General features: G+C 38.3%; 1 protein-coding gene across 9 annotated transcripts; it reads left to right on the forward strand.

The window, feature by feature from the left end:
- Window positions 1-22847: 22847 nt before the first annotated feature.
- On the forward strand, window positions 22848-85717 carry LOC136856043 (actin nucleation-promoting factor WASL-like). 9 transcript variants are annotated; one of them, XR_010858202.1, is made up of 13 exons: window positions 22861-22966; window positions 32612-32750; window positions 35639-35764; window positions 48744-48845; window positions 59553-59649; window positions 61442-61619; window positions 62112-62229; window positions 62345-62693; window positions 68581-68951; window positions 69544-69567; window positions 70550-70636; window positions 80466-81266; window positions 83463-85717. XR_010858202.1 is itself a non-coding variant. In XM_067133605.1 (12 exons), exons 2-12 carry the CDS (start codon window positions 32652-32654, stop codon window positions 80649-80651), a joined length of 1734 nt encoding a protein of 577 aa, XP_066989706.1. In that variant the 5' UTR covers window positions 22848-22966; window positions 32612-32651; the 3' UTR covers window positions 80652-85717. The 9 variants fall into 9 exon arrangements, 7 of the variants coding, with proteins under 7 accessions (XP_066989706.1, XP_066989705.1, XP_066989707.1 ...); XR_010858203.1 differs by having other exon boundaries at window positions 69547-69567; XM_067133605.1 differs by having other exon boundaries at window positions 22848-22966; window positions 69547-69567; window positions 80466-85717.
- Window positions 85718-120801: the final 35084 nt, after the last annotated feature.

Here is a 120801-nt window from a genome sequence, read left to right on the forward strand (position 1 = left end):
GATAGAACTACTTTTCCTCTGCTGTTCGATTGAATTACACAAATTTGACGGAATTTTCAGCGTAGAATAGATGATGTTCAAAAGAAAATAGCTGGCTGTAATCAGCCAGTCAGAAGCAACCTTACGTCCAGTCATTCACATGACGTTCTATGTAAATATTTGAACTCTAATGTAGCTAATTGTGTTCAGAAACATTTGAACGGGACTGGTCAAGGCTATGGTATTCGATAACTGAACTTATCCTAATGCAAACCACTGTTAAGAAATTGAATAAGGAAACTATACTTTTATTATAAAGTTTGACAGAATTAACACAATATTTTCAGTCGTTGTAGCTACATTATTCATCGTTTCAATGAGAAATCAGAACTACCTTCAAAAGGTTTAGGAGTTAGGGGAAAAATCGTTACCGAAGCTATACTGTACATGCTTCGACAGTTCATCGTCTCTACCTTACAAACAACTCCTCCCTCTTCCCGCCCACCCCACCCCACCTCCGTCCCTCCACCTCTATTTCCTACGTCAGTCTCAAGAGCCAAACGCAAGTGTATGATGATATTATGTTATGTAATTTCCCTCTGATACGTCGTCTTATATAATCATAAAAAATCATGAAACCATGAATCACGTTGTAGTTTGTTCGTAAACTTTTTTCTTTGTCAGGTCATTTTGTTTCTTTTGAAATAATCAATTGAATATATACTAACAGGTAAGGAAACGTCTCCTTTTTTCAACAGTTTCTACTACATAAACAAAAGAGGCGTTGCCATTTAGCGTGTCTAGTGAACGCAGGGGGTAAAAGGAATCATTTCCCCGACTGTACTAAAAACTCTGTTAGACTCTATAATAGTATTTTGTTTTTGATAGTACGCTCTGTAATCCTTCTGTGCTAGGGTACAGCTCAACTTACAACTCTATGGTAGCATCTGTAATCCATCTAGGCTAGGCTACAGTTCAACTGAAAACTCTAGGATAGTGTCATGTTTGTAGTTGAATGTTCTGTAATCCTTCTATGCTAGGGTACAGGCCAGCTAAAAAATCTATGGTAGTATCTTGTTTGTGATGGTACAGTTTGTAATCCTTCTATGCTAGGGTACAGCTCAGGTAAAAACTCTATGATGGTATCTTGCTTGTGATGGTACAGTTTGTAATCCTTCTATGCTAGGGTACAGCTCAGGTAAAAACTCTATGATGGTATCTTGCTTGTGATGGTACAGTTTGTAATCCTTCTATGCTAGGGTACAGCTCAGGTAAAAACTCTGATGGTATCTTGCTTGTGATGGTACAGTTTGTAATCCTTCTATGCTAGGGTACAGCTCAGGTAAAAACTCTATGATGGTATCTTGCTTGTGATGGTACAGTTTGTAATCCTTCTATGCTAGGGTACAGTTCAGCTAAATACTATGATAGTATCTTGTTTGTGATGGTACAATTTGCAGTCCTTTTATGCTAGGGTACAGTCCAGCTAAAATCTCTATGATAGTATTATTTTTGAGATGGTACGTTCTGTAATCCTTTTATGCTAGGGTACAGTCCAGCTAAAAACTACAATAGTAATCATGTTTGTGAAGGTACAGTTTGTAATTCTCCCTTGCTAGGGTACAGTTCCACTGCTCTGTGTGAGACATTCTGAGCAAGGGCTTAGGGATCTTTCCCAGAAAGGTAAGACACTGTTGAGTCTACTGGATAGCCAGTTTCAACTTCCTGCTTCCACAGTCCTTTCCTAGGCCTGCTGGACAAAGTCCTCAGTGTTATACTGGCTAATCTTGGGCAGCAACAACTATTCGATCTTTCTGAAGCACCCAGATTTATGCACACCATTAATAGTACATTCAGTGGAGCCTTTAACATATTTGTCTTTCTATGGTTGTGCTGAGTCCTACGTTCCAGAATTGTTTAATATAAATTTTTATGTCCAGAGGAAATTGTAAGTATTTCTCTCTCTCTCTCTCTCTCTCTCTCTCTCTCTCTCTCTACACACACACACACACACACACACACACACACACACATATATATATATATATATAGGCCTATATAAACTATATATATATATATATATATATATATATATAGGCCTATATAACTATATATATATATATATATATATATATATATATATATATAGGCCTATATAACTATATATAGGCCTATATAACTATATATATATATATATATATATATATATATATATATATATATATATAAACTTTATCACATACACAATTGTTCTGTGCATTTGTAGAATTACTAAAGGACCTCATTCAAACTGGATGGTATCTAATTGAGTTTTTATTCAAAAGTTACAAGCTTTCTTGGAAAACAGTCCACATTATCAAGTATCCGTACGGATATACTTGATAATGTGGACTGTTTGTCCAAGAAAGCTTGTAACTTTTTGAATAAAAACTCAATTAGATACCATCCAGTTTGAATGAGGTCCTTTAGTAATATATATATATATATATATATATATATATATATATATATATATATATATATATATATATATATATATATATATATATATATATATATATAGGCCTATATAACTATATATACTGTATATGTAATATATATATATATGTGTGTGTGTATGTATAACATAACACATATAAATATTTATATATATATATATATATATATATATATATATATATATATATATATATATATATATATATATAGCCTATATAACTATATATACTGTATATGTAATATATATATATATATGTGTGTGTGTATGTATAACATAACATAAAGCAAAAACACTCATAACAGCATAGCAAGGTCAAAGACCTGTCTTGCCTTCCTCAAACAAAACAGGAGAAAAAAAAAAAAAACTTTTGCTCAGAAATTCTGCTGACGAAGTTATGCATGAGACCCGGGTCACATTATAGCTAATGAAAGGTAAATGAAGAGAGCTGGAGTGCCCTTTTATCTCCCGGAGTGTTCCTTCGGAGTTGGGAAGGAGGCAGGGAGACAGGGATTTACTCCGGAGTGGAAGTTAGACGTTTGATAGAAGAAGAAGAAGTGATCTCTGTCAGTTCTATGGAGTTTCAGATCAGGTCAAAATGGCTCTATGCTTATGATTGTTTTCAGTCGTGTTTTCAGTACAGTTGCATTTGTACCTCTCTCTCTCTCTCTCTCTCTCTCTCTCTCTCTCTCTCTCTCTCTCTCTCTCTCTCTCTCTCTTCAATTTGTAAATCTGAATGGAAAAGTATAACGTATTCAAATCGCCTTAATATTATCCTTTTGGTTTTTTTTTTTTTTCAGTGAATAATCTCTATTGCCATTCGTTTGCCATTTTTGTAGTTTGTATTTATTTATATATATACGTTTATTTATTTATTTATTTTGTATATGAGTAGTTAGATTTTTGTTAGTTTGCTCTAAAAGCTATTGGGGTATTAGGCTTCTACTACTACTACTACTACTACTACTACTATTTCCTGTCTTTTCATCAACACACACAAACAATGTGTGTGTTTGCTTGTTTGTGTGAATTGATATGTATATATATATATATATATATATATATATATATATATATATATATATATATATATATATATATATATATATATATATATATATATATATATATATATATATATATATATATATATATATATATATATATATATATATATATATATATACATATATATATATATATATATATTATACTTGATCACTTGTTGATATCTTGTTGATCACTTATTGATCACTTGTTTATCTTCTTGATCACTTGTTGATCACTTACTGGTCACTTGTTGATCACTTATTGATCACTTGTTGATATCTTATTGATCACTTACTGATCACTTGTTGATCACTTACTGATCAGTTGTTGATCATGTATTGATCACTTGTTGATCTGTTGTTGATATCTTGTTGATTATTTATTGATCACTTGTTTGTATGTTGTTGATCACTTACTGATCACTTGTAGATCACTTGATCACTTGTTGATATCTTGTTGATCACTTATTGATCAATTACTGATCTCTTGTTGATATATTGTTAATCACTAATTGATCACTTGTTGTTCAGTTTTTTATATATTGTTGATCACTTGTTGATCACTTTTTTATATATTGTTGATAACTTGTTGATCACTTACTGATAACGTGTTGATTGCTTAATGATCATTTGTTGATCACTTACTGATCACTTGTTGATCACTTACTGATCACTTGTTGATCACTTACTGATCACTTGTTGATCACTTATTGATATCTTGTTGATTAGTTGTGGATATCTTGTTGATCCCTTTGTTGATCACTTACTGATCACTTGTTGATCACTTATTGACCACTTGTTGATAATTTGTTGATATCTTGTTGATCAGTTGTGGATATCTTGTTGATCACTTACTGATCCCTTGTTGATCACTTACTGATCCCTTGTTGATCACTTACTGATCATTTGTTGATCACTTGTTTAACACTTACTGATCACTTGTTGATCAAATATTGATCACTTGTTGTTCATTTGTTGATATCTTGTTGATCACTTATTGATCACTTGTTGATCACTTATTGATCTCTTGTTGCTCACTTGTTGATATGAGTCAAGTACGGATGCAACATAATACGACATAGTCTTCATTTTCTCTTTACATATCACACGCATCTAAAATCTGAAAGCACCAGCGTATTCAGGGTAAATTTATTATATGACAACATTAGTTTTATTTTATCTTGATCACACGAATGATGCAGACTCCGACAATATGTAAAAACAGTATAAAGAATGAAATGCTTCTCTCTTCACTTTTACTCGTTGTAATTCCTTTGTGTTTTCTCTTATTGGTTTCAGGAAATCACGATTTAGTTGTACAATTAATACCGAATCCTATGGTATGATCAGAACTTTCCTATCTTGTGTAAAACGTGAGATAAATGAAGAAATATAAACATATTGCAAGTTTTCTGAGCTACAGACATTAAAATGAAACTGTGAGCGAGCTGCATACCTTCCCGGTACCAGCCAATCAGAGGCCGCCAAACAAACGTCTCGTAGGCCCAAGCATCTGCCTTAAGTGAATCGGCTATAGCATATGGCATCCTGTACTTGTTCAAATCTTGTCTTTAGTTGATCATCCCAATAGACATGTTTCCCCTGAGGGTTTCTTCTGGAGTTCTCTAAAAGGGGTCATGATGGGCTGCTGCAGCAAGAAATGGTGCCAACTGGTTCACAAAACTGTGCCATGACCTGATGTCAGTGATAGTTGTCTTTAGTGGCATGGAGTTCTTGATGGCTGCTAAGCTATCTTCTGCAGATTTATAGTAGCCCCATCACAAATAAAACCCCACGAAATCTACTTCTTGTCTACAAAATTAAAATTTTTCAGGCTTGAGTGTGATACCTTTTCTTGCACACGTTGCCAGGAAGTATTTGGCGTAACAAAAAGTTGCCTCTACACTTGCTTCATAGAGAAGGGTGTTGTTAACACACATGCATTTCCAAGTTACCTCGTGAATGGTGTCATCGAACTGAAATGTGTAGGCGTTTGAGGCGGAGCAGTAGCCCATGGGTGTCCTGTGGAACTGGTACCACCCCAAGGCATGATGAAGGTAGTGAGCTTGCGACTTTCCTCATTCATATCTACGTGATGAAATCCCTAATAAGTGTCAGCAATGGTCTTGAAAGAATTCGAGGGGACTCCAAATATCATGTCGAAGAGTGCAGGCATATGGTCTCTCTCTCATGCAGCATGCGATACGTTGCTGGTAATCGATGGTGCACTGGGGCTGGCTGGATATCTTGGCCACTACCACCATACGAGCACACCATTGTGTTGCCTCTCTAGGGGGAATGGTTTGCAGGACCCCCCTTTTTACATCTTTGTCAAGTTTGGCTTTAACTTCATCCTCCCAATTATAAGGGATCAACGCAGGAGTGTGGCAGGCATATGACACTGCTCCAGGATTAAGATGGGTGTGATGAGGCCTACCTGTCACCACAGGTAGAGGTTCCCTTGAGGTGTTGAACATTGAGGATGAAAATTTCTTCAATAACCATTTCTCGAGTCTTGGCACATTCTCCTCTAGTGGTGGAAGAGGCACTGTCGTCGGTTTTGTAGGCTTGGTGGCCGTTGCAGTTGGAGTTGTGTCGTTGAAGGCACCAGGCTTATTTATGTCCAGTGAGGTCACGGAAGGAGTGTGATGAGGGAATTTCTCTGGTACTAGGCCAGTTCCTTACAAGCTGTTAATGAAAGGTAGAAGTGTTTAGCTGTCTTCATGAAATAAACATCCTGCAAAGTGGAGCGTCCTTCATACTTAATTCAGCCGGTGGCCAATCCCATGCACTTCAGGGGTACGTCAGCAACATCCCTCAAACCAGCCTGGTGTCGCAGCAGTGCAGGTCACACATTAAAGCAGGGAGGGTCCCGCTACACACCCTTGGGAACCCATGTCCACCACAGAAGGGTCAGACTTACTGCCCGTCCCATGATCATGTTCGACCTCCCCCTTGAATGTGGGTTGAGGGGTATGGCAGGCTTCAGCCACTACAACAGCTCCTGAAATGTCTGCAGAGGCTGCAGGCCCCTCAGTATTCTTCTTACTGCTTCTACAATATTTCTTCAGATGACCTTGTGAGGTTCAGAGCTGTCGCTGGGACCCTCAGGCCATCCTTGCTTCAAAACAAAAATCTACATGACACACCAAGACTCAGAAAACACAGATCCAGCGTTCCTGATTCAAGCAACCTTTTATGCGTTTTTCAGAAGATACTTTATGCCCTTGTCAGAACTGTAATTACTGATGTATGTAAGGCATTGCAAGCTTTCTAACCATTTATATTTGAAACATCTTCCTAACTTGTATATAGAATTCTCAACCATTCTTCAGGTGTGAGAAAACACATCTGACTGTATATAGACGTCCCTTTGTTTTCCTCTGTCAAATTATAGTCTTCCGCTTGCAAGAGTTCTGGACCTGTCAGAGATTGTGTCAATAAATTAGAATACCTTGAACTTGTCTCTTACTCACTCCTCGTTATAACCTACCTTCTGACAACCTTGGCATGTGAGGGATTTGGCTGGGCAAGAGGCCCTGCCCTGACCGTGTGTGAGGTTCACATTACCCCCAGCATTTTGGGTCCCTGCAACTTCCAGTGCAGTAGCCAAGTCAATGTTGGTGCCAGTTGTATTTGGAAAATCACTCCAAGATTGCCCGCCTTCAGCATCTTGCTGGCCATGTCAAAAGTACAGTGCAAAGCCTGTAAAGTATCAATATTATTAAAGATATTACAGGTCTGGAACACTTGCCTTTTCAGCTCTTGGTTACTAAGGCCTACCATAAGTTTGCATAACATGTATTCTGACAGGTCAAAATCACAATTAGGGAATTTGAAACCACAATTGGCAGCTTTCTGTGTGCACTTAATGAAATAATCACTCACTGACTGATCTGGCCCTTGCACTATACTAAAAAAAATCAGACCAATGCACTGCCTGATTTGACGATTGAAGCGCTATTTTTCCCACAGCATCGAGAGCTTCTTCTGTTGTAAGATTACACCACTGGGCATCAGTAAACCTGGCGTCAAGGGCGGGGATGCAGTGTAGCTGGACATGATGAACAGCTTCTGTAGGTGGCCACCTGCAAAGTTGCAACCAAGAGGGCATTGAGCGCCTCAGGACAGGAATTCTGCCGAAGACATCTTGATCTCACATTTCTCTGGGACTGATGACAATGGAATCCTCGAAAAGGAGGCCGCTCCTGTAATTCAAGGAGGCACGAGCAAGGGCAGCCTGAATTGCCTGTTGCTATGCTGATAGGACTGCCTGGGCCTGTAGTATGGACTGAATGATATTCCTGGGGATCATTGGGGTTCTGCAGGTGACAGATTGCCTTCGAGCAAGCCCTTGGAGTCCCGGACATATTCCGGGTCATTGTTGATGTGTGGCTCTTGTGGAACTCACTGTGCCCTGTTGGGTTGAGTACCTTTATTCTACAAGCTCATACAAAGAATAAGACATGCTGTCTGGGTGAGGGCAAAGTACAGACAGAGGCAGTGTCGAGGTGATAACATTGTAGCTGCTGAAATACACCCCACAGCTCTTACACTAAAAACCCCTGCAGTATGTATAAATACGTACATGTGGCCATTGATGAGGAAGCTAGGAACATCACAGGGGAGCACTTCGAAAAGTAGAAGGTTCATGTTTGAATGTAAGGTATGAACAGAGAAGTTAAAAAGCTTGTGCAGTTTGCACACTTTACTCCCTTCGAATTATGGCTGCCCAGCAGTGAAACGAATAGATCACAATAGTATCAGGTATAACTATTGGGTGTCAAACTAAAGACTACTCAGTTCTGATAGGAGTTTTATTTTGGGTACTACTAAATTGTGGAATAGTTTTGGCTGTGAAGTCTTATGATCTCCATATATTTAAGCGAGGACAAATATGTTCCAGCTCTGCTGACATCATGAATTCAGTTGCGTATCGTTTGATTGTCTGTTTCATATTCAATTATTTGTCACCTTTTACTTTAAGTTGCTCTCTCTCTCTCTCTCTCTCTGTACAGGCACAGAATTTTTAAGAGGCGGACAAATCAAGCACTGGGATATCGGCAATCAGCGCTCAAGAACTCTAAACCGGACGACTTGACTTCATTTTCCGGTCATTGATGTCGACAGTTTACGTGCTGCTAAAGAGCAAGAGCCCGTGCCACCAAAAAACTGGCTGATTCTAAGTAGTATGACGATAGCCATCGCGTTTCAGATAGCATGGAAAGCATATGGTAATTGCATGAATCTCTCTCTCTCAAAAAAAAAAAAAAAAAAAAAACCGTCTTCCATTTTCCTGCAGCATAACGAAGCAAGACGAATGAAAAACAGAAATTCCATTTGATGCAGATGGTATTTCGCCTCAAAATAGTTAGCATTTACTTTTCAGACCTTCCTAGCATAGTAGACAGTCGTCATTCCTGATTTGCAAGGGGCGGCATTTACTCAAGTCCCTCTTTCCCCAGTCCCCGAAGGACGAATATGCCGATTGAGATTTGAAACTGCGGGGGAGGGACAGTTATATCTAAAACAGCTTCTTATAATAACAGTCTTTCTCATAACAGGATGATCTATTGTAGCAGACAAACTACTCTGCCCATAATGAAAAATAAATTTAAATCAAATTTCAGTCCTCATTATTCTCTCTCTCTCTCTCTCTCTCTCTCTCTCTCTCTCTCTCTCTCTCTCCTTCAGATGACAATTACAGATGAACCAACTCACCCTCTAACACTGGAAGATGAGATGTGTCGACCAGTCTTTGAGGGAGGACCTTTGAAGTTTAACAATTGACTATTAATTTAACACTAATGCTACAAGGAACGTTGAAGGCGGTATAATGAGACATGCCACAGGAGATATGAAGTCATTGAGACTAAGATGATTTCCCAGAGATGTGACAAACCCAGTGATGTTTTGTGGTGTAATGTAATAAATACATTTTAATGCTAATCATCAGATCAGGCCAATAGCAGACAGAATGTTGGACTCACGAGGACCATCAAAAGACCGGACTGACCAACGAAAAGGGACAAGGCACCCTGTGGTCACATGACTCATCATGTTCTTTTCAACTTTTCATTTTTATGACGACAATTCATGAGCTAAGATTTATGCTAAGTTGCTTGTTATACTAATGAGATTTTACATAAAATTCGTTCATTTCTTCAAATGCAAAAGTTGTCTTAGATTGAGTTATGAAATTCGCCCCTTGCATGTTGATTTAAAAAATTTCACAAACAAATTGATCTGTACTATTTTTGATTGAATGCCAGCTAATGCCTGGCCAAGAAGGGCTTACGATTCCCCAGTAACATACAACACATTATATATATATATATATATATATATATATATATATATATATATATATATATATATATATATATATATATATAATCCTTCTCGTTGTTGGGTTGGCAACGTGACCTATTATAGTTGTGGTTTTGGAACCCGAGTTCGTTTCCCGCCACCGGACATCATAATTTCTTCATATTTCTTGCACTTGGATCTTAAGGCTTTGTAGTGACAAGTGTATCCAAAAAAAGCGCAAGGAATTCTACAAGTTAAGAGGCATTGTGGCTATATATATATATATATATATATATATATATATATATATATATATATATATATATATATATATAAAAAATAAGGTAAAACACTATTAACGTTTAAATAGTGTTTTATGGGCCTTCTTATTTTCATATTACACTGTAGTATTACAGGAAAAGACATTCTATATATATATATATATATATATATATATATATATATATATATGGGTGGGATGCATAATTCCCTCTCTCTCTCTATCTCAGCTTGATATTCGAACGTTAAATTAGTAGCTGGCTTTCTTAAACGAATGTCGATGCTTTTCCAGGTCTGTTGAATAAAATCCCAACTTTAGATGGCGATTGACTCAATATTTTGAGTTGGGGAAAGGTTGCTGCATGATGGAGGTTAGAGAAAAGAGAGAGGGAGAAAGAAAAATAAAACACAACGTCTCCCTTCGACGACTACGAGTAATGAGATTAGGAAAAGCTTGTCACACCCTTGTACTGGTGTTATTTACATAACCAGAGAATCGCTATATCATTTCTGTAATTTTTAGAGAATTTCCAAATATACAAAAAATATTTTTGCTTATTTATAAGGTTTTATTTCAATTTTTTTCACCTTGTGATACAATGCTTTGAATAAAATTCGTGGGTGAGAAGTTTGAGTCCCCGCCTGCCAAACGGTTTTGGTCGCCACGCTGACGGAGATTTCGCCGTCCGTGATGGCAAGTAGATTTGATCCTTTTTGGCGTTAATTGCCATAATATCCAAAGTAGGGTGCGTATTGCCCAACAGGAAATTTCATTTCACTTCATGAATCATTGCCTTCATCCCAGCTCCATATTTGGAAGGCAAAGAAGGGCTTGTATTGGATAATCTTTGTAATATGTCGACGGTTTCTTATATTTGGTTGTGGCTATATATAAATTCATGGTGGATATATATATATATATATATATATATATATATATATATATATATGTGTGTGTGTGTGTGTTCAAACGAAGAAGACACCTGTCAATACAGTTATCGCTCGTTTCTTTGCTTTTCGTTCATAGTTTTTCGTTTGTGATGAGCTACATGTTGAAAGCTTCACCTGCAACGCAGTGGCGTAGCTGGCATTCCATCTGTGGGGGGGCGGGGCCCGCCTAGGTGGGGCCAAGACATTTGTTTGGGGCCCCAAAGAAAATGACATAAAACTAATGTACCAATTCTGTAATTAGTAAAATATACTGTTCTCGAATATATATATCCATGTGAATGAAGGAAAATAATATTAAAGTCAATTTTCTATTAATTTTCAACTCTTACTATATGCTAATGTATCAGATACTGTAATGTGAATTTTTCCAACCTTATATTCAACACTAGCCTATTTTCTGTTATAAAGTTTTAATTTTCAACTATAGTATAGTAATATCCTTGTCATGTAAATAGTATATCAAAATAGTGCTTATCATCAATATCACAAAAGACTTATGAGACTTATGACCCTCCAAAATCTCAACCTATCCCATTCCTCCTTCTTCATCTCCTCGCCCTGGAAATTAACTCTTAAGTTGATAACATAAGTTGATAACATTAAGTTGGATCAAAATATCTTGAACGAATTATCATTTGTGTTAAAAACCTATAATTATAATTTTGCTTTCGACCACCAAAGGGTTAAAGTTTAGTTACAAAGGGAATTTTAACTGGGGGGCCTGGGCCAAGTATCCGACTTGGTTGGGGGGGTCCCCGTCAGGCATTCGTCTTCCATTGTTTTGGATGTTACGGCCTAAAGTGACTTACGGCCGAAACGACCAGGACCGCCCGTCAGTGGTGAACTATTCAAGAAAAAGAAACTGCTGTTTGCACGACTGACTTCTCCGAGAACTGCTTCACAATTTTTATATTGATTATTAGACCGGACGAGGTTGAAGGAAGTATCAATTCAATCTCATTTCTTTTTTTTTTCGATAAATAGGAGGATCACTCTTAAATGTGCCAGTTCAGTTAAAGTTGTAGGATTGTCTAACGAGCAAAATGAATGGAAAAGGTTGTTAGTAGATAGGAACTATATTTAAAACATAGGAAGGATGGCCTTTGTCACATAATAATTGTTGTTTAAAACATGTGTGGGTTGTTATGTAAATGATTGAGGTCAATTTGTAGAATATACATAATACAGAAACCCATAATGACATGCTATATTTATAATTTCGAAGACAAAACACGTTTCTTCTGTAACTTGTATGCATTCAGTTTCCAGGCACAAAAACGTTTGTACATTTTGTGATGTTTGTTTAGGTACTGCATTCAAGTGTCATGGATAAAGTTTCTCTGTTTCCTCTGAATGTAGTGGACTCTGCTTACAGAGAAACACAGAAATATTGAATACCAATTCAATCCCTCTAGCATAATAATTTTACTCTATAAATTGACTCTTCTTGTGTGATTTTTTAAAAGTTATTTCTGTACCAATACTGAACTCTTTGGCCCCTCAAAATTATGTAGGCTTCCGACTGGCGTTTAGGACTTCCACATCCTCTGAAGGTCTGAAATATTTCAGTGGTAGAGCAGAGATAGAGTGAGAGAGAGGAGGTATCACTGTCAGCATTTTTCTTTCAATATCAACAAGCAGTAAGTTTAATTGCATCCTCTTTTAAGAGTGATTTCATATCGAACGGTTATTTTCTGAAGCATTTAAAGTGTCTAGTTAAAAAAAATCTTTTCCAGTTTTAGAGTTTATTTTTTCTGGATTATGTTTTGTTTTCCACTCATATGTACTGGATCCTCTTAAGTAATATTATTCTATGCTTTCATGGTGGCTGTTTATTCATTTTAAATAGAGAAACAAAAAACTGAACAACAGGAGTCTGGCAGACTTCACCTCATGGGAGATGACCCAACATTAAAAGAAAGAAGTCGTCTTTCACTCAGTGACGACTGAATCCAGAATAACAACGACTGTGTTAAATTTAATGTAAGTGAATTTCTTGATGAAGAACTTAAGATTAAAGATGGACTAACTTCTCTTTGTCCCACTTGAAACAAACTCTTGGTGAAAGTAGCGAAGGAAATTCATTCATACACTATTCTGTTGACAGAAATTACGCATGTTCTTTAGAAACGACGTAAATAAAATCGAAGTGCAAATTCGTCAAACATCTTTGATGGAATTTTGTCAAAAAGTTGACAAATTAAATATTGTCCCTTGGCTAAAAGTCCTTGAATACGGATGGGATACGTAGTTCCCTCTCTCTTGAATAAAATCCCAACTGTAGATGGCGACTGGCTCAATATTTTGAGTTTGGGGAAAGAAATTATGCTGTAAGCATAACTTGCGATAAAACGTGCAACGTCTCCCTTCGTCGAGTAAGGAGATTAGGGCACGTACGTCACACCCTTTTACTGTTTTTGCTGTTTACATAAATCGCTGTATCGTTCCCGTAATTTTTAAAGAATTTCAAAATATGCAGAGAATATTTTTACTTATTCATAAGGTTTTATTTCAGTTTTTTTTAGCTTTAGATGCAAAGATTTGCATGAAATTCGTGCATTATTCAAGCTCTATTCCCTTTTGGAATCGGAAGTTGAGTTTGGACCGCTGTCAGGTCAGAATTATGTTTTGGAAAAAGAGACTTTGTTATCATTTTTGGCTATTGCCATAATATTCAACATAGTGTGTGTGTGTTGCCTAAGGCTCCCACTTTAGGGTATTTGTTACCCTAATCTAGAGTATATTTTAAATCGTGTACCTCACTTTCGAGTGTGTAAGATGTGGGCCGTGGCATAGTTGCAAGACGCACTTAGCAGCGTCCAGGCTGAGAAGTGGGACGGGGTTTGGGTTGTGGTTGCTGGTGTGGTACTCTAGTCATAGACGGTAGACAACGGGTATACGAGATTAGGAGGAATTGTGTAATGCACCGTTAATCCATTACATACACAGACGGACGGTTCACAGTTATTTACTATTAGTGAGCGCTCTGTTCAAGGTTAATGTTCGTTTCCGGTCCGAACATCCCTACTCGATTTTTATTATTTCTTTCGAATCTTCATAAAAAATTTAGAAAAAACTCTATATACATAGTTCTCGCAAACTAATATTTATCACAATAAAAAATAAAAATTTTATTATGTAAATAATTGAGGATTTTTCTAAGTTTCAATTCCATCTTACCCATGACTTCTCGAGCTCCCGTGAGTGCGTTTGTACATAAGCAGCAGCCAGCCATGCGCATGCCCGTGCATTTCACCCACTTATCCATCATTACGTCACACTGTTTTGATGTGATCGGCGAAAGTCATTTGCATGGGCGTTCTGTCGACTCGGAGTTTGAAATTATTGGCGCGGCTCATCAGATCAACCTAGTCGAAACGTTTATTCTTTGTAACTAGGTCTCTTTTTGAATGCGATTGAAATCACCCAATAATAAATCTTACTTCAGAACCAATGAAAACAAGTCATTTATTTCATTAGCGTGCTAATTTTCCTTTGATTATTTCAGATTTTACCCACGACTGATATGCGGCAAATTGTTTGTAATCTGATTCCCACAATGGACGCCGCGTGTAAGGGGTGTGAATTTACACAGTATTAGTGCATCAGGATATTTTTCGAACAATATAACGAAGGCTTTTCTTTTTTGAGAAGTCACGGAGTTCTTCCAAGTTCTGTTACTTGCCCGAAGTGTTCCAAGCCCTGTACCCCCTTTACTAAGATCAGATAAGAATTTGTGGCTATACTGTTAGTGACTTTAAGAGAACTTTTCTTGAAAGAATTAATTTTCCTCCATGGAAGTTAGTTTTTATTTATATGTGAGTGGCTCTCAAAAACATAATGTACACGATATGAAATTGTAACCTACATTTTTTAAAAGAGCTCATCAAATGACGACTGAACGGCGAAATTGTAACCAGTCCACACCCCTAGGTTCGTGGCATTATTTTTTATTGGCAAATTGTAAAATTTTACAGGCTTTTCGATGTTCTGCAAGTGACGTAAGCCTACGTGGTAGCCTACTTTGATCCGTGCATGGCAAACATATTTTTTCGATGTTTTCTTGGCATTTTCAATTATTCCATTCCAGATTTCATCCAGGATTAGTTCGTTTTCTGTACTTTTCTTACACCGTTAAGTACTCTGTACTTGAGATGTGAGAGGTTTGGAAACTTGACAACGATTGATTTCCGGTTTAAATCTTGAATGGGACGATTGAAAACAGCAAGAAAACAGTCGAAAAATATGTTTGTCATGTGGAATTGGGGTTCGGACCGGAAATGAACTTTTACCCTGTTCAGGACTAAACGGCGGGTATATACTTTATTTTTCTAGTATATTATCCCAAACACCTTTAAATAATAATTTAGGTAATAAGCAACTTGCGACAATCACATTCATTGTGTGGCTCACAATTGTAAACATTGGTTTAGGTCAGTATTTCGATTTTTTCTTGGGGAAAGAGGTTCTAATGGCATAATGCATGATAGGGAATAAAAATGTGTTAGGTGCAACTATTAGTAGTAGGCCTACTGCTAATTTAGTCTTTTGTTGTTAGTCCCAGAATGGATGATAGTAGCTCTTGTGACGAACCAGACTCCCCATCCCCAAGACCCACAACTTCCAAAGCTCGCGATGACCCTACCACACTTCTGAAGAAGAAAATTAAAACAACTAAAGTCTGCAAAGCACTGTATAGTCAGAAATGGCGAGAGAGTTGGGTATCAGAAACAAAGTTTGCTGGGTGGTTAGCAAAATCTTCACGAACAACAAAAATAAAGGATTATGCATTTTGTAAAATACGTAACATTGATATCACCTGTGGAAAATCTGAAATAACTAGACATTCACTTACTCAGTGACATAAGAATCTCAGTCAACAAACGGCAAAAACAAGCTTTTTTATTGCAAACGATATCATTGAAAGGTCGACACGCAAAATTGAATTTCAGATGTGTGCCTTCCTAGACAAGCACCACTTACCAATGTCTCTTTGTGAACCCCTACTAGACATAATGAAAGCTTGGTTTCCAGATGTATTGTGCCCAAAGAAAGTAAAACTAGGGAAACAAAGAGTTTCTAACATAATTGGGCAAATGTTTGGGAAACATTTTGGGAGAGAATTGTTTGGAATGTTGAGAGAGGCTCTTTTCCGTAATAATAGATGAGACAACAGACCGAGCACTACAAAACTATATATATATATATATATATATTGGTGCAATATTTTGATAAAGTTAGAAAACTCATTTGTAGATTTGGTTGAACCTCATGATGGTTCTGCTACCGGTCTGTTTAATGCAATGAAAGAAAGTTTCACATCGAAAGGTGTTCCACTGGAGAATGTAGTTGGATTTTGTTCTGATACCACTAATGTAATGATGGGGTCCAACCACTCAGTAGCAACATTACTGAAAGAAGCTTTACCTCATGTCATAATAAAAAATGCTCATGCCACATGATTCATCTTTGTGCATCCAATGCATGCTTAAAGCTCCCGAAATATATTGAAGATTTATGCCTTAGCATATGTACACACTTCAGCCTTAGTCCTAAAAGGCAACAGTCATTTAAAGAATTTCAAAATTTTGTTGAAATTGAACCCCATAAGATCCTAGCTCCAGGCCAAACCAGATGGCTATCTCTTCAGGCATGTGTGAGGAGGCTGATAGAACAGTGGAATGCCTTAGATTTGTATTTTACAGAATTGGCTTTTAGCGATCCTACACAAGTTAATGATATGATAGTTTCTGCTTTGGAAAACAGATCCACTCTCGCTGTCTTGAATTTCTGTATTATAACTTAGGTAAATTTAATGGATTTAACATATTTCCAAACTGAAGCTCCAAATTTGTTCACACTGAAAAATGAGACTTGTAAGCTTATTAGAATTTTTTGTTCTGACTTTATGGATGTTAGTTTAATCCTGATCATCCACTTTTTTGAGCTACCTTTGTTCCTATTGAGAATGAAGTCAAAGAAGCAGGTGTTATAGGCCCAGAAGAGTATGTTCATTTTTACAAATCCTGTCAATCTTCTTTGATTGAAGCTGTAAGACAAATTCAAAATAGATTTTCTTTAGACGACAAAATTCATGAGATAGTAGGCTGCATAAATCCACGTTCTGCTTCTGTTCTTAAGCCTCCATCCTTAGCATATCTATTTGATGTTTTGCCCCACTTAGAAAAGTATGCCGATAAGAATCTTTTGGACCTGGAATGGAGAGCACACTACTTAGATGAAGAAATTTCAAACCAACTCCACTACATAGATTACTGGAATATTGTGCTAAACAGGAAGAATAATTAAGGATTGCCTTGTTATCCAGATTTAGAAGTACCCTCCTCTCACTGCCTCTTTCTAATGCAGCAGTTAGGCGCTTTGTTTAGCCAACTACATTTAACTAAATCACTGTTAAGAACTTCCCTTAAAAATGAGACTTTAAGTGGATTAATGCAAGCTGTGTATCACATAAAGCGGATGAAAGTATCATCTCTTAGTTTGGTCTTTGACGAAAATACACTCTTGAGTAATGAACAATGTTAAAAACAATGCAACATGTGCAGAGGTAGCAAATATGCGATATCAGTATTCTGTGAATAGAGACTTGGTAGATTAAAATTGATAGTAAAATTAATTTTCAGAGGTGGGGACCCACAATTTTTTTTTTTTTTTTTTTTTTTTTTTTTAGTCCACAATTCCCAATTCCATGGACTTTTTTTGGGCAGTCACTAAATCACTATAATCTTCAAATTTTCTGGCTTCGCCAGTCCACTGTTTTTTAGTTCACTAATGAATAATTAGAGTTGGTAATGCAATATATATCTTTTTATCCTAAAACCATAATTCATTGCTCATGTAGTATTTTGTAGGTCATGAATGTCGGTCATCTCTTTTAGGGTAAATTTTGCAATCTAGGGTAAAATTAGCGTAGCTTTAGGGTCATTGGAACAGAGCTCGTGGAAGCCCTGGTGTTGCCCAATAGGAATTTGCATTTCTTATTATGAATCATTGCTTTTATCCCAGCTCCATGTTTGGAAGGCCAAGAAGGGCTTGTATTAGATAATCCGTAACATGTCGCTGGTTTCTCATATTTGGTTACGTTTGAGCTATCTATAAACTTATCATGATACATGATATATATATATATATGTATATATATATATATGATCATGAGGCTACAAATGTTTAATATCCAATTCACGCTACTTTGGGAGTATCCCCATTGGAGAATTATCACCGAAGGGGAATTTTTTAAGTAATAGATGGATCGGTAGCACCGGGTCTCGATCCCTCGACACAGTACCTTCCAACGACTCCATTCGACAATCAAACCATTGAGCCACCAAGAGAGGTATAAGTTAATACCGAATCTGCCGTACTTATTTACCCGTTGAGAGTGGGGAAATTGTACTTGGCTTCGGCATTAACCCACCTCCACCATGATAGCTCATTGGTACGTTTGGAACACGCAGCTCTTATGAAATTTTTATCACGCCATGATTTATATAGCGATCCATTTATCACTTAAAAAATTATCCTTCGGTTATAATTCCCCATTGGGGATATTCCCAAAGTATCGTGAACTGGATATTAAACGACATTTTTAGCTTCATGATTGTATATAAATCACAGTGTGATAAAAATTTCATAATAAGAGGTGCGTGTCCCAAACGTACCAATGAGCTAACATGGTGGAGTTGGGTTAATGCTGAAGCCAAGTACAATTTCCCCACTCTCGACGGGTAAATAAGTATAGCAGATTCAGCATTATCTTATACCTCTCTTGATGGCTCAGTGGTTTTGACCAGCAAATGGGGTCATTGGAAGGTACTGTGTCGAGGGATCGAGACCCGGCAGTACTGATCCATTTATCGCTTAAAAATTCCTCTTCAGTGATAAATCCCCATCGGCGATATTCCCAAAGTAGTGTGAATTGGAAATTAAACAACATTTGTAGCTTCATGATTGTAAGAGCTGCGTGTTTCAGACGTACCAATGAACTGTCATGGTGGAGGTGGATTAATGCCAAAGCTAAGTACAATTTCCCTGCTCTAGATGGGTAAAGTAAGTATGGCAGATTCGGCATTAACTTATACCTCTCTTGATGACTCAGTGGTTTTGACCGTCAAATGGAGTTGTTGGGAAATATTGTGTCGAGGGATCGAGACCCGGTGGTACCGATCCATTTGTCACCTAAAAATTCCTCTTTGGTGATAATTCACCATCGGGGGTATTCCCAAAGTAGCGAAACAACATTTGTAGCTTCATGATTGTATATAAATCACAGTATGATAAAAATTTTACAATAAGAGCTGCGTGTTCCAAACATACTAGTGAGCTGTCGTGGTGGAGGTGGGTTACTGCCTAAGCTAAGAACAATTTACCCGCTTGACGAGTAAATAAGTACGGTAGTTTCGGCATTAACTTATGCCTCTCTTGATGGCTCAGTGGTTTTGACTGTTGACTGGAGCCGTTGGGAGGTACTGTGTCGAGGGATTGAGACCCGGCGGTACCAATCCATTTATCACCTGAAAAAATTTACCTTCGGTGATAATTCCCCATCGGGGATATTCCTGAAGTAGGGTGAATTGGATATTAAACGACATTTGTAGCTTTATGATTGTATATAAATCACGGTGTGATAAAAATTTCATTTATTATACTCACATCAGGATCAAACCCAGGTCTTTCAAATGAAAGACCAGAGTGCTGCCAACCAGGCCACACAAGTCATAAAAGAAGTTGGAACCTGAGTACAACTGTACCAAAGGAATTACCTGGGCAGGCAAACTGGATACCAGCATGTTTTCCCCAACTTCCTGACTCAGCAGCATTCTGGTCTTTCATTTGAAAGATCTGGGTTTGATCCTGATGTGAAGTCAGAAATTTATTTCTGTTCCACATGTAACTGTGATATTTCTATCATATTCACTCAGAAAGGATAATTCGAATGAAATGCTGTCAAATGGGTCACTGCTGAGTCGGTAAGTTGGGGAAACACACTGGTATGCAAGCAGTTAGCCTGCCCAGGTAATTTCTTGGGTACAGTTGTACTCAGGTTCCAACTTCTTTTATGACTTGTGTGGCCTGGTTGGCAGTGCTCTGGTCTTTCATTTGAAAGACCTGGGTTCTATCCTGATGTGAGTCAGAAATTTATTTCTGTTCCACACGTAATTGTGTGTTGATATTATATATATATATATATATATATATATATATATATATATATATATATATATATATATATATATGTGTGTGTGTGTGTGTGTGTGTGTGTGTGTGTGTGTGTGTAATACAAGAATTGTTTTAGGATAGTATTGCATTGCATCTTTGCTTGAATTTTTGAGATTCCGTCCAACGGTGTTAGGAATAAAGGACCTCTGGAACTGATTTCGACAGTGGTGCACATTTATCGCATATTGGTGCTGCTCTTCAGTAAATCCGGTTGCGCTTGACAGGAAAAGAGAATCCGATCGGGGATCAGTTGTGAATGTGACAGATCTCTGTTAAAATACTCTCATGAAAAACTGATAAGCAAAGACCATCCGTCGATGGGCCGAGTCATAACCTATCACCACGAATCACTCTATCTAAAATAGATCAGTCTCTGGCAGAAACAGGCATCCACACCAGAGAACAGTTTTCCAGTAAATGAAAGACAAATGACCGGGAACAGGTTGCTTTGATTTTATCACAATTATAAATATGAGGCCTTGCGTACAATACCTGCCCAATTAATCAAAATCAGGGTGGTATTAAAAATTTAATACTTTATAAAACACTCAAAAAGAGCAAATACTGACATGACCCAACCTTGACTCACTTAATCGACTCCCTCTTTGGGAGTGGAAATTGGTCAAGGTTCCTGACCTTAGAAACAGACAAGAAAATATCGGCATTAAAATTAGAACAATCAACTGAAATTGTCATTCAGACAGATAAAACATCAGATGTGGTTGATAGAAACCAAAAAAAAAAAAAAAACAATCAGAAGATTACGTGACTGTAAAAAAACTGATAACATAAAGGTACAAATAAAAAAAAAACATGATAGTATGAATATTGCACAGGATACCTGTGTACCATAATACTTCCTGATAATAATGAAGAACCAATAGAAAAGAATATAGTGGTGGATTCCCTTAAAAAAAAAATGGTACAACAACGTGCAAGACTGCCAAATATACAACATAGCAGTAGACAAAATAATAGAAAAACATTGAGAATAGCAGAAATAAAATTTGAAGGCCAAGAATTACTCTTGAAAATTAAAATTATGGGCCAAAACAGAGAACAGAGATCATATGTTACAAAACTGTACTAAGTATGGACATACAAAGAAGAATTGCTGGAATTGCTGGAATACATCTGCAGGCAGAATCAACATGCAAGGTCTAAGGAATGTATCGTGGATCTGATGAACATACTGGCTGGTGTTAACTGGTTTATTGGTTGTTCCTTACTGAGATAAATGATGGAAGATGTTACTGACGGAGAAGCCAAACTAAAACGGACATGAACTGCAGGCAGAATCAACATGATTAACATACGGTGATCATACATCAGTGAATGTATGTATTATATACACAATACAGGAATTAAAATAAATACTGCAGGGCAGCAGAAACATAACAGTTTGAATGCAGAAGATTCTTGGAACATTAGAGGCTTGCAAATTGGAATTGAAAGTTAGATGAAGAAACAGCAAATATTGATCCCGTCTAGAAATAAAACCTTTTTTGTCTGTTATAATAAGTTCAAGTAATGAAACAAAAATGGAAATAGATAAGGGTAACAAAACCCAGAAAGATAAATCTCAAGGAATGATAACTACATTGCAGGAAGAAACAAAAATGGAAATAAATAAGCAAAAAGATAAATCTCGAGGAATGATAACTAAAACACATTGCAGGAAGAAACAAATGCTTATATGCATATTTGTTCAAGTTCATTGGAGATATTAAGGCAAACGGAAGCACAGGAAGATAATGCGTTTACTACAGAAATCTTAGAAGAAAGTTGTAAAGATAAAAAGAGGCCTTTAGAGAGAACCCCACCCAAGACCAACTATTATTAGAGAGACGCCTGTTAAAGTAAAGACAAAAGACCCGAAGAAAGAACATAAACCAAAAAATTACTAGAATAAACCTTTGTCTCCTAGATAATAATAAAACCAATGGAAGCAGATCATGGCGTCCAACGAATGAGGACAGGAAACGTCTTCCGGTAATCAAGAACAAAGATGAAACATGCCAAAATATTAAGATACAGCAAATAAAAAAATAAGGCTTATGACTAATTGTATTGAGTATTATAGTCATGAACTTGTTGCGTATTTTCTTATTTCTGTTTTTAATTAAAATCAAACTTCTGAAAAAAAAAAAAACGAAATTGACAGCAATGAGTTCTCGGAGGTTTGGCCAAGACGCTACCAATGAATAATATTAAAAGATCAGGACGTAAACTTATATAGATTCTAAAATCTAAAATTTGAAGAATAATCACATACAGATATTTAAGCATTTTTTATTATAGTAAAAAAGTTTTTAATGTATTGGTCATATCCGATCTTAGAGAACAGTGCCGACTTCAACCTGTTAAACGGTTTATCTAAAGGTAAAGGCGCGAAACAAGAGAAATTTCTCGCTCTAACACATTTATAATAATATTCTGCAACATTTGAATTTAAACTTATCATGACCTTAGGTCAATAATATATATATAAAAGTTGAATGTATCAAAGTGAACGGTGCCAAGAGTGATGTCAGCTGAGGCTGTTTATCGTCCAAATGTAAACAAACGAAGCGCGTCAACTTCGATAAGAAAGGAGGAAAACTTTTCCCCAGGGTTTATGAAAACTCCGTTTTATTACTTGATATATCAACTGTTCGTCGTTCAGGTAATTGTGGAAATATTGTGCATGGTCCCCTAACCTGCCATAAGCCTTAATATGCGTATCCTTATCCTGTATCCACAAACAAGATATCGGAAAACGAATGCCGTCTTCGAAGGATGATTCCAAGTGTCATTTCATAGGCTGGTTTAGGGTAGCTGTTCGTTATCTTATTTATTTTACGTTGTTTGTCGTATTTTTTTTATTTTTAGGAAAGTAGGGATTTTGGTGGGTTTGGGGACACAAAACGAGTTAAATACAAGTACCTTAATCCCACTGATAGTTCACGTTGAGATTAGGGTAAGTTCATGGAATGTTTTCAAACTAGCCTAATATTATGCACAAGTGGTAAGGACAGGGTACCCCAAGTTAATTCGGTCAGATGAGGTTGGTTAGGTCATTTGTGAATAAAACGAAATGAGAAACGTTAATGAAATGAGCATCATAGGAAAATTATATTTGCAAAATGGATAATGGTTTAAAGTAAAAGGTTGAACTATGGGGTTGCTCCACATCGGGTATAACCTTGAAAATTGACTTTTCCTATAGTATTTTGGCTGCTTATTAACAATTTAGCGTTATTTTTGGGGTAATTTTTCCGAAGACTCCAGCTAGCCATTTTGGTAATTCTGTATATTAGCTCCGCACCTGTTATTACCTTTTCAACTGGTTTGTTCTACATTTTTAGGGGTTCTGATACTGGCGGTGCATCTGTTTGTTGTCGGCCAAATGGAATGTCCCTTTGCTGTGTTTAGTACTGGCCCGGGGGGTGGTTGGGAACCCATACGTTAACAAGTTATTGCAGTTGCCAGACGGGATATGAACCATTCGAAACACATACCCGTGCTCTGTCTTGTGAAGATCGCGTATGGAAACCCCTTGTTGGGTGGACTTCGGGGGTAAATTACAGGTTAATTAGACTCGAGTGCCAAAAATGAAAGGTAAATTCATAATTACCAACCAAAAAACTGTAGAAAAAGTCAAGTTATAGTGCTGTCGGCGACGCGGAGCTACCCTATAGTTCTACCGCCATTTTTGCATGAAAAACCAGTTTTGGGTTTTACTTGCAGAAATGGCAAGGAAATGATAGGGCACTAAAAGAACCTAAAAATACCAACCTAACATAACCTAGGGGTATTTACTAGTTACAATTTTGCTGTATTAGCTATGGAGGGGATGGGGGCCTGGTATTGTCGCACCTTATAAGTCATAATTTGATTGATTATTTTTCTCTATTATTAGGCATTTGCGAAGGTCATGTATTGAGATGAAATTTTTTTTTGTTGTGTTTTACCTAAGAAAAATATAAATTATAATGTGAAAGGTAGCTGGAGTCTTCCGAAAAAAACCATTTTTTGTTGGTTGGCTGTAATTAACATCAGAGCTGATATGTTTTGTATGCTGGCCATCCTGGACTGCTATTGCGCTTGCGCAGTGCTATAGGAGAGTTTTTGGTAAAAAGTGGAGTTTCCTTCACCGGGGGTCTGGTGGGCTCCACCCCATGGCTAAGTAACACGGCCTGCTAATTTAGGTTAGGTTAGTATAGTTCCTTTTATAATAGGTTTCCATAGCCAATCCCTTCATGAACATATGGCTCTCTGATGACTTGCGCATGCACGGAACCATTCCATAACAACAACATGGCAGTCCTGTCTTTCTCCCAATGATTTCCCACAGCCAAAACCCCGCATTCGCAAAGGGTCCCCAACCATGGTGGGTATGTGTGAAGTTAGTAATAATTGATTGACAATAAACAACACTACCTCCCTCATCAGCAGTACTATAAGTATAGGAAAAATCAATTTCCAAGGTAATAGTCTTGCTGTTACATTGTAGTTCTACCAAGTAAAATTACATTGCATTATCATTGATAGGCACTGGGTTATGTGGTATTGGTGAGCAGCCGGCCATTACAGTTGCTGGAGATGATGGAAGTTTACTCAGAAGTGAAGTTTTGTTCAAATTTGCTGAGATTGTTATTGTGTGTAATGGTTTCAATGCTAATCACAGTGTATGAGTGTCTGCGGCCTAGGCTAGTTTGTTGTAGGATTCTGAGTGCCAAGTATCTTGGCGTAAAGTAGGCAGGCTTGGCATTGCAAATGAGAACTGTAACCACTAACCTGCAGTGATTCTTAAGTTATGAATTAGCAGATAGAAAGTCAGACTAGCCTAAGTTATTTTGGGACATGTGACAAATCGTGATGCAGTAACAAGTTCAATAGTTTTGTAAATGAAAATTCTAAGGCTAGCATAATTTTTACTTGCTCCTACATAAATATAAACCTTTGTTCTAGAATGGCCACTTAACCTTCAGACAAGGTCGTTAACTACCAATGGTAGGGTTGACGCCCAGCCCACTCATTGGTATGCTCTCCACTTTGCTTTCAGCCACCATCTTGTTAAGACATTTTTGTGTTTCTCTGCTTAACTGCCATTTGTTTTGCATTTTATTTTGTTGTTTTTTTACTTGAAATTTGTGTGATTGTTGTTTGTTTTTATATATGCAAACCCCTCAGTCACGTAAACTTTTTTTAGAGAGGAAACTGCAGGGTTTAGATGCTGTCCAGAGAAGGACAGGCCATGTAATTGGTTTCTCTCTTCTATTGAGACTGACCCTCACTCATTATGTGATGTTGTAAATGGGGCATTCTCTGTCAGATCAACCAGTGCTTAACACCCTCATCTCTCAGATTTTGCTGAAATTTGGTTTATAGGGAAATCATAGGCCCCGAATCCATTTTTGAAATTTTTAGACCAATCCGACAAACGGTTCAAAAGATAAGACTTCAGGAAATTTGAGGTCATGTGTGAGGTCACACATTTTCACCGACCCATAACTTGTATATGTATTTAGAATCAGAAAGAGCCAAGGAATTCAAATATACAAGTTTTAAACTCTAGGTTGAAAAATAAAAAAGTTATACAAAAAACAAAATTTGAGGTCACAATTTGACCTCCGGGGTATGAAATGAATTTTTTTTATAGATGTAAAAAATGAAGGAAAGGGCATTAGCTATTAGAATCAGCTAAAAAAAAGTTTGTGTATGTAAGTATTTTTCATGAAACTAACCTATAAGTGAACACCATATTCATAAGTCGGGCATCAGTTGTACCTATTTTTCCACACTTAAGCTCATATTTTAACATATAGATTTTTTTATAGATATTAAAACAAAGACAGGGTTCTTAGCTATGAGGAGCAATCATAAAAATGTTTGGTAATGTTGGTACTTTTTATGTAACTAACTTACAAGTGAACAAAACCATAAAAAAATCATTGTTGGTACTTTTCGTGTCACTTAAGTAAACACCAAATTTATAAATTGCTTATATATTCTAGGAATTGTAATATCTTAGTCCTTAGATATAATTTTGAGCTGGGCAAACACCAAGAATATAAGAAATAAAACTTATATTACTGCTAATCTGCACTGGAAATAATAGTTATAACAAAGAACAACACTTACTTTATGGATTCATGTGCTAGCCAACACAAGTTTTGCATTTGCAATGCTTTCATCAATTTCTTTTTTTAGAAAAATGTGTTATACCCCCTACAACAGATTCAGCATTTCGTGTAGAAATGTTTACGTAACGTGCCTTTGCGATCTATTTTCAGGTACGCATGGTAATTCGACCCTGATACCTCTCCCTGACAATCAGCCCACACAGACTCTCTCTCTCTCTCTCTCTCTCTCTCTCTCTCTCTCTCTCTCTCTCTCTCTCTCTCTCTCTCTCTCTCTCTCTCTCTCTCTCTCTCTCTCTCTCACACACACGGATTTTTCTCTTCTCAAATATCATCCTCAAAAGGAATGGATCATCTAAGGAAACGCAATCTTTCCTACAAAAATAGATTTATTATTCAAACCAACCCAACCAGTAATGAATGAGCAAAGAAAAGATTAAAATGCATAATAAATGAGTTATCAAGTCAAAATAATCTCTGACTAAAGTCTTATTATGGCTAAGCCTTGTAAACACAAAAACTCGCACATACTCCATCTTAGACATTAAACGTCTAGTCTTAAGTCAACCACATAAGAAATACCGACATTGCAAAGGCTTGCATAGTCGTCTCTATAACCACACCAATTCCACAGATATCATCATAGTGTCACCACAGTGTCACCACCGACATCTGTCGAAAGAATTAAGCACAATAGTAATCTCCCAAAAATATACAAGTGCAAAACATAATAACAAAAGTCTAAAATGCATGATTAATAATGGTTAAGCAGTACACAATAAAATAGAATATTAAAGTGGCATGAATGGTTATGTTCAACTTTCCACACAAGTTCATAAGTGTCTTGAAACACGGTAAAAATCACAAGTCCACAGTTCACATAGAAAAAAGAAGAAGAGTCTGAACTTTACCTTATTCTGCCAGTTCTAAGAGATTGGAACACTCAAAACTACGTCTTGACGATCTCGCTCTAGCTTCGCTAATGAACGATCAGACTTATTTTTGGGCAGAATTAGACACAAAATCTATATTTTCTCATGTACGAACTTATGTACTCGCATACCAACTCGGTCATCTGTTTCACATACCAGAGCCAATATTGTGTTCATCAGGCAAAACAGCTGAAGTAACCAAACTATTTGCTGAATGCAATGATTTTGCGACTGAACGCTTGACCTAGTACCATCTTGCAGCTATCTCTCTTTCATCACATCTTATAGTACAGCAGTTATGAATTGAATATATGTCCCTTAAATAAATGTATTGAATTCTGCTGCCTCCTCTTAGGCTAGGACAACTCATTACAGTTAATATATGATGTCCTGGCACAGCACATGAATCCTTGTTTGATGGATAATAATATGCACTTGCTCCTGATGAACCCAGAAGGGTGTAGAGTGTTCACTGTGAAGTCATCAAACTCTTCACAGTATTCCTCCACAATTCCATACCAAACTTCCTTGTTGTAAATGCATCCAACATACTCTCCTGGTTTAATACACAATACAAGTATTGTAGGTTCATTAGAAATGTGACCTTTCCTTATTCTTTTCTCCGATGCCACTTGAGATGGGATACACCATCGGCTCTTCATTGTCGAGGGGAATAAATCTGTGATATTTCTGAGTTCCAGGAATGGCCCTACTTTCCTGAAATTGATGGTCCAACTTCTTTTCTGCCTCTTTCAATTCTGCTGTAGTACCATAAACACATTTGATCTTCTTCCTTAAGCTTTCTTCACAAAACTGAAACATGTATTCTGGCGTAAGAATTTGCCTCTCAGTAGTTCTCTGCAAACTGGCACGGGCAGTAGCTCTTTTTATTTTCCCTCCAATCCCATCACAGGCATTTTTTCCATGGGATGTAGCAAAGAAATGCCACTCACAAGCCAGCCCAAAATCATCTTCATAGTAACAAAGGTTTGTGAAATTATATCTGTTCTTATATTGGCCATCTGAGAAATAGTGCACCTTCTTTAATTGTGGGCATCTGAATTTAACATAAGTCATAAGCTTCATTATGAATGTGTAAACCATTATAGTGTCGTGTTTTAGTGATGCAGATAAGAAACACACACTAAAATGGGTAAGTTCCTGGTCTACAGATGATCTGTAATAGATGACAAAAGGGTGAATTGTCCCGGTTAAAACCTTGGGCAGCATCCTGTACATTAGAAGAATAATTCTCATAGAAATCCCCTACTACAACTACATTGCTCTCAGGTGGTAACGATTCCTTCAACTGCTTATAGTACTGGGATTGTTGCTGAGCAACAAAGTGATGACGAACCAACCGACAGATTTTCATGCTTAGAGGGGTGATAAGTATTCATGAAGTGGTTCCACCTTATCAACCATTGTACAACGGTCAACAGTCACCCATTGCTTGTAAGTTACATCATTTGGAGCTGATTTCACACTGTCAAGCAACTTGAGAAAATTCAGGACACCCTCTTCCCCTGGGCAATCATTGCAAAGTTGCATCATGCAGGTCTGTCTCTCTCTCTCTGTGTTGCAGAGCAGACACTGTAATCCACCACTACCAGCAAGCACACAATATGATGGCTGTAATTTTGCAAATGTGGAAAATCCAACTTTGAGATTCTTGCTGGCTTCATTAAGTACCCAATGAACTTATGACTTCTCCGAGGAGGGCATCTTCACCGTACTCATACAAGAACCCACAGAGTCCTCGGCCTTTTCAGGGGAACCTTTCAGTGTTTAGTGTAGGCAGATATCCCTTTCTTCATTCTACTGGTGGAACGTTGCATGCCTGTCCCTGAATACCTTCGTGGGTCCTGAGGTTACTTAACAAGTTGTGTAAGCATCCAGCTCCATTTGGATAGAGCTGTATCTTGCCTAAATACTTTTGCTTAATGTAAGTCTGGGGTTATGAGTGCATAAGGACTGCACAGTCGACCCCCGGTAATCGCAAGGGATGCATACCACTACCCCTTAAAACCCGTGAATACTTGACACCCCTCTAAAAATGCTTATACCTGAGTATTTTAATAGTTTTATCACAAAAAATGCATAAATGCTTTTAGTAAAAAATTACATGAAAATACAGTAATTGGTTAATATTTCTCTGTGAAAAATACTTCAAGCAGGTGTGGGTCCACTGTACACTTTTTATTCCCTTCCTCCATTCTGGAGCAACATCCAGGCCAAAGTATCAGTTAGGTTGGGCTAGATATATGTTCCTACACTTTGAACACCCAGTCTTAGTATAGTTCTTTTTGTTTCCATATATGCTTACATCTTCAGCTGAAAACCCTTATGGACAGTCAACAGACTATAAACCCACAAGGGGACCAAAGGGAAATCAGCCTGCAGAGAGAGAGAGAGAGAGACAAGTTATATGAAAATGTGATAAATAAATACTGTAAATATGAGAGATTAGAAAATTAAACCAATACAACTGAAGATTCAGGAAACATCAGCAGAGAGCAGGAATGAATTTGCTCCTTGCTTAAATATTTGGAGATCAGAAGATTCCACACTAGCACTACCCAAGGTAAAATGCCTTGCAAACTGAGAAGTATTAAACCTAATGCTAGAAAATGATACACTGTTTGCAGCAGCAACCTGCCTAGTGATGTGAGCAAAGACAGCTACACCAGGTGAAGAAGAGTGCAGAGGATGTTTGTTGTTTCACTACATTCTGTGCAACAAACATAAAGAACACACTACTATAGATGCCTATGCCACGAGTCAACATTTCAAGTTGGCAAAATAAACTTGACTGATGACATAACCCTATCCACGAGTTTGAGATGGGGGTCAGCACCGGAAGACCACGCTGGAGAACAATACTTCAAACAAGGAAGAAGAAAAGACTTCAAATGCTTGAGTATAATAGCTACATCCCGAGACATTCCAAAACATTTCTGCAAGATACCAACTTTTTGAGAAACGGGGAAGCAATATTACATATACAGTATGCTTCTAAAAAGTACATTTGTTATCAAAAGTACTGATAAAATCTTTAAAGTCACTAACATTTAAAACCATACCATTTAAATAAAAATCAGGTTGCATCAAAAGCATTTTTTAGCATTTTTATCGACTAACTATTATTACTTTTAGTTTTAGAAGGGTTAAGCTTCATACCCCAAAGCCTACTCCACTCATGAATACAAGCCAGATCTCTGTTCAAGGATTCTGCAACCACAGATTTAAGGCACAGAGAAAGAACAGCAGTTAGAAGAGTAGCATCATTGGCATATGCAACCAGTTTTGTTCTTCATGGCACTAGTATAGATAATGAATATCAAAGGTCCAAGAACATTACCGTTAGGAACACCTGAAATGACATTACCAAAGCTGCTATATTGGCCATGACACAAACCCTGTGGATTCTGCCTATTAGAAATTCATTTAAAATATTAATAAAAGATCCACCAATGCCCAATAATCATAGCTCGTAGATAAGTGCTTCATGATTTGCAGTCAAAGGTTACACTAAAATCTAGACAGACCTTGAGTGCGTCTGCACCCTTATCGACAGCACTCTACAAGTCAGTGGATATTGCCAAGTACCAAGGCCTTAATGAAATCCAAACTGTATTGCTGGTAGCAGTTTATTCTTTTCAACTAACTTACAAAGACACTTCGAGAGCAGCATCTCGAAAACCTTGGATAAAAGTGGGTATACAGTAATTGAAATTGGCCTGTATTTTGAGGGACATGAGGACAGACTTAGTCCTGTAGGTAATATGTACTGCAGTGTTTCCCTTCCTCTAAATGGAAGGAAAACCTGCAAGACTAACTAATATTTTGATAACAGTAGTAATCTTAGGAGCAATGAAATCAGCAGTTCTTTTAAAAGAGACAGGAAAGAGCCTGTTAGGGTCTGTGCCGCCATAGCTATCAAGGCCCAAAAGCAAAGTTTTTGCCTTCCCTAGACCTGAGGCTATTGAACACAATTTGGGTTCTGGAAAGCATGACAGGCAAAACCAAGGACTCACCACACTGTTTGCTTATAAAGATTTGACCCAAAAGTACTGCCCTCTGCATGGGGCAGTACACAGCAGTTCCATCAGCTCCTACAAGGGGAGACCTTACTTGAATCAACTCTCCAAAGAGTGATGACACGAGGGTAGATCACCATCACCACAGGAGAACAAGATCTCCATTATAAGTTCTCCTAGCTCTCCCATAGACAACCAGAGCTTGACTACTAAACTCAATAAAATTACACTACAAACAGTCCAGTTGACTGTTCCTTAACATAAGACAAGTCTCTTGGTAGGAAAACTTACATGCAGCATTATCTGATGACGATTGTAATCACCAATGTAAATGAAACTAGCCTTGGAGTCAGCTTCCTGAAGTGCGGCCATTTCGGTAAGTAAGCAGCCACAAACAGACATCCAAATCTGGATTCCTATAGTTGGCAAAAACATAAAGATTTATGTCTTCCTAAGATGTGTCACACTGCTCTCTCTTTTAACAAGGGGGGACATGGGTAGAGCTTCTCTGGACCCATTATTTGGTACTAGCTAGAATTTGCTGCCTTCTGACTTCAATTCCCTCATGAGGGATTTCCTGGTTGTCTGATGTTCAGTGTTCTACAACTCTTGTCTTCCCACATGCCAGACCTTAAAGGAGGTTACAGGAGTTATTGCATCCCCTGCTTGCGCATTACTGTAGGAACAAACAACAGATTTTTAAAGTAATTTGTATTTTTCCCAGGTATACAGACCAGAGCCTTTTACAACATAATCCCACCTCAACCACCTCGCTTTGTCCCTGTAGCCTAAGAAAAAGAAACTAGTAACATAAACTGAGTGAGGGGTATTCCCCACTCAGCCTCCTGTACTTCCCAGTCAATGACCTTGGTACAAAGTTCAATGACTGTTCAGGCTTGGGCTGAGAAGTGCTCCTGTTTAAAGGCTCTGGTTTGTATACCTGGAAAAAAATAAAGATTTGTGTAAAAATTTTTTATATTTAAGCACAGTGCGAGAGAAATGGATCTACCTCCCTTCCCTCCCAAAAATGAAATTGTCACTCACATGTTAACCAAAGGGACAGTACAGTTAATATTTGAAATACAGATCCTGCTCTCTTTTGCTAGGCTTGGGACAAGGCTTTTGCAGAGATAACATTTTTTATCTGTGAAATAAGTTTTTCATTTGCTACTTTTCTCATTACATAATTGATAATACACGTCACGTTTTACAGGTGCTCATTTTAACCAAATTCAGTTGAGAGGACTGCCAAGATGAGTTGGGGAAAACAGCTGCCTTTTAATGAGCTCTCTTCTCTCCTGCTACCAGAGGAAAATGAAGTTGTTTTCAGATTGCTTGGAGCTCGATGTCAGGTACTGTACACGTTTCTGTTCTGTTATAATTACTTTTTTTTGGAATGTTATTACAGTAAAATCTCGTTACTTCAGTGATAAGTCCAACTGGAGTCTTAAAACAGTGCTGTACGACGAAGTTAAGAGAGTAGCTCTGTGCTTACATAATGGTAGGCTACCCCAAAGCTCTTTGTGTAACCTTGTAATTCACGTAGCCTACCTTAAGCACACACACTCAGGCACATGTTGAGCTGCTCTCTCAATGAAAATGAAAAATACAAGCAGTCAGTATGTTTAATTCATCCTCAATAAGTTGGTGTGTGTGTGTGTTTGTGCGTGCTTGGAAAGTACATATCCTAGGTGAGTCTACACTATGGTAAGTGGTTCCATGGCCTTGGCTGTCTTAGACTCAACTGATTTACTTAGAGAAGTGTTGCTTGTAAATGTTATGATACAAATTACACTAGTAGGCTATTATCATAGGAAAAGCAATAAAAATAAACAATAAGAAGTAAGTTGTACTGTTTTTCATGTACCTTAAATTTGTAGTTGCCTGTGCAAAGAGTAGACCAGCCAGTGGAACTCTACAAGTAACAGAAAATCAGGTTATAAAATTAATAAATATAGACAAGAAAATATGTATATGATTCAGAACTTAAATGATGAAACAATTTGTCTTCTAACATCCAGTCTTCATGTGCAATGCAAGTGATGTTTTAAACAATTTTGACTGGAACTGTTGCATGTTGGCAACCCTGTATCAGCAACTGACATTTGTTTGCAGGAGACCAAGAATGACACTCAGGGCAAGGGTTAGTCATATTACAATCATTCGATCTGCACCTACTACAAGTTGAATGGAGGTCAGTCTCAAAGGAAGCCAGAAAACGCAGGCAAGGATAGATGCCTACACCAGGACATTTCCTCTGAGGCTTACAGGAACTCTAGCTGGGGTTTGGATAAAAACCAAAACACACGAACACTAAACAAACACTGAACACAAATACAACAAAGAAACACGGGCAAACGTAAAAACAGTCGTCTACGGAGAGGAAGGAGGGAAATAAGCGACCTCCCTCAATGGTGGTAAGAAGAAAACTAAGACATCACGGGGTTGAAATAAGGTCGCTGCCCGCTTCCCATCTCACCTCCATGATGGATGCCAGATACCGCCAATTCTTTGCATAAACAATTCTTGTTGTTTTTTACAAGTTTCCAGCTGGCATCAGAAGATTTATTCTAATGTTAAGACTGCAGGTTTGTTAGCTATGAAAAATACAAATTAATTTAAATTTGTCATATTACAGAAAAAGTCTTGGTGTACGAGATGTGCTCTCTCTCTCTCTCTCTCTCTCTCTCTCTCTCTCTCTCTCTCTCTCTCTCTCTCTCTCTCTCTCTCTCTCTCTCTCTCAGTGAGCTCATTGAACTTGATCAGAAGATGAACAAACTCTAATGAATATGGATCATCTGCGATATTTGTGTGGTTTTATGCCAAATGATTTCAAGGCATAAGTTAATAAACCTGATTTACTTTTGCTGTAATGTGGTTCTTTGAATAACTGTTTGCCCAGACAATTTGCTAATTCTTCCAATTCACTAATGTTACAAACCCATGGCTTGCGTTTGAGATGCAGTTAATCAACTGGTTAAAATTTTTATGACAACTAAATATATTTACATATTAGTGTTAATTGTTTTAATGTACTTTACTAAACATGTTTACATCAAGTACTCCCTTCATGAGGTCAGACGTGAACTAACTCCTTACTGCTCTCATATTACCTATGCTCTTGCTGCCTGAACTCCTATAAGGTTTAGATTTTCAGCATTTGAAAGAGCAGATAGCTAAAATAATTGTCCCAATTTATTAATCCCAATTCAGGATCTGGCTGCAATAGGCTAGCTTAATCTGCCCACAAATTCACTTTAAGTTTGATAAAATATATTGACTTGTTTTATTTTGTTTTTTATTGTTCTGTATATGGCAATAGCTTATCAAAGGCATTTCATGTCAAAATATTTGCATGCAATACTTCCCCAGCTGTCTTGTCTAGCAAGAATAGCCTGAGCTATGGAACTTGTAGTGTAACCTAGACTAGCTGTCTACATACAATGTACTCTTGAACTTCTTGATTATTATTTACTGAAGCCAATGCATAAATATAAATAATTACCTTGAGTTGTAAGATAAATACCATAGAAACCTATGCCTTTATGTGTTAGAGCTAAGGAAATGCAAGTCGCTTGTGGCCTATGCATACACTGTAAAACCATTGCTCATGGAAAATATTTATGCTATATATAGCATAGGCAGTCCCCGGTTATCGGCAGTCCGGTTTTACGGCGCTTGTCTAGCGACAACGATAGCTGGATTTTTGCCACTGATATGTGCTAATTATTGGCACCGATAACTGGATATCGGCGCTATTATCGCCGATTTTCGGTTATCGGCAAATTTCGGATATCATCACGCTGTCGGGAATGGAACCCCGCCGATAACTGGAGACTGCCTGTATCTGCAACATTAAATGAAACTCAAGTACCTGGATACAGTTCATTGGACAAAACCTTACTCTAAGCCAGTGCATCTATAGAATAGTATGAGAAACTTTTTTACTGAAAATATTTTAAGGGAATTTGGAAAGCTTTCACTTTGAGGTGAACCCTATTACCATACATGTGATTTGCAACAAAGAATTTTAAAGGTTAGGCATGAAATGGTCAGATGTATTGCACCTTTATCATAATATTTTGGAGGCTTTGTATTTTTAAATTCAGAATTTGTGTTCTGAACTGAACTCATTCTGATATATCTGATTCTAAGGTAATGAATTGAGATAACAAGGTCTTCATGCATGTCTTTTATGTTAAACATATAATAATTTAGTTTTGTATTTTTTTTTTCACAGGCTAAAAGCACAGCAGTAGTCCAAGTCTTTGGAACAGATGGCCCTTTTCATAACATGTGGCAGAAACGGCACTGTGGAGTTGCCACTTTCACCAAGGATAGTGCACGCAAGTCTTACTTTATCCAGGTAATGTCAGCTCCTCTTTTAAGACAAGATATTGATAATAGAAAAGAAACCTCTTTTGATTAGACTTCTAGTGACCTGCTTAGCTTGCGGATTTTGTGCTGCATGTGGTCTGTGACAGAAATCTCTCTCGACAGCACTTGTTGGTCCAGTGGTTCTATGCTTGACTTATACAGGGCTACCTTAGAACCTTTAGCTAACCCTTACAGTTTACTTAGCCTGCCGAATGCATACCTTAATTAGCTTGTAAAACAGTAAAAATGAGGAATAAAAACAGTTTAGTACAGTACTTTTCATATACCTGAAATTAATGAATGTCAGTGTGAAAACTTCACACCCTAGGATAGCCATTTCTTTGTCAAGAAATTTCCACATTAAAAACAAGTAGCCTTGACAGTCCAGACCTATAGTATGTGTTGTGCAAATTTCCCAGGCACTGAGTGAGGCCAGACTTTCTTCATCGTTCAGAGAGGGGGTTTGTCTGTTGGAACTTCTTGAAAAGTAAAACCTTTGTGTGATATAGGATTTTAGTAAGAAATAAGGTACTGTGATTCTGAGAAAAAAAATTGTTTACTTTTTTCCAAACCTTTTACTGTTTAGTTAATACTGTCTACTGTTTCTTCATTCATCCAGTGTGTTGATGTATCATTAAACAAAACTGTCTCAATCAGTGATAGTCTAACATCTCTAAGACCCATCATCTTCAAAATATGGCAGACATTATGAAATAGTGAATCTTATAACAACAAAATAAAAAAATCAATCCCATTGTTAGGGTAAGCCATTCTTCATACCAAAGTGAACACAAATTGGAAGTATGTTGTTCTTATGGAAATACAAAACCAGAGCCTGACCAGAAGCTAACTGATCACCCAAACTGTTCAAGTGCTCCCACTCCCCCAAGAGATTGGTAAGAGTATTTGCTTGAAGTTTTACATAACTTCTTGTGAGAGGCATTCTGAATATCCTCTTCTTCCTCCAGTGGGAGGAGGGTGAAGAAGACAAGAAGGAAGAGGAGGATAACTTCAATGTTGAGAAGGCAAACGGTGGGAGGAAAGCACTTGCACTTCTTCCCCTCCTCACTCAGGTCTTGCTGTACCCCTCTGAGGAGGTTGTAGTAGTTGATACTGTACACTGGGGCATCTTATATGGAAAGGAAGTCTGCTACTGGAAACTCAACAGCACTGAGCTTTTTGCAGTTGTAGCAGCTGACATTATATGGGTAAGTGTATGATCATCTGCTTCCTGATACCCAAATCTGGTCCAGGAGGGAGTGTAATGAATGTGTCACTCTTTCTCAAAAACAAAAATCCCAAACAAAACATTATGACAGCTAAAGAAAAAGTGCTCAGTGGTGGTCAGCATTATTTTGTCCAATCATTCATGTCCACTGTGCAAAGAATATTCCACTTGCTTTAAGAATTAGTTTATCCTGGAAGCTTGGCCCTCTTCAGAAGCCCTTCAGCAGTGTTGGTTTAGAGCAGGGATGGGGAACCTGCGGCCTCCTGGACCATCAAATGCAGCCTTCTGCGCCTTTCAGAGATCAATCTTAAGTACTACTAAACCCAAACCAGTCAGTTACAGTAATATACGTATAGCAAAATCAAACTACAGAACTCTTATGAAATATGTGCAAGCTAATGCTAAATTTGTGCAGTGTGTAAAATAAATGAATGAAGTAACCTCTTAGCTTTATAATTCGCTGTTAGATAAAAAAAAAAAAAGGCATAAGAATAAGAAAAATGAACCTAACTTTCAAGCAAATGCCATGAGGCATCATCAGTTTCAGAACATGCTGCTGATGGATGACTAGATAGTAAGTGTAGATTTGCCCTATCGTTCGAAAGTATGCTGGTTGTCACAAGGACAAGTGGTGTATTGGTAGAAATTTTGTCTTTACGAGAGAAAATAATTGACTTTTCAAAGAAAACAATAGGTATTATGAAATATCAGACGCAAATTTTCGCAGAGAAGTTGCATTTGTATGTGATGTAATGTTAAAACAAAATTAGAAGAATATTTCATTGCAAGGCAAAAATAAATTATATATATATGTGGCAAAAATTTCTGGTATTTATTAAGAGGTTGTTATTTTCAAGTCCCTTCTTGCTCAGTCAAAAAATGAAGAGTATATCTGTGAAAATTTTGAAGACTATGAGTCAGTTTAAGACTTATTAATAGAAGAATACAGTATAGTGAAAGCTTTAGTGATTTTGAAAAGCATGACATCACCTTGAAACTAGCTTTTCTGCCTCACTTAGGTGATGTATCAGAGGCACCCAAATAGTTACAAATGGAACTCACTGAGTTGTCTGAAGATAGTATCCTGAAATCTCTGACAGCAGGGAAGATCCCACTGAAATATGGAGAAAGGCAGTAGAATGTCCTCATCTTAGCATGCTGACTGATTTCGTGCTTTTGTACAACATAGTGTTGTGAATCCACATTCACGTACTTGACACAAATCAAGAACTCTTAGAATGTAGGTGACAGATGAATATCTGCAAGATCAGTTAAAATTGAAAACCACTATTTTAGAGCCCGATATCAAAATGCTGTCTCAAAGTAAGCAATCTCAAAGACATCAATAATTTGTGTAAAGGGTAGATACTGTAAACTATTTGTCACATTAAGTTTTGTACCCCAGTCTTTCTATTACTGTATATTATGCTATGTTTACAAAAGGTTTAAAATAACTGTAAAAAACAGTCGCCTATTGAATGCGGCCTCTGTGAGGGACAGTGAATTTCAATGTGGTCTTCATGCACGAAAAGGTTCCCCACCCCTGGTTTAGAGTTTGCATGGTGCCTTTGTGAGCCTACTGATTATGGTTAAGTAACCACAGCCTCCTTGTTTGACACTATTGTCAGTGGAGCTTTCTTTAGGGTCCACTCAGAAAGCAAAGCAGTTGTTCCAATTGCGTGATTGCAGGTCCTTTTGTGCTTTGAATCAGGTTAACAGTCTGATCTGTAGATTAGAGGGTTCCTTGCAATCCAGCAGTCAAGCAAACCACTTCCCCACTACTATAGGAGATGCCTTAGTAGTATTAATTGAGGCTTCTATGACCATAGCAATGACAAACATAGCATAGATCAATTCTCAGGCTAAGGGGACAGGAATTACAGGCTTTTCCTTACTCTTCCTCTTTATTGTTGTCAATTGCTTGCCCATCCTCCTCTTTTTCTCCTCCTTTATCATTCTCCTTGAGGAGGAGGAAGAGGAAATCCCAGGAATTGCTTGGTATTGGGCTTTCCTTTGCTTTTTTCCAAGGGTAACATGAAAGCAGCAGTGTAGAAGGGAAAATTGGACTCCCGAGAGACAACCTCCACGCAGTGTCTTTTGAACCCTCAGCAGAGGCGAGGACACCTGTAGCTGAACCTTTGGGTGTGGCTAGGCCTTTAGATTACCATGCTGTAGAGGCTTAAAAATAAGTTTTTCAGCAACTTTGGAGAGCACAAGTAGACTAGAGATTGGGCTGTGATTACTGCAGTCTGCAAATATGCTACTCTTTGGAACACACACTTTATTACTAAGCTTGTGCTCACCCAAAAAGCAACTATGTCGACGTAAAAATCTATAGAATCCACTGATCTCGGGAGACAACTCAGAAAATTTTTTCAAAAACAGAAGGAAGAAACCATCAGGATCTTCTCCACCCCAGCTATCAAGATGATCCAGAATTTTCTTAACATCCCAGATTTTGTAAGAATAGGTTCAGGATGTCAAGTATCAGGGAGAGGGACATCCTCAGATGATTGCTTAGCTTCAAAAGCTTGATGAAGCAGTTCAGCCTTTCCCTTAGGGCCAGTAACCAATCTACCATCATCTGTTAGTACTTTGTGGTGGAATGAAAGACGAGCCTGACCCAAAGACAGGTGATGCCAATTTGGTATACCACAGATGAGGCTGAGTAATTCCTTCAAGTTTCCTTTTCAAGGAATTATTGTAATTTCTCTCGGCTGTATGATAAGTTCTATACACAGCAGAGCAAGAATCAACAAAAAGGGTGTAATTTTCATTTGAACGATTTTATCTCCATGTTTTGAATTTGGTCTGTTTGTCTTGGATTCTGTAAGTAAAATAACACTTTCATTACCATTACTTTTATCTTAAATACAGCTGTAATAGCCCATTTGACTTAGCAAATGGATACAGTGAGTGCAACACCTGGGTTAGCCTAGGTCAGTAGTTCACACACACATTTTGTATCGTGTAAGATAATACAATATGGTAACAACTGATAGGGAAGCTGCTGTATGAAAATACATTAATGGTCATAAAATCACGGTAGGCTGTGGGTAGACACATGTAGGCTACCTACCTGCTGAACTGTGTCATTTATGAGAGAGAGAGAGAGAAAAGGAAGGGGATGCATGTTTTTCAGTAAATTTATGTAGTATATTTTGTTACAAATATGGGGAAAAAAAGTAGATAATTGCTTTTTGCACCAAGTTTTCGGTTTAAAGTGTGATGTGCATATTGAGTGTTTACAGTTAAGTGGTATTGACAGGGTTAGGTGAGGAAGGGTGCGGAGTTGCCCTTGAACATCCCAAGATTTTTTTTACTCGCCGTTATCCGGATTTCACCGTTATCCAATGGGCCCTTGGCTCTATTAATCTGGATAGCCAAATTGAAGGATTGCTTGTACTTTAAAATGTGTTATTTTTCATAGTTTGACAAAGTGTATGTAGCCATGTCAGTAGACATGGAACTTAATAAATTGTTATTAACCCTTAAACGCCGACTGGACGTATTTTACTTCGACAAAAATTGTCTGTCGGGTGCCAAGTGGACGTAAAATACGTCGACTGCAAAAAGTTTTTTTAAATATTTGCGGAAAAATACTTACAGGCCTCGTTTGCGAAAAATTTTAAATCGCGCCTTGAGGGATGCTGGGAGTTCACGGATCACGCTGTTGTTTTGTTTACAAGCGTGACCCAGCTGCGCATGCGCGAATTTCTTTCTTATCCCAAAAGAAAGCATCAGCTGACTGGTGAAAATCTGAGAAATTCTTTAGTCATTTTGTCATAATTTTTGCACCGTTTTCTATTAGCATTTACATAAAGTTTTATATATGAAAATGTGTGCAATTTCATGTAGAATACAACAAAAAATAACTCATGGTTGTAGCTTTTATCAATTTTGACATATTTTCATATAAGTCACGATAAGTGCCAAAATTTCAACCTTTGGTCGACTTTGACTCAACCAAAATGGTCGAAAAATGCAATTGTAAGCTAAACCTCTTACTTTCTAATAACTTTCAATCGTTTACCTTCATTTTGCAATAAACGGGAAGTCTCTAGCACAATATTTCGATTTATGGTGAATTTTTGAAAAAAACTTTCCTTACGTCCGAGCTAACTCTGCTGAAAATCTTGTAAGAGCCTGACGCCGTCTCTTCCAAACACGTGTGTGTTCATGTGTTCGTCGTCCATCGGAGTGGACAAGACAACAAGAGCATCTCGTTTTCTTTCCCTAAAGGAACACGATTTCAACCATACAATATTTCCGTCTGTTTCTCCCTAACCATTGTTGTCTTGATGTACGTACAATCACCACTACTTGCATTGCCATGCAAGCATTCTAATCATGTACTCATAATGTTCCAACGAATCTTCTGTATCAAACTGTGTGTATGTTTCTGTTTGTGAAGACGCCAAACGTCTCGCCACTCCAATGGACGACGAACGCACAAACACACATGTTTGGAAGAGACGGCGTCAGGCTCTTACAATCTCAGAAATTCTTTAGTCACTGTCGTAATTTTTGCACAGTTTTGTATTAGGCGTTACATAAAGTTTTATATATGAAAATGTGCGCAATTTCATGTAGAATACAACAAAAAATAACTCATGGTTGTAGCTTTTATCAGTTTTGAAATATTTTCATATAAATCACGATAAGTGCCAAAATTTAAACCTACGATCAACTTTGGCTCGACCGAAATGGTCGAAAAATGCAATTGTAAGCTAAAACTCGTACATTGTAGTAACATTCAATCATTTACCTTCATTTTGCAACAAATGGGAAGTCTCTAGCGCAATATTTCAATTTATGGTGAATTTTTGAAAAAACTTTTTCTTTACCTCCGCGTGCGGTAACTCTGCTGAAAATCTCAGAAATTCTTTAGTCACCTTGTCGTAATTTTTGCACGGTTTTCTATTAGGCGTTACATAAAGTGTTATACATGAAAATGTGCGCAATTTCATGTAGAATACAACAAAAAATAACTCATGGTTGTAGCTTTTATCAGTTTTTAAATATTTTCATATAAATCACGATAGAAAAAATTCAACCTTCGGTCAACTTTAACTCGACCGAAATGGTCGAAAACTGCAATTGTAAGCTAATACACTTACAGTCTAGTAATATTCAATCAATTACCTTCATTTTGCAACAAATAGGAAGTCTCTAGCACAGTATTTCGATTTATGGTGAATTTAAAAAAAAAACTTTTTTACATCTGCACGTTACGAATTCTTGCATCATTTTGTGATAATATTTTCTCTGTGTTGCTTTGATCGTTTTACAATTTGTTATATACCAAAATCATTGCAATTTAGTGTACAATACAAAAAAAAAATAACTCATTAGCTTTAACCGTTTTGCTCACAGCACGATTTGTATACAATTATATATGAAATTTTTTTTCGCGCTGTCATATATTCCAATATTTATATATGATAATGATATTTTTTTTAATTTCTGATGGTTGCATACTAAGCTTCAGGCAATGACAAAAAAGGGAGCCAAAAATGAACTCTTAATCTTAAAAACTAAGCGTGCTATGATTTTTTTAAAAAAACTTTTTTTCCGCTTCGACACTAACTCCTGAACGCCGCCGGCATACGGCAGACACTTTTGTAAATAGAGGCTCGGCGTTTAAGGGTTAAGGTTTTTGGAAATGATTATTCACACCCATTATTCTTCAAGTTCAGGCTAAAATATCCTTTAATAATAATTATAAATAAAGATTCTTTTACATCTCAAGCTATTGAAGTATAAAGTACATAACATGAACTATTGCACGAATATCCAAGCTTTAACCAAGAGCGAGTACAATAAAAATATTGTATGATGACGTCACGGATTCACATTCATGTCTGATTTTGAGAAGTTATAGATGGTCCTTTCAGCTACTTGAAATGAATTAGGTTAAAATCTGGTGAGGAAATTTTATAGAAATTTTCAGTCTGTCCCATTAATAATTTTTTTCAAAAAGTGCAAATTATGAAATAAAATTAAATATAATTAGAGTCAAACCCTTTAGGCTAGAGATATAAGTGAATTATTTTAACTCACTTGTCTGGTTAACCCTCTTAATAATCATAGCGTAATATATGTTATAATATGCTGTGAAATATGCAAAGCTACTTTGTTTTAATCATTCAGGACATTGCCAGAAATTTATAGATTATTTTGCAATGCTGGTTACTTATATATAGGATTGTTTGGTAACTGTTTATTTATACAAGATAGTTCATTTAGCATGCTATCAGGCAGTGCGTAGTACTGATAAACTGGGTTACAAACACAGTTATCATTTACAGATTAGCAGTAGTTTGTGTTAAGATAACACAGACTGCGTTGTGGTAAATTTTTTCTCTTATGAAATATTTTTCATTAAGTAGGGCATTGTACTTTCAGTTCATTTATATTTATTATTGGTAAACTTGAGCATCTTCAAAAAAATCTATGATGTACTTCATCAAAGGTTATGGCATAAATAGGTGAATAGTTCAAATGTATGAATTTTCTGAATAACAGTATCCCCTCTGCTTACCAGATGCTCTGGAGTCTGTTCATATGATGTCTGAGAAATAACAAACAAATTGTAGTATAGCCTACTCTTAACATTTTTAAGAAATCCCACAACTGACAGTAATCCACATAATTTCTAGCCAAAACTGAACTTTACACTTAACATTCTATAAAAGAGAGTTATCTAAAGAGTCATTACATCCAAGAAGGTAGCCTAGCAAATAATCATTACAGTCGACCCTCGTTAAGACGGACTAATAGGGGTGTCTGTCTTAGCCGATAGTCCGGTTTAACCGGTGATATCTATATACCTATAAATATACTGTATTTCATTATTTTTATAAAGAGTATGATGATAAACCAATGTAGAAACGTTTGAATTAAAGCTCATGGTAAAAGATGAAAAATGTGATGAATAAAATTTGATAAAAATTATAGAATTAAACCACATATGTAGATGCCTAGGCCGAAACATGAACGCATAATTGTTAAGTAAAAAGAAGTGGAGTCTGTAAAATGAAAGTTAAGATATTGAAATTTAGATTACAGGTACACAATCCTTTACCCAAAATCCTCAGGGCCAGATGTGTTTCGGTTTTGGGAATTTTTCAGATTTGGGAACTGTGGGGTCAGGAGCATAATCAAACATCACTATTGCAGCAAAACCATTTTTTTACCCTTTTTCATATTTTCATTTTAGTTATTCATTATAGTTTATTGTTATTTATATTAATATACTGGTAATTGAATGTGAGATAATGAAGATCATCAGTAATAAAATAGTGGGACAATTAAAACCATCAATAATAAAATAATGGGGCAATTAAGAGCATAAGTTCACTAACACATTTTGTTTTCAACAAAAACATTCCATAAAATGCAAAAATATACATGATCAAAATAATTGCAATTCAACTTGTGAATTTTAATGATAAATAAGTCTATAAAATAGATTTCATCATATCGATCTTGGAGAGGATTGTTTTTTATTGTTACTAATGTCATCACCAGTTTACAGTTGTAAATCTAAGGACGGTCTGGGAATAGGATTCGCAAGTGATGACACATCACCACGACAGACTATATTATAGTTAAAATTATTGTTGAATTCTTGTTTTCACAAAGAAATAATCACAGTAAACCCCCTGTATTCACAGGGAATGCATACCACACCCCCCTGCAAATAGCTAAAATCTGTGAATACTTAAAACCTCCCTAAAAACACTTAGAACTGCCTATTTTGATAGTTTACACACAAAAAAACTCTCTAGAAATGCTTATACCTGAGTATTTTAATAGTTTTATCACAAAAAGTGCATTTAGTCATGAAAATTATATGAAAATACAGTAGTTAGTGAATATTTCTCAGTGAAAAATACTGCAAATGGGTGAATTTTCCACAAATAATGGGTAGATATGTTCCACAGAGAAATCCGCAAATGGTGAGACCACGAATACGGGGGTTTATTGTATATAAAGCAAATTATTGAGTAATTTTTGCCATCAGCAGTCAAATAATCACGATCATGGCAACCTTCAAACGTAGAAGTAGAGGGCTGTCATTGGCTAGCAAATCTCCATGGCATCCAGGCAGCCAATCAGGTTTAGCTGTATTCTGTCTGGGAAAGAATGTTTTGCTCAGAGAAGCTGACGATGACGTAACGATGACATAAGTGAGTGTGTTTTGAATACAATACATAGTTTGTAATAGTGTATGTATCTTACTGATTACATGAAGAATAGAATGAATTCCTTCTTATTATTTTGAGTGCAAAATTGTTGGTTCAGAGATTCTTCAGCAACAAAATATATATATATTATATATATATATATATATATATATATATATATATATATATATATATATATATATATATATATATATATATATATATATATATATATATATATATATATATATATATATATATATATATTTTGCTCAGAAGATATTTACTTATGCTGCGTTGACACCTTTAAAACAAAATTCTTGTCTTTAATCTCTTGTGGATAGAATTACGCTGCATAGAGGAACTGGCAACTCTCTCTCTCTCTCTCTCTCTCTCTCTCTCTCTCTCTCTCTCTCTCTCTCTCTCTCTCTCTCTCTCTCTCTCTCTCTACGGCTGTAAAATTTACCTTTGTCTTGTCTTTTCTTTCCTAAAAAACATACAAAGCATCGTACTGTAGCTACCAGTCAGGCAGCAGATGGGTAAAACTGTTAATGCTCAGTAATTGGCTACGATACTTCCTACCCTTCCAGACAATAGCGTTTCTTAATGACAGTGCGTACTGTGCGCAAGTTAAATTGGTCCCAAGTTAAAAGCATTTCAGTTTAGTACAGTATAAATACAGAACAGTATACATATGTAAAATAAGAATATAAATGAAAAGTTTTCATTTACCTTTGGTACATAAAAAGGAAAAGGTACGCGACGACTGTTGGAACAGTAACTATCTTGAATCGTGGACAAACATTACATATATTAAATCGGCTGACCCTCTTTGGCGCCCACCTTATCTGATATGTGGATTAATGGGGTCCGATTTAACAAGGGTCAACTGTATATCTGATCAAGTAAAGAAGCCTGATAAGTTACTTATACTGGTTTTTCTTTTGTGTGAATTTTATGTCTCTCATTCTGTTTCATAGATCCAGTTATGTACTGTTCTTGTTCATACAAAAGTTATCTGGTGACATAATCCAACCAAACCTAGCCTACCTTTACCCAAAACACCTGATCAAAGGTACTCATTTGACTTCAATATATTGGATAAGGAAAATGGAGGTGATTTGGAAAGGTATAACTACAAAATGGTAAGATTCATTGTCAGAGTAAGATGAGAAGATTGTAATACAGGCAGTCCCTGGTTTATGGCAGGGGTCCCATTCCCGCCGGCACACTGTAACCCAAACAACGCTGTAAACTGGAATCATCATAATACAGGCAGTCCCCGGTTAAAGGCAGGGTTTCCGTTCTGACAGCGTGACAATAAGCGAAAATCGCTGATAACTGAAAATCACTGGTTTTCAGGTGTCAGCACCTCTGTTAGGTATGTACCGGCACTGATAAGAGGAAATCGGCGCATGTTGGCACCAAAAATCGCCAATTTTCATCACTAGACAAGCCCTGAAAATTTGGATTGCCGATAACCAAGCCCTCCGGTAGCCGGGGACTGCCTGTAAAAATGGGAATAAATGGTGCTCATGGTGCCATAAAAACTGGGTTACGGTGCTGTAAAACTGAGTATGGCACTGTAAAACCACTTATGGTCCCGTAAAACCGCTTGGTGTGCCATAAAATCAGGTTAACGGTGTTTTGAGCCAAGTGCCGTAAAGTCAGAAAGCCATAACCTGGGGACTGCGTGTACAAATGAGGAACTGGCAGAGATGTGTGGCGTTAAGAGGCTGGAAAACAGACTGAGATGGATTGGACACGTGATGAGAGGGTAACAGTTGGGCAGAACAGTAGAAATGAAAGCAGCAGGACTAAAAGACCTTTAGGAAGGCCCAGGAAATGATAGAAAAGGGGAATAAACAACCTCAACTTAATGGGATTTCAGGTAGGAAGTGTACAGGACAGAAGAGTGTGTCAAGAACTCATTTCATGACTAACCCTGTAAAGGAAAAAATTAATATAAAGTTTTATGATGATCCATACTCATTGTTGGATTGCCACCATGAACAATTATTAACAGCTAACATCACAAAACTTTTTCACTCTGTGATTTTTCTCCATGAAATATTTTCCTTGGAGTTTGACTGTTATCCATTCCTTAAAATAACATTGGGTTGCTTCATCAGAACCCCATTGTGGTTGCCTACACTCATGTCCCAGATGTCCCTCGGATCACCAGTCTTCCATCTGTCATGATCCCTTTGGATCCTCAGAAATATCTCAACCAGGAACTTTGCTATTTGCTATCCAGCAGAGCTGTAAAGACTGATACAAGTAAAATGAAGAATGGCAAAGTAAAATACCAGGTCCACCAGAGGTGCAAATTGAATTGTTGAAGGTACTTAATAGAGGAGGGGAAGAAAGGGTACTGGAACTTTTGAGGGCAGCCTGGGAGTTTGTCGGGGCGGGGGGGAAGGCTGGCTAATGCCAGATTACTGGGAAGAAGGTAAACGTTTTTAAACGGAGATATTATGGAGTGTGATAATTATAAAGGAATCGCATTTATGCAACATTTGCTGATGGTCTTAAAAAGAATAATTGATGAGAGATTACTGTACTGGCAATTGTGAACAGCAGTGCTGTTTTTCTGATGGAGAGGTACAGTTACAGGAAAAGAGGCTGGAAGGTAATTGGAAGTTCTACTTTGCATTTATAGACATAGAGAAGGCATTTGATAGATACCAAGGGAGGCATTTTTTTTTTTTTTTTTTTTTTGTTAAAGAAAGATGTGAATATAGTATAAAAACCTAAACAATACAAAACAAATGAACATTCATGTTACATATGTATAAAAATATATTCTCTCTCTCTACTCCTCTCTCTCTCTCTCTCTCTCTCTCTCTCTCTCTAATGATGTGAATATAGTATAAAATTCTAAAACTATTAAAAAAAATAAACATACGTGTTGCATATGTATAAAAATATCACGAACACTGAAAATGATGCTTATCTTGTCAGTTGGTTTGTGCAGTCGTTTTTGTTTTGACATTTGCGTAAGTCGTCAAAATGCAAAGGACATGAATTTGAATGACATTTATATCAGGCATTGGTAAGCGAAAGGGTTAATACAAAACTTCCAGTAGTATTACCTTGATAAAATGCCATAGATCAGGATGAGAAACAGAAGATTTCAGCCCATTGCTGGAAGTACTATGTTAGCCCTTCAAGGTTCGAGAGAGACTTGGTGTTAGGAGTCAGGGCAAAAATCATTCTCCTTGTAGATCCATTCATGTTAAGGCATTTAGCCCAGATAATCTTAAATAGGACATCTCATTTTTTGCCTTTTGGATCAGTTATTCAAGCTCTACGTCGTAAATCTAGATCATATACTTCAGATGAATGTCATTTGAGAAACAGTTGTTCTAACTCTGCAAATACACACCCCAAAAAAATTTTTTTGTGGTATGTGCATGTTAAGATGTTACCCTGATAGACACCAAATTGGGTAGGGAAATTTAATAGCTTAGAATGAAAAATAATTTTTTTTTTTTTTAGTATTGCTGCCAAAGTGGCTAAAGATGACCTTTTTTTTTTCCTTGCAGGTGTTTGATATTTATGGAGGATTTTGTGTGTTCGAACAGGAACTGTACGATGATTTCAAGTACTCATCTTGCAAACCTTTCTTCCACCAGTTTGAAGCAGAGGTAAATACATAGTACTGTGTTTCTTTTTAGGCAATTTACTTTAAACGTTAAGGAATAGTTAGTATCTTGAATATTGAGGACCCTAACCATGAAATGGCTTGTTTCTTGCCTTAATCTAGTGACTGTTTATGGAGGCCCACTCTGTCGTAAAGTTATTTACCACCTTGAAGAATGAATGATTGATTAGTCTAGGGCCCTCTGGTGTCATGATCATATTGAAGAAGGACACAGTGGCACCATTCTTTTTACCGTGTCAGATGCTATTCTTTTAGATCTGAGTGTAATTTGTTGGTTTGTGTAGCATAGTATTCTTCAAAAGATTGATCCCATTTCCTCAACTACAGTAATATAACACAGGAACTGATGGATAAATGTTTACACAGATGTGATTTCATTTTTGCGAGTTTTGAGAGGTATGGCAGAAAAAGCATGTTAGAAAACATGTAAACGCTGCTGTTATAGCAGTTACTGTATCAATATTCTAATGCATTTACAACTATGGATCATTTAACCATAACAAAAAACACAACATATAGTAGCTGAAACATAGTGAACATATGTCATGCACAGATTCTACTTCTCATGGATTAAAAGTAGAAAATTAATTTATGATTTTGAAAATTGATTAATAAATGGTACCCTGTTCTCTGGAAGCTGGCTTTGGAAGTTAATGTCATTTTTATCTTGTCAGGTTGTATCTAGTAAAAGGATGTGGGTTCAGTCTTCACATCCTCTTCATTCATTCATTCATGGCAATCCTTCTAGGCACAGATTCCCAGGGTCAACTGCTTCAATGCTTGCATGGATTAAGTGAGTACTGTACATATGAAATCTCCATCATGTGCAGATACAACTCAGTGTTTTACTAACAGAGTTCCTATCCTCTCATGACCCATCTGATGATGCATAGAGCTCTTTGCACATGAGACTTTTCCCACCCAGGAAGCTCATCTTTACTCCATCAGGTCACACCTCCCAGTAATCTGCAGCACAGGCCCTTCCTGCCTAAGTAAAAGTACTGTACTGGATTTGCAACAGCTCCTCAAGTTTTCACTTGTGTTGGTACCCTCCTGTACTGTATGGGCCACAGGTGGGGCATCAGGTTGTTGAGGCATCTCAACATCAGGCTGATCATATTACCTCAGCCCTAGAACTTGCAGTCACTTCAGTTACCTTCTCAATCTGTGTCAGTACATAGCTTTCTCAACAACTTGGACAAGTCAGGCCTGAACCCATCAAGGAGGATTGTGCACCTTAGGATGTATTTGGATGAAGCCACCTCAGGAATTGCTATGCCATTCCCTGCCCCTCCAAAATTACTTCTCATCTCACGAACTCTAGACGTCTTGACATTCACTGATGTCAAGGGTTTTGGGCTGTCCACTTGTTAGACATAGCTTCAGTTCAAGGCAGTGTTTCTTACCCTTTGAGAGCTCTCATGTTACCTGCCTGGCAAAGTTGTCAGCCAAATATCAGACAATCCCACCATGGTGGCTTATCCAATAACAATCAAACATATCTTGATTGACTGTCCCAGATGGCAGCATGAAAGAAATACTTATTTACAAAATAAATCAATAAAGGATATTCTAGCAGAAGGCAATAACTTTTCAATTAATATCGTCACTCTCTTCTTAAACAAAATTAAATTGATAAATAAAATATAATCTCCCCCCTTTTTTCCTTTTTTTTCTTTCCCTCTTGATTTTTTTTATTTTAATTTTTCCCCCTTTTTTTATTTATTTATTTTTTTATTTAATTAATTTTTTTATGTATTCTTTCCCCCCTTCTTTTTCCAGCCCGAGAAGAACCCTAAAAGAGTTCAGAGGTCTGGTTAAACAAATCATTTATAACTAATTAACTAACTAACTATCCCGAGAGTGAGGAAGGAAGAGTCTCCAGCTTTGAATGAAATGTTACAGTGATTCCCAGATTCGTCTAGGGAAAGACTGTATGATAGCTCATCTGTCTGCCCAGAGATCTGCAGGAAGTTGAGGAAATTTTTGTTGGATCTGTTTGTGACCCACCTAAACAACACACTGCCAAACTATTGTTCCTCGCTGTCAGCGTTTGACACTCCATCCTTGCCAGTTCAATTAAGGAAAGGAAGAAGACCAGGTCTTTTGCCCAGTCCAAGCTTTGAGGCCATAAATATGCTAAGAAGACCAGATCTTTCAGAAAGGGGAGATTATGGTTGTTTTTATCTACCAGCACAAGTAAATTTAGTTTCTAAAAATGGTGTCACTTTGGCTAAGGCAAGTAATTTTAAGATCAGTGGCATTGTTTCAGAATCCTAAATATCCTGCTTGAAAGTTAGTGTTTGTTAAATTGATGTGTTTTCACCTCCTAGGCTTTTATAAGGAATATCAAACCTAATTCCATTTAGAAGTGTTGCCATGATATGATCTCTTCATATACAGTTCAAGATTTTTTTATCCCTCTTAAATTATATTTTAGTCACCAGTGATTATTTTCACACCTTAGTATGACTTAAACACATTTGTCCTTATATTCTCTCTGTTGAATATTTTCAACTCAAGTTTTGAGCAAATGGTATTAATCATTTTGTTTAGTTTACTACACATTATACCATTTTCATAAATATTGGAGTCCTTTTATTTTAGGGCAGTGTTGTTAATCTGTTTGGTTCAGCCTAAACTTTCATAATCATCCTATTTACTCATAGATGATGATAAACATATATTATTTCACATAGATAAGAAAACCACTGATACTGCCTTTGGTACTAACACAAACCTAGTTGCCACATGTTACACTGTTATTGGTTTAAGACATTTGTTGTTGGAGTTGTGCTGTTTTGAATTGAACTTGGAGTATCTTACATAGTTTTGATCTTGAATTTTTCATTTGTACTCTCCATGTGACTGCCCTAGTACATTTAGTAACGTTCAAGATACCTTTATGCTGTTAGTTCTCTTGTGCCGAGTTTCTGCAAAATGTTTTAATTCTCTAGTACATTTAAAATGGAGGAAATTAGTGTACATTGTATAAGTGACCCAGTACTGCATCTAGAACCGGAAATGATTACAGGAACGGACTTCGTTGGTGGCCTTAAAGTCTGTGTTGATAATGAAAAATTGGGAAAGATCCGCCGCTGTTTCAGTGACCCAGTGTTAAATTCAGCACAAAGGGAAGAAATTACAGGGGTAGACATGGTGGATGGGCTAAAGATATCTTTAGGTTACCGAAGGTCCCAGATTACATCGGAAGTCTGTAGAGATAATGTGGAAATTGACTGGGATGGTGAACAAGCTGATGTACCACTCTTAGTCGGGCTTCTTGCTCAGAGTTTGGAGACCTTAGCAAGTGTAGGAATGTCACCTAGAAGAAAAAGGGGTCCCCGCTCTCAGAGAATTCCCTTCTTGGACCTGGCTCAGCTCCAGTTAGGAATGCGATTAGGAATGCACCACCAGAAACTCAAATCTCAGGTTTGTTATTCTGTTTTTAAGAATGGATTTGTAAAAACCAGTTAGTTCCATATTAACACGTCTCAAAGAGACTTCTGTTATTACAGGTTATGTTAAAACCAGGAATTTCAAGCAATAAGTATCTACTTTGTTGCCAGTGCTCTTGAAAAAGGCTTAAAGGGAAGGGAAGATGTGAAAGACAAAATACAAAACCATTCATTAATTCTCTTCTTTTAATTAATGAGGTTATTAAAGCAGTCCAGAAAAGACAGTGGTGATTTTTAATAACTTGTACATTATCATAAACATTTTTATGCTAACTTTTCCACTCTTTGTCCTCTACTATTTCAGCCTGAATACCCATCACATATAGGTCTGCATCTGTCCCCTTACTCCATGATTTTGTGGGCATTCCTTCAAGTCTTATTCCTGCACTTGGATGTACTACTTATCTAACCAACTGTTCTTCATCCCTTCTCATCACATGTCCAATCCATCTCAATCTTTGAGGTCTCAGTCTTTTTTCCAGACTCCTTAAACCTCATATCTCCACCATTTACTGATTTGTAATATAATTTCCCACCCTAATCTGGCCATGAATCTTGATATTCCATAGTCACACCATAGAACTTATTTCATACATATTTTTACAGAAAGTGAGAGGTAAGCAAAGGGTAGATAGTTGAGCAGTAACTTTTGAGAGAATGAGAAGTTGTTCTACAAGGAAGTAAATGCAGAAAGAAAGGTTAATTAGTAAATGGATCTCAAAATAAGTACTGTATGCAAATGAAGTGTATGGTATGATTTTAATTGAGAAATAAGAAAGGCGATAGAATGATTGACAGTGAACAATGAGAGTTTAGACAAGGGAGAGGGAATGTGAATCAAGTCTTTTTCATGAAATTTTTGTTGTGTTGGCTGGTGGATAAGAAACAGTTAAAAAAAAACAAAAATCTCCATTAAGGGAGTCGATTAAGTAACAGGAACAAATGTGAGCACAAAATATTTTACAAATATAATATTAAAACACTGAAAAAGCCAAATTATAATGATTTTTCTTCATCCCCACAGCTGTCCCTAAGATAAAGGGTTGGTTGCCCTGTTGCATCTTCTCCAAATATTTCTATGGAAAGCATCTTTCTCTGCCAAACCTTTCTCCAAATCCTCCTTCAATTGATCATACCATCTAATCCTTTGCCTTCACTACCACTGAGCCTTCTGCCCCTAACAGGCTTTGTTTATCGTGTAGACCAGTGTGGCAGGAGAAATCAAAGGCAGACATAAAATAAAACTTCAACTTCTTGGAGATACGAAGGATCAAGTGCCTACATCTTGACACTTCACTCCGTCTCCCTTCACAACATAACATAAACAAACATAAACAAGTTACGAGCGTGAAGTGCAATGTCATGCCTAAGTATTCTGAACAGAGTTAACAGGTTCCACCGTACCAAACCCTCCTTCATTCCCTACAACTCGCCCATCTTTACCACATGCCCATATCTCAATCTCAGTTCTTATCAGAAAATAATCTTTACCACACCGGCACCTCAGATTTCTTCAGTTTTTCAGCCTTTCATGCAGCGAGATCACAAAATCCATTTTAACGTCCTCACTTCTGTTCACTCCAGCTTGTGCCTTTTTCCTTCTTATTGCCCTTGTTTCTGAACCATACATCATCACTAGTCTGATTACAGTGCAGTAGATCTTTTTCAGTTTACTTGTCATTCTTTTGTCGCACACTTTTGCCACATATATCCTAAGCTGGCTTTATCCTACTTGAAACCTTAAGCTTCACACCCTCCCTCCTGGGTTAAAGTAGATCATAAGTAATTGTAATCCTCAGCGTGTTTTAAATTTAGACCTCCTCTAACTTGTATAAATAATCTATCCCCTCCCTGATTGCTGGACACCATAACCTCAGTTTTACCCGAATTTACCTTAGATTCCTGTCACGCTCGTGCCTTCCTGTTCATTCTTCATCAGTCTGCTGTAATTGCTAGATCATATGCTTATGACAGTTCCCACAGATTTGCATTCCTGATCCTTTTATTTGCAAATTCAGTTTGTTCACATGTCAAGCAAATTTAGCCTAGGCATTCAGCAGTTTAGTTAGCCTACAGCATATAGCACTGTACAGTCATAGTTTAATATGAAGACAATGTGATTTTTGTTCACCAAAAATGGTTTATAATAAATGAAAATTGTTAATCCTTCCTTGAAAAATTGGCAGTAAAATATGTTAAACCCAGTGTATATATTACACAAAAATGAAAAATATATAAAAAAAATTAAAAAATTAAATAAAATGGAAAAAATAAATGAAAATTATATTCCTCATAATGTGCAAGCTCCATTTTGTCTCTGAAACAACCAGTAGTTCTCTTTCTATGTACATTTCCATTGTTTTCTGTCAATTGATCAAGCTGTTTACTGTTATCAAGAATATGCATACCTTTCTCTCATATTTATATAGACACATTCTTGTATATTGGCTAGAATTTAGAAAAAAATGGTTTTAAAAGTGTTCACATCTGTTGAGCTATTAAGACTTTGCACACCTCATATTTATATAATCCCCAGTTTCATTTTCTGTTTAAAAGATGCTTTTAACCCCTTTCATTTGGTCGTGCTCATATGAGCCATAATAATAGCTTTTCGGGTTCAATCCAGACTGTGTTAGGTGAGAAATTATATTTCATGCCATGCTGTTTGAAGGAATTTTGTGGGAAAATTTTCAAATCACTTGAAGGGGCAATAAATGACTCGGAGCAACTCTCTTAACAAATTAACACCACACTCGTGGATGGGGAAGAAATCCCAAGAGATGTCAAAGGGGAAGGCACTACACCTCCTTGTCCCAGTACATCTTGAATATATTTGCCCATAAGTATACTCAGGGATTGTTGCTGGTTTTATTCGTCATCTTTTATGATTGTAATATTAATTGAAATTTGTAAAATAAAACAATTACGGTACTGTAATAGAAAAGACATGTATAACTCGCTAAAATTAATGTATTTTCACGAGTGTTATGGAAAAGAGGGTCCACACAGGATTGGAAATAGTCACTTTCAACTTCCCGTGGAAGGTAAAAAAAACTTTTTAGAATTTTTTCTCCGTATACCATGTATATTTGCTTATCTTCCTCTTTCCACTGATATTTTATTTATTTTTTTTTTTTAATTGGCCAACCTTAAGGTTTGCCCAGTCTCGGGATGTTCACGTAAAGGCAGTCCCCGCTTATCAGCGGCATCGGTTAACGGCGTTTCGGTTTTACGACGCTTGGCTAACGACGTTGTTAACCAGATTTTTTGGTGCCAGTAAGCGGTATATAGGCATTGGTAAGCAGTTTATCGGTGCCAATAACCGGTTAACAGCTCTGTTAATTGGTTTATCGGCGCTTACAGCTTCGTAACCACTGTTTATTACCATAATTATTGTGATGTCCAGTAATCGGCACTCGGCCAGGAACGGAGCCCTGCCGTTAACCTGGGAATGCTTGTATATTTTAGCCCAGTCTGTAAGGGTTAATAATCTGACTATCTTTGTTTTATGCCATCATCCTTATGCAGGATATTTCCTCCTTATCTCTTTGGAGACACCTGACTGACCCATATCTTGTCTATACTTCTTCTGTGACTTTGATATTCTGTAAATATCCTTTTCATCTTCCTTCTGTTGAACTCTTCTGCATTTCTTCCACTAGTTATGCCCAATTCTTCTTGGTGTCTGTCTCCTCTTCTGTATATTGTTTCTCAGCACCTTGCACTTGGCTCATCCTCCAATCCTTGAAAATCTTTGCCTTCTGTGTAATTGAATATTGTGCCTCTCTGTTCCACCACCACTTTTGTACCCCTTTTTGACTTGCCATAGCCACTTGTTTGCCCACCTGCTTCTTCTGCACCTTTCACATATACTGTTTTTATATCATTCTAAGTATATTCTAATCGACCAACCCCCTCGTCTCTTAAATTTATTCGTACTCTATGTTTTTTCTTAGACTGCTCTGTTTTAAGCTTCCTTATTTTAATTTTTATCTAATTAACCTCTTCTTGAGTTTTCTACTTCTGTCTTCCCTCCTAAAAGTAATCTATTTGACTGTATTACACCACTAAATATTGATCTGCCTTCACTAACCAGATGTTCATACAGACTAATTTGAAACTCTGCACCATTTCCAGTATCCAGTCTCCAACAAAAGCCCACATGGACAGAGCCAACAGACTATACATCCAAGAGGGCTTCAAAGGGAAATCAACCTGCAAAGAGAGAAAAGTTATAGGAAAATGTATAATAAATATATAAATTGGGGAATAGAAAATAAAACTGATACATTTTGAGGATTTGTTTTGCCAAAGGATTTTGGGGTCATTGTCCTTTGACATCATAGCACCAGAAAATCTAAAAGCGGGATTCCTTATCCTCTTCCTCCTCTCAGGCATCCTTGTAACACCCATGTGGTCACGTCACCCCTTGAAATGACTCCATGGAAATCGGTATAACCTTATTATGATTGCTTGGTTCAACATTTACTGTGTGGAAATTTGTTCTGTTAGGATTACTGTGTTCGGCAGTTATTTTCTCTTTCTTTTAATTGTCAAGCTTTGGAATTCTCTTTCTGTTTGTGTTGTTTATGGCAGGAGGGACTTACTTCCTCTTCTTCCCTCCTTTTTTTCCCAAACAGTTTTATTTAGACCTATGCAGGTAAAGGGCATGACTCCACATGTCCCAATTATCAATACTGTACTGTATTTGCAATTTTTCAAAAACCTTTTGACATAGTTGTATATCTCATTAGTCATACCTGTTGAATAACTCGACTTTTCTCAGTATACTTTTGTAACACATTCATGACAGCATGAATATTATTAAGTTACATCTCTTGCATGACAGCATGAGCACTTGATACAAGGTGGTATGATGAATGTGACCCAGTCTGCTACATTTTTCTTTATTATAAAAGTGCAAAATGGGGCTGCTTGTTTAGGCAGCGTCCCCCTACGAATCCCTCTTGCCATCTGTCACTCGCTATTTCACACAAACTCCACACGCTGGTAACCAGTTACGGTTTTTCACAATTGTCATAAAAGATCAATTTAACAACATAGTTATTACTAAAGATTGTACGGAGGTGACTGGAACATGATCAGAAAATATGTATAAAAAGTTCAGTATTTTTCAAGATATTTAAATATGGTAATTGGCAACATGTTTTACACGTACAGTCATACCCAGAACTTACATAAGGTTAGGTTCCAGACCCCTCGCGCAAGGTGAATTTTCGCATAAGTTTGGCACGGTCGCTAAAAATGCTAAAAAATGCTTATTTCTAAAGTTTAAGCACTAAATATGACCCTAATCATGCTCCCAAATTATAAAGTTAAGTTTTAAATGAAATTAAAGTTGCTGTAATTTCATTTAAAAGTTAGCTTAATACATTACCCTTAAAAATGAAATAAATGGTTGACATAAAAGTAGAGAGTTGGAAGAGAATTCCTGTCTCTCTCCCCTTCCAACCAATCTATTTTTAGAAGATTTCTCAACCTCTTTTTAATAAGTTTTTCATGAACAAACTGTTTTTTAGTTTGACTAATACAACTCATTATGTCTTTATGTTTTAGAATGTATTTGCCACACTAGCGCATTTACGCTTTATAGACATTACAGGTAAAATTAGATCAATTTAAACTATCTACTGTACAGGTAAAGACGTACAGAGAAATAATAAGTTGTAAAAATGTGTGAGTGTTAACTATGAACGAGAGAGAGAGATAAGGGTTGTCCGTTCTTAAGAGAGTGAAATTATTTATCAATTATTACGGAGACTGAGAGAATAACACACGAGAGAGAGAGAGATTGTCCTTACTTGAAATATCAAGTTAAATTATTTATGAATTAACGGAGACACAGAGAATAACATAGAGAGAGAGAGAAGTTAGTCTTACGGTAGATATCAAAAGATGGAAATTCAGTATTGAACTAACTTTTAAATATTAAAGTTACTGTAATTTCATTTAAAATTTAGCTTAATACATTACCCTTAAAAAAAGAAATAAATGGTTAACATAAGAATATAGGAGAGTGTGAAGATTAGTGTACTATTTCCCTCTCCTCCCATTCCACCGATCTGTTTTAGAAGTCTTCTCAACCACGTTTTTAAAAGCTCCTTTATTCTGTGTCTTTCTCTTTGTTCTGAAATGCTCTATGTTTTGGAACGGCACATTGACGGTCTGTAGACGGTACAGGTAAAATTAGATCAACTTAAAATTATCTACTGTACAGTTAAAGACATACAGAGAAACAGTAATACGTAGGTTGCGCTAACTACAAGAGAGAGAGAGAGAGAGAGAGAGAGAGAGAGAGAGAGAGAGAGAGAGAGAGAGAGAGAACATCTGTCCTTATTTAAGAGAATGAAATTTTTTATGAATTATAACGAACAGAGAGAGAGAGAGAATTACAAGAAACCTTTGACCACTAATCAGCAACACTACCCCTTCTTGTCATGTTAAAGTGACATGTCTGACTGCTTTTTGCCTCGAAAAATATTTGTTTGTTTAAAATATGCACCACATACGAATTTTGTAATTACAGTTATATTATTGTTATTATTATTATTATTATTATTATTATTATTATTATTATTATTTAATCTTATTAATATTTGAAAGTTAGTACTTATTATTAGGTAAAAATTTTATTTATCATACAAAACAAATAAACATATACATTTACCATAAAAATCCTCTCATCTCAGTAAAAGAGAGAGAGAGAGAGAGAGAAAAATTATTACTTTTATTCATGTTATTTAATTTACACATAAAAGCTTGAAAACATAAATTACATAAAAAAATTGAACGTAAACACTTTTGCAGGGTTTCTCAGTATTCTCAAATGTTTGCGTGTCTGTGAAAAACTCATGTATGATAATTAGTTAGGTTCCAATGAAAATGTTGCATGTCTGTGAATTTGCACAACTCAAATCGTGCAAGTCCTGGGTATTACTATATGTTCTCATATGTTCTTTCCTGTCACGAGGACAGTGTGTGTAACTCACTTAAGAAATGATAGCGTCCTGAGATTCCTTTAGGTTCTTAGTAACCATGCGACAAAGTGTTGACGTGGTCAAACACAAGAGGTTTGTACATGATTATCTTTCATTTCCTTCACAGAAAAACACAAAAAAAAATCATTTAAACAATTACACCATTCCTAATATATAGGCATTACACATTAAGTTACATCTCTGTACAGTATTTTCAATTATTTTATTTTTCAGGATCAGATGATTGGCCTTAATTTTGCAGATGAAAAGGAAGCAAACCTTTTCAGCCATACTGTGAATGAACAGCTAGCAAAGCAACACAGGAAGAAAGGTAATATTGTAAAAAAAACTCACAGTATTGTGAAATCTGTTATATTGATTCAAGTACAGGCAGTCCCCGGTTTACGATGGGGGTTCCGTTTTTACGCCGCGTCGCAAACCGAAAAATCGTCGAAAATCATCAAAAATCATAAGAAAACCTTACTTTTAATGCTTTGGGTGCATTGAAAACGATGTAAACTGCATTTTTATTGAGTTTTTCATAAAAAAAAAATTCAAATTATGATTATTCTGCCGTTTTGGAGCCATATTTCTTCCATCGGATCGGCATACGACGCGTCGTAACCCCGGAACATGCGTCGTAAACCGGGAAATAATTTCTGATGAATATATTTGAAAAGCGTCGTAACCTCGGAACGTCGTAAGCCGGACCCGTCGTAAACCGGGGACTGCCTGCAGTAACTTATGAGATTAGATATTTCATGAACATTGTAGTCATATAACTACAAATAGCTGTCCCTGCTAGTGCAGCCTAGTTGCTATACTTCAATGGTGCTCCTACCTGCCTTTCAACTTGAGCCATTAAATTTGGGTTACTGCCTATGGTGCTCCTTGTGTTCCACACTGGTGGCAATAGCAAAGGACTTGCTGTCTTCATGTTTTTATTTTTCATATTTATTTGCATGATTACTATTGAACTCCATGAAAAATGTTCCTGATCTGATTTTCCTCCCTTTGGGATGAGACCCTTAGGGCCTATGATAGATGAATTAAACAAATATAATGTTGAAACCAAATTTTTTATATGAGGTGGTTTTGAGCATGTGATGGGATGTTATAGTCTTGGAGAGAGAAACTGCGATTGAAAAGCATCATTGAAACTCTGTCAGAGTTTAGGTTCCCTTAGGGATGCTGATTGTAGTGTTCAAGAAGGCCAGCGAGAAATTAATAACATTCAAGATTGGAGGCAGGGGCGTCATTTCAGATTTTCGATGGGGGGGTGGGGCGGCAAAGGCAGTTTGGCGAACGAAGCGAGCCTAATCACCTGGGTTTTTTTTTTATTTTGAGCTATTTAATGTGCTTTTTGAAGCACATAAAATAGATAGATAGAAAGATATAACTTAATGTGATGACACATTTGAATTTTGGTAGGAATAATGGAAAACCAGCTGCTGTTACTTCTTGGGGCTTGGTGGGGTAAGGGGGGCAAGTTGAGGCTGGGGTGCATCTTGAGTCTTGGGGGCGCCAGTTGCCCCCTAGCCCCCCCTAAATGACGCCCCTGATCGGAGGAGCTGATACACAAGCTACAATATATTCTAAATGAGATGAATGGACTACATTAGAGAGAAGGATTGTAACTTTACACTACCAGGTGAGACGGCATGCCTGACAAGGAAGAAATTGCCATACAGTGATCTCTGCAAGTACAGGAAATGAGGAGAAAGAAAGCAGTAAAAAGAATAGAACACAGAAGCTGAGAAACGATAAAGTCAGTGAGACTTGGATGGAAAAGTATTTATTCTGGTCCCAGCAGTACACTTCTTTATGCAGTATGTACAAGTAACTATTCTGGCTCCAACAGTACACTTCTTTTATAAGTGCAAGTAATTATTTGGGTCCCAACAGTACACTTCTTGTATAAGTGCAAGTAATTGTTCTTTCCCCAACAGTACACTTATTGTATAATTACAGTTAGTTATTGTGGCCCCAACTGTACACTCATTGTATAATCACAATTAATTATTGTGGTCCCAACAGTACGCATTGTAAAAGTGCAAATGATTATTCTGGTCTCAATAGTACACTTCTTGTATAAGCGTAAGTAATTATTCTGGTTCCAACAGTGCGCATGGGAGGAGGAGGAGGAGGAGGACAGCAACAACAGACTCTGCAGCCTGTTCAGCAAAAACAACCTAAACTGCCTCCACCAATTCCCCAGAAAACAGGAGTTCCTGCATTTGACCTTCCCAAGGACAAAACGAAGCAAAACAAGACTAGCGACAAAAACAAGAGGAAGCTGGGGTAGGACTCTTTTCAGAAATCTTTAGGACGCAATTGAGTTAATGTTAAATATTAAGTTTTTTTTAATGGATTATGTCAGTGCTTAACATTCATTCCCTAATTTTGCTGCAACAGTTTAGGCCTTTTTTTTTACAGCAAGAAATAGTTATCACTTTCATTATTTCTTTGGAAATTTGTGTGAAAAAAATTGATATGAGTTGAAAAGGGTTCTTAATTATCAGAATTAGAGAGCATATACATGAATTATATAGAGAATTCCTGATATCATAAGGAATATGACTTATGTAACTTTTAGGGAGTAATTGTCTCACAATTCTACGTAATAGCCATCTTTTATCCATAAGCTTTTATTCACACCAAATACCCCCCAGCCTACTTTCTCTTTAACTGTTAGCTTTTATTGTGATTTTGCCCTGTGGTATTTACTGCAAGTGGAACGAGTCTCCGGCTGATATTTTTCATTATGGAAGTTGAGATGTTATTCTCCCACAGCAAACACCAGATTGGGATGCCAACTGACTTCAAGCATATCAAGCATATTGATTATGAAGCAAACAAGGGAATGCCAGAGCTTATTGATGATAACAAGCTTCAAGGATTTTTCAGGGTGGTAAGCAGTTTTCATTTTGCTGCAAATCCGTTTCAGTAGTGCATTTGAAGTGAATATGTCCAAATTATTTAAAAATCATAATTTGCATGTATTTAATATTCTTTTATGGATGTAGGTCGGTGTAAGCGAGCAACAGCTTTCGGATCGTAGAACTCGACAGTTCATCTACGATTTCATTGAGAGGAATGGCGGAGTGGAGAAGGCCGTGGAGGAGGACAAGCTCTATTCCTCACTACCCCTTCCCCCACCACAAGTGTCTGCTAACAGCACTGCATCCCACTGCATGCCTCCCCCTCTACCAAACTATCCCGTGTCCCCACCCGCTCCCCGTAGGTCACTTAATACAAATGCAACCGCTCCTCCTCCTGTTCCTTGGAGCTTGCATCATATTCTTCCACCACTACCACCTAACCCCTCTCCACGACCTCCAATGCCGATACCACCGCTAGAGCAGGGTGCTGCAAGTAGGTTGTGTGGCTTTTTTTTTAATACTTATAAGCAATTCACTCCAATAGTTTTAGGCTGGTAAGATCTTGTTTTTAGCTTAATTACTGAAGGATTTTTATTCAAAGAAGTGATTAGGCTGTATGTACTCTTTATCAAATTGAGTGAACATTAGTGCAGACTCATTTAAAAGTGTGTACTGTGCGTTTCATGTTTATACATTCTCTAAGAATAAGTGAAATATGTAAGAGGTTTTATAAAAGATTAAACAATGATTGTGGTGAAAAAAACATTCACACTTTCTGTCTTTTTCATGCTCATTATACTGTATATCCTTTATTTTGTAAGTTTCAAAACCACACTGCCTTGTGTTTGACTTTGAACCCTTGCATAACATGAATACAGTTTGAGAATGAAATATAAAAAGCTGTAAATTACTCATGAAAATAGCCTGAAGAACATTGTGTAGCCTAGCAAGGCTGATTGGTCTGGCGGGGGTGACTGTGTCAAAACCCCATGTTCCATCAGTTGCTACAGACAAGAGGAGCAGTAATTAAACATGGCATCACAATGTAAACAAAGTAACGTTAATTTTAAACAGGAAACTGCCTCATTTACCATATTTTTTGGCGTTGGAGACATTTACCTCAAAGGTGCACCTCAGTTTAGACTTGCAGAATTAAAAGAAATACGGTCAAACTATCACACGTTGTCTTTGTTTTTGTTGGCAAGCTGCTTGCATTCAACTGTCTCAGTGCATTAAAGTGGGTTTAGCTGCTAAAGCATTTTGATTATTGTAGTTTTTTCAGTTCATTTATTTAAAAAATACCTTGCCTTCTATTTTTCCTGTTTATTTATTTTAATATAAGATTCCCTGAAGTTGACATACCAGTGGGCTGAAAAACTTCTAACAGATTACCAAGCAGTATACAGTATATGGTATAAATTTCCCAGCTGTTTCTTAAGAAAGTTCCTTGGCCTACAGTGTCTCGATATGTGCAAATGGTTGGGGCTTCAGCTTTTGCAGTATTTAAAGAATTTTATTATACTGGATGCATGGTTATGCATCGTTTTGTTTAAAGCTCAGATAAAGGAAAACATAAGAAGTGCAGAATACACTGTGTTGCATAGTTACACTTTGTTGAAACGCTACACAAACATGACATCTGAAATCATGCAAAATAAAAACAGAATAGAGATTAAAATCCACTCAATAAAGATATGATGAGGGAAAACCATTCAGTTTTGGAAATTTAGAATTTTGCACATTGTTACCATAGAATTTGGCACATTGTTACCATTGGTCAAACATAACATGAAAATGTTTTGTTACAATGTTCTTGTTATAGCAAGACATACTGATGTGTGAATGAACCTTTGTGACTGCGTACTTTCTTATTAACTATTTTTTAGGTGAAACTTCCCCTCTACCATTTGCTTTATCTGTGACTACTTTGGCACAGTTTGACAAGTGTTAAAAGTGAAACAATCATTAATGAATGCTCCCGATAGTTAACCCCCCCGCTTTGGAGGGTGGGGGCAAGACAGCGATCATCTTGGTTCCCATTCTTCTCTCGATGACACTGGCCGGTTGTTTAGACAATGCTCTGAATTTTGGTTTGTTTTCTTGGATCATCGGGATTGTGGTTTGTTCTTGACAATATGGTGTCTTCTTCTCAGTCTTCCTTATCTAAATCTGATAGATTTTTTAAGGTAAGTGGTTGTAAGACTAGATTGGGTTCATGGAATTACAATACTCATGAAATATGCATTGATCATCAAGGGATAAATTGTGATTCAGACAACCATTATGACCATTGCAAGGATTGGTCTTAGGAAGAGATAGTAAACTGTTGAATCAGAAGAGAGGAGGACAGACTTAGAAAGAGAGTGAAGAGAACAGCTAGTCTTGGATCTAGGTCTTTTTGAGAATTAACAACCTGGTCAAAAAGACAAGAGATAGGTCTATACATTCTTTTCTAGTGAATTTAGATCCTTCTACACCCACCAAGGCAGCTCAGGGTAGTGGGTTAGATTTAATGCAGTCAGATATTGATTCGGTTAAATCTAGAACTGAATTTTTGTGTAACAAATTTGAGCCTTTTGCATCGAATGTGTCTAATGCATTGGTGGGGAGAGCATCCCCTAATTCCTTTGGCTACTGCGCATACCTTTGCCTCTCGTTCCTCCATAGACGATTGTAGATTAGGCTCACTTAAGGACAGGCATGGTAGGGTGAACAGGTCTAGACCTTTTGTATTTAACTCAGTTATCCCATGGTTATTCCAGCAATTCGTCTGAGCCAGGTAACCAATTTTGATCCATAGTGAGCGCTACCTTTGCTCCTGCAGCCATCTCTATTAGTCTCGAGTCCTCTGATAGTAAGTGTTTGTGCCAAGTCTCCCATTTTGTTGCCAATTATACAAGTTTTGATTTCATCAAAGCCACAGGTATGTCCGCATCCAAGGCTTTTGCTGCTTTTATGAGCTGTCTTTCCCACCCAAAGGCTAAGCGTGCCAGACATTTGCCGTAAGTCTGTCGAGTTCTGCTAAGCTTCCATATGTCTTCGTCGTGGCTACAAGAGTTGTCGAGGCTCCATTGAGTCTGCATGGGGTGTCAGCGAGTTGGCGTGAGGCATCGGTGAGACCGCAAGAGACGGCAGGGCATAGAGATTTGTCGAGGCTACAGTTAGTGTCAATGTCATGGGAGTCATTGAGTCGTAGGACAAGTGAGGCATTAAGTATGCGCAAACGGGTTCTTAATGGCTTCAGTGGGGTGCATTAGGCTTCTCCAGTGCTGGAGGGTAAGTTGCCTAGGAAAAAAGAGTTCTCACTCCCCTGTGTCTGGTGTATTGTCTCATGGTGTTGGGAGAGACATTTCAGCACCCAAGCATCTGCCAGAGTGGATTTATGATAATTTTACCTTGGTCTGGTTCCGAAGAGGCTTCTTGTCTCAGATGAGGAAGACTTGTTTAGGCCCGGCTCTTCCTGTCAGCATTCTCCTTATTCGCTTCTATAGGTTGGATAAGGTAGAATCTGTCCCCTTAGTTTTTAAGGAACTGGTTCAGTTGTGTTTGGACAGGTATCCGCAGATCTTTTTGGCCGAGTCTGCTAAGGCTCCTCACTCTCTGAGAGCCTCCAGGTTGGGGTCGGATTCTTCGCCTGTCCCTTCATTGAAGCTGTCAGAATCTGTATTTGGGAGATTTAACCAAAGGTTTTGCGTAAGAAAATCTCTAAAGGAACCTCGCTTTTGTTTCTCCCTGCCTGCCTGTTAGGAAGGCTACAGCAAATCAAACAGGGGAGTTTCTCCCTTTTCTCTTGATCTAGTAGCGGACGGCACTTTTTTTTCCGTGATTTTTCTGGCCAAGAGGAGTGCAATTGTGTCAGGCATTTCTCAATTCAAGAGGCCAAGAGTATGCATAAAAGCTTGATAATGCCATCGAAGCTACATTTTTCACTGAAATCGTGCTGAACACTGTTGAGCAGTGTTTGAAGGAGTTTGGTGAACTACTACTTCCTTTGGCCAGGGATCCTTTTGTTAAGGTATTAAGGTTTTTTGCTTCCATAGACGAAGGCTTTTCATGATGTGATAGGGGAGCTGTCTCTTGTCACGAGCAACCTCAGAGTTCACAGGAAAGAGCAACTATGCTCTCTGCAGGCTCCTTCAGTCTCCCTCCTTGGCAAACAGTCGTTAGTTTTAGGTCATCCCTTTGGGAAGATAATAGACTACAAACTGTCCGCATCTGTAGCTGCGGAGGCCGAGAAATCCGAAAATAGAACTTTTATCCACCAGTCCCAGGCCTCTAAATGGAAACCTCCTGCCTCTTTTTTCTTCCTTTAAACATACTTTGGGCTATACTGCCTCTTTTTCTAGGTCTTCCTTTCCAACCTCAAGAAGGAAGAAAAGTCCTTTTGGCAGCAAGGTTCCAGATCCTCAACTGACAGATACTTGCCATGGGACTATATTCATCAGGTAAGCAGCAGTGAGGATATTCTAGTGATATCTGATAATTTGGTTATAGGGAATCTCTTACCCTCCTCCAGCACACAATGTTGGAGTCAGCAAATGATAAAGGGTAAGTTTCACCTCAAGAATGGTGATTTTCATGATGAAATCAGTTTTTTAGGCACCCACACTCTGTCATTGAGAACCCTCCCTCCTGCCCTCTCAAGCGTTTAAGAGAAGAATGCAAAGCTATCGCTTTCTTACCCCACCCTCCAGAAAGTAAGGGTAACTATCGGGAGAGTTCATTAACGACTGTTTGAATTTTAACACTTGTCAAACAAGCACCAGAGTCACAGATAAAGCAACTGATAGAAGGTAAGTACCTAAAAAATTCATTTTATAAAAGTCACAAATTTAAATCATTTTAATTTATATACTTTTATTTACTCTTTTAAATAGGTATAATTTCTACTGTTCATTCAGTCATGTACAGGAGTTCTGCTTACTGTCTAGCAAAGGTAACCTTCTTGTAGGGTTAGGAGAGGCCAAAGAATACATGGAGAGTTTTTGAGATTTATTTTACTCTAAAAATTCTTTGATGCTGAGAAATATCATATTTATCTTGAAGATTAAACACCACAGGACATGTTTTGACTTATTTAAATTAAGAAAATTTCAGATGATGATGAAAAAAGAAAAATTAAACTTTATTTTAAAAATTTCTCACACTACTTAAGGTGCTGATAGATAAAAATTTAACTGTTTTCCCATGGTAGATTATGGTGTCATATAGTTCTTAGGAGTCAAGTTTATTCAAGACACTAGAATAATTCAAAATGAAGGCATAGAGTCTGTTTTAGAGGCCTTGAATTTTCTCTAGTCAGATCTTGACAAGTTGTGTTTTATGAACTACTATACCACTTCTTAAATTCTCCTACTACAGGACCATGTGACCCAATAATAATTTTCATAAATAATCACTCACTGAGTGTCCTTACTTGAATATTGTTTTCCTTGCCATTTAGGAACACCTGTCTCCATATCTTGTGCCTCTTATTTCACAGCCCAACTGTGTTCAGAAAATCGGTAAAAATATGCCACCACAGAAATTTGTAATCTTTTATGTAACTCTAGAAGTCCTATAGAGGCCCTTTAAAAATATTGCATAGTCCTACAAATTATCCTGTGAAACAAATAAGGTTTTCATTGTATACAGTTGGTGTGAATGTTGACTTATATTAAACCCTGCCTTTGTAGGCATAAATGGATATGAAGACTCTGATATAGCAGCCAAACCTGCAACCACTAATATCAGATCACATGCAGTCGTTCCAACCTGACTATTTTACATCTGAAAAACACACCATCCATAGCAAATAGTGGGTTTGTGGAGTAACAAAGTGATTTACATTACATTATTAATGGGTGTTTATTTAGGAATATTACCTGTATTGAAGCTTACAGGAAAGCAATGATACACAACACAAGAGAGAGAGAGAGAGAGACTAGTGATGATAATTTATTGAGGAATACTACCCTCATTAAGATACTTTAAACTTGTGAATCATTCAGCATACTTATAGCACTGAGCAGCCTGCTTGCCTGGCTGAGCAGAGGTTATTTCAATAAGGTATACTCTCTCCTTCCTTCCCTTTTGTTTCTTTGCCCCATTGCCACTTTCTTGACATCATAGAAACATAAACCTGAGGTAAACAAAAATAAAAACTGAAGGTTTTGTTGAATAGCCTTAGAAGGCTTAAGGAATTGCATACTAAAGATGGTTATAGGGAAAAGGTGTAATTTGTGTAGTGCATATAAAAAAAAAGCAAGCTAGAAGGAGGTTACTACAGTATATATAATTCTATGTACTGTACTGAAATGATTAATTTTCCCGTATGAGAACGCACCTCATACCAGCCTCATAAGTACTTTGCCAGAACTCATTGGTTTTTGTTGTTGCAGGGTCTAAGAAGAGTCCCCTTCCACCACTGCCACTCTTGGCTAATGCCAGTGTACCTCCACCAACATCATCCATTCCAACTCTTGCCAAATGGGGCCCACCACACAGAGAAGTGCCACCTCCACCTTCATCTCCCCCCACGGACTTGCCTCCCTTTGGTATTGCACCTCATCCTCCACTACCAATACCTGGGGGTATGCCACCACCACCACCTGGAGGTATGCCACCACCACCACCACGTGGGAGTATGCCACCACCACCACCTGGGAGTATGCCACCACCACCACCACCACCTAGCTTTCCCAGCCCAGCACCTTCTGACCCTCATTCGACTCTCATGAGTCAGATACGCATAGGTGGCGGTCCTCTGAAAGTAAGTGCCCTTCATTGTCTTTTTTTCCCCTTCGTGAATGTTACAGAACACCTAAAAGTTATGTTGAGAGTGGGCTTGATCATTGTTTCTAATGTAAAAGGGCTCTAATTAACACTGATACATTGTGTGCTTTGAAAACAGTTTCATGGGTAGTTATGTACAGTACCTGGGCAGGAATTCCGTACTAGAGATGATACGCACAGTTCTCTAGAGATGCCCTTTTCCAAAGAATAAGGTGATATATAAAGAAATGAGAATTCTATCATGTAAGGACCACACCCAGACCAAGGTCTTGGGATTGATTGTTCTCTTTGTTCCCCTTCAGTCATATTTTTTCCTCAAAACAGATATATCATTCAGTGCATTTATTGTGATGTTTGTAATAAAAACCTTCATCTTTGTTATATTTAAGTAGATGTTTAATATTTTCTCAAAAGCAGAGCATAATTGCAGTTGTAAACCACAGGTCTAAGACTCATAGGCAAAAGGTTTTTTCCAAAAATATTCTGACGGGGTTTTCTTAAACATTATAGTGAAGGCCGAGTCCAGTAACTAAGCCTTTTTTTTTTCCTCCCCCATTTCTTCCAAACAGCAGGACAGTCAGGATGGTGGCCAGGTACAGTTTATTTTCTTCTCATGTTGCCATTTTGTCACTGCTTCACTTCAATATAAAAGCTGAATTTAAAAGGCTGAATGACTGTTGCCAGATGCAGAGTAACCTCAAAAATACTCAATGCTTTTTTGTCAGTAACATTTGTTCCTATGAGAGTTTTGTGGAAGTCCCCTTCAGCGTTGTTTTTTCAGATTAAGGAAAACAACATAGACAAAAAGAACTAAGAATCACGAGCAACAGAGAGACGGTATTCCTCTTACAGTGCAACTGCTTTTTTGTACTTTTAAATGCACCAATTAATAATACAGTACTGTGCAGTCAGAAGGCAATGCTTGGTTATCTGAATTCTGTTTATGGTGTAAAAGATTGTTGTATGACAAAAGTACAGTCATCAAATGTTTGATTAGTTTGTTTTATCAGTGATCTGTTAAAAGTACAGTGTATATAGAAATAAAAAGCAAATGCTATGCTTAGAAGTTAGCAGCATTTTTCTGTCCAGAACACAGATGACAATACTGCTCCTATATTGTTTTGTTTGGCTTATAGAGAATCATGGCATTTTATTCGCTTATAATGCTTCAGTTTGCTTTTGTGTCTTTTCCATCAGAACAAGTAGAAAATTCAAATTATTAAAATACTAAGATAATGTTTAATGATCATCCTCTAAGGTACCAAGAAACCCCTCAACAAAGACTTTGGCAGTTACTGGGGTGTCTTGAAGTCGTGAACTTTCATTTAATGTGTTCAAAAACTGGATTTACTGTACAGTATGTGTGTTCAGTGCATTCCTCTGGCATGGGTAGTTTTGAAAGAGCTGTTAGGACTTAGATACAACTTGGCTTATTCTGAATGAAAGTTGTGGGGTACCTTATTGTATTCTCTGTAAATTATTTGTTTATAAAACTTAAGTTGCCTTTTGATAATGCGCATAACCTTACGAAACTTAGGTTGATCCTTCTGTAATCCAAGCTCTTTCTTCTCTCAGAAAGTGAAACCTACTGAAAGGCAACCAGTAGCAGACTCAAGGAATCAGCTGTTGGAACAAATCAGAGGTGGATTCCAGCTGAAGAATGTAAGTAGGCAATACATTTTGTCTTTGTCAGTTCTGCCATGCCGTTTTTCTTGCAAGTTACAGAAAGTGCTGATCAGTTTTATGCAAGTTTTTGCCTCTGGAAAATATCTTTACATGAGATGCAGTTTTCTTAATCCATAGGCTTGTGTTATGTATAAATTATGTTACACTACATTCAGTGTATACTGTATTTGCTTATGAAGGGCACACAACTTGAATTATTGATATCGTCTGCATTTCAAACTAACGACCATCACAATGAAGCACTTTGCACACAAGCCTAGTACTGAAGACCACGAGTTACCCAGGCCAGATCTCTTTCTGTCGGCCTAATGTGTCTACAGTTGCACCTTTCATTTGAGGGGAGGACCTTTAGCCGCTGGTTGAAGATCAACACGCTGACTGCGTTGTGCTCCACATATGGTTGACAGAGGACTCCCTTAATTAGTGGCATGTACCATATGTGGTACATTTACTTTACAATTATATATATTTTTTTAAGTATCTTAAAGTTTAAAAAAGGCTTTGTTTTCATTAAAACAATATTGTAGTTTATGGGAAAAAATAAATCAACCTAGAGCATTAACTAAATACTTTATTACTGCAAATAATGCATATGATGGCAAAAGGGCAAACATTTTTTTACTCTTTATTTTCCTATGGCAGAAAAACTGAAAAAATTTCATAGATCAAGAAAATTTGCTTATTTTCAATTTGTATTATATTGATAAGAATCAAAAGAAAAAAAATATACTTTTGTAAATTTTTTACTTCTGAAATAAAAAATAAAATGTTTCCTTTTCTTTGTCAAAAATAAGAACAATACTTTTTCTGCTTTGCTTCTACATCGGAAAAAATAAAAATAAAAATCCTGAAATTTTCCTACATTCTTTCAACAAAATGTTTCGAGTTGAAACAACGAAGAGAAAGGAAAGGTCTGTCAGTACAATTCTCACAGTGTGTTCACTCCTCTTGCTTTTATTCGAGCAACAGCACTTCCCTCATTCTGTGAAAGCTTCTCATAACAGGAACAACAGTGCTTTCTTATTGTGTCTTTGGGGCCAGTAGCTTCAGTCAGTGAGTGTTCAGATCGTCTCCCCTTCAATTTCTGAACGCCTTGCACCTGGCCTGACAATATTTACAGTAGTATATATATGCAGTACATATATGTATTTGTGTATATATATATATAGAGAGAGAGATAGAGGGATAGAGATATAGATAGGAAAACAGAGACAGAAAGACAAACAGACAGACATAAAGATAGACCTATACCGTAAATAGAAAGTACGGAAAAAGATAGATAACAATTTATGTATCCACACATTCCTTTTGTGTGATAAGAGTTTATACTGCATATAAAAATGCATTTATATATATATATATATGTGTGTGTTATTTAATCTTATGCAGATAAAAGAAAGCTTTATTTCCCTCATTCTGTTCCCCTCTCACATAAAAGTGGATCAGTCTGTCTCAAAATACTTTTTATAAGCATTTGTAACAGCAGTACAGCTCACTAGATTTCAACGGTAGAATAAACAGAAACAGTTTATAGAGATGAGAAGTTACTCATTACACGTAGTATGCACATAACTAAATTTTTCCCAACCCTTGGTTACTCTACGTTTAGCTGATACAAAACTCTCCAAATTTAACTGATACAAAATACTAGGCATTCAAGCAACAAGCCACCTATAATGACCGATAAAAAGACAGGTACTGTATAGTACTTGTAGTTCTGGACATATTACCTGTATTTTCACATGAGTATTTCTTTTACAAGTACTTATAATACTCTTATTATATCCACATGAAAGTGCTTTAAACAGCAGTTAGAAGTGTTACACTGCTTTACAAGGTTGAGCAACATTTCATAAAAAACACCCCAGCACCAATGGATTTGTCACAACAATGATATGAATTCCAATGAAATTTAATTTTATGGAAATACTAATTTCAGGAATGACTATTACAAACATTTATGAATTCAAGTAACTAAAAACACTTCTGAATTCAAGTACACTAAAACACTTTCTGTAAGAAATTGTGAATTCATATTTTTAAACATCTAACTTACCTGGTAGTTATATATATAGCTTAAGTCCCTGACGTCACGGCAGAATTTAAAAAAACTCGCTGCAATCGCCAATCGGTAGTCAGGTGAACCACCTGTGCGCCCTCTACCCAGGTACCTGGAACCATTCCAACTATTCTTCAGATCTTTCCTGCCGCCGTGCCGGTAACATCATTGGAATTTCGCTCGTAGCCCGTGTTTTTCGCAACTTATTTTGGTGAAGTACACTTTGGCTTTGGCTTTCGCTCGTTTTTTGGATTTGCTTTTGGAATTTCTCACAACATGTCTGACTCTTCATCGAGTATGAGAATGTGTGCGAGGGGATGCAAGACCCTGCTTGCTAAAGCCTCCTTGGATCCCCACTCAGTATGTGTGAAGAACGGGAATGGATTTATTATAGTTGGTATGTGAGAAAGCTTGAAAGACCGGCTCAGAAGAGCCAAGAGTACTATGTCTCGCTCTTCTAGAGATAGCCAGGGAATAGTTAATTCTTTGCCCCTTGCTAACTACCCTATTGATCCTTCTCCCGTAGTGGTAGTCTCTGAACCCCCTACTGAAACAGGTAAAGACCCAACACTTAAAGATATGATGGCGGCCATTCAGGCCCTGGGCCAACAGGTAAAATCCCTCTCAGATTACAGGGATAATATGTGGTCGACAATGAGAGATCTAAAGAATACAAGTGTTAGTGCGTTGTTAGTGCAAGTGCAGTGGAGGGTGTGACCGCTCGGACCTGTCGTGCTCCTAGCCATAGACCTCTTCCAAGCTCCCCAACCCCTGGGAGAAGGAAAGTCGACAGGCTAAGGGAGGCGAGAGGTTTTAGCTCCCAAGCGATCGTCCCCTCGAGCGTTCCTGTTGATGCTTCCCAGGACGCTCACCCTCGCCATAGGAAAGGCGAGGTAATGTTGTACTCTTCGTCGTCGGACGAGGCAGTCCCCATTGCAGAGGTAACTCTGGACGTGGGATGCACTGACGTCAAGCGTCCAGAAACGGAACACCACAAGCGTCAAACAGTAGAAATGGACTCCGTCAAGCGTCTAGAAGCTGGACGCCAGGACGTCAAGCGTCGAGAAGCTGGACGCCAGGACGTCAAGCGTCGAGAAGCTGGACGCCAGGACGTCAAGAGTCGAGAAGCTGGATGCCAGGACGTCAAGCGTCGAGAAGCTGGACGCCAGGACGATAAAGCCGAACGCTCTGCCAGCTCGGATACGACTTCCAGTAAGCGAGACGTCGCCACTTCAGTAACGGCCAAACAGTCGGATGAGGTGGACGACGATCTTCCTCCTTCTCCAGACTTTTCTTTAGACCTAGTTCCCGACGAAGAGAAACACGAAGAGAATCACCCCTCGTCGGACTTAAAGAATCTGATGTCGGTGTTTACGGAACTTTTTCCAGAGAACTTTCTACCAGCTGCCCCTCGATCTCCCCATTCTCAATTTACTTTAGGGGAGACTTCCAAGAAGACAGCATTTACGAAGATGATTATATCTCACTCTTCCAAACATGCATTGAAAACCATGCAGGATTGGATGGCCACTGAGAAAGGTCAAGGCCGAACCGTGTTCTCTTTCCCCCCGGCCAGACTAGCGTCCAGATCGAGCATTTGGTACGAGACTGGAGAAGCTCTTGACCTGGGAGTTCCTGCCTCATCCCAGGGGGACTTCTCTAGTCTCGTAGACACCTCACGCGGCGTAGCCATGGGAAAGGCAAAAGTGTTTTAGTCTCCATCGGAGATGGATCACCTCCTCAAGGGCATCTTCAGGGCCTTTGAGGTCTTGAACTTCTGGGACTGGAACCTGGGAGCCTTGGGGAAGAAGACGGAAGACTTTCAGAACACTGGCACAGAGGAGCTTATTCACCTCATGTCCTGTATGCATAAAGCTATCAGAGATGGTGCCAATGAACTAGCGGCTCTTTTTTCAGCAGGCATCTTGAAGAAAAGAGCCCTTCTTTGTTCGTTTTTGTCTAATGGGGTCACGCCCATTCAGAAGTCGGAGCTTCGTTATGCTCCGCTGTCGTCGCATCTGTTCCCACAGGAAATAGTTAAAGATTTTACTTAGGCCTTAGCAACAAAAGGCCACACGAGATCTTGTAACGTAGACAGCGAGGAAAGTGCTCCCAGCGAGCTTCTTTACGCAGAAGCATAAAGGAGAAGCTCCTGTGACTCAGCCCTTTTGTGGAAAGTCATTCAGTCGAAATACGAGACCCGCTGGTAAAAGATCAACAAAGAGAGGCTCCAGGCAAGGAAGAGCCAGAGTCTGACGTGAAGCACCTTCAAACAGCAGTAGGAGCCAGACTGTCCAACTTCTGGCAAGTGTTGGAGAAAAGAGGAGCGGGCCTATGGTCCATTCAGTTACTCAAAGAGGGGTACAAGATCCCTTTCCTGAGGAGACCCCCCTCTAGCAGCAAGACCAATAGACCTTTCTGCCAGATGCAATGACAGAACCAAGGCAAAGGCTCTACAGCAACTAGTGTCTATGATGTTGCAAAAGGAGGCCATAGAGAGAGTTCAAGATCCGAAATCCCCAGGATTCTACAATCGGTTATTCCTGGTCCCCAAATGCTCGGGGGGTTGGAGACCGGTGCTAGACGTTAGTGCACTCAACTTTTTTGTGCAGAAAACAAAGTTCGCTATGGAAACGACAAAATCGGTTCTAGCAGCGGTCAGAAAGCACGACTGGATGGCCTCACTGGACCTCCAGGAGGCGTACTTTCACATCCCCATTCACCCGAACTCCAAGAAATTTCTGAGGTTTGTCCACAGGGGAAAGGTTTTCCGGTTTCGGGCTCTCTGTTTCGGCCTAAGCAGACGGGGCTGGCGTCTGGCATCGGAGTCGAGACCTCTCAAGAGGAAGTTACCCCCTATTGAGGGACTTCATGATAAGACTTCACAGGCTCCAGGTTGTAGCCACTGGAGCAGCCCGGAGCTCTTCCCTTTCAGCTCCAAGGGTAGCTCTCCTACTAAGAGCAAACGTAGACAGTCCTGTTCAGTCAGGATACCAGGCAGCAAGAGTGTGGTGGACGCTGTGCTGCCTTCCGTACATCCTCCTCTTCCTCCTTCGGATTGGTACTCGTCTGCTGAACCCTCTCCACGATCCATTATTGACGAGGAGGAAATAATTCCCGTAGTTGAGGCTTCCCCAGCCTGTCCCCAGCAGCAGGAAGCCCCGCAGATAGCTTTGCTGCAAAATAGGCAGCAGACTTTGTCTTCTCTGGTGCAAGCGTGGCAACCAGGCAGAGAGAAGAAGGATAACAGACATCCAACTAAAGCTTCTAGACGTCCAGAGGTTCAAGACGCTGAACGTAGTGAAAATGAAACTCTAGACGCGGGATGCACTGGCGTCAAGCATCTAGGAGTGAAACACCATGACGGCAAGCGTCAAGGAACTGGACGCCAAGACGTCAAGCGTCAAGGCATTGGACGTCAGGACGTCAGGCGTCAAGATATTGGAAGCCAAGACATGGAGGTAGCTCAGGGCGCAGGATGCACTCGCGTCAAGCGTCTAGCACAGATTTTCACAAGGATGATTACCAATGTAGCAGGTTTTTTCTTCACACGAGAGACATCAGAATCTCCTTGTACTTAGATGGCTGGCTCCTCAGAGCTCCTTCCCGCACACGCTGCCTGGAGGATCTTCAGACCACGATTCAGGTATAGGAGGAATTAGGTCTACTGATAAACAGAGAAATCTCAGCTGATCCCATCCCAAGAGGTTCTGTACCTTAGGATGAAGATTCAGAGTCAGGATTTTCGGGCTTTTCCTTCTGTTGCAAGAACGGGACAAGCCTTAAGAAAACTTCAGGACTTTCTAAAGAGACAGACATGCTTGGCGAGGGAATGGATGAGTCTGCTGGGGACCCTTTCCTCGCTAGAACAGTTTGTCTCCTTTGGAAAATTGAATCTACGCCCGTTACAGTTTCATCTAAATCAGAACTGGGACAATGAAATAGAACTGGAGACCAAGTGCATCCCCATTTCGGAACCAATAAGGCCGTATTTAGAGTGGTGGAACGACCCCGTCAAGCTCCAGGAGGGCCTTTCTCTACATCAGAGGAACCCAGACCTAGTGTTGTTCTCCGACGCGTCGGACTCAGGAGGGGGAGCAAAACTAGGGAAAGAACAAGTCTCGGGCTCCTGGACCAGAGAGCAGGAGAAGTGACACATCAACCAGAAGGAACTAACTGCAATCCTTCTAGCTCTCAGGGAGTTCGAACACACAGTGGAGAACAGAGAGGTGCAGGTCAACGCCTACAACACGACAGCGTTGGCCTACATCAGCAAACAAGGGGGCACTCACTCCAGGTCTCTATACGAGACAGCAAGAGAACTTCTTCTCTGGGAAAAGGAGAAGAAGTCAAACTAGTAACCCGTTTTATCCAAGGGGAGAAAAATGTGAGGGCGGACATTCTGAGCAGGAAAAATCAAGTCCTCTCAACAGAATGGACGCTACATCAGGACGTCTGCAGAAGCATGTGGCGACTTTGGGGACGTCAGTGCATGGATCTCTTCGCCACAGTGCAAACGAAGAGACTGGAAACTTACTGCTCTCCCGTATCAGATTCCGAGGGGACATACATAGACGCGTTCCTGATGGACTGGTCCAACTTGGACGTGTATGCATTTTCCCCTTTCAAGATAATACACAGGGTACTGAAAAAATTTGTCACACGAGGGGACCAGAATGACCCTTGTGGCCCCTTACTGACCGACAAGAGATTGGTTCACAGAGGTACTGGAATGGATGGTGGACATCCCGAGGAGCCTACCTCAGAGAGTAGATCTACTCAAACAACCCCACTTGAAAAGATATCACCAAAACCTACAAGCGCTACTAGTAACTGCCTTCGGACTATCGAAAAACTCACAAGAGCTAGAAGTTTTTCGAAGGAGGCAGCTGGCGCTATCGCAAGAACAAGGAGGTTATCCACCATTAAGGTATACCAATCCAAGTGGGAGGTATTTAGAGGATGGTGCAAGGGCAACCATGTGTCCTCTTCCAGTATATCTGTAACCCAAATTGCGGACTTCCTGCTACACCTTAAGAGGAAGCTTAATTTTTTTTTCTACCTCTACCATTAAGGGGTATAGGAGCATGCTGGCAGCAGTTTTTAGACATAGAAACTTGGACCTGTAAAACAATAAGGATCTCCAGGACCTACTCAGATTCTTCGAAACTGCTAAGGAGAGAGTAGAGAACTCACCAGCATGGAACCTAGACGTGGTCCTGAGGTTCCTCATGGGGAGTAGGTTCGATCCCTTACAGAGAACATCTTTAAAGGACCTCACCATGAAAACTCTTTTCTTGGTCAGTTTGGCCACAGCGAAAAGCGTTAGTGAGATACATGCTCTCAGCAAGAATATAGACTTTAGACAAGGCAAGGTAATCTGCTCACTGCAACTAGGATTCCTTGCAAAAAATGAATACTCATCACAACCCTGGCCCAGAACGTTCGAGATTCCGAATCTAACGGACTTCACAGGGGAGGAGAGAGAGAGTCCTATTCCAGGTAAGGGCTCTAAGGCACTACCTGGATAGGACAAAGGACTTAAGAAGAAATTCAGAAGGGCTTTGGTACTCAGTCAAAAAGCTCTCTGTACAGATGTCGAAGAATGCTCTGTCTTATTTTATCAGACAGTTGATAAAAGAAGCACATATGGAATGTAGCGAGATGGACCACAAGATTCTGAAAGTAAAAGACGCACGAGGTCAGGGCAGTAGCAACCTCTGTAGCACTTAAACAGAACAGGTCCCTGCAGAGTATCTTGGACACGACCTTCTGGAGAAGCAAGTCAGTATTTGCCTCTCACTATCTAAAACAAGTCCAAACATTATACGAAGACTGCTATACGCTGGGTCTGTTTATAGCATCTAATTCAGTAGTGGGGGAGGGGAATACCCCTACAATCCTATAAACCAATACCCTTTTTCTTACCTTGGAATTGAGAATTTTTATGGTTGTTTGTGAAGACTGGACGCAGTCTTCCGCAATCATTGGGATGAAAGTTCCTTGGTAGCGCCCGGAACAAGGGTATTGAGAGGATGTCTAGTCACATAGAGGTTATACACCGGTTGACAGCCCCTAGAGATTTTCAGCCCCCTGGGTGGATCGCTGGATCTCTTAAGGAATGCAGACATAATGAGGGAAAACATTGAAGTAAGCTTCCTTAACAGGTAGGAACCTAGAGTTGTTTTGCAACTTTAATTATATTATAATTCCAACGATGTTAGCTGTCTCTGACACTCCACCAAAGGTGTCAATCAGCTATATATATAACTACCAGGTAAGTTAGATGTTTAAAAATATTTTCATAATAAAATAAATTTTTGAACATACTTACCTGGTAGTTATATATAATTAAATTCCCACCCTCCTCCCCTCTAGAGATTAGGGGCATGGAAGATCTGAGGAATAGTTGGAATGGTTCCAGGTACCTGGGTAGAGGACGCACAGGTGGTTCACCTGACTACCGATCGGCGATTGCCGCGAGTTTTTTGAAATTCTGCCGTGACGTCAGGGACTTAAGCTATATATATAACTACCAGGTAAGTATGTTCAAAAATTTATTTTATTATGAAAATATCATATTTCCCCTTGTGGAATGATTTTTTATATTAAAAGTGCAAGTTAATTTTATTACTTCCCCTTTTTTTTTTTTTTAAATCTGATTCTCTTTAATTTTCGTGCCTTGCGCCTAACTTTTGTCGGTTCCAGTACAGTACTTAATTTGACTGGCACATGAGTTTCCAGTGTTCTTGTGTACTAAAATATAGTAGATCTCCCAGAGATGGCACTAAAATGACTCTGGTTCAATGGAAGGAATGTGGCCAGTGGTTTCACATAGCATCTCTATTGAAGGAATGCACGATCAAAGGTTGCTCTGCCTAGCAGCCGAGTTGTTCACCCCAGTGGACTTCTCAGTCTGTCATGCTGAAATACTATTATTGACTCTTCATGCGTGGCTGGGACCCACTCACCTTCTGACTTCTGCTTTCTGTTCTCTCTGACATCTATTATCTCCTCCTTAAGTACTCCATCTAGATTTATATTCAGGATCTTCAAAGGAGGTCAAAAGGAGATCAAGACTCTCATTGGTTGAACATTCAGATTTAGGCGGGAAGGCCTGTGGTAGATCCAGGTGTTTCATTGATCAAGATCATCACATAAAACCCCTAAGACAGCCTAAAGGAGGGATTTCTCCTTGCCTTGTTGTTATAACCTCAGGCCATAAGTATCGGGGATAAACGGGATATCAAGACAAACCATTGGAGGATTGCAGGTGATGGTTGCATTAATCCAGCGCCACTCTTTAATCTTCAGGTGCCTCATTATCACTTTGGGAGCAGATTTCCTTTGTTCTTGTAAATTACCTGTGGAAAGACAGAGGGAAAACAATGGCAGTTCCATTTTGAAGGGATTATAATGGCTTAAAAATAGAGAAGAGAAAATACAAGAGATAAGCAAAGGGTAGGACAGTTAAGGAAAGCTCTTAAGCCAATCAGTAAGGGTGTCTCTGTCAGTTAATCTCATGCCAAAGCCTTTAGTGAGCTATGACCACAAACAGGTTTCATTTTTTGAAGTTGATTTCTAATAATTACTAATACACAAGTCAGGAATATCTCTCTCTCTCTCTCTCTCTCTCTCTATCTCTCTATTTGCAAGTTTATTGTGCATAAAATTTTCAAACTCCAATTTTCCAGACCACATTCATGCTGTGTTTTATTTTGACTCATGTTCTTTTGTTTTTTACAGGTAAAAGATCAATTTGAGGGTGCAAAAGACAAGTGTCCTCAGCTGGACGGTATGGCCCTACTGCTGAATCAGGCTTTGCAGATCCGCGCTCAGGCCATTCAGTCAGAGTCTGATGATTCTGACGAAGGTGATGAAGATGAGATTGATGAGTGGGATGATGATAATGATAATGAAGATAATGATTAAAAATAAGGTTTGGATTAGAGGGGTTGTGATAATGTGAGCGACAATCATTTTGTATCAAACTTCAAAATGAAACGGTAAGCCATTGTGCTCATCTTTAACATTGAAGGGGATCTCAGTCTGGTGATCCAGTGGTCTTTGTGGTACCTCAGGTACGAGAAAACATTATTGGATTCAAGTTCATTTCTTCACATTGTGCTGGATATCATTTCTTTGTAATGCAAATCACTTGGGTTTGTGTGATTGTGCATATTATCTGGCCTTGATTTTTGTAAAGATAATATTGAATGATTTAGTTAAAGTAACAAGATATGATGGCAAACCTGAGAAACACTTGGTAATTACATTGAGCGATTCTTCTGCGCTGTGTGTGTCCCATAAGTCTCTTGTATATATCAAAACAAATCTTCCAAAACCCCTTGTGCAAGTTGTGATATTTTCATTGTTGTAAGACATTTAAGCACAAAAGGGCAAGTAAGTGATTAGGTTCTGAAATCATTATACATTTTGTCTTTCATATAAATTTGAGAAACTATGGTATTTGTGTAATGCAGTTTGCAGTTCTAAATCACATCGGCACCTTGCCCGAAAGGGTAATTTTAATTAGTTGTTTAAGAGGTTCTTAACCCTTAAACGCCTGTTGACATAGCAAACGTCGACTAAAATTGTCTGTTGAATGCCGAGTGGACGTAGCAAACGCCGACTACAAAAATTTCAACCTTCGGTCAACTTTGACTCGACCGAAATGGTCGAAAAAATGCAATTGTAAGCTAAAACTCTTACATTCTAGTAATATTCAATCATGTACCTTCATTTTGCAACAAATTGGAAGTCTCTAGCACAATATTTCGATTTATGGTGAATTTTTGAAAAAACTTTTTCTTACGCCCGCTCACGTGTAACTCGGCCGAAAATTTCAGAAATTCTTTCGTCATTTTGTCGTAATTTTTGCACTGTTCTATATTAGCCGTTACATAAAATTTTATATATGAAAATGTGTGCAATTTCATGTACAATACAACAGAAAATAACTCATGGTTGTAGCTTTATCAGTTTTGAAATATTTTCATATAAATCACGATAACTGCAAAATTTCAACCTTCGGTCAACTTTGACGCGACCGAAATGGTCAAAAACGCAATTGTAAGCTAAAACTCTTACATTCTAGTAATATTCAATCATTTACCTTCATTTTGCAACCAATTGGAAGTCTCTAGCGCAATATTTCGATTTATGGTGAATTTTTGAAAAAAACTTTTTCCTTACATCCGCGCTTTCAGAAATTCTTTCATCACGTTGTCGTAATGTTTGCACTGTTTTATATTAGTTGTTACATAAAGCTTTATATATGGAAATGTGCGCAATTTCATGTAGAATACAACAGAAAATAACTCATGGTTGTAGCTTTATCAGTTTTGAAATATTTTCATATAAATCACGATAACTGCCAAAATTTCAAGCTTCGTCAACTTTAACTCGACCGAAATGGTAAAAAACGCAATTATAAGCTAAAACTCTTACATTCTAGTAATATTCAATCATGTACCTTCATTTTGCAACAAACTGGAAGTCTCTAGCACAATATTTCGATTTATGGTGAATTTCTGAAAAAAATTTTTTCCTTACGCTCTGCGCATGGTAACTCGGCCAAACATCTCAGAAATTCTTTCGTCATGTTGTCGTAATGTTTGCATCGTTTTACATTAGTCGTTACGTAAACTTTTGTATATGAAAATGTGTGCAATTTCATGTAGAATACAACAGAAATTAGCTCATGGTTGTAGGTTTTATCAGTTTTGAAATATTTTAACATAAATCACGATAACTGCCAAAATTTCAACCTTCGGTCAACTTTAACTCGGCCGAAATGGTCAAAAACTGTAATTGTAAGCTAAAACACTTACATTCTACTAATATTCAATCGTTTACCTTCATTTTGCAATAAATTGGAAGTCTGTAGCACAATATTTCGATTTATGGTGAATTTTTTAAAAAAACATTTTCCTTACGTCTGCGCGGTAACTTGGCCGAACATCTCAGAAATTCTTTCGTCTCGTCGTAATAATTTGCACCGTTTTATATTAGTCGTTACATAAAGGTTTATATATGAAAATGTGCGCAATTTCATTTACAATACAACAAAAAAAACTCATGGTTGTAGCTTTTATGAGTTTTGAAATATTTTCATATAAATCACGATAAATAGAAAAAATTCGACTTTCGGTCAACTTTAACTCGACCGAAATGGTCGAAAACTGCAATTGTAAGCTAAAACACCTACAGTCTAGTAATATTCAATCAATTAGCTTCATTTTTCAACAAACGGGAAGTCTCTAGCACAATATTTCGATTTATGGTGAATTTTTAAAAAAAATAAATTTTACGTCCGCTACAATCTAATTCATGCATCATTTTGTGATAATATTTTCTCTGTGTTGCTTTGATCGTTTTAAAATTTGTTATATACCAAAATCATCGCAATTTAGTGTACAATACAACTAAAAAAAATTAAGTCATTAGCTTTAACCATTTTGCTTACAGTGCGATTTGTATACAATTATATACGAGTTTTTTTTTTTCGCTGTCATATATTCCAATATTTATATATGATAGTGATATTTTTTTCATTTCTGATGGTTGCATACTAAACTTCAGGCAATGACAAAAAAAATGAGCCAAAACTTAACTCTTAATCTTAAAAACTAAGCGTGCTGTGATTTTTTGAAAAAAACGTTTTTTCTGCTTCAGCGCTAACTCACCGAACGCCGCCAGCATACGGGAGACGTTTTTGTAAATAGGGCTTCGGCGTTAAAGGGTTAATAAAAACTTAGGCTCAACAGGTATGAACTAGGTTTTGAGCTGGCAGAATTTAATAGCGAGAGCATTCATTCATTCAAATTAGTCCTTTAAACATCAGGCTGTGCTTAGATGAAGGTGATCTTGTGTGCAGTTCAAAAATTCTTTTCTATCAGATCTCTAGGAAAGGTTTTGAATATGCATGAAATGATCAGATATTGGACAACTATGTGATTTCTGTATATCACCAGGAAATTTGACCATGGTAAGGGCATAATTTGAATCGACTCGCATCCATTTTCTAGTCGTTGTTACCCCAAAACAGCGTGGTTTTTTTTTTACTTCTCTCCTTACGTTCCACAGCAATGTGCCAAATACAAACAAAAATCATTGACTAATTTAACATGGATGAAATGTTTGCATGGTGTCAGCTGGGCTCCTGTGGGCATCTAAGTATGGGAAGACATATGAGACAGGAGATGAGTGGATTTCTGTAATAGAAAGAACGGGAAAGACTCGAGTGGCAGAATTTCACAGATGCATTTTGCATCTCACAGTGACGAAGCTGATGGTGGTGACGATGAGATGTACAACAATGATTTACCATAAGATTCAGTATATAAATGCTTTACATACTAGTCCGTTTAATGCATGTTACTTGTAAAAGTACTGGAATCTCTCTTAATGGTGCCAAGAGGGTGTGGAAATGGCATTACCCTGTTTATACATTTACTTCTTATTTTCAACTGATTTGAAGGTCTTCCAAGGTTAATAATTGTCCTGATATCCTGATATGCAAATTTATCTCCCAGTTGCACAACTTGAGACTAAGTTGCAGTAGACTAACCTACTCTACCCACAAACATCCTCTGATTAAGGGTAAATGAGTGGTCCAAGCAATTCTTTCATTTATTTTTGTTTTATATGTGATGGTAGCCTCTGCCAAAATGTTTACATATGATACATATCACCATATCTTGTTTAGGCTAGAGTGCATTCACTAAATGTAGTTAAAGGCATTGTGCAGTTGAGGAAAAGAGAGGAAGAATTGTACTTCAGAAGTTGAAAATGCTGTATTTGACAGACATAGTATAGATCTGAGGATATACTAACCCATCCTTTTGTTTGACAGTATGCACAAATCAAACAACTTTCACCTAATTTGCCATTGCTTTAGCTTTAATAGTATTGTCTACTATGTGACTGGATGGTTATAAAATATCTAGTCTACAGTATTGACACTAAAAACTTAGGAGATGCTATTGAGATTACTTTGGAAATCAACTGAAGCCATTTTGATAGATGCTCTATTCTCAACATAATGAAGAGAAATAGTGCAAAGAAGAATCTCAGCATTAGACTTCTTTCACACAACGAGAGAATGAAGACAAATTGAGTCATAAGAACCAAAGGATTTTTAATCTTTTTGCATGAATTTATCATTTCATCTACACTTTTCTGGAACTGTTCACATTTTAAGTCCATATGTTGATCATCAGATTTTCCGACATTTTTTCACAAAACATACATTATACAGTGTATTTTCATACGGAATAGTCTGTTCTTTTCACTTCAGTAAAGCATTCTTTTCTTCAGTGACAAGGATCTGATAGATAAATTAAAGAATGAATCATGTTTTAAAGTATTTTCAAATATTTCCTTCATGGGAACAGGAATATGAGACAGAATGCTTCTACTTTTATATGATTTGGAGTCCTTAACATAGTATTTGGTCCTCACAATGCTCAAGTATTGTACTGTCCAGTTAGCAAAGGTTTGTTTCTTATTGAAGTTTACTCGCGATTCAGAGTTCATCACCAACATGAGCTTTGTATTATGACATATGTAAAGCTTGTTTATATCATGGGTACCAATACAGCAAATGACTTGTTACATTTGGAATAAGAAATTTATTCTTTGCATCATTGTTCTGGTCATTTAGGTTCCTCATTGCATTAATTTTCTACACATGTACAGTACCACTTATTTTTACATATCATAGTTGATTTTCAATGCAGTTGAGTAATGTATACTAATTGGTCATGCAATGGTAAACCTTTGAATGCAGGCATTTTTATATATATATATATATAGGGAATACTGTATTGATTGCATACATTATTCCTCCATTTTGTGAATATTAAATGTTTTGAGAGGCAAAATGTGACAGACATTATGCTTTTTATTAATTCTTAAAATGCATGTCTCAGTAACCTCTAAATATATATTTTTTATTGGGAATTGTTATACAATAGAAGTCTTTATTCTACTGATGTTATTGTATTACTTTCCTTATGTTAGATAATGTTTTATAAAATCCAACTTTGGCATAGCAAAACAGAACCCAGTCAGTAATTAACATTCCATTTTCGAGAGGAAATTACTGTCTGCTCATTTGGGAGTACTCTCACTTTTTAGGTCAATCAAATTTCTACAAAAAGTTAAAAGTTTGGAACTCAAAAACAAAGTACCAAATGTTCTGGCATCTAATGTAACAGTTTATTAGAACAAACTGAAATAAAGATCAAATACTATATAAGGTGATGACCAATTATTAAATCTATATGATAAAGATTGAAAATAACTGTACCTAATTAATATTTCATACTTTAAAATTCATATGTATAAACATCATTCAAGCTTCTTCACAGAATTGTCCAAATACAGGAGACTTTCCTTCTGGCTTTGGCAACTATTCAAACCACAAAAATGTGGTGTTATCCTTTCAAAACTTTTCATTCAAACCTTAAAATGAAGTGGTCAGTATTTGTAAAAATATTGACCACTCAAAGGCAAAAGCAATTGATATTCATCTTGTAAGGATGCCCTTCTCATCAGTGCGGATGAATAAACGGCATCATAATTAAAACAAAAGGATACAATGGTACATTTGGTGTTTTGGACAAAAACTCAAAAGACAAACAACATTCTTGATAAAGTGGAAGACTAATGGAAAAAATCACAGAAATTATTGTAGGGGAAAGGAATTATCTGTAATAAACTGTAGTTTCAACAAAATGTTGAGTTATATACTTACACCCTTGCAGGGTTTGCCTGAAGGTTTCGCTGTTGATAAGGGAGGCGTTACAATGGGGAGAGAGATAGAAGCTGGACAGCCAAATAGGAAGTGATCAAAAGAATTGGATGTAAAATCAAAGGGAGGCAATGTGAGCTGTAAGAGGGGCACTGCAAAGAATCTTCAGTTGAGAGAGAGACAGAGTTTTCAAAGGACATCATAACAAAAACATCTCGCTGCAGTGAATAAGTCAACAGACTTTTAAACTATGCCTTTCAAACTATACAGTACGTTGAAAGGCTACAAATGTAATATTAAAATTCAATTTTTGCCTAACACATTTCTTAAAAGACAATGAAAAGAAAGTACCAATTTACCATTGATCTCTGGGAAGTGACAGCAATATTTCATGGCAACAACATAAACAAGCAAACTTAAGAAAATAAGGCCACATTTACACCAGGCAAATCGATTTGATCCAATTCATGAAGAATTATTTGACTAGAGTCATTCTGAATTATCTGTATCTCCGTTCACTTGCCAGTAAGCCACTGTATACGCGAGTACCTGACGATCATCTCTGGAGAGAAACGGCCATCATATTTTTTGAGAAACACAATGTTCCAAACTGTATTGGAGGTATTGAAGGCAGACATTGCTGGCTGAAATGCCCACTTGATGCAGGCTCACTTTTCCGTGATTATGAAGGTTGCCACCCTTTTGTGATAAAGGTGGCAGACCGTAAATGGTGCTGAAGAGTCTTTACTTTTTCATTCATTCTCCTAGCTCTACCTATTTAGCTGTCCAGCTTCTAAACTTTACCGTACCCAATTTTCAAATATGATTTTGGAACAAATTCTTCAGCAAGGGACTTGAGTTACAAAGCTTAGGCCAGTGTACAGTGTAAGTGCATATAAAAGCAAAACTTAGTGAACAAAGTGTAAATCAAAGCAGCTTGCATCTGAATTATGGCTAAACAATATCAAGTAAATTCCTCTATAAATATTACTTTAAATTCCATACTCAAGTACAGATTTGAATATAGTGTTCATGATAGTGATAGTTTTTTGTTCCTTTAACAACTGTGACATTCATTTCCACTGAAACTGCTTGGGGTTTCCTATTGTAACTCGATGCCTAACAATCACTGGGAATCAGAAGAGGATTTTTGGGCGGGGAAAAATTTAAACGGCTGAAATACAAGACAGCATCCTGACTTAACATACAGCATCCTATCTGATTGGAGGATGGGGAAGGAGACTTTACTCTCCCTTTCACCATTAAACCTAAGTCAACCTTTTAGGACACCTTAAATTATAGTGAAATAATGAGAATAATCCTAAACTAACCTACCTAGGATGCTGCTTCCTAGTCGACCAGAGAGAGGCCTGCTGCCATCCTCCTGGACCCCAATCTGACTGACGTCAGCACATAAAATACTGTAAACAATATTTGCCTAAACGCCGTACTTATTTGTTGTCTTTGTTAGTATAACAACAGGAAATAGGCAGCCCTTGGCTACTCTAATGTAACCCTACCAAAGGGCCTGTAGCACTTGTTTCCACTATGGTCCCCCACTGTTGTTAGCTATAAAAGGTGTCGCAAATCTTTTTTTGACAGAACTGAATACTTATTGAAATCAATCAAAATCCCTCAGAAATCCATATTTCACATTTAAAATCATTTACTTTCTGAGTACACTGTTTGCAGAACCCCCAGGACTCAAAATATAAATTTTTTAAAGTATCATAATTTGTATTTTTACTAGGTACAGTATACAAGAAAGTCTTATACAGGAGTATCCTCGGCAAAAGAACTGGAACAGTCAGTGAACTTGATAACAAGGTTCTTAACTGGTTGTTATGGGATTGAGTAGGGGAATATCCCTCTGTCACCTGGTAGTAATCTGTTTTCCTTGGGCCCAGGGACAACACAGGGTGGTTGCATGGGAGTATGATATCAAGCTCTGATTTATATACCTAGGAAAATACAAATTACTTCAAAAAATTCTTATTCATTCCTTCACAAATACAAACCATTGCCTTTTATACAGGAGATTTACTCTATATGGGAGTAGTCTCTAACAATGGACCACAGCTGAATCCTACCTTGGAATTATTATGCTCCCAGTAATGCAAGCAGAGGATGCAAATGACCCCTGTAACCTCCCACTCAGTTGCACTTGGGATAACAGAGCAGTAGTGTCCTGGTTGTGAGTAATCCAGGAAGAGCACTCTCAAGTGAGGAAAAACATTCAAAGACCCATGAAACCTCAGTAGGTGAATTCAAGCTGGTAGGCAGCTAATTCTGGCTAATACCAAGTGATGAGTTAAGGATACAGCTCTACCTTGCTCATGTACTTCAGCCTAGATGCTGCTCCAAGAAGGGAAGAGGGTGAGTCCAGTCACTCCCTATTTACACCCTTTGTCTTACACTAAGCAAAAGTACTCAGACGTCTGAAAGGAGCTGGGTGCTAACACAACTTGTTGGGTAGCCACCACATAAGGGCAATGTTGGGCAGGCAGAATGACATAGAAGCTGCCTGCCTATACCAGATCCTACCTCCTTGACCTGTTGAACTGAAGTTTTTCCAAAAAACTAGGGATGGCCCCATGCCAATTACTTCATGGGCTCTCACATGAGTGTATGGTGAAGGACATCCTTGTCAGAGGAGTCAGCTGGATCACCTCACAAAACTGGGGAAAAAGGGTGTTCATAGACACCTCCTTCATGTGCTTGTCTGAACTGAGGAAGAGGCTACACCTTGGACACAGAGAGTGGGTCTTTTTCAAATAGTATCTTACGGCTCCCACCAGGCACAGAAGTATCTCATCACCACAAAGTCTCAGAGGGAGGGAAGGAGGGAATCTTTCATCAGGTGCTGATGGGTTCTGAGTTTTCACCACAAACTTAAGAAAAAAGAATGGAGAGGAATCCCATCTCTCTGAGTGCTGTACTAGATGGAACAGGCCATGTAACTTCTCTAACCGTTTTGCTGTGGCCAAGGCTAGAAGAAAAGCAGTCTTGAGGGTAAGATCTCTATCCAAAGCTTGTGTCAGGGGTTCAAAGGGTGCCTTGGTAAGGCTACAGAGGACGAGAGATACATCCCTCTCCAGGGGACAGAGTTCCAGAGGGAATTACTGTTCAAAATGCCTCGTGGGCATGGCTAACTCTACCAAGGTGGAGAGATCCAGCCCTTTCAGTCTGAAGAACTGGGACAAGACTGAGCAGCAGTCTTTGACTGGAGACTGAGAGAAACCCCTTCTACAACTGAAGATGACCCACTTTCCTTAGTGCACGTTTGCAGAGGAACAATGGAGGTAGCCAGACACTATCCTCATAGCCCAGCAATAAAAACTTCTCTCTAGCACGATTCAGTGGGTAACCTCCACTTGTACAACATGGTGGTATCTCTGAGATGTGGTTGATACAGAAGAGTGCCTCACCCAAGAGTTAGCAGATCTGAGTACCATTCAACTCGAGGCCAGTGAAATCTACTTGGATCATTCTGAGACCTGGGGTGATGAAAACACTGTTGATCAACCTGCAAAATAGGCTGAAACACGGGAAGGCACAGATATTCAGATCATCCCTGGGGCACTGGGACGTGTCTTCCTTTACCACCCAAGGTTGTGGCAATAAAAAACAAAAACTGGGAGTTTTCTCTTCAATCTGGTGGTGAACAGATTAAGCATCAGGGACCCATAGGGCTACAACAACCGTTTTGCTATGGGGGGTTGTAGAAACTATTCCATCTCAAAAACTTGACCCTGACAACTGAGCTGGTCTGCCAGGACACCCCTCTTGCCAGGATGTACCTAGCTGACAGCTCAAAAGCATGGTGTAGTATCCACTTATGGATCTGCACTCACCACTTCTGAGTCTAAGAGCAAGCCCTGGTATTTTGTCTGCTGCTTGGGAATGAGATCTGACTTCCCCTAACCTGTGACAAAAGGAGAAGGAGGCAATCTCTGACCTGGAAGGGCACTTGGAAAATGCCAGGACAGTCAGCCAGTATCACAGCAAGAGCATAGCTTTCAAGTGGACCCAAGCCAACACCAATGTGAAAACCCATGTAAACACCTATGGGGCCACTGGCAGTCTGAAGTGAAAAACCTTGAACTGGTACATATTCCCATTGCCGACAAAGCGAGAGACTCTTGAGAGTCCTGATATATGGGTACCCGAAAATATGCATCCCTCAGGTCTCTCAAATATGAAGTCATCTCTCCAATGGACTCCGACAGTGAATACTCACTAACCATCTTGAAATGAATCTGAAGGACAAACTTATTTAGTGGGGAGAAGTTGATCACTAGTCTCCAACCACTAGTCACTTTCACCACCAAGAAGACAAAGGAAGCCTAGAGACTGGTGCTCTATGATATCTATAGCACTATTTTCCTTCGTTGCTTCCACCTACGCTGACAGGGCTAGAGATTTTAGGGAATCCAGGGGGTATAGATGGTACAGTACCTGTGTCTATGATGAGGAGGATGACGGACTTTAAACAGAATCCTGTGCCCATCCCGAAGGACTGATACTATCTAGGGTTTCATACTATGAATCGGCCACAATGCCAAGGCACCCTACTCGTGGCAGTGGTGGACAGGGATCGCCACACTCAGTGAAACCCTTTCTTCTTCCCCTTCCCTCCCTTCCTGGCCATGCCCTGCTTGAGGAAGACGACAGGGTTGGTAAGAATCCTCTCCCTTCTTAAAGAAAGAAGACTGGGATACTTATCTGGATTTAAGAGAAGCAGGTTTCCTAACAACCCCAGACACTGAAGGCTTAGCCACATACAGTACAAGGGCTTTGCTACTGGTGCCTTTGCTCCTGCAGCAGGTTTGAAGGGCACTGCAATGAATCAGAGGGTCCTGGTGTAATGATGGAAATCCCTCATTAAGAATAATGATAATACCCTTTGTAATTGGTGTAGGAAAACGAATTGGTTTCCATTTTATCAAGACTCGAAGTTGAGATTGTTTATGATCGTGTGTGCATAGTTGCGTAAGCTCAAATCACACATTCTTTGAGGTATGTACAACAAAGTGAGAGGGGAAAGGAATGGAGCTTCCCTTGTTTTGTGTTTGAAATGCAATATTTCTCCCTTGTAAAAGGTATGCATTTGTCATAATTGATAATGTACATGTTGCAATAACACTTAATAGTGTTCTTTTGTACTGTTACAAGCAATGTAACAGCAAATTACCAAGAACTGTCATGGTAGAATGTTACATAAGTTGCACCATGTTGAGCATGTATGTGGCTGCAACTGTACCACCATACGCAGTATTAGAGTGTGATATTCTTCTACAAGTTTTTTATGAAAATGCCAAATCTTGAGTTAAATGTGACTTATGTACTGTGTAACAGTTAAGTCAGGCTCGAGTACAGTATAGCCTTGGCTAAGGACTGCATGCTGTTTGGCACAAGAATGCTGTCCTAAAATGACAAATTTTAAAAGTAATTGTATTTTTCCTAACTATACGAAACTGAGGTCCTTGTTCCTTGTTTAAAAGTTAAACAGCTGTTTAACTTTTAAACAAGGTGGTTAGGTAGGTAACTACCATCTGACTGGTGGGAATCCCACCCACTGGACAGTGAGCATTCACTTTGCCTTTCGGCCCAGGTATCAGAATGAGGGGTGGCATGAGTTTGGCATTTAACTGTAAAGACCTCAGGTTTGTGTAGTTAGGAAAAATACAAATTACTGTTAAAATTTGTCATTTGTTCCTACAAATTATACAAACCGTCAGTCTTTACATAAGGAAGATTTACTTCCTTGGGGGGGAGGAATCTGAGTAAGTCTCTGAACTGACTGGTAGTTTGCCACACCTGGCTCCTCCTCCTGGTCAAGTAGATCAAGGAAGAGAACCGTGCCTCTGACATGTTGGACGGAGTGTAAAAATCACAATTTTTTAAAGTAAATTATATTTTTCCTAACTATACAAACCTGAGGTCCTTTACATTAGGAATTACTTACAGTGGAGCTAAAAACAGCCGTTGAACTTTCAAACAAGGTAGTTAGGCAGTTAAATACTGTCCAGTAGTGCCCGGATGTAAACATTCCAATTTGCCTTTTGGCTCAGGTGTCAGATTGAGGGGTGGCATGAGGTGGGCATAAAAATGTAATGTAAAGGACCTCAGGTTTGTATAGTTAGGAAAAATACAATTTACTTTAAAAAATTGTGATTTGTTCAAAGACAATACAGTATACAAACCATCGGTCCTTTACATTAGGAAGACTCACTGGTTGGAGGGAGGAATCTGAGTGAGTCTCTTGAACTGACTGGAGTTCGCCACACCTGGGATTCTCTTCCTGGTCGATAGAGCAAGGAAGAGGAACCTGCCTCTGACAGATTGATCGGGGTGTAGTAGAGCACGATCAATTGTCAGATGTCTGGGTCTTTTTCGCAAGAAGGGGGAAAACATAACCTCGTACGAAAAAGGCTAGGATGAACCTTAAGAGCTGGAGACAGTAAGGCAAATACAAGTATTGGGTTTGTCTTATTGTCAGGGTCTCCTCCTTCCCTTGCTAGAGGAAGGAGCAGGTTTGCTTCTATAATCCTGGAAGGAAAAATAGAATGGAAGCTCAATGTATAGGCTTACCTGCATTGACCGCCAGATGCAGTATGTAACGGCTTGTCCATTCTCTGCCTGAAGGAAGAGAGGAAGGATGAGAAAGAAAGAGAGGCTAATCACTCCTGCAGTCATTCCAACTTCCACAGCTGAACATCTTAGGCTAGATGCAACCCTGTTCTGTTAGAGGAGCCAGGTAAGCTACACAACTTGTTGAGCAGCCACCACAGGTCCCAAGTAAAATTGTCCGAGGACTTGTGGGCAAGGTCCCAAAGGTAGAAAGAGGTGAAAGTGGTACCTTAGGAATCGACAGGTTCTTCCAGAATGCAAGGGTTAGACCAGTGCCCCGAGTTCCTCGTTGGACGAGTCGGTAGAGTTCTCGGCTAGCACTCTGCTGGGCTCGAGTTCGAGTCTCCGGCCAGCCAATGAAGAATTAGAGGAATTTATTTCTGGTGATAGAAATTCATTTCTCACTATAATGTGGTTCGGATTCCACAATAAGCTGTAGGTCCCGTTGCTAGGTAACCAGTTTGTTCTTAGCCACGTAAAATAAGTCTAATCCTTCGGGCCAGCCCTAGGAGAGCTGGTAATCAGCTCAGTGGTCTGGTTAAACTAACGTATACCTAACCTAGACCAGTGCCCCTGACTTCGTGAGTTCTCAGGCGGAAGGTACCAGTGTTGTCTTCGCCAGCACAAGCAGAGCACAGTCTCCTGGTTGTCTCACGAAGCCAGAAAGAAATCATGTTCTTGGACACCACTTTCTTTGACGAGCCAGTGCTAACGAAGAGTCGTCGACAATCAGGCAGGAGATAACGAGTCCTCTTCAGATAGCACCACAGCACTCTAACAGGACCAAGCAGCATTTCATCTGGGTCATTATCTACAAAGTCCTCTATCATGAAGGACTCAAAGCTAGCATCAGGGACCGATGGGTTTTGAGTCTTCGCTAAGAAATCCGGGACTGATCCCCACCCCCTCGAGTATTCAACACTGAAGGAAAGTCTCTGCAGTTCTCCAACTTTCTTCGTTGATGCAAGGGGCAAGCAGGAAGACAGTCTTGAGGTTCAGATCCCTGTCTGACAACTCTCGTAAAGGCTTGTATGGTGCATGAGTCAGGCTCCTCAAAACAAGAGTCACATCCCACGCAGGGAGCCTGAGGTCCCTGGGTGGGCAAAACCTTTCGAAGATTCTCATCAGTAGTGAATTCTCCAATGAGGAGATGTCTACATCCTTCAGCCACAAGACTAGACCAAGTGTGGCCCTATAGCCTTTCATGTCTGAAATGGAGAGAAGCTTCTCTTGGCGAAGGAAGCCCCTCGATTTGGGACCACCTTGACCTGGTGAGGGGGGCTCTTGAACCCCAGGAATCTGTTCCCAGGTTTGAGTCCAAGAGTCCCATATGCCATTGTATATTTGTTTGGATTAATTTTTCTGGAATTTTCCACTTTTACTAAAATATATTGGACCTGATAAATGGGAAAAGATACCACAGTTGGGAATGGGTTTATATCCGAAGCTAAATAGTGGAAACTGTGGTAGGATCATTAACTGCCCGATAATGTCCAGACCTGAGAGTTATTAGCTTGATAGCTCAAAGGCAGAACTGTTCTTTAGGGCTAGACCACGGATTTCAGGGGGTTCTGGTGCTAGGGATGGGACTCTCGGCATTCTATCCGGTTTGCCCATAACCTGATTAGGGTGGGGATGATTGTATTCTTGTAATACTCTCAGTCCTAGCAAGCGGGTTTGGCTTACACTTAGGCTACTCTAATCATGTGCCATCCCCTATGGGGTAGGGTAGGGATGCAGACATTTGGGAGTCGGTTATCACTTGTGCCATTGGTGGAGGAATAGACTCCATGAAAGGCTGATGATATCTTTTTAAGGTTTTCAGGTTTATTTATTTAACTTTTCTTTTTTTTTTTTTTTTTGCTTAACTTCAATCTTTATGTTTAGTGGTTTTAAAGATTTAAGTACCCCTGGCCCCTTTGGTGATAGTGACTCGGCACAGTTGGAACCTCCTCTGACAACCTCTTTCTGGAAAAATCAGAAATAAATACTAATGTAATTACACCGGAGCCCTATGCTCCAATGAAAAGCAAACAAAAAAAAGCATATATCTTGACCCAACCTTGACTCACTTCGACTCCCTCTTTGGGAGTGGAAGTTCGTCAAGATTCCTGACCTTAGAAACAGAGAAGAAAATATCGGCATTGAAACTAGAAAACTTCCTGTTGAATCGACATTCAACTACTGAAATGTCATTCAGACAAATAAAAGATCAGATGTGGTTGATAGAAACCACAAAAAAAAATCAGTCAGAAAATTACTTAACTATAGAAAATATTGACAATGTAAAAGTACATATAAAAAACATGACAATATGAACAGTGTACAAGGCACCATAGTACTCCCTGATAGTGATGAACCAATAGAAAAGAATATATTGCTGGATTCCCTTAAAAAAAGGTACAACAATGTACAAGATTGTGAAATTATACAACATAGCCGGTAGACGGAGTAATGAAAAAACACTAAGAATAGCAAAGATAAAATTTGAAGGCCATGAGTTACCCTTAAAAATTAAAATCTTGGGCCAAAGCAGAGAACTGAGACTTTATGTTCCAAAACCACTACAGTGCCAAAACTTTAGTATGTATGGACATACAAAGAAAAATTGCTGTAATACATCTATATGTGCATATTGTGGATCTGACAAACATACCACACAATGGAGGTAAGTGAACCAAAATGCGTGAACTGTGGACAAAATCACCATTCAAGATCTAAGGAGTGTATGTATTATATATACAATACAGAATTAAAATTACTTCAGGAAAGGATAGGTATGCCTATAAAAGAGGCCAAATTAGGATTAAAAGTTAGAGGAATGCATGATCCTGCTAGGAAACAAACGTTTTCTACTGTAATAAGATGAAACAATGAAACAAAAATGGAAATAGATGAGAGTGACAAAACCCTGATAGATCAGTCTCAAAGAAAAATAACCCTTTTTGCAAGAAGAAACTAATATAGCAAAGAACCAAGAAAAGTATACAAATATTTGCTCAGATTCATTTGAGATATTAAGAGAAATAGAAACACTAGAAGATAATACAAGCACCACAGAAATATTAGAAATAGTTATGATGAATTAGAAGCTAAAGAAAAAAAAGAGGCCTTTAGAAAGAACTCCACCCAAGACCAACAAAAAACCAACTATTATTAGAGAAACATCCATTAAAATAAAGGTGGGAGACCCAAAGAAAGAACATAAACTAAAATATAAGAAAATACCTTTGTCTCCTAAAGTAATAATAAAACCAATGGAAACAGATACCCAGAACATCAGAGAAATAGTAGAGGAACAAACCATTGACAAGAATGTTTATGTGATGGGAGAAGAGATTACTCCATCACCAACAATAGGAACGACACATGAAAACACATGTGGATGTAATGAATGTTTCATTGAACTGTGCAACAAAAACAAAATCATAACAAAGGACAGTTTATCAAACACTATATAAAGTTTTATAAGATACTGAAATAGAGAAACTACTAGTTTAGACACTCACGAAAAGGGCTTTATGTGCATTGGGCACATAATGCCTTATAAAGAAAAACAAATATTGTAAATAAGATTTTAGAAAAAATGCAAATCGAGAATCCACAAAAAGAAAATAACACTTGAACACACTAATGTTATACTTTCAATAATTATATTATACAATGGAACGTAAATGGTCTACAGACCAGATTACATTTGGGAGAAATGCAACAGTTACTAAGGGAATATGAGCCAATGATACTATGTTTACAACATGTCAACAAAACAATATCAACAATAGGTAAATATGTAAAGTCCCCACTCGACGCGTTCTCTGTAGAGAACATCCCGTTTTCTGCGGTGCCTTCACATCGACGTAAGGTCGATCAGAATATATATTTATCACCATAATTGTAAATTGTATATATGTTGTCTTTCTAAACAGTCATGCTTTATGTACAAGTAACGAGTTATTTATGTTATGTGTCAGACATTATTGATCACTATGTTTTCTGTATGAACCTGTCCTGTTTTTGTAAGAAATTAGTTTGACCTTAGGTGACCTGTAAATCTTTGTACCAGCGGTCTCTGCGAACTACGCAGACGTCTGCATCCCGCTTTATAAGCAGCTCGCTTCATCAATAAACCGGCAGTACTTGTCTTCTGCTCATTATTTTGCACCTCTTTCACAAATATACCTTAGTATCTACATCTAGAGCAGAAAGAAATTTAGGTACTGCTATATATGCACATAACAAAGTATGTTATGACAAAGTACCTGTAAATTTTACTGACTTGCAAATATCAAGTATTAAAATACGAATAAAAAACGATAATTACATAATTTATAATTTATACAACCAACCTAATAAAAATTACGACATTGATAAACTTAAAGATTTACTTAACAATACCAAGGAACCTACATTAATAGTAGGTGATTTTAATGCTCACAACCCGATGTGGGAATTTAACTGTACAGACTTAAATAGAGCAGGAAGTGAAATAGAAGAATTCATAGATTCATATGACATGTGCTGTATAAATAACGAAATCAGCACATATTTTTCTAAAACACATGGAACATTTTCCTCAATCAACTTAACTCTATGTACACCAAACATAGTTGACAGATTGGATTGGAATACAGTTGACGACTTGTGACCATTTCCCAATATTAATTTCATTATTACAAGATAATTCCACTAAGCATGTCCCTCAATATAACATTTATAAAGCAGATTGGGGGCAATATGAGGTCCACACTAGGAATATCCCACCATTTGAATATTTGAAAGACCATAATGAAACTAATAAATTTCTTGTTGATATCATTAAAAGTGCTGCTGATAAAGCAATACCAAAGTCAAAACCCCATTCAACAAAACACGAAGTTCCATGGTGGTCCGGTAAGTTAACAGAATTAATAAATATAAAACACTCAATAGGGAGACAATTAGATCATTTGAATAGAAAGTTCAGTAAAATAAATAAAACACTACCGATATTAGAAGGAACTTTACAAAAAATGACTATATTATTACTAGCAATTGATACATTAAAACCTCTACACAACAAAATATCTGCAAAATTTAAAAAAAGAAGTAATTCAAGGAAGAATCATTTCATGGAGGAAATACGTATCAGATCTCTCTAATCATACCCCCATACAAAAAATATGGGAAAAATTCAGGAAAATAAATGGTATCCATGTTAAACCACCTAGACATGCCATATTAAAAGATGGGAAAAGAACACTTGATCCAAAAGAAATAAGTAATATAATGGGAGAAAATTTAGCAAATGTGAGTAGTGATGAAAATTTAGATGAACACTTCCGCACTAAGAAAAAGAAAATAGAATTAATAACAATAAATTTTGAAACAATAGAAGATATATATAATAGAAAATCTAATATGCCAGAGTTGAAATATGCTCTCTCGAACAGCAATAAATCTACTCCTGGAGGCGACAATATTTGTTTTGAGATGATCTGCCACTTAGCACCTTTGGCAAAGTCATGCTTATTAGAGTTTTATAATCATTTATGGCTTCGAAATTTATTTCCTGATGAATGGCGTAAAGATCCAAGTAATATAAATAATTACAGACCAATTTCTATAACAAGCTGCTAATGCAAATTGCTAGAGAAAGTGGTAAATGCTCGACTAACATGGCACATTAGAGAAAATAAAATTTTGACTCCCACTCACTTCGGGTCACACTGTAACAGATATACATTAGATTCTCTCTCTAACTTAAAAGACCACATACGTAGAGGTTTTGAACAAAAACAAATTACTGTAGCTGTCTTTTTTGACATTGAAAAAGCATACGATATTACATGGAGGTATGCTATATTAAAAGCTTTACAAAACAACAACATCCGTGGACATTTACCTAGGTTTATACAAAACTTTTTGACAAATCAGTTTTCAGGTGAGAATTGATGATGTTCTGTCTAGAACATTTCCACTTGAAAATGGTATTCCACAGAGAAGCGTCCTAAGTGGCGCACTGTTTACTTTAGCAATTAATGATATCAGTAATAATCTACCTATTGGCATTAAAAGTAACTTGTATATGGATGATTTTGCCATATATTATTCAGCATCTCGAATAAAACATGCAGAAAGAATCAATAATAAAAGCATAGTAAAAATAGATGAATGGGCCTCATCTGTAGGCTTTAAAACTCAAGCAATCGTGTTTTATAAAAATAAAAATTGGAAAAAAGGGGAAGAAATAGACTTAAAAATCAGAAACCATAGTATACCAATTGGCCAAACAGCAAAATTTTTGGGATTAGTATTCGGTACTTGAACTGGAAAGCCCACAAAACATACATGAAATCTAAATGTAAAAGAGCATTAAATCTAATTATAAAACTATCAAACACTACATGGGGAGCCGATAGACATACCCTTACTGTATCGTATAAAGCAACAGTTCTGTCTATTATTGATTATGAAAGCGAAGTATATGGCTCAGCATCGGATGCAGTGCTGAAAATGTTAGACCCTGTTCACAATGAAGGCCTTAGAATATAGTGAGGAGCCTTTAGACCCTGTTCACAATGAAGGCCTTAGAATATGCTGAGGAGCCTTTAGATCATCACCAAAATCATCTTTACAAGTTGAATGTGGTGAACTGCCTCTGTCTCTCCATAGAGAGCTAGTAACAATGAAAAGTGCTCTAAGAATTCAGACAAGTGATTCTCCGACAGAAGAATTATTTGACTTGAGAGATGTGTATAAATAACCATACACCACCTTTCCCGATTAGAGCTAGAAGACTGTTTGAGCCGCTGAATATAAATATACAAGTGCCGTTAATAGGAAAATCACCTCCTCCCTGGACAATGAATAAAATGAGAATTTGCACACACCTCAAGTATTTATCAAAAAGTCACTCATATACACCAGAACACCATAGACAACGTACAGTAGAGCATATAAGCCGAAAAGGTCCACATTACGCAATATATACAGATGGTTCTAAATGAGAACATGGAGTGGGACATGCTGCAGTGTCCCGGGACAGGACTTATTAGTTCTCTCTTCCTAGTAATGCTTCAATATTCACAGCAGAACTGTGTGGAATTGCATCTGCTATAAAAATAATTAAAGAAACATCATTCAATAATATTGTGATTTTTAGTGACTCAGAAGTGCTATAGAAGCTATTCAGAGTTACAAATCTAAAAGTAATATTGTACAACAAATTAAATTATTTCTCCATAACTTATATTATAATGGAAAAAATGTAGAAATATATTGGATCCCTGCCCATGTAGGGATCAAAGGAAATGAAGATGCAGACAAAGCAGTCAAAGAAGTAACCCACATGACAAGATCAAATGTGAATATCCCTGTTACTGATTGTGTAACAGACATAAAAATGGGTCTCATAAATAAATGGCAATATATATGGAATGAAGAACTGAAAGTAATAAATTGAAACAAATAACACCTAATGTTAAAAAATGGAGTTCGTCATATCAGAGAGAGAGAAAGAGACGCACGAGCAATTCTAACACGTCTCAGAATAGATCATACTCGTCTGACACATGGACACTTAATGAGCAGCCCACGTGGCCAGGCTCCCAAGTGCTCAGAGTGCAGGGTCATAATAACAGTCAGATGTGTTATGTGAGTGTCCAAAGTATGAACAACAGCGACTGTCAACTCTTGGAAACAAATCAATGGAGGAAATTTTGTCAGAATCTTTTACATTTTCAGTTGTTCTGATTTTGATGTTCATGAAGAACTGTAATTTAATTAAAAAAATATAAAAATAAGTAAATAATAAAAGCACAAAAACCCTTTTAGCATTTGTCAATTAAAAAAAAAGTTTAAATATTACTTAACTTATATTCTGAATTTTAATATACCTTTTCAGTGTGTATGTAAGGAAACCTGAGTAAATGTATTTATTGTATGTATGTGTTTCAGTATGAGAGCATGTGTCTATGTGCAGTTTTTAATTTCATTTTAATTCATTTATTATCGTACTGAATGATCTATTGGGTCCTAGTGCTTGCTAGACCTGGTATTTTAATCTAATCCTTTGGGCCAGCCCTAAGAGAGCTGAAAGTCAGATCAGAGGCCTGGTTAAACTACTTTAACAATGAAAATAATCAGCGAAGGAAGACAAGGAAGTTTGCGACCTGCTGAATAGTAGCTCCGATCGGAGAGAGACCCCATCTACGACACCAACTACAGAAGATAGCCCATTATCCCTGGTATACCACTGCAGAGGACTGTCTGAGCTATCCAGCCACCTCTGTTGCTGCGCGGTGCGAAAAGCCTCTCACTCGCAAGAGATGCTGGATAACCACCAGCCCTGAAGAGACAGACTGCACTGCCTGGTGGTACCGCTCTATGTGGGGTTGACACAGGAGGTTGGGCCAGGGAGGAATCTCTCTCGGTGCCTTGGAAAGCAGAGCTAGCAGGTCGGGATAGAGGGACCAGAATCATCCTGAAATTCAGGGTGACCAACACTTGGCTAATCACCCTGCAAATCAAACAAAATGGAAGGAAGGCGCAGATGTTGAGGTTGTCCCACGGGTGCTGAAAGGCATCCTCCGCAGCGGCCCATGGGTCCGGCATGACTGACCAGGAGACCTAAAGTTTTCTGTTGTGCCAGGTGGCAAACAGATCTATGACTGGACGCCCCACAAATCAAACAACCTCTCCGTGATGTCCGAGTGAATGGACCACTCCCTCCCCATAACCTGATTCTGGTGGCTGAGCTTGTCTGCCACTATATTCCTCTTGCCTGGAATATATCTGGCTGACAGCTCTACTGAGTGAGCTACCGCCCACTCATGCACCTGCATCATCAACTGGTGAAGCAGAAGGGATACGAGACCGCCCTGCTTGTTGGCATATGCCACTACCTTGGTGTTGTCGCTCATCAACACCACAGAGTGTCCCATCACTCGAACCTGAAGCTCTCGGAGGGCCAGGAAGGCCTCCTTGAGCTCCAGGGTGTTGATGTGAAGGTATCTGTTGTCTCAGCTCCACACTCCCAAAGTCAGCAACTCCTCCAGGCGTGCACCCCATCTCTCGGTCGATGCGTCTGAGAACAGAAGCATGTCCGGAGGGGGAGTATGCAGGCATACTCCTATTAAGAGGTTCCTGTCGTCCCTCACACCAATAGCGATGCATGGGACGCTTTCAATGTCTTGGCGTGCAGCTTCAAAAGTACAACACAAAGCCTGAAGGGCATCTACACTTTTAAACGTATCACATGCCTGAAACATATGCCTTTTTAACACAGGATCACTGAGACCTACAATTATTTTCTGTAATAGCATATATTTAGCCAAGCACTCCCCGCATTTAGGACACTGAAAATCACAGTCGGTGGCCTTTTGAGTACACCTTGAGAAATAATCACTCACTTTCTCTTCGCGCCCTTGTGCGAGGGCAAAAAATTCGGACCACTGCACTGCCTGATTTGACAACCGTAACACAATACAGTATTCCCGATGGCATCCAGAGCCGCGCCTGGAGTAAGGGCGTTCCATTTGGCCTCTGAGTGCCGAGCGTCTAGTGCACGTTGCAGCGTCGGCACACAGTTAAGTCTAATGTGCAGGGCAACATCCTGCGGCGGGAACTTGTTGAGGTGGGTCCAACGCGTCATCGAACGTCTCCAGGACCTGAATGCTGCTGAGGACATCACGACATCACATTTCTCAGGGGCAGCAGAGACAGAGACTTTGCCGGCACGTGATCCAGAACCAGGAAGGGCATCCTGAAGGGAGCAGATGGCGTGTTGCTGGTCTGCAATTAACGTCTGTGCTTGCATCACGGCCTGTGATAAGGCCCTTGGGATTGCAGGAGAGGCACACCTCGGCGTGGCCTGGGGTGGTCGACATATCAGGGGCATGACTTGGTTCGAAAACTCACTGCGCCATGTTGGGTTTGCAATGAGACAACGTCTTGGTGACAAGTTTATTGTAAGAGACCAGAGAGCCGACTGACTCGCAAACGCATTCCAGGTTCATGCTCGGCAGTGCATTACAGAAACATGTCGTACATATATAGCCTATTAACAAATATCAAACACATAATATATAAACAAAAATGAAAGTTCCCACCGGGATAATAGAGCTTAATGACAGTCAGACAAAGAGATCCGAAAACATGACAGCCAAAAGCAAACTGAACTTGTAAGAACCCGACACTGTCTCTTCCAAACACGTGTGTGTTCGTGTGTTCGTCAATCGTCATCCATCGGAGTGGACAGGACAGAGCAAGCGTCTCATTTTCTTTCTCTGGCAGAACACGATTTCAACCATACAATATTTCCGTCTGTTTCTCCCTAACCATTGTTGTCTCAATTTATGTTAAGTCACCACTACTTGCATTGCCATGCAAGCATTCTAATCTTGTACTCATAATGTTCCAACGAATCTTCTGTATCAAACTGTACGTGTGTTTCTGTTTGTGAAGACGCCAAACGTCTCTCCATTTCACATATATTATGCTAGTGCATTGTATTCATTAACGTCTCTGATCTCATGCCATTAGCCATATGTAGAATTTCCTGGCCTTTCCATTGATGTATGTTTTAATACCGCACGTTTATTATGTGTCTCAATATCGCCATCTGTTTGTCTGCTGACAAACACAGATTTCTGAATCTTTTATCTCTGTTTTACCTGTCTTTGTGTAGACGCTACTTTATGGCTCGCACTTGTCAATAACATCTTCGAAGATTCTGTACATAAATCTCAGTAAGGAACTACCAATAAACCAGTAAGCACCCAGCCAGTATGTCACTCAATCCCCAGTCCTTACACTGGTGACCCCGGAGTGACCTGAAGGACCCGCCAACCCAAGATGACGACCCACGCGTTCTTCCCGCCGTTCCTGAGTTCTCAGTAGAAGTCCGACCCTCCAAGATGACCCACCCCACCACCGGAGCCCTGGATGCCTCCTCCAGGAAACCTGAAGCCGCCCCCGCACTCGTACTGGACGAGCTGACCAACGAAGGACCATCCATGTCATACTTCAGCCTGCTACCACCCCTCTCGAGCTGGCTACCAAGGATCAGCCGCCGTCATCCTTCAGCCCTCGAGCCGGCCACCGAAGGATCATCTGACGTCACCCTTCAACCCGCTCCCGTCCTCCTCAAGCTCCTGCTGGCTGGCGCCGCCCTTCAGCCTCCTACCCACCCCTAGGCCAAGCCCTTCGAGCCAACTATAATTGTCGGCAAGACAATTTCCGCATCGATGCCTCGCTTGGCAACATTATAGAGCCCGTAGCATCTTCCAAACAATCAGACGTTACCCACGTCTTGGGGGAGAGTATTTGTAAGAGCCCGACGCCGTCTCTTCCAAACACGTGTGTGTTCGTGTGTTCGTCAATCGTCATCCATCGGAGTGGACAGGACAAAGCAAGCGTCTCGTTTTCTTTCTCTGGCAGAACACGATTTCAACCATACAATATTTCCGTCTGTTTCTCCCTAACCATTGTTGTCTCAATTTATGTACAGTCACCACTACTTGCATTGCCATGCAAGCATTCTAATCTTGTACTCATAATGTTCCACCGAATCTTCTGTATCAAACTGTATGTGTGTTTCTGTTTGTGAAGATGCCAAACATCTCTCCATTTCACATATATTATGCTAGTGCATTGTATTCATTAATCTGTCTCTGATCTCATGCAATTAGCCATATGTAGAATTTCCTGGCCTTTCCATTGATGTATGTTTTAATACCGTACGTTTATTATGTGTCTCAATATCACCATCTGTTTGTCTGCCGACAATCGCAGATGTCTGAATCTTTTATCTCTGTTTTACCTGTCTGTGTGTAGGCGCTACATTACCGCTCGCACGCGTCAATAACATTTTCGAAGATTCTCTACATATATCTCAGTAAGGAACTACCAATAAACCAGTAAGCACCCAGCCAGTATGTCACTCAATCCTCAGTCCTTATGAACTGTTTTACATCCGGGCAGGCGGGTATTACCCGCCTACCTGAAGGTAGTTACTGCCTAACCACCTTGTTCAAGAGTTAATGGCCGTGTCCAGCTTCGCCATAATTCCTAACGCAAAGGACCGATGGGTTGCATATCTCGTGTCGTAACAAATATAAATTATCATGTGGGAGGTGGTTAGAGTCTTCCAAAAAATAGGTAAACCCTTTGAGAACCATTGCTGCTAGTAGGCCTACGTTATCGCTAATATTTTCACCTGCAGTCTTCAAAGAATTTGCTGTGGTTTCGACCCTAATAACGTAGTCAGTCACGCTTTCCTCCTCACAAAATTCTGCAAGGATGTCAACCCTGTATATTTAAGGCTATAATCCTAGGTTTACAGTAAACCCCCCATATTCGTGTTCTCATGATTCGCAGACTCGCACATTTGCGGGTTCCTTTGTGGAACATATCTAGCCAATATTCTCGGAAAATTCACCCATGCGCGGTATTTTTCACTGAAAAATATTCACTAATTACTGTATTTTCATATAATTTTCATGATTAAATGCACTTTTTGTGATAAAACTATTAAAATATTCAGGTGTAAGCATTTTTACAGGGTTTTTCTTGTGTTTAAACTATCAAAATGGGCAGTTCTAAGAGTTTTTATAGGCGTTTTAAGTATTCACGGATTTTAGCTATTCGCGGGGGTGTGGTACGTATCCCCCGCGAATACATGGGGTTCACTGTACTGCTGCCTAAATGACTGAGAACATGTATTTCTTTCCTACCATCATCCTTGGCATCTCATATAATTAAAGACCTGCTACGATCATCCAAAAATTGTAAAAACTGCATACATGAGGTCGTCATGACGGTGGGATGAAGAGGATGCTTCTGTAAAAGGCCGGTAATTATTTCACCAGCCAAAAAACCATGTTTTATTTCCTTTTAATTCAAGTTACATATATAACGAATCTTCGCCAGCAGAGATGCTAGTGATGGGTGAACAAATGGTAAACTTAAATAAATAAACTTTGATACCCCAAGCAATATGACATATTGCAAGTCTTTAGTTTACACTTAACATCTTTATGCCGTTCACGTGGTTGGTATATCTTCTGTATTTGGCAATAGGTGTCTATCTGGCTTCGTTTTGACGTTTAGCCGTCGGTAGTCTCCGCACCAGTGCCATGTTTGTCAGGTTTCGGTACCATATGGGGGTGGGAGGGGATGCCCATGGGCTGGAGTATTTTAGGCATATTCCTGCATTCTCCATTCCTCTGAATTCTTTTTTGGCATAAGCAGGTTTCTCCGTGGACTGGGGCCCCTTCAGTCTGTTTATCGTGCAGGATGTTGGGTTTTGCTGGTTTGGTTAAGTCGTGCTGCAGGTCGTCTTTGAAGACACCCCTTGGTAGTCTTGTAGAAGTCGGCGTATCTCTGGTGGTGGGGTGGCCGTTGCGATGGAACTTGTTTGTGGTCTCTTTGGAGGAAAGATAGGCCTCAAAGGTCGTCTCTGCTGTTGTGGTGACAATGTGGTGGTGGGTTATTTGCAAAGCTGTTCAGGAGATTAGTGGGCCAGGTGAGATGACGGTGTGTGTGGGCCCATGTGGGACCCTACAGTATTATCACACAGACCGATTCGCATCGATAATATATCTGTGCAAGAACAAGCAAGACGAGCTTGAATGAGTCTACTCTTATCAAACAACGAACGGCAGAGCTTTCAATAATTATTTTTTTGTCACTGGCATAGTCTAGGGTACAAGTAGACCTTTGCCCACAAACCACTCAGAACACATGATTTCCTTATCATTTAAACTATTCCATGTAGACTTACGTCTGTAAACTGGAAAAATAACCTTCAATGAAGTTAATCACTAGAACTCGAAGCAGTGGCAAGCAGACGACAGCTAGGCCTATTACCAGGTATTTGATTTTACTGGCCTGCTTTTAGGCATATTTTCATTTCAAGCAGCCAAAATTCCTTGCTTATTGTCACCATTATTCATTCTATCTAGGAGTCGTTCCAATGCCTCACATTTTAAAAAAAGTCGAGGCTAACAGCCTTTTATACCATATATATATATGTCATCATCAATGACATTTCAAACTTCTACCTGATAAGTTATTTGGCAAAATACTCTTGAAATTGCCCAATCACCAAGCTATTATGAATATTTGTATGCTCATAAAAAATATGTAAATATGCAACGTATCTTGAAAAGAAAACTGCAATACTGATACCATGCATTGCCCTCCATGCAATGGTGCCGTGGTTGTTCCTTTCACCTTCACCAGAATGACAGAATAAATGACTTTTAAGTTATCAGGTCACCTTCCCCAGACAGCCTCATGACTCATATAAAACAATGTTCCATGTTATTTCTGAATGTTATCCTACTCAAGTAATTTACAAGCATGAAATCATTAAAATATCTTTTAATCCAAAAACCAATGTCTTTTCATTTACTTCAATGAGACAAAACAGTGATTGAAAGTCATCGTATATTCGATCTGTGTAGACTGATATATATTTTCAGGTCCTTATCGAATAAGATTGCCATAGCCCCCACTACCTAATTACTATTCCCATTTATAACAGCCACTTACCATTCAGGCAAACCGTATTTAATATAATATACTAAAAGAAACTTGTTTTAGTGAAAACACTGATTAATGAACATGAAACGATTGGTAAGAAGTTAAGCACTTACTCTATAACAAACCCATGTAAAAACACTTTATTGGTCCTCAGCAGCCTCAAACGGATTATAGTGCTTGTTCTTCTTCTAAGAACAAAAGCATGTTAAAAATGGACTGTGGACAATTCAAGAGAATCGACGAGGTTCTAATGATGGTTAACTCTACGATCACTAGTCATGTTAATTTAACTGGGTTCTACGTAAAAGATTTTTCTATGTTAAATTCAGCTAAAATTGATAAGTAATCGTTAATTTCTAATATCTTATTCAAGAAGCTTCAATTATATATTTTATTTTGATAACTGCATAGAAATCGTATAAGAAATTAAATTTAAAAGCAACAAAGATTCAGTGGCAATTTTCACAGCAAAGGCAGCATCAGAGATGAATACTCCCTTTCCTGGTTCCTTAGCAATCACTCCACAATGTCCGCAGTGAGCTAGGCTATGGCAGTTGACGTTTTTTTATAGAACTTTACCTGCTGAACAAGAATTCAAGGTAATATTTTGGTGACCAAATGTAATTGAGCTGTAATTTACCTTAGAAATGTAGCTGATGGTAAAGGGGACCCGTTGGGAATCGGCATTTTGGGTGGGAGAAGACACTTTCGAGAATAGCTGATGGTAAGGGGGACTCATTGGGGATTCGGGATTTCTGTTGGGGTAAATAACTTGGGAAAAGGTTTGGGCACCTTATTGTTGTGTTTCCTGTTGCATATGTCATCTGGAACACAAAAAACAAGCATAAAAAAAGGGTGAATAAATGGACAGCAGGAGGCGTTCCAAAGGCACTTCTGACGCATTACTAGTACTGCTGATTCCAGGCCCTATCATGCATGTGCGGTCTTAGAGGCGAGCCAATCACCGGATGCCTCCAACAGTCCAACTGAGAGAGTAGAATTCTAAGTGGATGTTCCGTGGTGAGCTAAACTGTGGCATTTGACGTTTTCCTGTGTTATTTTACTTGTTTTTCAAGAATTTAAAGTACATTACCGGTTGCCAGAACATATGAGCTTGCCAAGAATCATTGAAAATGCGGATAAGGCGCTCAGTGCCATTCCGCTACGCCGAAACTGAAAGCAGAAATGGTAATATTTTTCCGTTGACGTTTCTTCGCCCTGACTGAAAGCTTCGAATGGTGTCCAGTCGAGTTAGACTATGGCAGTTGACGTTTTCCTGTGTTATTTTACTTGTTTTACAAGAGTTTAAGGTAATATCTTGCTGGCCCCCTGTAGCTAAACTGTAATTTACCTTTGAACTGTATAGGTTGGTGCAGGGGACCCATTGGCACCGTTGTGTAGCCTTAAAAGATCAATTACATTTTAGTTACAGCTGACTGCCAAAATATTATTTTAAATTCTTGTTCAGCAGGTAAAATAGCATATAAAAACATCAATTGCCATAGGCTAGTCCACCAATTACTGCGGCCACACTAACACTGTTCACGTGAGGTGCTGTGCTTTTTTTAACATATAATTTTACCTTATATCTTTTCTCTTTCCTACTGTTTCTTACATTTTTTAGCTGAATTCCCTTGTTTTTTGTTTAACCTCTTTAGCTTTACTTTATTTTGTGGGGTCCCACACACTCACACATACCGTCATCTCTGGCCTGTTATCTCCTCACGACGAGACCTACGGGCACCAAACACATTTGTACAAGAACAAAGCAGATGCCACAAGCATTATGATGTCAGCATTCCAGCTATGTGTATCATTACTTCAATCATGTTATGATTTTCCATCCTCCAATAAACACAGTTGGTTATACTTTGACCTCTGTTTTGTCCGCCTCGTGTCAGGCGCTACATTTCTGCTCGCAATAGCTCTTCAAAGAATTTGCTGTGGTTTCGAGCCTAAAAATGTAGTCAGTCACGCTTTCCTCACAAAATTCTTCAAGGATGTCAACTCCATATATTCAAGGCTATAATCCTCGGTTTACTGCTGCCTAAATAATGATATCCGAGAACTTGTACTGTATTTCTTTCCTACCGTCATCCTTGGCGTCTCGTATAATTAAATACCTGCTACAATCGTCCAAAAATTGTAAAAACTCTGCATACATGAGGTCGTCATGACGGTGTGATGAAGAGGATGCTTCTGTAAAAAGCCGGTAATTATTTCACTGGCCAAAAATCCATGTTTTATTTCCTTCTAATTCAAGTTACATGTATTACAAACATTCGCCAGCATAGGTGCTAGTGACAGTCATAGAAATGGGTGAACAAATGGTAAACTTAAATAAACTTTGATACCTCAAGCAATATAACATATTGCAAGTCTTCAGTTTACACTTGACATCTTTGCTCCGTTCACGTGGTTGGTCATATCTGCTGTGTTCGGCAACAGGTGTCTATCTGGCTTCGTTTTGACGTTTAGTCGCTGGTAGTCTCCGCACCAGTGCCATGTTTGTCGGGTTTTGGTACCATGTGGGGGTGGGGGGATGCCCATGGGCTGGAGTATTTTGGGCATGTTCCTGCATTCTCCATTCCTCTGAACTCCTTTTTTGGCGTAGGCGAGTTTCTCTGGGGATTACCATCTGAAGCATCTGTGGACTGGGTGTCCCGTATATGGTTCTGGATGTTGGGTTTTGCTGATTTGGTTAAGTCGTGCTGCAGGTCGTCTTTGAAGACCCCCCTTGGTAGTCTTGTAGAAGTTGGCATATCTCTGGTAGTGGGGTGGTTGTTGCGATGGAACTTGTTTGTCATCTCCATGGAGGAAAGATAGACTCCAAGGTCGTCTCTGCTGTTGTGGTGACAGTGTGGTGGGTTATTTGTGCAGCTCTTTCAGGAGATTAGCAACCAAGGTGAGATGACGGTGTGTGTGGGCCTGTGTGGGACCGTACAGTATTATCACACAGACCGATTCGTATCGATATAATATACCTGCACAAGCAAGACAAGCTTGAATCAGTCTACTCATATCAAAACAATGAACGGCAGAGCTTTCGATAATTACTTTTTTGTCACTGTCATAGCCCAGGCTACACGTAGACATTTGCCCAAAAACTGCTCAGAACACATGATTTCCTTATTATTTAAACTTTATTCCATGTAGATTTACGTCTGTGAACTGGAAAAATAACCTTTAATGAAGTTAACCACTAGAACTCGAAGCACTGGCAAGCAGACGACAGTTATGCCTATTACCAGGTATTTGATTTTACTGGCCTGGTTTTAGGCAGCCAAAATTCCTTGCATATTGTAACCATTATTCATTTTATCTAAGAGTCATTCCAATCCCTTACATTTTAAAAAGGTCGAGGCTAGCAGCCTTTTATGCCATATGTATGTCATCAATACACTAGATGATGGGACCTCAATGAAATTTCAAACTTCTACTCGTTAGGTTATTTGGCAAAATACTCCTGAAGTTGCCCAGTCAATAAGCTATTATGAAGATTTCTATACTCCCAAAAATTGTAAATATGCAAGGTATTTTGAAAAGAAAACTGCAGTATTGATACCATGCATCGCCCTCCATCCAACGGTGCAGTGGCTGTTCCTTTCACCTTCCCCTGACAGCGTCATGACTCAGACAATAATGTTCCATGTTATTTCTGAATGTGATCCTACTCGTGTAATTTACACGCATGAAACCATTAACCTATCTTTTAATCGCACAACCAGATGTGTTCATATACTTACAATGAGACAAAACATTGGTTGAAAGTCTTCGATTGTTCAATCTGTGTAGATTTCCGTTCATAACAGTCGCTAATCATTCTGGGAAGTGGTGTTGCCACTCTATAATATGGAAAAATACTAGAGTGTTCCTCCAAAAACCACTAGACTGACCTAAAAACTACTAGATTTATTTTTTCAAGTACATGAACATTTATCGCCTGTTATAATCTTAAAATATATACTGTAATTGTCTTAACTATGGGATTTACTTATAGACTTGAGGTGGATGCTCTTCTACTGCTTCGTCCTCTTCTTCAGGGTATATAGCTGCCACTTCCGACTTGGAGCAACTTTCAATGTATCACCGGTGACATTTCCCACTTTTCATATCGTTAAGTAGAGATGTTGATGGGCTCCAACTGCAGCAAGATCCTCCTTGTCTAGTGAGTGCTTGCTTTGCAAGCATTCTGTTTGCAATGTTTTGAGTTAACAGCCTGTTTGAATGCTTCGTTTTGATGATGTTGATCTTTGAAAACATCCGCTCAACTGCTGCTGATGAATGTGACAAGATCAATAAATCTCGCGTGAATTCTGCAAGGGTAGGAAATCTTGCTCCTCCTCGTGATGTGCTAAAATTTTGAAGGCTTACCTTGAAATGCACCAAATCTTTCCACTGTTCTTGCAAGTAATCAAGGTCTGGCTCTTTCACGAGTGTCGGGAAATGAATAGCCAACTGTGCAATAGACCTAACTTTTCGTTGTGGAGAGAGAGCAACTTTTGGATCAGTAACTGAAAGTTGTGCTAGGACACCATCTTCTTCCAATTTTGGCAGTCAACAAGGAACCTTGTTTCACTTTCCCCTAGTGGTTCTTTCAACATCAAAGCTTCACATGTTCCACCAAGCTTTATACTGGTGACGTCAAGGTACAGAGATGCATCATGAGGGTTAATCTCAGAAAGCTGGTGCTCTAGCACTTCGTTCTTAGCAAACATGCTTAGGATGCTTCGATATTCATCAGAAATCAAGGAGTGGAGTGTACTGAGACTGAAGTATTGTGCTTGGAATTCTATGTTCATTTTATCCACTTTTCCTAGAACATAATTCAGGAATAACAACATATGTCGACTTCCCCTGTTTAACATTGCCTTATATATATGTGATGCTCCATCAGTTTTGTCCAGAAGAGATTCAGATTAAAAAAATAGGAGGAGAGCATCCCATTGCTCAAGTACTCGAGATATTACACGCCCTCTAGACAACCAATGAGTCTGTGAAAGCTTAATCATTTTGTGCTTTGGGCTCTGCACGACCTCTTGAATCAGTGTAAACTGATGCTGGCGTTTGCTACTTCGCCTAACAACAAACGTCCTTAAGAAAAGCTTCAAGAAAGGATGGCAAATGGGTGCAAGTATGACTTGCACACAGCCAAGAATAAATACAGATGGTACATCTCCCTTCAAATGTGCCTGAAAACCACTACGTGCACCCATCATCGTAGAACAGTTATCGCTGGCAAAACCAATTATGTTTGTAAGTGGTATGTCTTTACTTTGAAGCAATTTTTTCACAGCTTTGTACAAACCCTCTGCACTGGCATCTTCAACCTCCAAAATATCTAATAATGCATCCATTACTTTCCACTTGTTCTTGTCTAGTATCGTACCATGACAGCAAGTATTTGTGACACTATGTCTGCGCTTTCGTCTGTCATCATACAAAACTTGTTATTCTTGCACATCTCTGCAACTTCTTCCCATGCTAATCCATATTGATGACATATGAAGCTTTTGTTATTTTCATTCATTTTCTTCACAGTATCACAGTCTGGAAACATCCTTTTCATTACACCAATCAAATGGTCTGCCTGGGAAAATGTCATCCCATGTTCTGAAATAAATCCAGAGAACAATAATTCTGCATTGTGAACGATATTGTTCGGATCTTCTATTGGTTTCTTCATGAACTGCATAATATTCACACTTTTTTTTTCTTTGAGTCAGTTTTTTATATATGCTTTGATGTAGCTTTGTGGCTTATCAAACCACCTTTGTTCGGATTCTTTAGTTTCCAATCACATACTACACAAATTACATTCGTATCTTTAGGATCTGGCTGGACCTAATCTTTAAATTCAGGATCAGTCAACCACTCACTATTAAATGGCTGGCTGTACCACATTTTTTTTTCCGTTTTGGTGGAGTTTTATCTCCACTACAGCTTGCAGAGGTTTCTCCGAATCACTCATTGTCACCACATGTTTTAGATCCTCCAATTTAAAACCGCAATCTTAATCAAACTGGGGATCCAGGCCGCCAGGCGTACTGGAAGTTACCACTGCCCGCAAAGAGGAAACGATTCAAACGAACGAGAAGTGGACAGGAACCATTACAGTTTCAACGCACGAGTATACAAAGTATTACAAACGTTCCATGAAAAGCTCCACAAATATACATTTCATGTCTCTCTGTAATGAAACTACTAGATTTGTTGTATTTTATGGAAACAACTACTACAATACTACATCGAAGGAAAAAGTACTACATCTAGTAGTGAAAATACTTTAGGAGTGGCAAAACTGTTGGGAAGCCGGAGTTAACATGAACTATGCATTACAAAAATGTTATGACGTTGAGAAGACAGTCGGCGAAATCAGCAATCGTATAAAAATCTACGATAAGTAGCCACGTTAATTTAATTGGGTTCTACGTAAAAGATTTTTCTATGTTAAATTCACCTATAGTGGACATATAATCGATAATTTTTAATATTTTTTTTAAGAAGTTTCAATTATCTTTTTTAATTTTGGTAACTACACAGAAATCGTATAAGAAATTAAATTTAAAAGAGAGAAAGATTCAGTGACAATTTTCACAGTGAAGGCTCCGTCCGGGTTCCTAAGCGATCACTCCACAAACGCAGTTGAGTCCACACTAACGCTATTTGCGTGAGGTGAAGTGCTTTTTTTAACTTGATATAATTTTACCTGATATCTTTTCTCTTTCTTACTGTTTCTTACATTTTTTTTTAACTGAATCGCACCCCACCTTTTCTTATATAACCATTGTAACCTTCATATTTCCTAAGTAGCTTTTGTACCATTTGTGTACGACATCTTCGATGCCTACTGCTCTCAGGTCTTCAAGTAGTAGATTGTGGTCAAATGTGTCAAATGCTGCACTTGGGTCAAGTTGCAGGTCGTCTCTGAAGAACCCCTTGGTAGTCTTGTAGAAGATTGTGTATCTCTGGCGGTGGGGTGGCTGCTGCGATGGAGCTTGTTTGTCGTCTCCTTGGAGGAAATAGAGGCCTCCAAGGTCGTCTCTGCTGTTGTGGTGACGATATGTGTGGGTCTGTGTGGAACCCTACAATGTTATCACACAGACCGATTCGTATCGATAATAAACCTGCACAAGCAAAACGACCTTGAATCAGTCTGCTCTTATCAAACAACGAACGGCGGAGCTTTCGATAATTATTTTTTTGTCACTGGCATAGCCCAGGCTACACATAGGCCTTTGCCACAAACCGCTCAGAACACCTGATTTCCTTATCATTTAAACTTTATTCCATGTAATTTACGTCTGTAAACTGGAAAAATAACTTTTAATGAAGTTAAACACCAGAACTCGAAGCACTGGCAAGCAGAGGATAGCTAAGCCTATTACCAGGTATTTAATTTTACTGGCCTGCTTTCAGGTACATTTTCATTTCAAGCAGCCAAAATTCCTTCCATATTTTAACCATTATTCATTCTATCCAAGAGTCGTTCCAATGCCTCACATTTGAAAAAAGGTCGAGGCTAACAGCCTTTTATACTGTATGTCGTCATCAATGAAATTTCAAACTTCTACCCGATAGGTTATTTGGCAAAATACTCTTGAAATTGCCCAATCACTGAGCTAGGATGAAGATTCGTATGCTTAAAAAAATTATAATTATGCAACGTATTTTGAAAAGAAAACTGCAATGTTGATACCATGCATCGCCCTCCATGCAATGGTTGTTCCTTTCACTTTCCCCAGAATGACAAATAAATGATTTTAAGTTATCAGGTCACCTTCCACAGACAGCCTCATGTGACTCAGACAACAAGGTTCCATGTGATCCTACTCGTGTAATTTACATGCATGAAATCATTAAAATATCTTTTAATCCCAAAACCAATGTCTTTTCATTTACTTACATCTGCGTAGACTGATATATATTTGCAGGTCCTTATGGAATAAGGTTGCTATAGCCCCACCACGTAATTACTATTCCTTTTATAACAGCCACTTACCATTCAGGCAAACCGTATTTAATATAACATTCTAAAAGAAACTGGTTATATGAAAACATTGATTAATACGATCAGTAAAGAGTTAAACACTTACTCTATAACAAAACCAAGTAAACACGAATGGAGTATTCATCTCTGATGCTGCCTTTGCTGTGAAAATTGTCACTGAATCTTTCTCTCTTTTAAATTTAATTTCTTATGCGATTTCTGTGCAGTTATCAAAATTAAATAGATAATAATTGAAGCTTCTTGAACAAAATATAATTAACGATTGCGTTAATCTTAGATGAATTTAACATAGACAAATCTTTTACGTAGAATCCAGTTAAATTAACGTGGTTGGTGATCACCGTAGTTAAATCCTATTTGATTTTCTTGGTTTACCCACTGTACATTTTTAACATGCTTTAGTTCTCAGAAGGAGAACGAGCACTTGATAATCCGTCTAATGTTGTTGCTGAAAAATGAAATGTATTTACGTGAATTGTTAGAGAGTGTGTAACTATTTATTAATCGTTTCATGTTCATTAATCATTGTTTTCCCCTAAACCAGTGTCTTTTTGAGTGTCATATTAAATACGATTTGCCTGAATGGTAACTGGTATGTGGCTGTTACGAATGGCAATAGAAAATAGGTTGTGGGGCTATAGCAACCTTATCCCATAAGGACCTGCATATCAGCCTACCACATATCGAATAAACGATTGACTTTCAATCATTGTTTTGTCTCATTGCAAGTAAATGAAATGACTGGTTGTGGGATTGAAAGATATTTTGATGATTTCATGCATTAAATTACACGAGTAGGATCGATCACATTCAGAAATAACATGGAACATTGTCGTCTATGAGGCTGTCTGGGGAAGGTCAAAAGAATGGCCACTACACCATTGGATGGAGGGCGATGCATGTTATCAATATTGCAGTTTTCTTTTCAAAATACGTTGCATGTTTTACCTTCTTTTTATTTTTAGCATACGAATCTTCATAATCGCTTAGCGACTGGGCAATTTCAGGGAGTATTTTGCCAAATAACCTTTCGAGTAGAAGTTTGAAATTTCATTGAGGTCCCACCATCCTGTGTATTGATGACATATATATGGCATAAAAGGCTGCTGGCCTCGACTCTTTTAGAATGTGAAGCATTGAAACATCTCTTCGAATGAATAATGGTTACAATAAGCAAGGAATTTTGGCTGCTTGAAATGAAAATATGCCTAAAAGAAGGACAGTAAAATTAAATACCTGGTAATAGGCCTAGCTGTCATCTGCTTGCCAGTGCTTCGAGTTCTAGTGGTTAACTTCATTAAAGGTTATTTTTACAGTTTACAGACGTAAGTCTACATGGAATAAAGTTTAAATGATAAGGAAATCATGTGTTCTGAGCCGTTTGTGGGCAGAGGTCTATGTGTGCCCTAGACTATGTCAGTGACAAAAAAGTAATTATCGAAAGCTCTGCTGTTCGTTGTTTGATGTGAGTAGATTGATTTAAGCTCATCTTGCTTGTGCTTGTGCAAGTATGTTATCATACGAATCGGTCTGTGTGATAATACTGTAGGGTCCCACACGGACCCACACATACCGTCCCCACAAAGGCAGAGACGACCTTGGAGGCCTCTATTTCCTCCAAGGAGACGACAAACAAGCTCCATCGCAGCATCCACCCCACCGCCAGAGATACGCCGACTTATTCAAGACTACCGAGGGGGTCTTCAAAGACGACCTGCAGCTTGACCCAAGTGCAGCATTTGATACAGTTGACCACAATCTACTGCTTGCAGACCTGAGAGCAGTAGGCATCGAAGATGATGTATACAAATGGTACAAAAGCTACTTAGAAAATAGGAAGGTTACAATGGTTATATAAAAAAGGGGGGTGGGATTCAGTTAAAAAAAAATGTAAGAAAGAGAAAAGATATCAGGTAAAATTATATCTAGTTAAAAAAGCACTCCACCTCACGCAAATGGTGTTAGTGTGGCCGCAACTGTTTGTGGAGTGATCGCTTAGGAATCAGGACGGACCCTTTGCTGTGAAATTGTCACTGAATCTTTCTCGCTTTTTAAATTTGATTTCTTATGCGATTTCTATGCAGTTATCAAAATTAGAAAAGATCATTGAAACTCCTTAAAAAATATTAAAAACTAACGATTATGCTTCCATTTTAGCTAAATTTAACATAGAGAAATCTCCTACGGAGAACCCAATTAAATTAACGTGGCTAGTGATCGTAGATTTTCTGAATGTCAGTAATTCATTGCTGTCTCTTCCACTTTAAAGGCGATACATTTTTACAAATGCATTGGTCATAAAAACTACAACGTCTAAACGTTTTTAAAATGATTGGTTCACGTTAACTATGGACCTGGGTCCCCTGTTTGATTAAGAATGCGGTTTTAAACGGGAGGATCTAAAACACGTAGTGCTGTAGTGGAGATAAAACTCCACCAAAAAAGAAAAAAAAAATTGTGGTACAGCCAGTCATTTAACAGTGAGTGGTTAACTGATCCTGAATTTAAAGATTGGATCAAGCCAGATCCCAAAGATAAGAATGTTATACTTTGTGTAGTATGTGATTGGAAGCTAAGCTACATCAAAGCATACAAAAATACTATGAATCAAAGAAAAAAAAGTGTGAATATTACGCAGTTCATGAAGAAACCAATAGAAGATCCGGACAATATAGTTCACAATGCAGAATTAATGTTATCTAGATTTATGGCAGAACATGGGATGGCATTTTCCCAGGCAGACCATTTGACTGATGTAATGAAAAGGATGTTTCCAGACTGTGATACTGTGAAAAAAATGACAATGAAAAAAACAAAAGCTTCATATGTCATGCAATATGGATTAGCATGGGAAGAAGTTGCAGAGATGTGCAAGAATAACAAGTTTTGTATGATGACAGACGAAAGCACAGACATAGTGTCACAAATACTTGCTGTCATGGTACGATACTACAAGAAAAAGTGGAAAGTGATGGATGCATTATTAGGCATTTTGGAGGTTGAAGATACCAGTGCAGAGGGTTTGTACAAAGCTGTGAAAAAATTGTTTCAAAGTAAAGACATACCACTTACAAACATAATTGGTTTTGCCAGCGATAACTGTTCTACGATGATGGGTGCACGTAGTGGTTTTCAGGCACATTTGAAGGAAGATGTACCACCTGTATTTATTCTTGGCTGTGTCTGCCATTCGTTTGCACTGTGTGCAAGTCATACTTGCACCCCTTTTCCATCCTTTCTTGAAGCTTTTCTTAAGGACATTTGTTGTTAGGCGAAGTAGCAAACGCCAGCATCAGTTTACACTGATTCAAGAGGTCGTGCAGAGCCCAAAGCACAAAATGATTAAGCTTTCACAGACTCATTGGTTGTCTAGAGGGCGTGTAATATCTCGAGTACTTGAGCAATGGGATGCTTTCCTCCTATTTTTTTAATCTGAATCTCTTCTGGACAAAACTGATGGAGCATCACATATATATAAGACAATGTTAAACAGGGAAGTCGACATATGTTGTTATTCCTGAATTATGTTCTAGGAAAAGTGGATAAAATGAACATAGAATTCCAAGCAGAATACTTCAGTCTTAGTACACTCCACTCCTCGATTTCTGATGAATATCGAAGCATCCTAAGCATGTTTGTTAAGAACGAAGTGCTAGAGAGCCAGCTTTCTGAGATTAACCCTCATGATGCATCTCTGTATCTTGACGTCACCAGTATAAAGCTTGGTGGAACATGTGAAGCTTTGATGTTGAAAGAACCACTAGGGGAAAGTGAAACAAGGTTCCTTGCTGACTGCCAGAAATTTTTAGTGGAACTGTGTGTGCAAATAGGTAAAAAGGTTTCCCTTGGAAGAAGGTGGTGTCCCAGCATAACTTTCAGTTATTGATCCAAAAGGTGCTCTCTCTCTCTCCACAACAAAAAGTTAGGTCTATTGCACAGTTGGCTGTTCATTTCCCGACATTCGTGAAAGAGCCAGACCTTGATTACTTGCAAGAATAGTGGGAAGATTGTTGCATTTCAAGGTAAGCCTTCAAAATTTGAGCACATCATCAACAACTTTTTGGCAAGAACTATTTGACGTAAAGGATGGAAGAGGAGAAGCAAAATTTCCTGGTCTTGCAGAATTCATTCATCAGCCGCAGTTGAGCGGATCTTTTCAAAGACCAACACCGTCAAAACGAAGCATTCAAACAGGCTGTTAACTCAAACCATTGCAAACAGATTGCTTGCAAAGCAAGCACTCACTAGACAAGGAGGATCTTGCTGCAGTTGGAGCCCATCAAAATCTCTACTTAATGATATGAAAAGTGGGAAATGTCACCAGTGATACATTGAAAGTTGCTCCAAGTCGAAAGTGGCAGCTATATACCCTGAAGAAGAGGACGAAGCAGTAGAAGAGCATCCACCTCAAGTCTATAAGTAAATCCCATAGTTAAGACAATTACAGTATATATTTTAAGATTATAGAAGGCGATAAATGTTCATGTACTTGAAAAAATAAATCTAGTAGCTTTTAGGTCAGTCTAGTGGTTTTTGGAGGAACAATCTAGTATTTTTCCATATTATAGAGTGGCAACACCACTTCCCAGAATGATCAGTGACTGTTATGAACGGAAATCTACACAGATTGAACAATCGAAGACTTTCAACCAATGTTTTGTCTCATTGTAAGTATATGAACACATCTGGTTGTGCGATTAAAAGATAGGTTAATGATTTCATGCGTGTAAATTACATGAATAAGATCACATTCAGAAATAACATGGAACATTATTGTCTGAGTCATGACGCTGTCAGGGGAAGGTGAAAGGAACAGCCACTGCACCGTTGGATGGAGGGCGATGCATGGTATCAATACTGCAGTTTTCTTTTCAAAACACGTTGCATATTTACAATTTTTGGGAGTATACAAATCTTCATAATAGCTTAGTGACTGGGGAATTTCAGGAGTGTTTTGCCTAATAACCTAACGAGTAGAAGTTTGAAATATCATTGAGGTCCCATCATCCAGTGTACTGATGACATACATACAGCATAAAAGGCTGCTGGCCTCGACTTTTTTAAAATGTAAGGGATTGGAACGACTCTTAGATAAAATGAATAATGGTTACAATAAGCAAGGAATTTTGGCTGCTTGAAATGAAAATGTGCCT

This window comes from Macrobrachium rosenbergii, chromosome 34, assembly GCF_040412425.1.
Source record: "Macrobrachium rosenbergii isolate ZJJX-2024 chromosome 34, ASM4041242v1, whole genome shotgun sequence".
NCBI lineage: Eukaryota > Metazoa > Arthropoda > Malacostraca > Decapoda > Palaemonidae > Macrobrachium > Macrobrachium rosenbergii.

Bases quoted from the DNA above. Each gene is read 5' to 3' on its own strand.
- LOC136856043 (XM_067133601.1), top strand. From the start codon at position 51,830: ATGGAGGAAATTAGTGTACATTGTATAAGTGACCCAGTACTGCATCTA. The intron at 52,295-59,552 runs GTTTGTTATTCT...TTTATTTTTCAG, and splicing joins ACCAGAAACTCAAATCTCAG to GATCAGATGATTGGCCTTAA. The intron at 69,568-70,549 runs GTACAGTTTATT...TTCTTCTCTCAG, and splicing joins ACAGTCAGGATGGTGGCCAG to AAAGTGAAACCTACTGAAAG.